The sequence below is a fragment of the Mobula hypostoma genome, chromosome 28 (assembly GCF_963921235.1).
Source record: "Mobula hypostoma chromosome 28, sMobHyp1.1, whole genome shotgun sequence".
In the NCBI taxonomy this organism is placed as follows: domain Eukaryota; kingdom Metazoa; phylum Chordata; class Chondrichthyes; order Myliobatiformes; family Myliobatidae; genus Mobula; species Mobula hypostoma.
Window position 1 is genome coordinate 9,493,164 of NC_086124.1, and position 140,769 is coordinate 9,633,932.

Sequence of the window (140,769 nt, forward strand, 5' to 3'; positions counted from 1 at the left end):
CAAGCCATACACTTTCTTCACACACCTGTCTCCCTGTGTTCTTTCGTTTAGGGAGCTACAATAGGGTCATGGACCCTTGTATAAGATGGTACATTATGGGAAAGACGTGGAATCTTTTGAGAGGGAGCAGGAGAGATTTACCCAGATACCTTCTGCATTACAGAACATGCCTTATGAGGAATGGTTGAGGGAGCTAGGGCCTTTTGCCCTGAGCCTTTTGTGCCTGTGCGGTGAACCGTAGATAGTTTGGCTCTGAGGTTTCTGGAGCACCTGTATTTGTTAACCATTGTCTTAGCTAGAGTCATTAAGCCCTTGTGCTTTTCATCTAATCTGGTCTAGTTAATGTTGACTGGCATGGGTTTTCCACGTTCTCTGATTATTTGAAGTGGACTCCCGATTACTGCTTACCACGGGGTCCTAGTTTTGAGAACGTCACCTCTCGCAGTGTCACTTGGCCGAGCCACTGATATTCCTTTAGAATTATTATGAATAAACTCTCATTGCTGTCTCAATATCAGAGTCTGTTTTTCCCCTGCACTTGGGTCCTGATATTGCCAGCGCACATTGTAGATAGAGCGGACAGCCAGAGACCTTTCTTTCCCCGCAGGGAGGAAATAGTTAACACAAGGTATAATTTGGGTATAATTTTCAGGAGATTTGAGAAAATTATGGGAGGGATGTCGGAGATAGATTTTTCCCACTGAGTGATAGGTGTGTGGAATGTGCTACCAGGGTTGGTGGAAGAGGCGGATACACCAGGGACATTTAAGAGTCTCTTAGATAAGCACATGGAGGGCCATATGGGAGAGAAACATTAGATTGATCTTAGAGTAGGTTAGTGGGTTGGCACAACATTGTGTACTGTTCTATGATGGAATGATGTAAATAAGGTTGAAAGAGTACAGAGAAATTTTACAAGGACATTGTCAAGTCTGGAGGATCTGAGTTATAAGGAAAGATTGAATAGGGTAGGACTTTATTCCTTGGCAAGTAGATGACTGAGAGAAGATTTGATGGAGGTATACAAAATTATGAGGGGTATACAAAATTATGAGGGGTATAGATAGGGTCAATGCAAACAGGCTTTTTCCACTGAGGTTGGGTGCGACTACAACTAAAGGTCATGGGTTAAGGGTGAAAGGTGAAAAGCTGAAGGGGGACAGGAGATGAAACTTCTTCACTCAGAGGGTTGTGAGAGTGTGGAACATGCCACCAGCTCAATTTCAAAGTTTAAGAGAAGTTTAGATAGGTACATGGATGATAGGGTGTGGAGGGCTAGGCCCCAGTGCAGGTTGATGGGAGCAGGCAGGTTTAATGGCTCAGCATGGACTAGATGGGCCGAAGACCTATTTCTGCACCGTACTTTTCTATGATAAGGGGCATCAATAGAGAGGACAGCCAGTGCCTTTTTTCCAGGGCGATAATGGCTAATACAGCAGGACATCATTTTGAGGTGCTTGGTGGTAAGTATAGAGGAGATGTCAGAAGTAGAGTTTTCAGACAAGAGAGTGATAATCGCGTGGAACGCACTGCCAGGAGTGATGGTAGAGGCAGATAAATAAAGGAACTCTTAAAAGAGTCTTAGGAAGTCACATGGATGAATGAAAAATGCATGGCAATGTGGGAGGGAAGGATTAGAATGATTTTGAAGTGTCTTAAAATTAGGCCTGCTTAGGTTAAAGATGAATGTACAGCATAGAACGGGACAGCACAGTACTGGCCCTTCGGCCCACGATGGCATGCTGACCTTTTAACCTACTCCAAGATCAATCCTACCCTTCCCTCCCACTTATCGAAGAGTCTCCCAAATGTAGCAACGCCTTTTCTCCGCGAGTCATCGGCCTCTTCCGACAAAGGGGACGCAGAGGGAACTTTGAAGATACCTGAGGTAGGGTTTTTGATAAGCCAGGTTGAAAGGCAGAAGGCAGAAACAACTGCAGGTGCTGGAGTCCGGAACAATAAAGAAGCAGAACGCAGGAAGAGCTCAGCAGGTCAAGCAGCGTGTATAGGTTGAAAGGCTAGCACAGTATCATGGGCTGAAGGGCCCGCGCTGTACTGTTCTATGTTTCTGCCGCTACCCTTAAGGAGTTTGTACGTTCTCCTCGTGACAGCGTGGGTTTCCTCCGGGTGCTCCAGTTTCCTCCCACAGTCCAAAGGCGTACCGGTCTGTAAGTTAATTGGTCATTGTAAATTGTCCCGTGATTGGGCTAGGGTTAAATTGGGAGATTGCTGGGCAGCACTGCTCAAAGAGCAGGAAGAGCCTATTCCACACTGTGTCTCAATAAATAAATGTTCTATGTGCCTCTAGGTCTTTCTGTCCAGTCCTCAGGGAAAAGGGGAGGTCAGTGGGGAACCCAGTAGCGGAATCAGACAATACAGACCATTTAATTAGTCAGACATTGTTCGAACTTCACAGCTCAGCGTGGCCTGACAGAAGGCAAAGAACCTTTACGTGAGCCCAGCAGTTTAACGGTTAACTGCAGCAAACAGAATCCTCAGGAAACACTTGGGTTCGGTTCCAACTGGAGCAGGTGGCAAAAACCAGAGAAATTAACAACTTGAATCTGGTCCGCATTGGACATGAGTGTGTGTGTGAAAAAATCCTTCCTGAAATGTGGCAGCAACTGGCAACAGTTGATGATTCTTGTTAGGTTTTGCCACTCAGAAACATAAAACTAATTGAAAGGAAACACGGAGGTGGGAATGCATGTCTTCGTTTCATTTTTACCTCAAGCGAGTCGCACGGTGGCACGGTGACGTGTGCCATTCACTTACTTTTACATATAACCAGTAATGAATTATTTAAGTGAACAAGAATGCTTAATCAATTGATTCATTTACAATATTACTTCAGATATTACTAAAATATTAAGTACACAACAATCAAAGATTGAGATCAACAAGGACGAGAGCGGAAGGTGAGCGTCTGCCTGCATTTGACGGGTCTCTCACTCGCTCTTGCTCGCTGGTGCCGGGGGAAGGTGCCTGTCTTCCTCTCACTCTATACAGTCAGAGGATGGTATTGGCGTCTTGGGTTTAATCAACATGGTTTGTGGATTGGACTCTGTAATTCATGTTATGATCTGTTCCTGGTTACTCCTAAGCTTAAATCGCTATTTTTGTGCGATTTTGATCGGGACATACTGTGGTCAACAAACGATGCAGCGTTAAGTTGAACTGAACTGAACCAGACTGAACATTCCTAGACCGTTTCAATGACTTTGTGGTTTGCTGTTTTGTATTGTGGGTTTTTTGCTCGTTTTCTGTGATTCGTTCTTTTTTTTTGCACGTTGGGTGTTTGATGTTTTCTTTGAACGGGTTCCATGGTGTTTCTATGTTTCGTGGCTGTCTGTGGGAAGATGAATCTCAGGGTTGTATACTACACACATACTTTGATAACGAATGTAATTTGTATCTTTGAATCCCCACACAGAGAGGTCTTGACAAGGGATGCAGGACATAAAAATGGTGCAATGAATGACTGGCTGATCTCAAACGAGATCAGAGCTTGACTGAGATATTTGCAGGACTTTCTGCCAATGCACTACATCCCAAAACCTCATTATAGCCAGAAAAGGAATGTTTGACGATGCAAAATATGGGGAAAAGGAGATCTGGAGTTTATGCTGATAACTTATAGAAAGAATTGCATTGCTGTAGTACCTATTATAAGGACATCTCTTTAGAACAGAGATGAGGAGGAATTTCTTTAGCCAGGGAGTTGTGAATCTGTGGAAGTCATTTCATGAACACCTGTGGAGGCCGAGATAGTGGGTATATTTAAAGCGGAGGTCAATAGGTTCGCAATTAGTAAGGGCGTCAAAGATTACGGGGAGAAGGCAAGGAGAATTTTGCTGGTGCAAGTGAGGGGACAGTCAATGCTTTTACTGCTTCTTCTGTGTGGGGGGAATGGGGGCTTTGGGGTTCTGATGTTTCTGTCATTCACTCTTTGGGGTTCTTCCTGTTTAGTGGACGCCTGTGAAGAGTAAAAATTTCAGGTTGTATACCGGTTACATTCTCTGATAGTAAACTGAACTATTCAACCGCTGAATTGAGTTGGGGAGGCTCATAAATCAGCCATGATGGAATGGCAGAGTGAACTCGATGCTGAATGCCTGGTTCTGCCCCTATGTCTTGTGGCCTTAACACAGAATTTCAATGGCAATAGGTAGCACTGATGGCCTGTTTCTGTTGTAATGCAGGAAGTGAGGCAACTAACTTATGTACAGTAATTCATAAACAGGAGAAACTCTGCAGATGCTGGAACCCCAAAGCAACACACACAAAATGCTGGAGGAACTCAGCAGGTCAGGCAGCACCTATGGAAATGAATTGGACATTTCCAGCCGAGACCCTTCTTCGGGACTGGAAAGGAAGGGGGAAGGTGCCAGAATAAAAAGGAGAGGGGAGGGGAATGAGGATGACTAGAAAGTGATAGGTGAATCCAGGTGTGTGGGAAAGGTAGAGGGCCGGAGAAGAAGGAATCTGATAGGAGAGTGGCATGGACAATGGGAGAAAGGAAAGGGGGGGCCCCAGGGGGAGGTGATAGGCAAGTGAGAAGAGGTAAAAGGCCAGAGAGGGGAATGGAAGAGGGGAGGGGGAGAGATTTATTTTACTGAAGGAGAAAGCGATATCATGCCATCAGGTTGGGGCTACCAAGACAGAATATAAGGTGTTGCTCCTCGACCTTGAGGGTGGCCTCATCTTGGCACAGGAGGAGGCTATAGACCAACATGCTGGATTGGGAACGGGAATGGGAATTAAAATGTTTGGCCACCAGGAAGTTACGATTTTGGCAGATGGAGCAGAGGTGCTCAACGAAGCAGTTCCCCAATTTATGACGGGTCTCACCAGTGTGGAGGAGGCCGCATCGGGAGCACCGAGCACAACAGACGGCCCCAGCAGATTCCCAGATGAGGTGTTGCCTCAACTGGAAGGAATGTTTGGGGCCCTGAATGGAGGAGAGGGAGGGACTGGGTAAGCTCCCGCATTCAGCAGTGTGATAATGGCTGACTATGCCGATTTATTGAAGGAGTTTAAGAAATAAATTTTAGGCCAGACTCTGGGATATCTCTCCTCCTCCCCTCCAAGCAGTGCTAAGGCATCAGTTTAAAGATTCCTACAACAGTTATCAGCATTTCAGCGGACAGCAGCCTCTTTCAGATCTCTGGTCTGGCATTTGAAATCAAATCTCAAGTTGCCAGAAGAAGCTGACAGGGAGGTTGTTAGCGAGGAAGCGGAGGAGGATTTTCTTCAGCCAGAAGGTGGAATTAATTGCCACAGACATCTGTGGAGGCCAAGTCACTGGGTATATTTAAAGCGGAGGTTAAGAGGTCCTTGATTAGTCAGGGTATCTTTGGTTGGACAAGTTAATTTCAGTCTGCTGGAGCTCAGAAGAGTGAGGTACAACTTGATTGGGGGCATCTAGGACCAGAGGGCACAGCCTCAGAATAGTAGGACGTCCCTTTGTGTGTGCAGTTTTGGGCTCCTTATTTTAAAAGGATATACTGACATTGGAGAGGGTTCAGAGAAGATTCACGAGAATGATTCCAGGAATGAAAGGGTTACCGTATGAGGAACATCTGGCAGCTCTTGGGCTGTATTCCCTGGAGTTCAGGAGAATGAGGGGGAATCTCATAGAAACATCCCGAATGGTATAAGGCCGGAAAAGATTAGATACGGCAAAGTTATTTCCCATGGTAGGGGATTCTAGGACAAGAGGGCACGACTTCAGGATTAAAGGACATTGTTTTAGAACTGAGATGCGGAGAAATTACTTTAGTCAGAGGGTGGTAAATCTGTGGAATTTGTTGCCATGAGCAGCTGTGGAGGCCAAGTCACTGGGTGTATTTAAGGCAGAGATAGATAGGTTCTTGATTAATCAGGGCATCAAAGGGTATGGGGTGAAGGCAGGGGAGTGGGGATGACTGAAAGAATTGGATCAGCCCATGATTGAATGGCGGAGCAAACTCGATGGGCAGAATGGCCTATTTCTGCTCCTATATCTTATGGTCTTTAGAACAGAGATGAGGGGGAATTTCTTTAGCCAGAGGGCATGAATCTGTGCAATTCATTGCCCAAAATGGCCGTGGAGACCGAGTCACTGGGTACATATTAGATTCTTGATTACTACGAGTGTCAAAGGTTACAGGGAGAAGGCAGGAGAGGGGTAATAAATCAGCCATGATGGAATGGCAGGGCAGACTCGATGGGCTGAATGGCCTAATTCTGCTCCTATGTTTTATGGTTTTATGGTGAACATCCCTCTCTGACTCGACCCAGAATTTGTCCAGAAGTTCCCAACAGCCAAGGGCTGTATTCAAGTATCGTGGAACGCTGGTATAGACACGAGGGATTCTTTCTGGCAACGGGAAGCTGTTGTGATTCATCTTACATCAGTTTTTCTCATTCATTGCTGCAGCAGATGGTGCTCTCTGATCTGCGATGGGCACATTCCTGCCTTCAGTCTCTCCCACCCACCCATATCAGAGCCCTCAGTAGACCAGGCAGTTTCCAACAAACTGCTATGTAGCTGCAATGCTTTCAGTTCTGTGAAATTTTTTTTTAATATATAATATTTTAAATGTAATACATTTGGCTGGAAGTCTCAGGTACGTTGTTTGCCAACACAGAAGTAAAACTTTGGCAAACCATCTCAATCTGACTATAGGTGCTCCCAGTTCTGCCTCCTCCACATCGGTGAGGGGTATTGGGGGAACGAGTCGTTAAGCACCTTCGCCCTGTCCACCACAGAAGGCAGGATCTGCCAGTGGCCACTCATTTCAAATCTCCTTCCCATTCCCATTCCGATATGCCTGTCCAATGCTCCCTCTACTGCCAAACTGAAGCCAAACTCGGGATGGAGGAGCAACACCTCGTACTCTATCTGGGCAGCCTCAAACCTGAAGGCATGAAGATCGATTTCTCAGACTTCTGGTAATTTCTCACCCTTCCTCCTTCCCACTTCTCTTTTCATATAGTTCTCACTCTGGTTACCCTCCAAACAATCTATTCACCTCACCTACCCATCACCTCCCTCAGCTTCCCCTCCTCTGTCCCTTTCTCGCACGGTCCACTCTCCTCTCCTGTCAGATTCCCTCTTCTCCAGCCTCTTGCCTCTTCCACTTCTCACCTCCCAGTTTCTCATATCATGTCCCCTCTCCCACCCACCCCCCCCTTCCCCCTCACCTGGTCTCACCTACCTGCTGGGGTTGTATATTGTGTCCGGGGCTCCCAACGCAGCCTCCTCTACATTGGGGAGACCCATCATAAATCGGGGGACCGCTTCATCGAGCACCTCTGCTCGATCTGCCGAAAGCAGAACTTTCTGATGGCCGAATATTTTAATTCCCATTCCCATTCCCGTTCTGACATATTGGTCCATGGCCTCCTCTTGTGCCACGATGAAACCACCTTCTGGGTGGAGGAGCAACACCTTACATTCCGTCTGGGTACCCTCCAACCTGATGGCATGATTATCAATTTCTCCTTCCACTAAAAAAAAAGCTTGCTCCTCTTCCCATCTTCTTCTATTCCCCATTCTGGCCTCTTGCCTCTCCTCACCTGCCTATCTCTTTCCCCGGGTCCCCTTCTCCTTCCCTTTCTCCTGCGGTTCACTCTCCTCTCCTATCAGCCTCCTTCCTCTCCAGCCCTTGACCTTTCCCACCCACCTGGCCTCACCTATCACCGTCCAGTTATCCTCCTTCTCCTTGCCTTCCCCCCACCTTTTTATTCTGGCATCTTCCCCCCTTACTTTCCAGTCCTGATGAAGGGTCTCAGCCTGAAATGTTGACTGTTCATTCATTTTCCTAGGTGCTGACTGACCTGCTGAGTTCCTCCAGCATTTTGCGTGTGTCACCTATCAACTGCCAGCTTGCATTTCTCTCCTCCCACCCACCTACTTATTCTGGCTTCTACTTCCTTCCTTTCCAGTCCTGATGAGGGGTCTTGGCCCAAAACATCAACTGTTTATTCCCCTCCGTAGATCCCCTCTGACTTGCTGAGCTCCTCCAGAATTTTGTGTGATAATCTCTTGTGTTCAGGTTCATGTGAAATGGCTTGGTGTGCAAACAGCGCTCCCGTGTGTCTATTGATGGAAACTGCAATCAGCTTCAGCAACTCTGAAAATATTTATAGAGGATTCCAGTTAATTGGGACCAGTACATTTGGCCCAGTTAAGTGGCTGCCCCAATTAGCCTAAGCAGACATCCCACCTCTCCCAGAAGTTCTAGGAGTCTCTCACATATTGATAGTGGCTCCCTGATGCCCACAAATTATATACAATATCCCAGAAATTGATTTTTTTGAGAGAGAGAGAGAGAGGGCAAGAGAGCGAGCGAGAGAGAGAGAGCGCACGCCATGGCAGAGTGTTCCAAAAAAAGAAAATATAAAACGTACGTCACCCCAGACTACACTAAAGTGTACCCCTGCCTAATAGGGGTCAAAATAATGACAGTGTTGCTCGCTGCACTGTTTGCAACAGTGACTTTTCTATTGCCCTTGGTGGGTTAAGACTGTAAAAGACATGTTGAGGTGAGTTTAACAGGTGTCATTCGTTCATTAGTATAGCTAATGTTATTTAAACTAGCTGGCCAGCTGCTAAGGAGCTACTCTATTGTAGACATCCCACCTCTCCTGGAAGTTCCAGGAGTCTCCCGCAAATTGATGGTGCTACCTCCCTGAAATGAGTTTCTGCAGGGTGGGATGTCTGCCTTAGTTTCATAGTAATAGTTAAAAGCGTATAAAAAAGGCAAACTGAAAAACAAATTATGTATCAATTCCGCAATATTTCAAAGAAATACAGAACAAATTAGAACACTACCCATACTAGTGCAGTACTGTAAAACTGTGTATTAGTTCATAATACTTATCAACAGCGGAAATTATCTGCATAATTTTCTTTTGAGTGCTAATGAACAAACTCAGCGCAGACACCTGGTGCAGATAATGGACTAATTTCATACAATGCTCCTGGATGGGTACATGGAGCTTAGAAAAATAGAGAGCTATGGGTAACCCTAGGTAATTTCTAAAGTAAGTACATGTTCGGTACAGCATTGTGGGCCGAAGGGCCTGTACTGTCCTGTAGGTTTTCTATGTTCTATGTTCTAATGCTGTCAACAATTGCATCGTCCAAATCTTCATTTTCATTGTAACATTCAAGATGATTGTCGATACTTCCAAATCCTTTGTAGTTTCTAACTTGCTGAGGAGTGAAATTGTTCACTCCCGCCATTTCTTGCATCTCCAAGACTCAATGCTTGAAGCAACAGTGAGCAAAACAGTTCTGAGTTGTCTTACTTAGAACGCAGAAACATAGAAACATAGAAATCACAGCACATTACAGGCCCTTCGGCCCACAATGTTGTGCCAACCATATTGCCTAGAATTTCCCTACCGCATTGCCCTCTATTTTCTAAGCTCCATGTACCTATCTAAGAGACACTTAAAAGACTCTATTGTATCTCCCTCTACCACTGTTGCTGGCAGTGAATTCAATGCACCCACCTCTCTCTGTGTGAAAACTTACCTCTGACATCCCCTTGAACCTACTTCCAAGCACCTTAAAACCATGCCCCCTCACATTAGCCATTTCAGCCCTGGGGAAAAGCCTCTGGCTATTCACATGATCAACCCTCTCATCATCTTATACACCTCTATCAGGTCACCTCTCATCCTCCGTTGCTCCAAGGAGAAAAGGCCAAGTTCACTCAACCTATTCTCATAAGGCACGCTCTCCAATCCAGGCAACATCCCTGTAAATCTCCTCTGCACTCTTTCCATAGCATCCACATCCTTCCTGTAGTGAGGTGACCAGAACTGAACACAGTACTCCAAGTGGGGTCTAACTAAGGATCCTCAACAGTTACTGCTTACTTCTCAACAAAAAAAACATTGCGTTTTTGAACGCAAATATGCGCAACTGACACTATTTATAAACTGTTCACTCAAAACATGGTGTGGTGTCTAACTATAATTTTCTAATGAGTTTGCAGAGAGTCTAGGACCAGAGGGAACAGCCTCAGAATAAAAGAACGACCACAGAGATGAGGAGGAATTTCTTTAACCACTGGGTGATAAATCTGTGTAATTTATTGCTACAAACGACTGTGGAGGCCAAGTTATTTGGCATATTTAAAGTGGAGGTTGACAGGTTCTTGATTAGCAAGTGTCAAAGGTTACAAGGAGAAGGCAGGAGAATGGGTTAATAAATCAGCCATGATGGAATGGCAGAGCAGACTCGACGGGCTGAATGGACTAATTCTGTTCCTATGTCTTATGGTCTTATGGTCAGGGTGAAGGATTTTTTTTTCCTTTTGTCAAGGAACCTAGAACTGGAGGGTCACTATCCTCCTGGGAGAATATTCAAACTCCTGGGGGTCCACGTCTCGCACAATCTCTCACGGTCCCAGAACGCATTCCACACAATCGAGAAAGCTCACCAATGCCTCTGCTTTCCGAGGAGGTTGAAGAGAGCTGGACTAGGCACATCTGTACTCACGTCATTCTACAGATGTGCAGTAGAGGACGTCCTAACAAGCTGCATCACAGCATGGTACGGAAACTGCACCGCGGCTGACATGCCAGAAAGGCTCTAAAGTGGGTAGAGAAAACTGCCTGACGCATCACCGGCATCCGCCTACCCGCCATCAAGCACCTATATACAAAAAGGTGCTGGAAACGGGCCAGTAACACCATGAAGGATCCCACCCACCCTGCTGATGGACTGTTTGTCCCACTCCCATCAGGGAGGAGGCTACATAGCATCCACGCTAGAATTGCCAGACTCAAAAAGAGCTACTTTCCCCCAAGCAATAAGGCTGATCAACACCTCCACCCACTAACCCGCCCCTCCACTAACACTCCCCCCCACCCCCGCCACCACTGCTTTATCATTTCCTGTCAGTCCTCTTTTGCCTAGCGTCACTTTATGGACATAGTGTCTAAATATGTACATAACTTATCTATGTATTCATATTTATTGTGTTTTTTTATTATTGTGTTCTTTACCTCACTGTGTTTCTTTGTGCTGCATTGGGTCCAAAGTAACAATTACTTCATTATCCTTTACACTTCTGAACTAAAAATGACTTTAACTAATCTTCAATCTTGAAGATTATAATACCATGAGATGTAGAAACAGAATTAGGCCATTTGGCCCATCGAGTCTGCTCTGCCATTTCATCATGGCGAATCCATTTCTCCTTCAGCCCCAATCTCCTGCCTTCTCCCCGTATCCCTTCATGCCCTGACTGATCAAAAATCTGTCAAATTCTGCCTTAAATATACCTAATACCTTGGCCTCTACAGCCGCCCGTGGCAACGAATTCAACAGATTCACCACTCTCTGGTTAAAAAAAATTCCTCCTCATCTTCTTTCTAAATGGACGCCCCTCTATTCTGAAGCTGTGTCCTCTGGTCTTAGACTCCCTCACTATAGGAAACACCCTCTCCAGGTCCACTCTATCAAGGCCTTTCAACGTTCGATAGGTTTCAATGAGGTCCTCCCTCATTCTTCTGAATTCCAGTGAGTACAGTCCAGACCCATCAAACACTCCTCATGTGACAATCCTTTCAATCCCGGAACCCCGGAACATCGAAAATAGAACAGTACAGCACAGTACAGTCCATTCAGACTATCCTTTAACCAACTCCTAGTTACATTTAACCCTTTCCCTCCCTCATAGTCCTGCATTTTTCTTTATTCCATGCGCCAAGTGTATCTCTAACGTAGCAAAGTCCTTTATCGGTGAGTCAGCAGCCTCTCCCAACAATGGATGACGGATGCTGTGAAATTTGTACAGATTGCATACCCCTTATCCGAAAAGCTTGGGGCTGGAAGTGTTTCCAATTTCAGATTTTGGAATATATAATGTGACAGCTTGTGATCAACATCAATGGCGCCTCTGAATTTACATTCCACCGATAATCAGTCTTTGTTTTACACTTGTTCATTTCACATATGTACTGCTGCAGCTGTTCAGCGTTTCAGATCTTCGCCAGCGACGATCTTGGCAAACTCGTCAATTAATCCCTCTACTGCTTCGCGATCAGCAGACGTTTTATCGTCACAAATCTTTAAAAACGCAATATTGTGCCTTTTCTTAAATTTCAGCAGCTAGCCTGCTGAATGTTCACAATTACCATCAATTTTCAGTTCACCGTGATAGACCTTTGCCTGTTTCAGGATCAGCATGCCATTAAGAGGCAGATGTTCACTCCAGCGCTGACAAATCCACTCTTTCAATGCACAATCGAGATCTTCGTTTTTCACTTTATGCAGTGCTTTTCTCTTTTTCACTAACTTCTGTTCATTACGTCGGTGAGGCCACTGCTCACAACTGTCTGCAGTGCACATCACCTGGGAACCTTCCCAGCGCCTTGTGGAATTTTCCATGCGTGACGTCCTGTCAGCGCTCAAAAGATGTCGGACTTTGGAGTTTTTTGGATTTTGGAATTTCAGATAAGGGGTACCCAACCTGTGCATACTTAATGTAGAGTTCAATAGATGTTTTATTAAGCCAGGCTGAACGGCTGAAGAGACAAATGCAGGGGTCTTGAATGAGAAGAAGAAGGTTATTGGGGTCTCCCTACCTTCTGTCCGAGACCTCTTTCAGAGTCGATGCCTCCGGAAGACACGGTACATCATTAAAGACCCCTCACACCCTCTCCATGAACTGTTTGTTCTTCTGCCATCAGGCAAACATTACAGGAGCATCAAAACTAAAACCACAAGGCTACTAAACAGCTTCCTCCCACAGGCAGTCAGACTGCTAAATAGCTGCTCCACCTGACTCTGCTTTGGACACTTTTAACTTGCACTGGACACTTATAATGTTGATCTTAACTGACATGTGGCTGTTGTATTTTACTATTTATTGATATGTTTATTATTTAGTGTTGTGTTTGTTATGTTATGATTGCACCGCCCCTGAGAAACGCTGTCTCATTCTGCCCGGCAGAGCTGATGTATGGTTAGAATGACAATAAAGTTTTTTGAATCTTTGAATCTTTGAAGCTGGAAGAGCTCAGCTGGTCAAGCAGCAGCTGGAAAGGTTTATCAGGAGGAGGCAGAAAGCACAGTTAAGGTTAAAATCAGACAAGTGGTGTTCCATTAGATGGTAGGGCAGGTTTAAGGGTCCAAGAGACCTTCACCTGCTCCCAATTTGTCTGTCTGTATTGTTTGTATTTTACATTTCTGATATATACACACAGTAGTCAGATTATTTACTTATTTATTTACTTAGGGATAAATTGCAGATCAGGCCCTTCTGGCCCACCGAGGCCCACTGCTCAGCAACCCACCGATTTTAACCCCAGCCTAATCACAAGACAATATACAATTAACCTGCTAACCAGTACATCTTTGGATGGTGGGAGGAAACCGGAGCACCTGGACACACGGGAACAACGTGCAAACTTTCTTACAGAGGACGCTGGAATCGAACTTCGAACTCCAACCGTAATGGCATCGTGCTAAACCCGCCCGGCTACCATGGCGCCCCAAGGAGTGTCCCTAATAGAGTGGCCACTGAGTGTATGTTCCTGGTCTTCTGCTGCTGTAGCCCGTCCACTTCAAGTTTCGACGCGTTGTGCATTCGGAGATGCTCGTCTGCACACCACTGTTGTAACGCGTGATTATTAGGGATACTGCTGCCTCCCTGTCAGCTTGAACCAGTCCGGCAAATCTCCTCTGATCTCTCTAATTGGCTCACACAACTGCTGCTCACTGGATGTTACTTTTCGCTTCTTGCACCACTCTCTGTAAATTTTACAGACTGCTATGCGTGAGAATCCCAGTAGATCAACAGTTTCTGAGGTACTCAAACCACCCTGACTGACACCAACGATCATTCCACAGTCAAAATCACTTAGATCACATTTTTCCCATTCTGATGAGCAACAACTTAACCTCTTGACCATGCCTGCATGCTTTTGTGCTTTGAGTTGCTGCATCGTGATTGGCTGATTAGATATTTGCATTAATGAGCAGGTGTATATATGGACCTAATAAAGCGGCCACTGAGTGTCATGCCTTTAGAAAGTGCTAAAACACCCAAAAAAAAGCAATTCTGACCTTACTCTACATTGGTGAGACCCGTCGTAAATTGGGGGGACCACTTTGCCGAGCACCTCCACACCATCCACCACAAGCGGAACTTCCCAGTGGCCAAACACTTTAATTCCCAGTCCCATTACGGTCCTGACGTATTGTGCCAAGATGATACCATCCTCAGGATGGGGGAGAAACCACCTTATATTCCGTCTTTGTACCCGTTAACCTGATGGCAGGAATATCGATTTCTCCTTCTGGTAAACAAATTGCATCCTCCCCTTCCTCTGTTCCCCACTCTGACCTTTTACCTCTTCTCAGCTGCCTATCACCTCTCCCCTGGGTCCCCTCCTCCTATGGTCCACTCTCCTGTCCTACCAGATTCCTGCTTCTCCAGCCCTTGACCTTTCCCACCAACCTGGCTTCGCCAATCACCCTCCAGCTCACCTCCTTCTCCCTCTTTTCCCTTTGGGGTCTTCCCCCTTCCTTCTCAGACCTGGAGAAGGGTCTCGGCCCGAAACTTCGACTGCTTATTCATTTCCATGGATGCTGACCTGACCAATTTTGCCATCAGGTTGGAACCAAGCCAGGTGTTGCTCCTTCACCCTGAGGGTGGCCTCATCTTCGCACAAGTAGAGGCCATGGACCGACACATCAGGACAGGAATGGGAATCAGAATTGGAACATTTGGCCTCCCGGGAAGCCCCGTTTGTGGCAGATGGTTATGCAGGTGGTCAGCGAAACAGTTCCCCAATCTACGATGGGCCTCATTAATGTAGAGGAGTAAGGACAGAATTGATCTTTGAGTGCTTTAGCACCTTCTAAAGGCACGACACGCTTTGTGGCATTTTGTGTGTGTTGCTTTGGATTTCCAGGGTCCACAGACTGTCTGGCGCTTATGATGGGCTGTCCTTACTGCCTTACTGTGTTAATCTTCTGCACATAAACATATTCCAATCGACAAAACAATGAATACAGCCTGCTCATTGCAGCTCGTGGCTTAGATATTCCGAGCATCTGCCGGAGGTTAATTTCATTGCAAATCCCATCATTCCTTCGATTATTTCAGATATTGTATGGGACCTCATTATTATGCAATTATCACTTACTGGTTTCAGATAGGGAAGAATTCAATTACTAGAAAAAGCAGCAATTCAACCTGCCATTAAAACTGTAAACATTACAGACCCTATCATAATTGTTACAGCAATATGCAAATATTTCTGTGGTGATTGGCAGCATGACAGCTGATCAAAGGACAGGGATTCTCTCCATGCTGACCTCAGCAATAGCAGTCGACTGGAATAAGGACACATTATTCATCTTGAACCACACTGACGCCGACTCGAAATTGTCTACAAAGCGGATTCCATCTGCGCGTTCTGTGACTCCTATTAAATGTGTAACTGATTTTTCAGATTTACAGTTCTGAAGAAGCACTTAAGAGGAACCCGTGGAGGAAAATTTGCCGTCCTCCCAGGTTCAAAATCAAAGGCAAGAAGAGTGTGGGAGAGATCACGAAAACTTGCAATGCGGTTGGTAACGCTGAAATATTAATACCACAATGGTTAGAAAGGAGATCGCGGAAATGAAAAGCCAGGAGCTGAGGAGGAATATCTGCTAAATAAAAACTTGCTTACTTACTGCCCGTTACACTGCTGGTGTTTAGGGCAGCAGTGAAGGTCCTCAATCTCTGGAGGTGTTCAGGGCTTCCTGCATCGTGTCTGTAGCTTCCTCTCGGTTTTCACTACTGTCAGTCGTGCAAGTCCCGGGTGGAGACTCAGGAATACCATCACACTCAGATGTAGAAGGATTCTTCACTGCTGTTTCTGTAACAATTTTGTTTGACCAGTCAGGGTTGTTAGCCCTGAGCTGAACCCCCCGAACCTGGAGGACCAGTGGACCACCTTTAGTCTGACCTCTACCCTTTGACCTGTTTGGCATGGATGACCCTACCAGGAGCCAAAGCACAAAGCCCTGACTCCGGCCGGCATTGCTCTCCAGGTCACTGAGGCACCCAAGCCTCCAAATCCTATGATAAGAGGGCAGTTAGTTATGAAGGATGGGATGAGATTTATAAGAGCAACTCCCAGCTACTTTGGTGCAGTCTAACACACACAAAATGGTTAGAAAGGAGATCGCGGAAATGAAAAGCCATAAACTGAGGAGGAATATCTGCTAAATAAAAACTTGCTTACTTACTATCCGTTACACTGCTGGCATTTAGGGCAGCAGTGAAGGTCCTCCATCTCTGGCTGATCCTTTTCTTCCCCTCCTCAGCCCCACTCCCCGGCCTTCTCCCCGTAACCTTTGATGCCTTGTCCAATCAAGAACCTATCAAGCTCTGCCTTAAATACCCGACGACCAAGCCACAGCTGCCCGTGGCAACAAATTCCACAAATTCACCACCCTCTGGCTAAAGAAATTTCTCCACATCTCTGTTTTAAACGGACACCCCTCTATCCTGAGGTTGTGCCCTCTTGTCCTAGACTCCCCCACCATGGGAAACATCCTTTACATATCTACTCTGTCTAGGGCTTTCAACATTTGATAGGTTTCAATGAGATCCCCCCTCATCCTTCTAAATTCTAGCAAGTACAGACCTAGTGCTATCAAGCATTCCTTTTATGATAACTCTTTCATTCTGGGTATCATCCTTGTGAACCTCCTCTGAACTCTCTCCAACGTCAGCACATCTCTTCTTCGATGAAGAGCCCAAAACTGTTCACAATACTCATGATGGGGCCTCACCAGTGCCTTATAAAACCTCAGCATCACATCCCTGCTCTCGTATTCTAGACCTCCTGAAATGAATGCTAACATTGCATTTGCCTTCCTCACCACTGAATCATAGTCATACTCATACTTTTTTGATCCCAGGGGAAATTGGTTTTCGTTACAGTTGCACCATAAATAATAAATAGTAATAGAACCATAAATAGTTAAATAGTAATATGTAAATTATGCCAGTAAATTATGAAATAAGTCCAGGACCAGCCTATTGGCTCAGGATGTCTAACCCTCCAAGGGAGGAGTTGTAAAGTTTGATGGCCACAGGCAGGAATGACTTCCTATGACGCTCTGTGCTGCATCTCTAACTACAAGTTAACCTTTACGGTGTTCTGCACAATGATTCCCAAGTCCCTTTGCATCTCAGATTTTTGGATTTTCTCCCGGTTTAGAAGATAGTCTGTACATTTATTTCTTCTACCAAAATGCATGACCATGCATTTTCCAGCATTGTATTTCATTTGCCACTTTTTTGCTCATTCTCCTAATCTAAGTCCTTCTGCAGCCTACCTATTTCCTCAACAGTACCTGCCCCTCCACCAATCTTCATATCATCTGCAAACTTGGCAACAAAGCCACACATTCCATCATCTAAATCACTGATATACAACATAAAAAGAAGCGGTCCCCACACTGAATCCTGTGGAACACCACTAGTCACTGGCAGCCAACCAAAAAAGGATCCTTTTATTCCCACACACTGCCTCCTGCCAATGAGCCAAAGGACAAAGCATGGAAGTTTTGGTCTGAGATCTTTCATCGGGACTGATGATGGTGTCCTGATGAAGGATCTCGAAACATCGACTGTTTATTCCTGTCCACAGATCTGCCTGACCTGCCAAATTCCTCCAGCATTTCGTGTGCGTTGTTCCGGAGCTCTGGCGTTCGCAGAATCTCTTGTGTTCAGGTGCTGTCTGCCTTGTGTGCCACGTAGAAAGCCCCCTACATTCCAAACATTTTTAAAATGCACTTATTCCGTTTTTGGTTTGTGTGTGTCATAGTGTCATGCAGCATGGCAACAGGACATTTGGCCCAAATGGCCCATGCAAACCAATATTCCAATTTAATTCATTCCCATTTATCCACGTTTGGCCCATACCAAACCTTTCGTATCCATGTACCTGTCCAACTAACCTTCTAAATGTTGCCTCAACCCCTTCTTGGGTGGTGGGGTGGAGATACGTCTCTACTGAAGGAGGTGTGAGGCTACATTTACCTTATGTGCCTAGGACTTTGGCACAGTGGTCTATGTTCCATTGAAAAAGGTCCCAACCAGTTCAAACTCTCTTCATCACTCAGTCTCTCGAGTTCCAACAACTTTGTTGCAAATCTCCTCTGCTCTCTTTCCAATGAGAAGGCAGAATTTATTGCTCTCCCCTTGAGAAGATGGTGGCGAGCTGCCATCCCGCACTGGTCCCTCAGATGGACTCTGCCAGCTGGTAGATGGTGGGGAGGGAGTCCCAGCATCTAGACCCGGCAATGATGAGCGACACTGGCCCACACAAAATACCAGAATAATTCAGCCAATCAGGCAGCATCTATGGAGGGGAATAAACCGCCAACATTTTGGGCCAAGACCCTGTCTCCTGATGATATGTCTCAGCCCAAAACGTCAATTGTTTACTCATTCCTGTTGTGCTTTTAATATTTTAGTAATATTTCCAGAAGAAGATGGTAGCAGCCAACAACGCGACCAAGAGCGACATCCTCAAGACGGGTCACAAAGCAACTCCTTTCGCGTCTTTTTTTTAAAATTTGGGACGTGGTGCTGCTACTGTTGGAGCCTGTTATCCACAGTCCAGTGATGTGATTTTGGGCCGATCGGGCGATCCGGTGCTCTGCTGTCTCTGAGAGGGTTCCGCTAGGCCGTGAGCAAAGTCCGCGGCTTGGAGGCCAGGAAGCCAGGGCCGCGCTCGAACCCGTGATTGATTCCATCTCTCGCCAACCTCGCCAATTAAAGCGCAGAGGGAGATTGAAATCATCGCAGCAGGTGCGGAGGGCGAGTGAGTGTTTGGCACCGTCTACAGACCCCATGCTCGCTGCTGATGGAGGAAGGGGTCTGCGTGAGACGGTCTCTCTCTCCTTCTCACTTAAAACCCCTGAGGTTAGGTCTTTGCATTCGAATGACTTCTCTCTCTCTCTCAATGCTGTCGAAGGATGGTGCCAGGGCAGGGTTTAACCTCCACAGTTTGTGGATTGTGGACTCTAATCATATGATGTGTTTGAAGTTCCTTTTTTTTGTTGCTATTTTTAGGCAATTTTGAATCAGGGTGGCCTGCGGATAATGACCACTCAACTGAACTGGAAAATGCCTTTTGATTTTGTGTTTTACATTCTGAGTTTTTGCTCGTTTGTTTGTTGCTGTTTGCCCGATTTTATTTTTTTTTCACTTGGGGGAAGGGAGGGGTGAATTGTTCATCCCAGTTTGGCAAAAGAATAAATCAAGGAAGGTAGTGCACCCGTGGCTGACAAGAGAAATTAGGGATAGTATCAATTCCAAAGAAGTAGCATACAAATTAGCCAGAGAAAGTGGCTCACCTGAGGACTGGGAGAAATTCAGAGTTCGGCAGAGGAGGACAAAGGGCTTAATTAGGAAGGGGAAAAAAGATTATGAGAGAAAACTGGCAGAGAACATAAAAATGGACTGTAAAAGCTTTTATAGATATGTAAAAAGGAAAAGACTGATAAAGACAAATGTAGGTCCCCTGCAGACAGAAACAGGTGAATTGATTATGGGGAGCAAGGACATGGCAGACCAATTGAATAATTACTTTGGTTCTGTCTTCACTAAGGAGGACATAAATAATCTTCCAGAAATAGTAAGGGACAGAGGGTCCAGTGAGATGGAGGAACTGAGTGAAATACATGTTAGTAGGGAAGTGGTGTTAGGTAAATTGAAGGGATTGAAGGCAGATAAATCCCCAGGGCCAGATGGTCTGCATCCCAGAGTGCTTAAGGAAGTAGCCCAAGAAATAGTGGATGCATTAGTGATAATTTTGCAAAACTCGTTAGATTCTGGACTAGTTCCTGAGGATTTGAGGGTGGCTAATGTAACCCCACTTTTTAAAAAAGGAGGGAGAGAGAAACCGGGGAATTATAGGCCGGTTAGCCTAACGTCGGTGGTGGGGAAACTGCTGGAGTCAGTTATCAAGGATGTGATAACAGCACATTTGGAAAGCGGTGAAATGATCGGACAAAGTCAGCATGGATTTGTGAAAGGAAAATCATGTCTGACGAATCTCATAGAATTTTTTGAGGATGTAACTAGTAGAGTGGATAGGGGAGAACCAGTGGATGTGGTATATTTGGATTTTCAAAAGGCTTTTGACAAGGTCCCACACAGGAGATTAGTGTGCAAACTTAAAGCACACGGTATTGGGGGTAAGGTATTGGTGTGGGTGGAGAATTGGTTAGCAGACAGGAAGCAAAGAGTGGGAATAAACGGGACCTTTTCAGAATGGCAGGCGGTGACTAGTGGGGTACCGCAAGGCTCAGTGCTGGGACCCCAGTTGTTTACAATATATATTAATGACTTGGATGAGGGAATTAAATGCAGCATCTCCAAGTTTGCGGATGACACAAAGCTGGGTGGCAGAGTTAGCAGTAAGGAGGATGCTAAGAGGATGCAGGGTGACTTGGATAGGTTGGGTGAGTGGGCAAACTCATGGCAGATGCAATTTAATGTGGATAAATGTGAAGTTATCCACTTTGGTGGCAAAAATAGGAAAACAGATTATTATCTGAATGGTGGCCGATTAGGAAAAGGGGAGGTGCAACGAGACCTGGGTGTCATTATACACCAGTCATTGAAAGTGGGCATGCAGGTACAGCAGGCGGTGAAAAAGGCGAACGGTACGCTGGCATTTATAGCGAGAGGATTCGAGTACAGGAGCAGGGAGGTACTACTGCAGTTGTACAAGGCCTTGGTGAGACCACACCTGGAGTATTGTGTGCAGTTTTGGTCCCCTAATCTGAGGAAAGACATCTTTGCCATAGAGGGAGTACAAAGAAGGTTCACCAGATTGATTCCTGGGATGGCAGGTCTTTCATATGAAGAAAGACTGGATGAACTGGGCTTGTACTCGTTGGAATTTAGAAGATTGAGGGGGGATCTGATTGAAACGTATAAGATCCTAAAGGGATTGGATAGGCTAGATGCGGGAAGATTGTTCCCGATGTTGGGGAGGTCCAGAACGAGGGGTCACAGTTTGAGGATAGAGGGGAAGCCTTTTAGGACCGAGATTAGGAAAAACTTCTTCACACAGAGAGTGGTGAATCTGTGGAATTCTCTGCCACAGCAAACTGTTGAGGCCAGTTCATTGGCTATGTTTAAGAGGGAGTTAGATATGGCCCTTGTGGCTACAGGGGTCAGGGGGTATGGAGGGAAGGCTGGGTTCTGAGTTGGATGATCAGCCATGATCATACTAAATGGCGGTGCAGGCTCGAAGGGCCGAATGGCCTACTCCTGCACCTATTTTCTATGTTTCTATGTTTCTATGTTTCTATAAAGGTGTCTTTTGCCATCCCTATTCTTCTTTTGATGTCCAAGTCGCACCTGCCATCTGATGTCACCCAGCCTCCTAAGTAGCAAAAGTTCTGTACTTGTTTTATGTCTTCCCTGTTTATTCTCAGCCTGCAGATAAGATTCTCCTTCTTTTTGGATATCACCATATATTCTGTCTTTTTGCAATTGATAGATAGACTCATTTTTGCACTTTCTTCAACAATTATATTAATTAAATTTTGTAGTTCTTCCTCCGTACTTGCAATTAACACAGTGTCATCTGCATATCTGAAATTATTGGTTTTCACCGCCAACTTTGATTCCCAAGATGTCTCTTATTTTTTGTAATATTGTTTCACTGTACACATTAAATAAATCAGGGGAGAAAACACACCCTTGTCTCACACCTCTCTTGATTTTCGTAAACTAACCCACTTCAAATAACTTACTGTGCTTCACTTATCAAATGCTTTTGTGTAGTCGATAAAACAAACAAACCTTTTTGCACTTGAATAGCTCATTCTGATAGTATCCTTAACAGCAATATTGCACTTCCTGTACAAAACCACATTGTTCTTTACCTGTTTCAGCTTGTATCTTACACTTAGCTCTTGTCATCAAAATTCTTAGAAGTATCTTGGTGATATGACTCATTAAACTTATGGTCCGATGTAATTCACGTTCTATTGCTCCAGGTTTCTTAGGAAGAGTGATAAGTACTGATTTTTTCATCTCTTGTGGTATTATTCCAGTCTCATAAAGGTCATTGATTAAATCAGTAAGTTTTTCAATTCCATAATCTTCAAGGGCGATAATTTATTCTATTACTAATTCATCAGGATCTGCTGCCTTTCCTTTCTTCATCTTATTTATTGCATTACGAACTTCAGATTTTAAAATACTTGGACCTTCAATGTTTTTCTTAATTTCTGGGTTTTCGCCTTGATCGTCTTCAAACAATTCCTGAATATACTCAGCCCATCTGTTCATAATCTCATCTTCTTCCATGATTATGGTACTGTCCTTTGCTTTCAAACATCTACCTGAAGAACAGAGGAGCTTTTTGTAATAGACAATAGGTGCAGGAGTAGGCCATTCAGCCCTTCGAGCCAGCACCGCCATTCACTGTGATCATGGCCGATCATCCACAATCAGTACCCCGTTCCTGCCTTCTCCCCATAGTCCTTGACTCCACTATGTTTAAGAGCTCTATCTAACTTTTTCTTGAAAACATCCAGAGGATTGGCCTCCACTGCTTTCTGAGACAGAGCATTCCACAGATTTTTACCAGGGATATTCTTGATTTGTTGATGTAACCTTTTTGGATCAGTAACAGGGATTCTTTCTATTTGCTCACATTCCTGGTTTAACCATTCTTTTTTGGCTTTTTGACATAAGCTTTTAACTTTTTTATCTAAGGACTTATATTCTATAGGATTTGCTTTCTTCCATTAGATTTTTCATTTCATCTGCCATCCATTTATTCTTTGTGCTTTTTTCTTTTTTAGGAATCACTGACTTTGCTGATTTTACCAAGGCATCCTTTAGAGAGTTAAATTTCATTTCTACTTTATTGCTATCATCTTCAATAGATTCTATTTCTAGACTTTGAAATCTATTCCTTGCTTCAATTGTAAATTTTTGTAAGTTTTCTTCTTTAATTAATTGCAAGTAGTCAAGGGATTGTTCAGGTTCTTGCTTCTTTAGTTTTTTAAGTTTTACTTTTACATGATATACTACTGGGTTATGGTCGCTATTACAGTCTGCACCTGGATATGTTTTGCATTGAGTCACTGAGTTTCTAAATCTTTGGTTTATAGTAATAAAGTCAATTTGATTTCTAGTGTTATCACCTGGGCTTTTCCAGGTCCACAAGCATCTTGGATAGTTTTTAAAGTAGGTGTTCATAATGACCTGATTATTCATCTTGCACCATTCTACCCATTTCTCACCTCTTTCATTTCTTTCCCCTAGTCCAAATTTTCCTATGGTATTTCCATCAGCACCTTGTCCTACTTTAGCATTTAGATCTCCCATGACAATAACAATTTGATTTAGCAATTATACAGGTATATGCACCAACAACAGATGGAACAAATGAGGATATAGATAAAAGACATAAAAAAGTGAAATATATGGTTTCATGGTCTATCCAGAAGATGTCGACCGTGGGAGCATTTTCCACAAGCACCATCTTGACTGGAAGTTTTTGAGGACGTGGTGAGTAGAATAGATTAGGCCATAAGAGGAAATACGTCTCTGCCAAATGAGGCGAAGGAGGTGTAAGGTGCTCCTTCCCTCCGTTAGCCTGAAGGTCACCCTTGGGCAAGGTGTAGCACCTGCTTAGCCACCCCAATCAGGGAGCAGATGCAACATATGGACGGCCGTATGAGCAGCTGGTGCCTATCACAAGTCCTGGTTATGCAACCACTGACGCCAGGCAGACAATCTCTGACAGAGTATTGATAATGGCTGGGGTCACCCATATTGTAAAGACACTGCCCAGAAGACGGCAATGGCAAACCACTTCAGCAGAAAAATTTGCCAGGAACAATCATGGTCATGGAAAGACCATGATCGCCCATGTCATACAACATGGCACATAATGATGATGTCATATGACATGGCAAATAACGAATGAACATGAATGATTTGAAGTGAGATAGACAACTTCCAATGACCATTAGCATTCACATGTACCACCTGATAGGAAACAGTCATTCGAAGCTTCATCCACCCAGCCAGGAGATGACAGGAGATGACTGGCAATTGGTTTGCTATTTTTCCATATACCGAGAAACAGTGGAAAACTTTTGTTTGAATGCAAAACAGACAAATTATTTTACATAGGTACATTGAGATAGTTCAAAGTACAACTATTATCAAAATATGGATACATTACATACCTTCAGAATTGTCTCCTTGCAGGCAGCCACCAAAGAAACCCAATAGAATCTATTTTTAAAAAGGTCAAACACCCAATGCACAGAGAGAGAAAAAAAATCGTGCAAACAATAAAAGTAAGCGAATAGCGTTCTGAACTGACGTTTACGGAAGACGCGAAGCCAGGCACCACTGCAGCCAGAGCAGGCCGCAGCCTTAGTTCAGCACAGAGCTGAGGAAACGTTGCAGAACAGCGGAGGAAACCTGAGCAGAGCCAGGCATAACCTGCTCATCCCTCACCTCCGCAACCCCGACCTCTTCAATCCTCCAAACATCGGGCCGTTCCTCGCTCTCGGATCGCACTGGGGCCTGAACCTCGCCACCATGATTCGGCCCGTACCCGATCTATCCAGCTCGGCCCAGCGCTTAAATCGGTCAGACGTCAGGAATTTCCTCACTCCCGCCTCCACCATGCCCCGCCTTCGCCTCTGCTTCCACCTCCTCCCGCCTCCACTTGCCTAGCATCACCTCTGCTCGCCTCTCTATTGTTAGGGGCGATCATTATTAATAAATTATTGTAGCGCTGTGCTGGGGCGGTGCGTGGTTGGCAGCTCGCCACGGCATTCCGAGTGGCCGGCGCTAATTATTGTTCTTGTGATAATCACCTGCCCCGTCCATATGTGACTGAGGGGGTTCGCTCCCCAGATCACAGTGCCTGGTCTGTTTTTGTGCTTGTTTCAATAAAGATGTCAGTTGAGATGATCAAATCTTTCTCGTCTGTCATCAAGGACCGAATGCTTGCCACGTTGGTGTCAGGAGTGGGATTCACGGCGAAAATGAAGAGCTACGACATTGGATGGAGCGCCTTAAGACCCGGGGAATAAGTTCAGGGTCTGGGTAGCATGCCTGAGCTGTGCTCGTGAAAATGGGATGTGGATCCGGAGGGAGAACCTGGGAACTGAGCATCGTGCCTTCCCAGGGAACCCCGATAAGGCGAATGCTCCCAGGCTCCCCGACCCGGGGGACACAGCGGATTGCATCACCCACCTCCCTCGTGGCCCGCACCGGGGGACCCAAGGTACCGCAGCCAAGGGAGGACGGGCAACATGACAGACACCACCGACACTGCCAGAGCAGGAGAAAGACCAACGGGCCTCAGCAATTCATGCCACGAGGTCGGCCCTGGGGCTCCCCAGATGCAGTGGTGCCAGCCACCTGGAGCCTCGCCTGGCGCGAGTCAATCTTGCCGCCTGGCACAATGGGTGGAGCCCCACCGAGGTGGCGGTACACCTCGCCCTGGCACTGGAGGGGCTTGCCCTGTGGGCCCTCCTAGACCTAACACTGAATGAGCTGTGTGACTACAGAGCCCTCACAGCGGTGATGGAGTGAAGGCCATCGGAGGATGTAACGACAGAAGAACTGGGCACCAGGAGAACCGTAAGGGAGAAAGCCCGGGGGCGTTCGCAGCAGATCTCCGCCACTGTGCTCGACATGGATACCACCAGCTCCCTCCCGCGGCCCAGGAAGAGCAGAAGCAATTTTAGCCCCCACCCCAAGGCATTCCAGCGTCACCCGGTATGCCGCATGCCCGGGTTTGTGTCAGTGAGGCAGAGGAGGAGCCTGTGAGACAGGTCCAACCAGTACCGTGCTGACCCCGCCACATGCCAAGGAGCAACCTCTGCTACCAGTGCGTAAGGCAGACCATGTGACCAGGGAGGCCATCTGGAAATGCCCAGCAGGCAGTGCTGCTGGACACCTCCAGCAGAAACGCTCTGTTGTCACCTCTCCGGGTGGGTCTTCGGCTGAAGAGCAAGGCTTATGTAAGGGTTTCTTCTTTTATGTTACTGCTAAGGGGAATAAGATGGCTTCTCTGTACTGTTAACTGCTGAGATAGTGGTTCTCTACAGCAGTGAGTGAGAATGGGACTTGTATGCATTTGCTAACCAATTGGGATAGATGTTACTCTTTCTCTCCGTGTGAAAGCTGTTAGTTTGCGCGGTCCTGGGGGAGAAGATGCGAGGAGGATGAAGAGAGAAGACGTGGCTTGAGGAGACGGTTGCCGGACCCGCTGGGCCTGGGCTCGGGGCGGGAGCCCAGGGGTCAACGATGAGCGAAAGGGAATCCGTGAGCTCCAACGTTTGCGCACTGGACATTTTTATGGGATTATTAGCGCCTTTTATTTGTTTCCTTTTTCTTTTGTTTCTCTGCTAACCCCATAATAGAATATAAAATCTTAATCGTTTAATCGCACATTGTAGACTGAATGTTATTTCGGGGCACTGATGTTACACAGGGGACACAACATGCAGCATCCACCCAAAGCAGAGTGCTAAGGTTTGGAAGGCAGGGGGTTATCACCCCGAGATCGTGCCACTTGGCAAAGCGAGTATTAGATTTATACGTGGACTGCGTGGTAGAGGGCATCAGGTGTCGTGCGTTGGTGGACACGGGTCCCACCACCGTCCAGGACCCTCCCCAGCATGAACCAGCCACCTCCGCCTGGCTGGACAACGATGGCGGTCCAGCTGGCTACGGTCTGTGTGGCGATGAGAGGGAAGAGCTGACTGCGCATCGCAGAGGGGAAAAGCACGGTGGAGCACGAGTCGTGGCTAGCCGACATGCGGGAGTCCTGCATCATTGGCCGGGACCTGCTGGCCGGCTTGGCGGGGGGGGGTCCCCCGTGGGGATGTGCCGGGGGGTGGGCAGCATTCCAGCTCGGCGCCGAGGCCGTAACGCTCCGGCAGGGCACAGCTCCAGGAGGCGGACCAGGAAACAACCGCCACAGGTCTCACGGCGGCTCACGACAGTGCAGCGCTCCCCCGCAGCGACCCAGCGCAACGCTGCGGAGCCGGGGGCCGGCAGCGGTGGCGGCACCTCGGGTGGCAGCCGGCGGCGGGGTAGACCGCCCCACCGCGCAGCGAGCCGGTGAGTGATCCCGTGCTGGTCTAGCCGAGGAGGCGGCACCCAGAGCGGACAGGGGTCCAGAGACTTAAGCCCGATACTCCCAGTGGGGCACGCCTGCCCCCCGGGGGGGGGCTCCACGCCATGGTGCTGTGGTCGGTGCACAGGCCGGTGGAGACCGGGCATTCCGGGGTCGTAAGGAGATCGGGCAAGCTGCCCAAACGCTTCTATTGGCCTGGTACCGGCAGGACGAGGAGCGGCCGTACACTGCAGTGATGCCTGCATGCCCCAGGAGGGGCCGGGCCGCCCGTCGAGGGTGCCAGGGCAGCAGTACGGTGGGGTCCCCGGTATGGGCCCCACCTAGGAGAAGGGACTATTCTCCTAGTTCGGAAGCCGCTGGAAGGGGCCGGGAGAGGCGCTCGGTCGCATGTCCGGTGTGGTATACCTAGTGTGGCTGCCTGAGTGGCGGAAAGCAGTCCAGCTGCACAGAGACCGGTTGGTACCGTATCAGCGCTCGGCCACCACCGACCCAGCGGGATTGAATGGAGGAAGTGCCTCTTGCCTCGCCAAACTGTGCCTCCCATGAGGGGGTGGGGGGAGCCACAGTCACTCCACGGCGACTCCAGGTAGCAGCATCAACCACCACCAGGACTGTCGGTCTTTGTGCGGACTCTGGGGTCGCTGAGGACGGCCTATCCACAGGCCACTGTGGCCCTCGGGTTGGGGGGAGGAGCCGCGATCGGCAGCCAGCCCCCGAATTCCTGGTGGCCGGCGCTATTTATTGTTTTTAAACGATGGTGGGATACTCAAGTTCATTTTAGATTTGGGTTATCACATGTATTGGGTGGGTCACCCCTGACTAACCGGGGTGTGTGTGTGATCATCACCCCCCCCCCCGGTGTCTATGTGACTGGGTGGGTTCTCTCCCGGTCTGTTTTGTGCTCGCAGCAATAAAGATGCCAGCCGAGATAATCGAGCTTTTCTCATCTGTCGTCGTTGTCTGAATGCTTGCCTTTGTTTTGTCTTTTGCGGCTGATGAGTAGGCACTGGGCGTTGAATCTGGCACTGGAGAAACACGGCAGTGCATGAGGAACAACAAAATGCAAGGGTCGTTGTGGGGCAGGGGAAGAGATCAACAGCTCATCTTTATCACACTGTTGAAGAATCTGATGACAGCAGCGTAGACGCCGTCCTTGACCTTGTAGTACATCTTCTTAAGTTTCTGTACCTTGTGTCCAACGGGCGGGGTGGGGGGGGGGAGGAGGGGGTAGAGAGAGGATGACCAGGTTGGGAGGGCTTCTGAAGTTTGTTCCAGGGATGAGGTAAGTCTCTCACAAAATTTGTGTGGGGCCACCCACCCCAGCCGCCTTTCCTCTGATAGGTCAGGAGGTCCCCGAATAGACAGGACTAATTAAAGGAACAGCACCTCAAATTCCACGAGGCAGCGTGAATGTTGAATTCTAGAAGTTTCAGTGAGCACTCCATCTCTGCCACCTCTATCCGTTTCTTCCAATTTTTTTACCCTTTTCTCCTCTTTCCTAGTGATCCTACCGGTTCCCCTCCCAAACTCCCTGCCCGTCTTAATCCCATAGTTCCTGTCCTATCAGATTCCATCATCTTCAGCCCTTTGGTACCTCTTTTTATCATCTCCAAGCTTCTGACATCATTTCCCCCCACCCACCTCTCATCTGCTCATCAACAGGAGCCCCCCCCCCCTCACCTGGATCTACCCAGTCTCCCTCCACCTTCTTTTACCTGCTACCTCCACTCTTCCTTTCCCGTCCAGATGAAGCACCTCAACCGAAAACGTCGACTGTCCATTTTCCTCCATAGGTGCTGCCTGAGCCTCCGAGATCCCCGGTGCTACTGACAGGCCCAAACATGGTAACTATGGTAATAATCGTTTATGAAAAACTTATAAAATATGGGTTTCTGTTGTCCTTTAACAGGAAATTTAATTCAAATTTATTTTCAAAGTACATCTATGTCACCAAGTACATCCCTTGAGATTTATTTTACTGTGGGCATTCTCAATAAATCTATAGAATAATGACCATAATGGAATCAAGGCCACACCAACTTGGGTGTTCGACCAGAGTACAAAAGACAGCAAACTGCAAATATAAAGAGAAAGAAATAATAATAATAAATAAATAAACAATAACTATTGAGAACATGAGATGAAGAGTCCTTGAAAGTGAATCCATAGGTTGTGGGAACATTTTAATGGTGGATGGGGCAAGGGAAGCTGAGTGAAGTTATCCCCTCTGGTTCAAAAGCCTGATGGTTCAGGGGCAATAAATGCTCCTGAACCTGGTGGTGTGAGTCCTGAGGCTGCTGTACCATCTTCCTGTTGGCAGCAGTGAGGAGAGAGCACGACCTGAGGGGTGGGCGCCCCTGGTGATGGATACTGCAATTTCTGCGACTGGATTGCTCTGCGTAGTTGTGTTCAATGTTGGGGAGGGCTTTACCCATGAAGGTGGAATCATTTCCATTTTTAAGAAGTTTGCCTCACTTTTGAGGGTGTGCATTTATTGCCCATTGGTACTTGTTAGGCAACATGAGAAATCATTTGAAGCGTCAGCCAAATTTCCCTGGACCAGGAATCTTACACTTTCTGAATTTCCTCCCCCATCGCTGAACGCAACGACTTTTTAACAGAAGCTCAGTAGTTTCACGATCATTGCCGCTAAAACAAGTTGCTTTTCTTTTAAATCCAGATTATTAATTGAATTTAAATGTCACATTTGCCCACCCACTAACTAGTAATTGATTTGTGTCTGGGCTGAATTGCGAGGTCAGTGACATATAACCACTTTGTGGCCACGTGACTGGAAATAAAACCATCTTGGGCTAAATTCACATTTGCTTTCTTGAACAGTTTGACAGAAGTGAATCTTCTGATGCATTATCCTTTACCTCAGTGGAGTTGTTATGTTTAAAGGGAGTTTAAATAGGTTGTGGGAACATCTCCGAGCTAAGCGACTGAATAAATGAAGCCAAATATAATTATTTATAACATTGAGATTTACCAGCCACTGACTACTCTGTAGCAAGTGCAAAATCCTATTTAAACCGAGTTCCTTAAAACAGATTGAGTTGAGAGCTGTTTAACCAGCCCAAGCGCTGCCGATAGTCATTGACTTCGTATCAGGCAGGAACAAGTTAGAAACATCCCCCCTGTCAACTCAGAAATATACACACATGATCTTTTTTTCAGAAAAATGTCTCCAATAAGCCTGAATAATGAAACATTTTATGGGCTTTAACAAAGTATTTACAGTTCGGAATCAGAATAAGGTTTGGTATCATCAGCATATGTTGTGAAATTTGTTAACTTTGCATCAGCAGTACAATGCAATACATGAATACAGAAAAAAATTACAGTAAGCATGTGTAGTAACTTCTACTTTGAAAAAGGCACACTCGACAACTTAATGCCCAAGAAACAACTTTATCTCGAATTTCAAAACCGTTACAGGTATGTATATACAGAGGCTTTCACAACCCGTACGGCATGGCAGGCACGCTATTTACAAAGCACACTGGAAGTGAAAAGAAGTAAAACCCCCCATTATATTTTATTGTCGCCAAACAATTGGTACTAGAACGTACAATCACAGCGATATTTGATTCTGCGCTTCACACTCCCTGGATTACAAATATTAAATATTAAAGATATTAAAAAGTTAAAATTAGTAAATATTAAAAATTTAAATTATAAATCATAAATAGAAAATGGGAAGTAAGGTAGTGCAAAAAAACCAAGAGGCAGGTCGGGATATTTGGAGGGTACGGCCCAGTTCTGAGTCAGGATCCGTTCAGCAGTCTTATCACAGTTGGAAAGAAGCTATTCCCAAATCTGGCCGTATGAGTCTTCAAGCTCCTGAACCTTCTCCCGGAGGGAAGAGGGAGGAAAAATCTGTTGGCTGGGTGGGTCTTGTCCTAATTATCCTAATTAGTATTAACTTACTTTTAGTAATGCTCACATTACAACACTTCTCCCCCTTTAAAATGCAACATTCCCCAAATGTAAAAGCTAGGAAATAAAAACAGTGGTGTTATTAACTTGCGTACCCCTGAAAACTTATTCTCGTATCTCAGCAACAGTTTATCAATACAAAACATCTGGAAAACATGACAGATTCAACATTCAATCCAACAACAACGAAAAAGAACTGTCCCATTAAAGATTCAGTTTGTCAGGGGGTTTACGAGTGCGCTGTGATCTGCACACTACCCCCGGTGACCCCGCAGGCACCGCTGGTGATGGTGTTTTGGGTGGGTCTGGTGTTGGGGGCATAAGAGGGGTCTGTGTGAGAATGTCCATCCTCTTCAGGGGACCCCGACCCCTCTGCCAGCGTCTCGCCCTCCGGCAAAGTCACTGGTGGACATGCTTCCACCGTAGTCTTGTCTCACCATTGGAAGTTCCATGGAACTGTCCGCCTCTGAGCCGGTATCATGACGCAGGCGCTCATGGTCCTGATGTCTGTGGAAAACACGCCCATCAGTCAGCTTAACATAGGAGACGGGACCACTCTGTTTAAGAATAACCCCAGGCAGCCATTGCTGACTGTTTCTCACACAGACATTGTCATCTGGTTTTAACTGCCTCTCTCGCGCATGTTGGTCATGTCCCTCCTTCTGCTTTTCCTGCTTCCTCTCTACTTTTGCCTTCATGTCTGGGCGTAGCAGGTCCAATCTTGCCTTGGGCCTACGGAGTGCGGGCAGGTGTAGTCTGTGGCGTGAGGCGGTGTTTAAACAGGAAACGTGAAAGCCGCGTGCTAAGAGAGTCCCCTGTCATCCACTTCAGGCCTTCCTTTGCTGTCTGAACAGCCCACTCAGCCAAACCATTTGAGGCTGGGTGAGAAGGGGCCGTCCGAATGTGATGAATGCCATTCTGCTGCATGAACTCACTGAACAGCTCACCGGTGAACGTCGGGCCATTATCAGTGACCAGAGTGTCAGGCAACCCGTGGACTACAAACACTTGCCTGAGTGTGTCTATGGTTGAGGGGACTGTGATGTTGCTCATGATGTGGCTTCGATCCACTTAGAATGCACATCTACCATGACAAGAAACATCCGCCCCATAAAAGGGCCAGCAAAGTCCAAATGTAGCCTAGACCAGGGGTGGTCTGGCCACTCCCATGGGTGCAAAGGAGCTGGTGGTGGCATATTCTGATTAGTCTGATATTGCGTGCATGATTTTACCTTGTTCTCCAGATCCTGATCCATTCTTGGCCACCAAAAGTAGGATCTTGCAAGGCTTTTCATTCGAGACACTCCTGCGTGTGTCTCATGAATTTCCTCCACAATCTGTGAACGGCCAGGGGGAGGCACGATGACCCTCGCCCCCCCAGAAAATGCAGCCATCCTGCAGACTGAGTTCTGTCTTGCGTTTGGCAAAAGACCTCAGTTCCTCTCCTTCCACGACTCTGGGCCAACCTCGTAAAAGAAAGGTCTTGACTTGAGACAGGACTGGGTCCCTCTCTGTCCACTGCTTGATCTGGGTCGCCTTTGCAGGTGTCTCTGACAGCCTGTCCAATGAAAACACAGTCTCTGGAGGCACATATGTAGTAACAGGTGTCTCAGGTAAAGGTAGTCGATTCAGTGCATCGGCGTTTGCATTATCCCCACCCGCTCTGTACACTATAGTGTACCGGTAGGCTGACAATGTAAGAGCCCAACGCTGTATCCTGGCTGAGGCTAGCGGTGGGATGCATCTGGATCACTGAACAGGCTCATCAGTGGTTTATGGTCCGTATAAATTGTAAATACGCGTCCATAAAGGTACTAATGAAAGCATTTGACCACAAAAACAATGGCCAGACTTTCTTTGTCTAGCTGTGAATATCCTTTCTCAGCAGCTGTCAGGGTAAGTGAAGCAAAACCAATAGACTTCTCTGATCGCTCCTCCATTCCATGTGAGAGAACTGCCCCGACTCCATAGGGCGAGGCATCGCATGCAAGGGTGATCTCCTTGTCTGGGTCATAGTGAACAAGCAGCTTCGCTGAGTGGAGGAGTTCTTTCACTTCCCTGAAAGCTTTCTCCTGCTCTTCACCCCACTGCCACTTAGTGTCATTGTGAAGGAGCTCATACAGTGGGGTTAAAACCCGTGAGAGGTCAGGAAGAAACTTGCCATAATAATTCACCATGCCAAAAAATGATCTGAGTTCCGTGACGGTCTTAGGGCTTGGGGCCTCCTTAATAGCTCTCACTTTGTCCTCCACAGGGCAAAGCCCATCAGCCGTGATCTTGTGTCCCAGGTAGGTCACACTCGCTGCCAGGAACACACATTTTCCACATTTCAACCGCAGCCCTGCGTCTGACAGCCTCTTCAGCACCCGTTCTAAATTAGCCAGATGCTCCACCTCCGTAGCCCCCGTGATCAAAATATCATCAAGGTACACTGCTACGTGCAGAATCCCCTGCAGCAAAGTGTCCATTGTCCTTTGGAAAATGGCGGGGCTGGACGCCACTCCAAACAGCAGGCGATTTTACTTGAATAACCCCCTGTGCGTATTGATCGTGACATACTCCTTTGAATCCTCGTCGAGCAGCAGCTGTTGGTAGGCGTGGCTCATGTCCAGCTTTGTGAACAGTTTACCCCCGACAGGGTCGCAAACAAGTCATCCACCCGTAAACAGCTCCTCCGGCCCAGAGACCCGATTCACCGTAAGCTTATAATCCCCACATATCCTCTCCATTTTGTCTGCCTTCAAAACTAGAACAATGGGAGCCGCCTGCCTTGAAAACTGGACGGGCTCAATAATGCCCAGCCTCTGTAAACGTTCCAGCTCCTCCTCGACTTTGTCTTTCATGGCTTAGGGCACCGACCTGGGCTTAAAAAAACATGGTGTAGCCTCAGGGTCAACATGGAGTTTCACTGTCACGCCCTTCAGTTCCTAGCTCGTCCCTGAAAACATCACTGTATCGCTGCAGAATGTTCTCCGTCGTGCGTACATACTTAATTTCATGCCAGTTTAGCTGGATTTTGCGAAGCCAGTCGCAACCCAAAAGACTGGGCCCACTGCCCTTAGCTATCACTCGCCTGGCTTCAGCCTTCTGACCCCCGGCTGAAATGTCCACATATAACACCCCTAAATGAGGTACGGGCTGCCCCGTATAGGTCCTAAGTTTAAGCTTTGACGGTCTAATGGGAGGCAGGTTGGACCCCCAGGTCCTCCTGTAGGTCTCCTCACTAATGACCGATGCAGTAACCCCTGAATCAATCTCGAACTTAATGTCCTTTCCCCTGACACTGACTGTGGCATAATATGGTTCAGGTGGTTCCTCACCTGTTTCCACTGCAAACATGTTGTAGGCACACGGTTCTTCTTCATCTGCTTCTTCTAGATGGTGTGTGGCTGCCCGAGCCTGTTGAGTTTTCCCCTGCCCAGGCTTAATCTTACCCTTTGAACTCCTGCACTTTTTAGCTAAATGTCCCTTTTTGCTACAAGCATGGCAGACAGTGTCTTTGAATTTGCGATTATTTGCATAGTGCGTCCCTCCACACCGGAAACATTCCACCCGCTTTGTCTGTTTACCAGTCTCCCTCCTGACTTGGTGCACTGCCGCCGACTGTGACCCCCCACGTCCTTTCTGCATATCCTTGACATTATTAGCAGCCGTCTCCATGCCTTGGGCAATCTCTAAGGCTTGTTTGAAAGTCAACGGTGGGGTTTCCCCTAACAGGCGGCGTTGTATGCTGTCATTATTAACGCCGCGCACCAATCTATCACGGAGCACGTCTTCAAACACCGCTCCGAAATCACAGTGCTCCGACAGCTGCCGAAGCTCGGCCACGAAATTGGCCACAGACTGACCTGGCTTCCTGAAACGGCTGTGAAACTTACACTGTTGGACTATCACGGAAGGTTTCGGATGGTAGTGGTTCCCCACAAGCTTGACCAGTTCATCATATGGAATGTCCCCCGGTATCCACGGTGAGGCTAAGTTCCTTATTAGCTTGTTAGTCTTTGCCCCACACACACTCAGGAGAATAGAGCGCTTCTTAGCCTCCTCAGTAATTCCATTAGCACAGAAAAAGTGTCCCAACCTTTCCTCATACTCTGGACAGTCCTTGTCTCCTTCCAGAAATTCACCGATAGTTCCAAACGTAGCCATCTGAAACGCGAAGATCCCGTTCGAAAACGTGCCGATACGTTCTCAAAACCAGTTCACCTCGTCACCAAAAATATGTAGTAACTTCTACTTTGAAAAAGGCACACTCAACAACTTCATGCCCAAGAAACAACTTTACCTCGAACTTCAAAACTGTTATGTATATACAGAGGCTTTCACAACCCATACGGCATGGCAGGGACACTATATACAGAGCCCACTGGAAATGAAAAGAACGGAAGTAAACCCCCCCTCCATTATGCTAATTAGTATTAACTTACTTTTAATAATGCTCACATTACAACAATATGTTTATGAAATAGTTTTTCAAGTTGCCCTTCCTCTCCCAGGGGTGAGGTCTGTGTAGCTTCTGTTGGAGCTTCTGTAGCTCTGGGTTTTTAAGGGGTGTGGTTGATGGACCCTTGCTTGACCCTACCCTTGTCGCAGCTGGGCTTGGTGTGGAGTCCAGGCCCAAAGCGTATCGAGGTGACGGGGCCTGGGCCCCAGTGTGAGGAAGGCCCCGATGTTTGGATGGCTTAAACGCTGGGCCAGGTGGATTGAAGAAGCAGGGTGTCGGAGCAAGAGGTGAGTGTTGGGCTCCTCCATGACGTTTACTTGGCTCTGTGCTGAACTGAGGCTGAGGCTGCGGCCTGCTGCAGCCTGCTCCATCTGCTCTTGACTTCGTGTCCATAGCAACACACACAAAATGCCGGAGGAACTCAGCAGGCCAGGCAGCACCTATGGAACAAAATACAGCCAACATTTCGGGCCGAGATAGATGCTGCCTGGCCTGCTGAGTTCCTCCAGCATTTTGTGTGCATTGCTTGGGTTTCCAGCACCTGCAGATTTTCTCTTGTCCATATCTATAGACTCACTTTTGTTCTGAATGATGCACTATCAATAACTCCAAAAGACTGGAAGTAGAGTAAATACTGAAAGGCTTTTATTAGCAGTAAAATGTGACCTCCACCATGCTGAGTATCTGCCCCTGGACTGAGAGGAGGAGCAACGGCGCAATCGCCTTTATTCAGGGGTCTGTGGGAGGAGCCACAGGGGCAGTCAGCAGAGGGGCGTGTCCAGACAGGTAACCCAGTTACAACATATATATATATATATATGGTTTACCACACTGAATGCTATTTGCTTACTTTTGTTATTTGCACAAATAGTTTTTTCTCTCTGTCTGCACATTGGGTGCCTTGCAGTCTTCTCTTTTTATATATGACTTCCTTTGGGTTTCTTTGTTTGGTGCCTGCCTGTAAGGAGACAAATCTCAAGGTTATATAATGTATACATACTTTGATAATAATTGTACTTTGAGCGTTAAACTTTGAAATTTGACTGTCTGTGGCAGAGTTAATGTCATTCTTCTAACCTTATTTGTCTCTGAGCCATTTAGGAGCCAGACACATTCTAAGTTAAGATCATTACATTTGCTTCTTCAGTTCTGCAAAGCACTGGTTTTCCTGAACCACAGGGAAATTCTGAGGTCATGAAGAAGAAAAGCAGTCTCTTCTCAAACCTAGGCAAAGAATTCCAATGGAATCTATACAAGAGAGATAGCCTATGATGTGAGGAAGGGCGGGGAAGTGTTTTTCTATTGCTGGCCGCCGCCCTAGCAGAAAACAAAAGGGAATTTGAACCACAGAGCAGAGAAACTAATGCCACACATTGCAAGAGTTATAGGAAAGCACTGTGTCAAGTGCCACTTCAAAATAGACCTCAGGATCGGGTGGGAACGGTCACTGTGGTCAGTGCAACGCTATTATAATGCCAGGGGCACGGGTTCAATTCCCACTGCTCCCGGCAAGGATTTTCTACATCCTCCCCGAGTTTCCTCAGCTCTACACATTCCAAAGACCTGCAGGTCAGTAGCCAATTGGTCACATGGATGTGATTGGGTGGTGAAGGTTGCTTGGGCCAGAGGGGCCTGTTACTGTGCTGTGTGGAGCCATAGAGAAGTACAGCACAGGATCGTGCCCTTCGGCCCATCTAGTCCATGCCGATACCAATTAAACTGCCTACTTCCCATCGACCTGCACCGGGACGTAGCCCTCCACACTCCTACCATCGGGGTACCTACCCAAACTTGGCTTAGGCCAAGCTGGCATGCACCACCTGTGCTGGCAGCTCATTCCGCACTCCCGCCACCCTCTGAGTGTCTCCAGCAAAAAGAAAACACAAATCTCGACCAACACCGATATGAACTCTTGGTGTTGGTTTCCTGCAGAGGTTGTTCAAAAGCAATGTTATTCAGATACAGCGCGGAGAGGGCCTTTCCGGCCCTTCGTGCCATGCCGCCCAGCAAACCCCGATTTAACCCTGGCCTGATCACCAGCAAGTGTTGATGCGACCTGTTGTGTCCCTCAGCTTGGAGCAACAGTGGTCCAGTGTTCACAGTGTGTGTCATCACCTGCATAAGATCAAGCCATAACATTATAATGTCTCTGTCTCTATATATCAATGGTTCAATAGTTCCATTTAATATCAGAGAATGCATACAGTCTACAGCCTGAAATTCTTACTCTTCACAGGCATCCATGGAAACAGAGAACTCCAAAGAATGAACAACAGAAAAACCCTCCTCTCTCCTCCATGTAAAAGTGAAACCCTCCCCTCCCCTCCATGTACAAGCAAACCCCTCCTCTCCCCTCCATGTACAAGCAAACCCCTCCTCTCCCCTCCATCCACAAACAAAACCTTCCTCTCCCCTCCATGTACAAGTGAAACCCCTCCTCACTGCTCCATGTACAAGCAAACCCTCCTCTCCCCTCCATGTAAAAGTGAACCCTCCCCTCCATCTACAAGCAAACCCTCCTCTCCCCTCCATGTACAAGCGAACCCCTCCTCTCCCCTCCATGTACAAGCGAACCCCTCCTCCCCCTCCATGTACAAGCGAACCCCTCCTCTCCCCTCCATGTACAACCTAAAAGCCCTCCTCTCCCCTCCATGTACAAGCAAAACCCTCCTCTCCCCTCCATGTACAAGGAAACCCCTCCTCTCCCCTCCATGTAAAAGTGAACCCTCCCCTCCATCTACAAGCAAACCCTCCTCTCTTCTCCATGTACAAGCGAACCCCTCCTCTCCCCTCCATCTACAAGCGAACCCCTCCTCTCCCCTCCATGTACAAGCGAACCCCTCCTCTCCCCTCCATGTACAACCTAAAAGCCCTCCTCTCCCCTCCATGTACAAGCAAAACCCTCCTCTCCCCTCCATGTACAAGGAAACCCCTCCTCTCCCCTCCATGTACACGTGAACCCCTTCTCTCCATGTTCAAGCAAACCCCCTCCTCCCCCTCCATGTACAAGCGAAACCCTCCTCTCCAACTCCATGTACAAGCGAACCCCTCCTCTCCCCTCCATGTACAAGCGAACCCTTCCTCTCCCCTCCATCTACAAGCGAACCCCTCCTCTCCCCTCCATCTACAAGCAAACCCCTCCTCTCCCCTCCAACTACAAGCAAACCCTCCCTCTCCCCTCCATGTACAAGCGAACCCCTCCTCTCCCCTCCATGTACAAGCGAACCCCTCCTCTCCCCTCCATGTACAAGCGAACCCCTCCTCTCCCCTCCATCTACAAGCGAACCCCTCCTCTCCCCTCCATGTACAACCTAAAAGCCCTCCTCTCCCCTCCATGTACAAGCGAAACCCTCCTCTCCCCTCCATGTACAAGCGAACCCCTCCTCTCCCCTCCATCTACAAGCAAACCCCCTCCTCCCCCTCCATGTACAAGCGAACCCCTCCTCTCCCCTCCATCTACAAGCAAACCCCCCCTTCCCCTCCATGTACAACCTAAAAGCCCTCCTCTCCCCTCCATGTACAAGCGAACCCCTCCTCTCCCCTCCATCTACAAGCGAACCCCTCCTCTCCCCTCCATGTACAACCTAAAAGCCCTCCTCTCCCCTCCATGTACAAGCGAAACCCTCCTCTCCCCTCCATCTACAAGCAAACACCTCCTCTCCCCTCCATGTACACGTGAACTCCTTCTCTCCATGTACAAGCAAACCCCCTCCTCCCCCTCCATGTACAAGCAAACCCCTCCTCTCCGCTCCATGTACAAGCGAAACCCTCCTCTCTTCTCCGTACAAGCGAACCCCTCCTCTCCCCTCCATCTACAAGCAAACCCCTCCTCTCCCCTCCATGTACACGTGAACTCCTTCTCTCCATGTACAAGCAAACCCCCTCCTCCCCCTCCATGTACAAGCAAACCCCTCCTCTCCCCTCCATGTACAAGCGAACCCCTCCTCTCCCCTCCATGTACAAGCGAACCCCTCCTCTCCCCTCCATGTACAAGCAGCAGCAAAGCATCAACCTTCACCCCCCCCAAACCCATTTCAGCAAGAAGTGTCAGCCACCAAGAAAGCAACTACAGAGCCCCGGAAGAGAGACCTTGATCTGTAGTCCAACAAAAACCGTCGTCTGCCCAACCGCTCGACAAGCCAACAGGCGACAAGAGGTGTGTCACCCATTCCACAGCAGGAGATTGTAACAATGCTACAGTTTGACGCGTTGCTTTTTTATTCCGAGATGCCCCGACTCGAGACCGGCGGAATGAGCGAGAGAGAAAGAGAGCCGAGTGAAGAGGCCTCCGAAAGCTGTGCCCGCCATCGCCATGTTCCGTTTCTCCTACGACACCTCAGTCGGCAGGTTCATTAAACTCCCCTTAAAACGCAAGCAACCCCACTGAGATCAAGCATCAGAGGAAACAGGTCTTTCAAAGTGTCCAAGAAAACAAATGTGAAATTAGCCAAAAATGGTTGAATTTCCAGTCATGTGGCCACAAAGTGGTCATATGTCACTGACCTAGCAATGCAGCCCAGACACAGGATCAATCAATTACTAGTTAGTGGGCTGGCAAATGTAACATTTACATTCAATTAATAATCTGGACTTAAAAGAAAAGCAACTTGTCTTAGCGGCAATGATCATGAAACTATTGAGCTTCTGTTAAAAAGTCATTGTGTTCAGCGATGGGGGAGGAAATCCGGAAAGTGTAAGATTCCTGTTCCAGGGAAACTTGGCTGACACTTTAAATGATTTCTCATGTTGTCCAACAAGTATTAATGGGCAATAAATGCTGCGTTTGGCACACCCCCAAAAGTGAGGCAAACTTCTTAAAAATGGAAATGATTCCACCTTCATGGGTAAAGCTCCTTTCACAATGACTAAAGGCATTAATATGGCTAAAAGCATTACTAATAACACCTTTTCTGAAGTAATTTGTGGCCAACTATCGCCGCGAACAATAGTACATAGTCATACTTTATTGATCCCAAGGGACCAATGAAGAAGCAAGTGGAGGCAAAGCCAATTGGAAGAATGAGGCGCGATGGTGTGTCGTAAAGCCGGATCGCAACGTCTTCAAGATGCAGTCGCAGACAGAATTGGTAGCGCTGTCGCCGTTGGAGTGAACGATCTGGAGCGAAGTTGATGCGGAAGGCTGTCGATGCCCGTCCACCTAACTCGGGTGCGAGGTTGGTTCCGCTGCAGGCCCCGAGCCGATTTGGTGAGAACGAGAACGGCTTCGGGTTGTGCGGCCTGGGGTTGTCGCTACACCAGGGCCGGGACCCTAGAGCGAGGTACTGCCTGGTGTTTGGGCAATATAATCGCCGGCCCAGACAGGCTGGAAAGCCTGAATGTGGAAGCAGGGGTCAGACCGATTCCACTCGCTCTCCCACAATGTTCATTCCTCTCTCCAGTGGTTGCTGCCTCTGCGAGTTTTGTGACATTTTTTGCCGCACTAATATGATGAACTTGAGATCGAGGCTTTGGCCTACCACTCCGGCTGCTCTGGGGAGCCGATTTGAGGACTCAGTCTGGTTCAGAATACTGTCATTTGCTTCTTTTGTTAGGAGTTGCACCGTTTGTTGTCTTTTGCACTCTGGTTGAGCGCCCAAGTTGGCGCGTTCCGTTATGGTTATTATTCTATTATGGGTTTATTGAGCATGCCCGCAAGAAAATGAATCTCAAGGTTGGATATGGTGACATTTATGTCCTTTGGTAATAAATTTACTTTGAACTTTGAACCTTGACTGCTCCTAGGGTAGCCTGGTAGTGTAGTGGTTAGCACAAGGCTTCAATGTACAGGCGACCCAGGTTCAATTCCCGCCACTGCCTGTAAAGAGTTTGTACGTTCTCCCCGAGACCGCGTGGGTTTCCTCCGAGTGCCCTGGTTTCCTCCCACAGTCCAAAGATGTACAGGTTGGTAGGTTAGTTGGTCATTGCAAATTGGCCTGCGATTAGGCTTGGATTAAATCGGGGGCTTGCCGTGCAATGTGGTTCGAAGGGCTACTCTCACGCTGTATCTCAATCGATAAATAAACATTCATAACCGCAAGGGGTTCTGGAGCTGTTGGAAATCCAGAGTAACAAAGGCCGGAGGAACTCGACTGGTCTGAAAGAAATAAACAGTTGACCTTTCAGGCCAAGACTCTCCATTGGGTCCTGATGAAGGGTCGCGGCCTGAGACGTCAACTGCCTACTACCCTCCGTGCCTGACCCGCTGAGCTGCTCCGGCATTTTGTGTGCGTTTCAGTAGTAGCCCACGGTAACGAACTTGCTTTGCCTCATTTCACCATCAGAGGCATAACTGACATGAGGGTGTCTGAGTGAGGAGGGAAAGTCACTCGGCCAGTCGGGACCCTGTTATCACAGCATGGAAGATGGCCGTCACAGCAGACGATCTGTCCTGGAGGTAGTGAAAGCATTCTGAAATACCGGGGAAACTTATCAAAAGCTTCATCAACACACGCACGCACAGCTGCAGATATAAAAATAACTGCCATTTCCTCAATGAATCAGATAGATACTTCCAGCAAAAAGTATCTTCAGCCTCCAGAGGCTCTCTAGTCTTGGCCAAGGTTTTCTAAGTTTACAAAGCAGCTGCTGTGTATTTCTGATTTGAATCATTCTTTAAAGAAAACTTTCCATATCAAAAAGCTCTGCTTGGCAGAAAGCCACGGGAGATCCTGCCTTCTGAGGGCCATAGCAACCCTGTCTGATGTTCTGTTGTAGAAACTTAACTTCATGGCAACAGGCGCTAATGGTTGATGCAGTCGCCACAAAGCGTTACTTTAAAGTGAGAAACTGACTCAAAAAAGTTGGTGCCACCTATAAATTTTCTGATGATACAGCCGTTGTTGGCAGAATCTCAGATGGTGGCGAGAGGGCGTACAGGAGCAAGATAGAACCATAGAACATTACAGCACAGAAACAGGCCTTTTGGCCCTTCTTGGCTGTGCCGAACCACTTTTCTACCTAGTCCCACTGACCTGCACCTGGACCATATCCCTCCATACACCTCCCATCCATGTACCTGTCCAAGTTTTTCTTTAATGTTAAAAGTGAGCCTGCATTTACCACTTCATCTGGCAGCTCAGTCCACACTCCCACCACTCTCTGTGGGAGATATACCAGCTAGTTGCGTGGTGGTGCATCAACAACCTGGCACTCAACGTCAGTAAGACCGAAGAGCTGATTGTGGACTTCAGAAAGGGTGAGATGAGGGAGCTCACACTCATCCTTATAGAGGGAGCAGAAGTGGAGAGAGTGAGCAATTTCAAGTTCCTGGGTGTCAGTATCCATGATGACCTAACCTGGTCCCGACATATGAACGTAGCTATAGAGAAGACAAGACAGTGACTATATTTCACTAGGAGTTTGAGGAGATTTGAAATTACACCTAAAATACGCAAAAATTTCTACAAATGTAGTGTGGGGAGCATTCAGACTGGCTCCTGATATTGAGGGGCCACTTGACAGGACCAAAATAAGCTGCAGAAAGTTGTAAAATTAGTCAGCTCCACCATGGGCACCAGCCTCTGTCGTATCCGAGATATCTCCAAGTAGCAGTGCCTCAACAAGGCAGTGTTCATCATCAAGGACCCCCACGACCCAGGACGTGCCCTCTTCTCATTGTTACCGCAGGAAGGAGGTGCAGAAGCCTGAAGGCACACACCCAGCGATTCAGGAACAGCTTCTTCCCCTCTGCTGTCTGATTTCTGAATGGACATCGAACCCATGAACACCAGCTCACCACTTTTCATTTCTGCTTTTGTCCTACTTTAATTTAACTACTTGCATACATATATATACTTACTATAATTCAGTTTTTTCTATATTATCATGTATTGCATTGTACCGCGGCGCCAAAGCTAACAAATTTCACAACATATGCCGGTGATATTAAACCTGATTCAGATTTAAGAGTTAATTTTAGCAGGAAAATGAGGAATATCAACCTGCCTTCTCTCCCTTCCCACTGGGCAGAGGTTAGGAAAGCTAAAGCACATACCACCAGGCTCAAGGATGGCTTCTATCCCACCGTGCTAAGACTATTGAACGGTCCCCTTGGTACAGGGGTTCCCAAGCTATGGTCCACAGATCCCTCGGTTAATGGTAGGGCCCGTTGTTGTTCCTTTCCGCGCCTTGTGGCGCAGTGGTCGGCATTTTTGCCACTTCCGTAGCACTTGAATCTTCCTTTTACGAGGCCACGATGCTAACTCTATGTTCAACCCAGCATGGATGGAAAGTGCACAAGGAGCTGGCGGGATTCGAACTTGGGACCATTCGCCTCGAAGTCTGCTGCTGATACCACTACACCACCGGCCAGATAACGTTAGGGCTCCAAGGCATAAAAAAGGCGGGGAACCCCTGCTTAAGTACAATGAAACACTCCCTTGACCTTGCAGTCTACCTCGTTATGACCTTGCACCTTATTGCCTGCCTGTACTGTTAAAAAAAAGGGTAAAGTTCCTTTCTACACCTTGGGCACATTGGGCAGCAACCTTGCTATCTTTTTGGTGCTCATCTGTTTTACGAGGCCGAGTTGCTAGCTCGATGCTCTACACAGCACGGATGGAAAGCATGCAAGGATCCGGCCAGATTCGAACCCAGGATCTCCTGTTCCGAAGTCCAGGTGCAGATACCACTACACCTCCAGCACCAATCTGCCTGGCTCTGTACTTTCCCTGTAACAGCAGCACTTCATTCCTGCAGTCTGCCGTTTTACATAGTACCTCAATGCACTGTGTAATGAAATAATCTGTCTGGATGCCATATGAAACAAAGATTTTCACTATACGTCGACACCTGAGACAGCCATTAGCCAATTTTCCGATTTATCAATGAACTGCAGGTGAACCTCAAAGTTCCGAAGTAAAGTTATTAGCAAAGTACATATACAGTATGTTAACATATACTACCCTGAGGTTCATATTCTTGAGGGCATTCACAGTAAATAGAAAGGAAAACAGTAGAATCAAAGGAAAACCTCACAGGATGGAGGCTGACAACTAACGTGCAAAGGGCAGCAAGAATAAAAGAAAATAATGATAATAATAATTAATAAATAATTGAGAGAGCGAGGTGTAGCGTCAGTCAGGGAGGTAGCCAGTATGGTTGGGAATGAGAGGCGCAGATAGGGTACACAGAATCATTATTGCAGGTAGAAATATCCAATACTCGAGTGTACAGAGAGTCATAGAGTACAAAGCCCAGAAAGAAGCCTTCAGCCCATCTAATCCATGTCAAGCTGAATTCCATCTGGAGTTAAGATGGCGCTAAACGGTGACTCCTTTGCGTGCATCTTCAGGAACAGCTCTATTTTCATCTTTAGTATCTTTATCTTACCCTTTCAGGCTTCTTTTGAAGACCCTGACCTGGAGTTACACACGGACTTCGGTTCTTCGTGGGAATGGGACCCGGGGGTTTCAGGACCGGCCGTTGTCCAGCACGCCAAGGGTCGGCCTGAGAGTCTCGCTTGTATTTGGAGGCCTAAGATCTCGGGGCTCTGGAGACGGGCGGATCGAGGGTCAGCGGCACGGCAGGAGACTCGTGTGTCGTCGGGGAGGCCAGACAATCTTTTGCTGTGGGCCCGAAAACCCGAGATCTTTGCGATCTTCAGGCACTGAGCTCGTAAAAAAGCGACAAAACGGACTTTTTAACGTCGTAAACCAGCGGGTTGTTGTTATGTCTCCCGCTCGCTGTGAAAATGGGGGACACCTCCCTCTACCTTATTAGGGAGAGAGAGAACCTGTGGTTTGTTGAATGCTGATGAAATGAAAAGTCATTGGGTAACTGCAAGTCTGTGGCTTTGCTATCGCCTAGCTCATGCCTGTGCTCGGTAGCGGGTGTGCTTTTTTTTTGCTGGGGGGAGGGGGGGATCGTTGCTCGCTGCTGCTTACGCGCAGGAGGGGGGAGCTGGAGGGGACTTTGGGGTTCTCACATTTAACTGTCGTTCATTTTTTGGGGCACTTCTCTGTTTCCGTGGATGTTTGCAAAGAAAAAGCATTTCAGGATGTATATTGTATGCATTTCTCTGACATTAAATTGGACCTTTGAACCTTTGGCTATACCCCTCCCATGCATGTGCTTATCCAAATTTCTCCTAAATGTTGCGATCAAACCCTAATCCACCTCCTTGGGATGTGGAAGGAAAACAGAGCGCTCAAGGAGACTGATGTCGTCGCAGACTTACAAACTCAACAGTGGGGGCTGACCGCCCAGGCCATGCTCTCTTCTCACTGCTGTCATCCAGCAGAAGGTTCAAAAGCCTCGGGACTCGCACCTCCAGGTTGAAGAACAGTTACTACCCCTTAACCATCAGGCTCTTGAACAAAACAGCATAACTACACTCCCTTGCCCCTTCATTGAAATGTTCTCACTTTAAGGACTCTTTATCTCATTAGCTCATGTTCTCATTATTTATTACACGTGGCCAAGTGGTTAAGGCATTCGACTAGTGATCTGAAGGTTGTGAGTTCGAGCCCCAGCCGAGGCAATGTGTTGTGTCCTTGAGCAAGGCACTTAACCACACATTGCTCTGTGACAACACTGGTGCCAAGCTGTATGGGTCCTAATGCCCTTCCCTTGGACAACATCGCTGGCGTGGAAAGGGGAGACTTGCAGCATGGGCAACTGCCGGTCTTCCATACAACCTTGCCCAGGCCTGCGCCCTGGAGAGTGAAGACTTTCCAGGTGCAGATCCATGGTCTCGCAAGACTAATGGATGCCTTTACTTTACATTATTTATTGCTATTTATTTTATATCTGCATTTGCACAGTTTGTTGTCTTCTGCACTCTGGTTGATCTTTCATTGATCCTGTTATAGTCTCTATCAATTTGCTGAGTATGTCTGCAGGAAAATGAATCGCAGGGTTGTACACGGTGACATATTTGTACTTTGAAAGTAAAATTTACTTTGAACTTTAACAGCAGTGCCACTCCACCCTCCACTTTGTCAAAAGATGTACTTAAATCCTGTTGTCCCACTCTTCCACAGCACAATATTTCAAAGACATTTGGTTAGTCACCAGTCACTTAGTTTGAAAATTCAATGAAGCTATTTACTTCAGGTATAAACAAGTTTCTATAATTTTCCACCAAACATCAACCTCTGAATTAAGCAGTTACTTAATGTTAAGAAGTTTCCAAGACTGTTGTTGAAGTTATTGAGCTTATATTGTTAAAAACTTTGCCCAGGATTCTCCAAGGAAATGGCTCAGTAGAAATATCCTACAAAGCTCATTGAGATCTGCAGAGTTTCTCTTTCATGGGATTCTCAAGTCCCCTTTCACAATAGAAACTGCAGCCTTACAGTAGGCTTCCTTAGTGGCCTGGCCAATCAGTGATAGGCGACGCGGTAACGTTAACGGTCAGTGTCATCGCTTTACACCGCCAGCGATCACCGATCAGTGTTCGATTCCAGCTGCTGTCTGTAAGGAGTTTGTACGTTCTCTCCGTGATTGCTTGGGCTTCCTTCGGGTGCTCTGGTTTCCCCCCAGTTTCCCAAGATGGACAAGTTTGGGTTAGGGAGCCGTGGGTATGCTATGTTGGCACCAGAATCGTGGCAACACTTGTGAAGCTCTCAGCACAATCCTCACTGATTGGCTTCAACACAAACGATGCATTTCACTGCATGTTTCAATGTTCTGATGTACACGTGACAAATAAGACTAATCTTTATATGACAAAAAATCATTATGATTATTCATCCAGTCAGACTGAAGGATTGACACGGACAACAAGCCAGGAAGTAACAACTTTATTTAACTCTTCAAATGTTTTGCAGAAACGTAAGAAAGATTGGACTGAAATACTGTAAACAAGTGCAAAAAAAAACAATATTTTTTATTATTGTTAAAGCTCTTTTCATGAAACAATGATCTATAACCATAAAAATTGTTTATCAGTGCCAGAGGGGTTGATAAGCATTTTCGTACACTATAAAAAATTGTATGTGAAAATGTGAAGGTCAGGTGCACTATAAACTCAGCCTAAATTCAGCCTTATTCAGTCACATTAGAAGCACTATTGGGTAGGATTCCCTAAATGGTAACTTGCTGGTTGAGTCAGTGGTAAGGAAGGCAAATACAATGTTAGCATTCATTTCAAGATGACTAGAATCTAAGAGCAAGAATGTAATGCTGAGGCTTTGTAAAGCATTGGTCAGATCGCATTTGGAGTGCTCACAGCAGTTTTGGGCCCCTTATATAAAAAATAACGTGCTGACATTGGAAAGGGTCCAGAGGAGATTAACAAAAATGATCCTGGGAATGTGAATTAATGTTTGAGGGGCATTTGAAGGCTCTGGGCCCGAACACACTGCAGTTTAGAAGAATGAGGGAGGGATCTCATTGAAGCTATTGAATCGTGAAAGGCCTAGATAGAGTGAACGATAGACAGGATGTTTTCTATACTGAGAGAGTCTCGGAGCAGAGGGCCCAGTCTCCGAATACAAGGACATCCCTTTAGAAAAGAGACGAGGAAGAATTTCTTTAGCCAGAGGATGATGAATCTGTGGAATTCATTGCCACAGATGGCTGTGGAGGCCAAGTCATTTGGGTATATTTAAAGCGGAGGTTGATAGGTTCTTGATTAGCATGGATGTCAAAGGTTACGGGGAGACGGTAGGAGAATGGGGTTGAGAGGGCTAATAAATCAGCCCAGATGGAATGGTAGAGCAGACCCGGTGGGCCAAATGGCCTAATTCTGAACCCATGTCTTATGGTTTTAGGCCGAGGTAGTGACAGAAAGCTGGCTGCCTCTGAAATTTGGTCCGCTGAATTTCAAAATGCCGATGCGACTGGGCAGGTTTCAGCGCAAACGAAGGGCAGAGCACATTAACAGGTCGACAAAGAGTGCAGCAATTATTTCTTGACAACTGTACAGTGTCATTGACTAAAGCCACATTCTTGGACACATTGGAGGTATCAAAAATTTTCTCCATGTTTACAAATGTAACAAAGGCAAAAGGTTAACAGGTTAACTCCAAAAAATGTTCAATAAATACTATTGCCTAAATATCTGAACATAAACAGATACCTTTGATAGTTTGATTAAAACCAGTTAAATATCAATGTAACAGAAGCAATTATGGTGACAGTTTTACCCCTGATATGTTACATTTTGTTTTGTTTGTACAGTTTGTCTATAGATGTGTAGTGCAGAGAGTATTGACTGGCTGTATCATAGTCTGGTATGGAAACACCAATGCCTTTGAATGGAAAATCCTACAAAAGGTAGTGGATTCGGCCCAGTACATCATGGGTAAAGCCCTCCCAACCATGAGCACATCTACATGAAACGCTGTCACAGGAAAACAGCGTCCATCATCAGGGACTCCCACCACCCAGGCCATGCTCTCTTCTCACTGCTGCCATCAGGTAGAAGGTACAAGAGCCTCAGGACTCGCACCACCAGGTTCAGGAACAGTTACTACCCCTCAACCATCAGACTGTTGAATCAAAGGGGATTCTCTCATCTTTAAGGACACTTTATCTCGTTAGTTCATGTTCTCAATTTATTGCTATTTATTTATATTTGCATTTGCACAGTTTGTTGTCTTCTGCACTCCAGTCGATCTTTCATTGATCCTGTTATAGTTACTATTCTATAGATTTGCCGAGAATGCCCGTAGGAAAATGGATCTCAGGGTTGGGGTGCAGTGACACTTATGTACTCTGATAATGAAATTTACTTTGAGCTTTGAACATTATAAGATGAACTAACACAGAATAAAGGAGTTCTAAATGTGTACCACATCCTTCTGTTCTTATGAGTTAATGTTAGTTTTTTTTACAACTTACCTGTTACTTAAGCTTAAAGTAAGACCATGCTTCACATCACCCCTTCGCACTTCCATATATAATCACAGGGTTTCCATGGTGACAATCCTGTCACCGATAACCTAAATATTTCGGAGTCTTGGGCAGATTGTAGAATGTTCTGTAAACAATTTTGGTCTAAGTGGCTGCTATCCAAGAAGACCACAACCTTGTCACACACACAAAATGCTGGAGGAACTCAGCAGGCCAGGCAGCATCTATAGAAAGAGTAAACAGTCGACGTTTTGGGCCGAGACCCGTCGGGAGGAGTCAGACAGCATCTGACCGATGAAGAGTCCCAGCCTGAAACCGCAACTGTTTATTCCTCTCCACAGATACTGCCTGACCTGCTGAGCTCCTCCAGCATTTTGTGTGTGTGCTATCCTGGACCAGTCCAAGTTGACTATATTCATATAGGAACTAGATACGAAACCCTACCCTTACCTCCACTTCCCCACATACCCCCACCCGCCCTCCCTGCAAACCATGGCCCACACCACCCCCCCCAAAACTCTGGCCCTCACACCACCCCCCCACACAAGCCCTGGCCACACACCCAGCCACCCACCCCCATGAACCCTGGACCTCACCCCTCCTAAACCTGAGCATTCATTCCCTACAATCCAACACAAACCATGCAAAATAATGCCAGCACCCCCACTAATCCTTGGCATATTCGTAACCCTAAACCTTAAGATGAGTGCAAGGAGGAGGAAGATCCCAGTAAAGGCAAGTGTTGGACCAGGTTGACGAAGGCGTGGGCCAGGGTTGAGTAACACTGAATCTCCAGTAACAAGATTAAGAAACACAAGAGGAATAGCTATATCTGAATGCAATCTCAACAATCAGACATGAAAAACCCTCACATATCTTCCCTCCATAGCCCAGTATCTAATCTTATTTTTATTGAGAGACACCACGGACTAGGCTCTTCAGGCCCTTTGAGCAGTGCTGTCCAGCAGACACCCCCCACCCCCGCCCCCAATTTAACTCTCGCCTAATCACGGGGCAATTCACATTTACCGACCGGTACGTCTTTGATCTGTGGGAGGAAACTCACACGGTCACAGAGAGAACGTACAAGCTCCTCAGAGGCAGTGACGGGAATTGAACCCGGGTCACCTGTACTCTGATGCATTGTGTCAACCACTATGCTACCGTGCCCCCCCCCAACGTACTCAATGCAACGGCTTCAGTTCTGCGACGAGGAATGCATTATCTCATCAATCTCCCCATGTTTTAACACACCACATGTGCCCTTTGAACCCTTGCTCTATGTCAGCCTGCTGACTCCCGTCTCTCCCTTTAAATCCCCTCACCCACCCAATTCTCAATCCATGTATAAAAATGCTGTCAAAGTTACTCTACCTGAGCACGTTCACCAGATCATTTGCTGGAGCCTAGAAGAACGAGGGGGGCATCTCTTTGAAACCTACTGAATGTTGAAAGGCCTAGATAGAGTGGACATGTTTATAATAAGGCCTAAGGTCACAGCCTCAGAATAGAAGGACCCGCCCTTCAGAACAGAGATGAGAAGGAATTTGTATAGCCAGAGGGTGATGACTTCTGTGGAATTCGTTGCCACAGACAGATAGGGAGGCTGAGTCATTGGGTTACTTAAAGCAGAGGTTGACAGGTTCTCGATTAGTCAAAGCATCAAGAGTTACCGGGAGAGGGCAGGAGAAAGGGGTTGAGAGGGATAATAAATCAGCCATGATGGAATGGCGGAGCAGACACAATGGGCTGACTTGCCCAGTTCTGCTCCTATAACTCATGCTTGTATGATCTTATCCAATTTAGTCTCTTCTCCTTCAGATCAGAACCGCAAACCTAAAGCAGAAGTTGCAACTTGAAAGCTCCTATTCAAAGGCCAGTGGGGAAAAAAGAATTATCAGTCATTAAACGCCCCTGCTGCTTGAACGGGCTTCTGAAGCACGTTTACCAATGGTACAGCACTACAACTCATGCCAACAAATGCCGCATTGGTCCAGTGTTAGCCTTGTTCCGCAGAGAAGGTTGGCGGACTAAACTCTCCAAGTTGTGTTTCACAGGTGAAGGTCCGAGAGCTCTTCCGAGTGGACTTCCATCTGCTTAGGCTGTGCGTGAAGAATTTCCTGAACTTTTGAGTGAGGAAGCAGTATATGATGGGATCCAATGCACAGTTTAGACCCATCAGGCAGAGCGTGATCTGATGGGCATTGTTCACTTGATCGCGAAAGCCGCAGTCCTTCTCCCTCCACAGCCTGAGGACGGTGAGGGTCCAGGGACCCTGGACCAAATGGTGGGGCACAAAGCAGATGAGGAAGACGACAATGACCGTGCAGACCATGCGGAAGGCTTGCTTTCGGATGCGCATGCTTTTCTTCGGCTGGGCGGGCTGGGAGGACAAAAGGTGGAGTATGCATAGGTTGCAAGTGACAATGACAAGGAAGGCAATGAAGAAGGCTCCGATCAGAATAAAATTAAAGACAACCACAGAAGTATTACTGTCATATCCCTCGAAGCATCGTGTAACATTACCCACTTGGTTTGTTCCTTTTTGAACCAGGAAGGGCAATGAGCTGGTAACAATTACAAACCAGATTACTGACGATATAATGCAACCTCGCTTTTTGCCTCTACTCTGAATGGTTTCTATCGGATACGCCACAGCACAGTACCGGTTGTAACTGATCACAGCAAGAAAGGCAATAGAGCAGTAGGTATTGATGAAAAATAAGCACCCAGCCAGTCGGCAAATACCATCAGGGAATATCCAGTTTCCTTTCTGAATATAGTAAATGATCCAAAAGGGAAGTGTCAGAATAAAGAGCAGGTCAGCCACACTCAAGTTCACCATCAAGACTTTAACCTCATTCGTGTTGCTGCTGGGGGTCAGATACTTGAAAATCCACAGGACGTAGCAGTTCTCCAGGAGCCCCAGCACAAAGACAACGCTGTAGACGATGGGGAAGAGGGCGTACCTGAACTCTGAGTCAATCTTGCAGCTGTCATTGGTGTTGTTATGGTTGGACAAAGACATCGCTGATCCTCGGTGAGCCCAAATCTCACAGCGGGCCTCAAGACTTTACAAACGACGTACAAACCTGGAAGAAACAAGAATTCAAAGATTGTACCTTTTCTGGAGTCACACTAGAGACATAGATCCATACAGCAAGGCCATTCAGCCCAATTCATCTGTGCCTACGAGGAATCCCATCTAAGATAGTTGCGATTGCCGCTGTTTGGTCCATTTCCCTTGTATTCTTTCCCGGAGTAACAGAGTCACTGAACACTGCAGGACAGAAAAGGCCTTCAGCCCATCTGGTCTGTGACAAACTATTAACCTGCCAAGTCCCATTGACCTACACCAGGTCCGTAGCTGTCCAGACCCCTTCCGCCAATGTACCTATCCAAACTTCACTTAAACATTGAAATTAAAACTGTGTCCCCCACTTGTGCTGGCAGCTCATTCCACACTCTCACCAGTCTCTGAGTGAAGAAGTTCCCTTTAAACATTTCACCTTTCATCCTTAACCCATGACCTCTGGTTCTAGTCTCACCAAACCACAGTGGAAAAAGCCTGCTTGCATTGACCCTATCTATATCCCCCATAATTTTGGGTACCTCTATCAAATTTCCTCTCAATCTCCAACACTCGAGGGAGTAAAGTCATAACCTGTTCAATCTGTTTCTGTAACACAAGCCCTCAAGTCCTGGCAAAATCCTTGTAAATTTTCTCTGCACTCTTTCAATCTCGTTGACATCCTTCCTGTAGGAAGGTGACCAGATTGACATCCTAATTGTTTGGTTCCTTCAACTCTGTCACCTTCTCCACCATGAGGAGCTGTCTTGAACATCTTGTGCCGCAGTCTATGAACCCCTCTCCCAAATCTCACCACCTCTCCTTCCATAAGACCCAAATAGTACTGTGCAAAAGTCTTAGGCACGTACATATAGCTAGGGTGCCTCGGCCTTTTGCCCAGTACTGTATTTATCAACGTGGCGCAAAGAGCAAGTTTGTAAATATGGCAGGAGCATGTTGGGACCGATGAGGGTGGAGTGCCGAGGAAGGAGTGTGGGGCAGGTGGCAGAGTAGGAGAGCCCAATACTGGGGGGTGACATGGGTGCAGACACACCCAGCCCTGAGACACCAGGCAAGGTCATTTGATTCAAAGCAATGGGCTTATTGTCCATGTCTCTCTGGTGCTTCCCACTCCCTCCCCTCTCTCTTCACCTTTTCCCAACCATGATTCCCCTCTCCCTGCCCCCTTCCCACTCTCAGTCCACAACAGAGACCCATATCAGAATCAGGTTTATCATCACTCTTTTTTGTCATGAAATTTGCTTTTATTTCTGGCAGCCGTACAGTGCAATACATAAAATTACTAGAGTACTGTGCAAAAGTCTTAGGCACCCTAAATATAAATATGTGTCTAAGACTTTTGCACAATACTATACCTTTGAGCACTACTTTGAACAATCTATGGCTCATACCCTCCAGCACAACATTTTTTAGCTTATGCCTCCTTGAAACTTTATTTTCTAAGTTACAATAAAGCAAGCATTCTAGTCTCCAGCTGGAGGCATGGGTTCAAATCCCACTTCTGATGTTCGCATGGGGCAGCCCGATACCATAGCAGATGGTGGAACGCTACCACTGTGCTCGCGACCCGGGTTCAATTCTGCCACTGGCTGTAAGGAGTTTGCACATTCCCCCCATGACCACGTGGGTTTCCTCTGGGTTTCACACAGCTAACGTTCTCTGTGTCAGATACCTGCCTCTGACATCCATTCCCCCCCCCCACCCACCCTCCCCTTCTGGGTGTATTCTGGAGCTATGGTATATAGCAAACATTTTAGCAGCACCAGCCAGTGTTCAGATCTGAATGTGGATTGTAGATTGAGCTTAAAATGCAGTTCTGAATAATGGTGTTCTTTGAGTTGAACTTTGGGATGATTGCAAACACTCCATTTGACTGCCGATGCCTGCATGTGTCTGAATACGGCCCAGGGTCCGTGGGGATTAACATTCATTTTGGGTGTCTGGAGCGTGGGTGTGATATGGAGATGTTTGAAAATTATATGTAATTCAAAGGAAGCATTGTAGATACATTGAAACTATAGAATTGTCCTGCTGTTAGCTTTGACCCTCAGGATATAAATATGTCATGTAGGATTGGGTCAGGCAGACCTCTTCTTCCAAGAGTGTTTCGAATATGATGCCTGCTGCTCTTTTTTGTGGATAAAGACTTTTATATCCACCCACACCCCCTATATTTTCCTTCAATCACCTTAAAATGATTATAGCTTTCTGTCCTGGGAAAAGGCATTGTCCACTCTGTCTATGCCTCTGATCACCTTGTACACCTCTATCAAGTCATCTCTCAACCTTCTTCGCTCCGAAGAGGAAATCCCTAACTCGCTCAACCTTTCCCCATAAGACAGGTTCTCCGATCCAGACAGCATCCTGGTAAATGTCCTCTGCGCCTCTTCACCAGCAGATCTCAATCAGTGCAGATCACTGAGAGCGTCGTCTCCTTGCAACACAGATGCACCTCAGCACTGCCTGCTTAGCCCCCTGCACTACTGCCCTGACGCCAGCGTCTTAGCCATTAAGCACAGCCCCAATACAATCAATGAATTTGCTGATGACATGACACGCGTTAGCCAATCCTGGGTGGGGTGGGGGGGGTGATGAGTCGGTGTTAAGGGGTGCTGTCACGTCTACAATAACAAGCCCGCTCTCAAAGTCAACAAAACCAAGTTCATCGTTGACTTGCGAAAGGGGAAGTCCAGCGGCCACATCCCTGTTCTCAGTGTGGTCAGTGACAGACCGAATGAGCTGTCACAAATTCCAGGGCTTTAAAATCTCAGATGACTTTCTTGGGCTCAGCACAAAGATGTAATTGTGAAGGCATCGTGCCTGTGTCTCTACTTTCTTAGAAGCTTAAGGAGATCTGGCCTGTCATCAGAGCCCCGAACAAATCTCCACAAGTGCACTGTTGAAAGTATCCTAGTTATATCATGATGATTCCCCTGCACAGAATGTCAGCGGCTGCCAAGAGCAATACATGCAGAACATTCCATCGCAGTTTGAATGGGTGATATGTGTCAGGGCTCAGTGCTGTGTTACACGCTTCTATGATCCTCTGGTTCTGGTTAAGGACAACTTACAAAAAAAAGTATCATCACATGTAATAGCTTACAGAAAAAGAGAGGGAATGAGAAGAAAGAAGAGAAGCTTTTCACTACTAACACTGGCCAAGAGTAACAAGCACCTTAGGTCCCACGCCACCAGCTTCAAGAACAGTTATTCCCCTACAACCATCAGGCTCCTGAACCCGCGTGGGTAACTTCACTCGCCTCAGCTCTGAACTGATTCCACAACCTACGGACTCACTTTCAAGACCTCTACAACTCGCGTTCTCAGGATTATTTTATTTGCTCAATTTGTCTTCTTTTGCACATTGCTTGTGTCTCAGTCTATCGTCTTCATAAATTCTAGTGTATTTCCTTATTTGCTTGTAAATGCCTGCAAGAAAATGAATCTCAAGATAGTGTATGGTGACGTATGGGCTGACTTTGTACAAAGGCAAAAGACAGAAGTGACTAAATGCTAAAAGCAATTGGGGCAACACAGTAGCGTGGCAGTTGGCGGGTGACCAGGGTTCAATTCCCGCTGCTGCCTGTAAGGAGTTTCCCGTGACCGCGTGGGTTTCCTCCGGGTGCTTCAGTTTCCTCCCACAGTCCAAAGACCTATCAGGTTAATTGGTCATTGTAAATCGTCCGTGATTAGGGTAGGATAAGGGGATTGCTGGTCGGCATGTCTCAAAGGGCCAGAAGGGCCTATTCCGTGCTGTATCTCAATCAATCGATACATAAGTAAATCATAGATTAAAGGAATAAATAAGTAATAGATAAGCCAAATAAATAATAAATAACAGATAAATAAATAAACAGATAGATACTAAAAGGCAAAAGAGACTGAGCAACCAAATGCTGAAAATCATAACAGTGCCGTAAAGAACCGTTAACCTCTGAACTTCAGAATAAATTTATTATCAAATTTCACATAAATCAGCTTATTTTTTAAGGCATCTGTTAGTCTTGCAAGACCATGGATCTGCGCCTGGAAAGTCTTCACTCTCCAGGGCGCAGGCCTGGGCAAGGTTGTATGGAAGACCGGCAGTTCCCCATGCTGCAAGTCTCCCCTCTCCACGACACCAATGTTGTCCAAGGGAAGGGCATTAGGACCCATACAGCTTGGCACCAGTGTCGTCGCAGAGCACTGTGTGGTTAAGTGCCTTGCTCCAGGACACAACACTCTGCCTTGGCTGGGGCTCAAACTCACGACCTTCAGATCGCTAGTCGAACGCCTTAACCACTTGGCCACGTGCCCACAAAAATCAACATATACAACCCTGAGATTCATCTTCTTCTGGGCATACCCATAACTATAACAGAATCAATGAAAGACCGCCCATCTAGGGTGTTCAACTAGAGTGCAGAAGACAACAAACTGCAAATACAAATAGAAGAAACAATAATAATAAATAAATAAGCAATAAATATCGAGAACATGAGATGAAGAGTCCTTGAAAGTGAGTCCATTGGTTGTGGGAACAGTTCAATGATGGGGCAAGTGAGGTTTTTGATTCAAGAGCCGGACGGTTGAAGGGTGGTAACTGTTCTTGAACATGGTGGTGCGAGTCCTGAGGCTCCGGTACCTCCTTCCTGATGGCAGCAGTGAGAAGAGAGAATGGCCTGAGTGGTGGGGGGTCCCTGATGATGGACGCTGCTTTCCTGCAACGCCACTCAGTGCAGATGTGCTCAATGGTGGGGAGGGCTTTACCCGTGATGGACTGGGCCGTATCCACTACTTTGTGTAAAACTTTCCATTCAAGGGCATTGGTGTTCCTATATCAGGCTGTGATGCATTCAGTCAGTATGCATTCCTCTTTACATCTGTAGGAGTCTGTCAAAGTTTTAGATGTCATGCCAAGTCTCTGCAAACTCTGACTTGCTTTCTTCGAAATTGCACTAACGTTCCTCTGAAATAGTAACGCTGAAGAATTTAAAGTTGCTGACTCTCTCCCACCTCTGATCCTCTAATGAGGACTGGCTCAAGACCTCTGGTTTCCCTGTCCTGAAGTCCATAATCAGCTCCTTGGTCTTGCTGATACTGAGTGAGAAGTTGTTGCCCTGACACAAATCAGCCAGACTTTCAGTCTCTCTTCGATATACTGACTTATCACCCCCTGTGGTTTGGCCTACAGCAGTAGATCTCTAAGCAACGTACTTTGTTTTTAAGTTTCACCCCACCCCAGTGAAAGATCCTCAAACTGAAGCGCAAACTCTACTCTTGTTGCGTTGTAGACCTGAGCACTTCCCTCATCTCTGGCTTTGTTTTTTTAATCAGATGCAGTCTACTGAACTGAGTCAAGTAGGGAAGAAGTGTTTAATGGAAGACTTTTTATTTTAGCTTTTAATCTTGCGAAGACGGCTGCAATTGTTTTCTATTTAATACAGTTTTCTTCCAAGGCCATTTCACTAATGAAACCACATTAAATCCAGCATCTTTCTGATTACGAACATTTTCTTCCGGACACGAGGAGTACTTACTTGATCACAGCTGACTGCACCCAATTACCTGACCGGAATTAAGGTACGAAAATAAAGGCAAACAATTAGAAACTTCAGCTGGTGTAACATCATTAATGCCCTCAACTTCTTCTAAAATAAAATGAAACTTCATTAAAAAAGAAAATAGGTCACAGGAAATACCTAGATTAGTGTCTCCACGTTCTTCTTCTTTTGCCCATTAATGCCACTGACGTTTAGGGCAGCAATGAAGTTCCTCAAATACTGGTAGCATTCATGGCTTCCTTCACTGTGTCAGTAGCTTCTTCCCTGTTTTCACTGCTGTCAGTCACGCAAGTTCTGGGTGGAGACTCAGAAATACCGTCACACTCAGATGTAGAAGAATCCTCCATTGCTGTTTCCGTAACAGTTATGTTATACCAGTCAGGGTTGTTAGCCCCGAGCTGAACCCACAAACCTGGAGGACCGGTGGACCACTCTTAGTCTGGCCTCTACCCTTTGACCTGTTTGGCATGGGTGACCCTACCAGGAGCCAAAGCATAAAGCCCTGATTCCAGCCAACATAGCTCTCCATTTCATTGAGGTACTCAGGCCTCCAAACCCTACCACAAGATCGGGGTCCTCTTGGAGAAGTGACCCATTTACAACTAAGTTATTCTGCTAATTGGAAGACTTCACAAGTCACAAATTGAAGGTCCTTTGAGCTCAGTCACTGAATGTATCCAAGGCTCGGACTGCTGAATGATGGAACAAACTCCCGTGGCCCGAAATGTTGACTATCTATTCACTTCCATAGATGTTGCCGCCACCTGGCTTCATCTGTTGCCTTCCAGCTCACCACCTTCTCTTACCATCTTTTTTATTCTGGCATCTTCCCCCTTCCTTCTCCGTCCCGATGAAGGGTCTCTGTCCAAAACGTCGACAGCCTATTCACTTCCACAGATGCTGCCCAACCTGCTGGATTGTGCGGGGCAAATCCCACTTCGTCATTTTGTTCTTGGAAACAACAGTCTCCTGGAGAGACGGCCACATCTATTTTGTCAACTCTGTGAGGGCCGAACCAGGTCCGCACAATGAACACTCAAGCAAGCTTCTACAGACGGACTGTCGGAGGTATCCTGATTGTTTGCAATACAGCGCGGAATTGGCCTTTCGAGCTGTGCCACCAATCAAGATTTTAACCCTAACCTAATCAATGACCAATTAATCTAGCAACCAATACTCTTTGGATTGCTAGAGGAAACCGGAGCACCCAGAGGAAACTCACGGAGTCCGTACAGGCTCCTTACAGGCAGCAGTGGGAATTGAACCCGGATCGCCTGTACTGTAAACCGCTGTGCTAGCCACTACAGTACCGTGCCACCCATGGTATTCGAAGTTCAAAGTAAATTTTATTATCAGAGTACATATATGTCACCATATACAACCCTGAGATTCATTTTCCTGTGGGCATACTCAATAAATCTATAGAATAGTAACTATAACGGGATCAATGAAAGATCAACCAGAGTGCAGAAGACAACAAACTGTGCCATACAGATATAAATAAATAGCAATTGATAACAAGAACATGAGAGAATGAGATAAAGAGCCCTTAGAGGGTTGAGGGAACATTTCAATGATGGGGTAAGTGAGTGCAGTTATCCTCTTTTGTTCCAGAGCCCAATGGTTAAGGGGAAGTTAGTGGTCTTGAACCCAGTGGTGTGCCACCAGCTTCAAGAAGGCACGGATACACAATAAGCTACAGAGAGTACTGGACATGACCCAATACATCGTGGGCATATTCTTTCCCACCATCAGTGCTAAAGGCATGAGGTACTGCCTCAAGGCAGCAACATCAAATTCAAAGCCAAAGTAACACATTATCAAAGTATATATAGCCTCTTTTACCTCAGACGGTTGAGGAAGTTTGGTATGGGCCCCCAACTCCTAAGAACTTCCTACAGGGGCACAATTGAGAGCATCCTGACTGGCTGCATCGCTGTCTGCTCTAGGAACTGTACCTCCCTCAATCGCAGGACTCTGCAGAGAGTGGTGCGGACAGCCCAGCGCACTTGTAGATGTGAACTTCCCACTATTCAGAACATTTACAGAGACAGGTGTGTAAAAAGGGCCCAAAGGATTATTGGGGACCTGAGTCACCCAACCACAATCTATTCCAGCTGCTACCATCCGGGAAACGGTACCGCAGCATAAAAGCCAGGACCAACAGGCTCCGGGACAGCTTCTTCCACCAGGCCATCAGACTGATGAACTCACGCTGATACAACTGTATTTCTATGTTATACTGACTGTCCTGTTGTACATAGTATTTATTATAAATTACTATAAATTGCACATTGCACATTTAGACAGAGAAGTAACGTAAAGATTTTTACTCCTTGTGTATATGAAGGATGTAAGTGATAAAGTCAATTCAATTCAATTCATATGTTACCATATATTCCTTTGAGATTCATTTTCCTCCTTATTTTTATTCTAAAGAGATATCCTTGTTTTCTGAGGCTGTGCCCTCTGGTCCTAGACTCTTCCACCTGCCTACAGGAAAAATGTAAATAAGACTGAAAGCGTACAGAGAAAATTTACAAGGATGTTGCTGTGTTTGGAGGACCAGAGTTACAAGGAAAGATTGAATAGATTCAAGATTCAAGATTCAAAAAACTTTATTGTCATTCTAACTGTACATCAGCTCTGCAGGGCAGAATGAGACAGCGTTTCTCGGGGGCAGTGCAATCATAACATAACAAACACAACACAAAATAATAAACATAACAATAAATAGTAAAACACAACAGCCACGTCAGTTAAAATCAGTTATAAGTGTCCAGTGCAAGTTAAAAGTGTCCAAAGCAGAGTCAGGTGGAGCAGCTATTTAGCAGTCTGACTGCCTGTGGGAGGAAGCTGTTTAGTAGCCTTGTGGTTTTAGTTTTGATGCTCCTGTAACGTTTGCCTGCTGGCAGAAGAACAAACAGTTCATGGAGAGGGTGTGAGAGGTCTTTAATGATGTACCGTGTCTTCTGGAGGCATTGACTCTGAAAGAGGTCTTGGACAGAAGGTAGGGAGACCCCAATAACCTTCTCTGCTCCCCTAACCACCCTCTGCAAGACTTTTTTGTCGACAGCACTGCAGCTGGAATACCAGGTTGTGATGCAAAAGGTCAGCACACTCTCAACCACGTCTCTGTAGAATGTAGTTAAGATGTTAGTGGGGAGTGATGCTTGTTTAAGCTTCCTCAGAAAGTGCAATCTCTGCTGGGCCCGTTTCACAATCCCAGTGGTGTTCCTGGACCAGGTGAGATTGTCCGAGATCTGCACCCCAAGGAACTTGATGTTTTCCGCTCTCTCCACTGTGGAGCTGCTGATGCTGAGGGGTGTGTGCTCAGGCTGAGACCGTCTGAAATCGACGATCATCTCCTTGGTTTTGGTGACATTAAGCATCAAGTTGTTATCACTGCACCAGCTCTCTAGGTGTTTGACCTCCTCCCTGTACATTGTTTCATCATTTTTGCTGATGAGCCCCACCACTGTGGTATCATCAGCAAATCTAATGATCAGGTTCTCTTTGAATATGGCTGCACAGTCATGTGTTAGCAGTGTAAACAGCAATGGGCTAAGCACGCAGCCTTGTGGGGATCCAGTGCTCAGTGGGGATCCAGTGGGTCAGACCAAGATTCCAAAGGAGGGGGGACCAGCCTGGAAGTTTAGAGTGCCATAGAGCTACAAGGAGCAGAGAGTGCCCTTTGAGCCACCATCTCCATGCCAACCATCAAGCACCCAACTGGTGCCAATGGTTGCGGGGTGTATTTTCTCCCTGTGGCTGTGTGGGTTCTCTGGTTTCCTCCCACATTCCAAAGACGTGTGAGTTAGGTTTGGAAAGTTGCGACCGTGCTTTGTTGGCGCCGGGAATGTGACACTTACGGGCTGCCCCACAGCTCCTCCTCATCTTGCGTTGACGCAGGCAACGCAGTTCACTGCGCGCGCGCACACACACAAAACGCTGGAGGAACTCGGCAGGTGGGGCAGTATCTATCATCGTCATCATGTGCCCTGTGGTATGTCATATGTCGTGGGCGATCATGGTCTTCGACCATGATTGTTCTTGGCAAATTTTTCTACAGGAGTGGTTTGCCATTGCCTCCTTCTGGGCAGTGTCTTAACAAGCCGGGTGACCCCAGCCAGTATCAATATTCTTCAGAGATTGTCTGCCTGGCATCTGTGGTCGCATAACTAGGACCTGTGATCTGCACCGGCTGCTCATACGACCATCCACCACCTGCTCCCATGACTTCATGTGACCCTGATCAGGGGGCTAAGCAGGTGCCACACTTTGCCCCAGGGTGACCTGCAGTGTAGCAGAGGGGAGGAATGCTTTACACCTCCTTTGGTAGAGACATATCCCCACCTTGCAACCTCACAGCATCTATGGTGAGAAATAAACAGTTGACATTTCGGGCTGAGACCCTTTGTCAGGATTGGAAAGCGAGGGAGAAGAAGCGGGACCTCTATGTTCCGATGAGGCAAATTAAACCGATCGTTTTCTTTACACGGTATCTTTATTTTTGAAATGTCCCAGAGCAGATCATAAGAGCTTTATCAAACGAAGTCTGACATCAGCCTCATGAGGAAGTGATCAACGAGGATGGTTTTTAGCGAGAATGCAGAGAGGTTCCTGGAGGGAAGCTGAGCAACTGGTACATGGCCAAAGGCAAAGACAAATGAGCGATAGTGAAACAGGAGGAAAGCATATCTGTGGTAGAAGGTAGAAGTGGAGGGATATGTAGAGGTGAGCATGTGACCCTACCTGGAATTACCAATGTAATGATAAGAAGATAGATAGGATGTGTCTAGTCATCGAGTCTTAGAAAACAGGATAGAAACAGGCCCTTCGGTCCATCTAGTCCATGCTGAGCCATTTAAACTGGCTACTCCCATCGACCTGCACCGGGACCTTAACCCTCCATACCCTTGCTGTTCATCTTCTCTTATCCAAACTTCTCTTAAACGTTGAAAACAAACTCACATGCACCACTTGTGCTGGCCGCTCGTTCCACGCTTTCGCTACCCTCTGAGCGAAGAAGTTTCCCTTCACGTTCCCCTTATACTTTTCACCTTTCACCCTTAACCCATGACCTCTAGTGGTCATCCCACCCCAACCTTCAGTGGAAAAAGCCTGCTTGCATTGACCCGAATTGTAGCCCTCATCATTTTGTATACCTCTATCAAATCTCTACTTAATCTTCTATGTTCCAAGGAATAAAGTCCAGACCTATAAAGTCCCTACCTTCTGTCCAAGACCTCTTTCAGAGTCGATGCCTCCAGAAGACACGGTACATCATTAAAGACTCCTCACACCCTCTCCATGAACTGTTTGTTCTTCTGCCATCAGGCAAACATTACAGGAGCATCAAAACTAAAACCACAAGGCTACTAAACAGCTTCCTCCCACAGGCAGTCAGACTGCTAAATAGCTGCTCTACCCGACTCTGCTTTGGACACTTTTAACTTGCACTGGACACTTATAACTGATTTTAACTGACATGTGGCTGTTGTGTTTTACTATTTATTGTTACGTTTGTTATGTTATGATTGCACTGCCCCTGAGAAACGCTGTCTCATTCTGCCCTGCAGAGCTGATGTACAGTTAGAATGACACTAAAGTTTTTTGAATCTTTGAATCATTGAATCATCCGGATTCTGAATTTTTCCAATGGCAGAGTGTGAGAAGCAAAGAGCTTTCCAAAGCTTACACACACTTTACAGGCAGTGGCAGGAATTGAGGAGGCTGTAATGCAACCAGAAGGCGCTACATTAATGCAGGTTGTCCTTGTGGTGCCAAGGTGCTAGTCAGATTGCCCAATGTCTGCCTTTTGCATGCTCTCATTTTAAAGCGGAGGAAATCCACAATAATTGCATTGAGCGGACATCAGGGTAAAGAGAAAGCAGAGCCAAATATGCCAAAAATTTGTACCCTTCCTTCTTCTTCTTGGTAAGGGAGGAGAAGATGGTGGCGCGACGGCAGCGCACGCGGCCACTTCGGTGATGATGTCTGTTACCTGTCAAGTAGGGGACCGTGCACAATTCTGATTTGATGGAGACAGACGTGAGACTACGGAGGAACATATGGAAAACTTCTGAAATGCCCGCTTCGCTGCCGCTGCTACTGCGTGGTAACCGGAATCTCCGGAGCAGAAGGCCCCGAAATCCTCGGCTTTGCTTGTTTCAGCGGCCAGGGAGAGGTCGAAGGCGCTCGGCAGAGGATGGCGCTTGGGAGGCAGTATCGGAGAGGCTGCTCGGAAGCTCAGAGTTTTCAGATGGATGGACTCAGGGTCGGCTGGGGTCGGCTGCTTCCAAGGCATCGGCAAGTTGACGGTGCCTGGAGGTTTATGGCAGGGAGTTTCTCCCTTTTGCTGCCTGCTATCGGGGACTCGGGAGTCAATCGACTCGGAGACTTGAGACTTTATTTACCGTGCCCATGGTTTGTTCTTCATCAAATTATGGTATTGCTTTGCACTGCTGTAACTATATGTTATAATTATGTGGTTGTGTTAGTGTTAGTCTTTGGTTTGTCCTGTTTTCTGTGATATCACTCCGGAGAAACATTGTATCATTTCTTAATGCATGTATGCATTTCTAAATGACAATAAAAGAGGACTGAGTGTTCTCATAATCTAATCTAATCTTCCACTCAGAAGCTTGTGTCCAATGGACCTGCTTCACTCAAAAGGATGTCAAGAAACTGCTGGATGTATTGGCCTAGTAACCACCTCAGGACATAAAACCTCAAGATCAGTGCCTGAGAAACACACTACTTAAGTTTGTCATGCCACCTCAAGTTAATGGAGTGATAAACTGCCCTCGTTTTTGTCAGGGGAAACTCATGATAATGTGGCCTTATAAAGTCTCAGAATTCCAGTAACGTGCAAAAGTCTTCGGTACACATAAATGTACATATATATCGCTAGGGAGACTGAGACTTTTGAACAGTCCTGTAATGATTTCATGTATTGCACTGTACTGCTTCAAAAAAAACAAATTTCATGACATATGTGAGTGATGATAAACGTGATTCTGATATGGGTCTCTATTGTGGACTGGGGGGGGGAGGGGGCAGGGAGAGGGGAAATCATGATTGGGAAAAGGGGAAGGGAGAGGGGAGGGAGCGGGAAGCACCAGAGAGATATTCTGTAATGATCAATAAACCAATTGTTTAGAATCAAATAACCTTGCCTGGTGACTCAGGGATGGGTGTGTCTGCACCCACACCACACCCACTCCCTCTCTGCCACCTGTCCCACGCCCCCCCAAATTTGGAAATAGAGATATGGAATAAAATGTGTATAAATAAATAAATAAATAAAGCATGTATTTATAGTGTAAACACATTATAAAAAAGTGTTTTAGAGTGTTCTTCACCTCAAAAGTGGTTTAAACCAAAAAACGTAGAAAAGGAACCACCTCTAGATACTTGGTAGTGCTAGACTCTGTGTTTGGTAAGCTTTGGAAAGTTCTTTGCTTCTCTCACACTCTGTCATTGAAAAAGTTCAGAATCCAGAGGACAGGGTCGAGCCAAGATTCTAAAGGGAGGGATCAAGCTGGAAATTTAGAGCGTCATAGGAACAGGAACAGGGAGTGCCTTTTGACCCACCATCTCCATGCCAACCATCAAGCACCCATCTGGTGCCAAAGGTTACGGGGAGAAGGCAGGAGAATGGGGTTGATGGGAAAGTAAATTAACCATGATCAAATGGCAGAGCAGACTTGATGGACCAAATGGCCTAATTTTTAATTTTTTTTAATTTATTGAGATACAGCAAGGAATAGGCCCTTCCAGCCCTTCGAGCCCCACTGCCCAGCAATCCTCTGATTTAACCCTAGCCTAATCATGGGACAATTTACAATGACCAATTAACCTACCAACCGGTACGTCTTTGGACTGTGGGGAGAGAACGTACGAACTCTGCACCTTGGTCTTATGATCTTATGCCAATCCCACCAGCGGGCCAGCTGTCAGGGACTGTGGCAGGGTCAACAGACTGGATTGAAGTGTGAAGAATCGAGGGGGAATTGGGGGACAGGTTGGTGATGGGGGCCAGGGAGGGGAAGGTCAGGGTGATGGTCTGAACTGAGTGGAATTGCGTAGCCCTGATCTTCAGGAGGAAGGCCCAAGGTAGAACTAACGAAGTATGCTACTTAAAGGAGATGTATCTTCCTGAGCTGGGTTCCCAGCACGTGCCTCCGCAGACTGGCTCAGGACTTCCGCGAACACCAATAAAGCAGCTTCGCTTGTGCTACCGGGAATGTGCTTCTGTGTGAGTGGCCACATTTAACATGGTGGTCTTTGCTTATGGGTAAATCTCCCAGCTTGGCAGTGAACACTGGCCAAGGCAACACACACAAACTGCTGGAGGAACTCAGCAGGCCAGGCAGCATCTACGGAAAAGAGTAAACAGTCGACACTTTAGGCAGAGACCCTTCTTCAGACTGGAAAGAAAGAAGAGGAGTCAGGGTAAGAAGGTGGGGGGAGGGGAGGAAGAAGTACAAGAGGGAGAGTGATAGTGGAATCGGGAGAGGGGAAGTGGTGAAGTAAAGCGCAAGGAAGTTGATTGGTGAAAGAGATAAAGGGCTGGAGAAGGGGGAGCCTATTAGGAGAGGACAGAAAACCGTGGGAGAAAGGGAGGGGGGAGGAGCACCAGAGGGAGGTGATGGGCAGGTGAGGAGATAAGGTGAAAGAGAGAAACGGGAGAATGTTGGGGGGGTGGGTGTGAAATTACCAGAAGTTTGAGAAGATGGCGGCGTGACGCAGCGTGCGCGGCCTCTCCAGTGAAATGATATCGTATTTGTTAACTAGGGGCCGTGCACAATCCTGGTTTGATGGAGACAGACGTGAGAAGCACGGAGGAACATCTGGAGAAACTTCTGGAACGCCCGGTTCGCTGTCGCTGCGACTGTGCGATCGAGAATCTCCGGAGGGGAAGGCCCCAAATCCTCGGCTTTGCCTGTTGCTGGCGGCCGGAGCTGGGGTCGAAGCGCTCGGCAGAGATGGTGCTCGGCGCTTGGTGTCAGAGGGCTGGTCAGAGGCTCGAAGTTTTCGGACGGACTGAGAGTCGGACTGTGGTCGGGTGCTTCCAGGGTGCTGCATTGGCAAGTTTGCGGCGCTGGAAGCTCATGGCAGAGAGAGTTTCTCCCTTCTACCGTCTGCATGAGATGTTGGGACTTCCGAGAGACTTTGAGACATTTTTTACCGTGCCCAATCAAATTACGGTATTGCTTGTACTGTTGTAACTATATGTTGTAATTACGTGGTTTTTGTCAGTTTTTCAGTCTTGGTCTGTCTTGTGTTTCTGTGATATCACACTGGAGAAATATTGTATCATTTCTTAATGCATGCATTACGAAATGACAATAAAAGAGGACTGCATGTCCTCATAATCTAAAAAAAAATCGATGTTCATGCCATCCGGTTAGAGGCTACCCAGACGGAATATAAGGTGTTGCTCCTCCAACCTGAGTGTGGCCTCATCACGGCAGTAAAGGAGAGGCCGTGGACTGACATGTCAGAATGGGAATGGACGTTGCTTTGGACTTCTAGCATCTGTAGATATTTTCGTGTTTGTTTGTGATACAACTGAGGCTGGCCATCTCCTCTGAGGGCGGGAAAGTCATACATGCAAAATTCCAGACTCTCTCAATTCACAAACAACCCCTGATTATAATTGACATTCATTTTCTTGAAATCACGTCACAGACAAAAAAAAAAGCAGCACTTCTGCCTGACACCGCAAGCAGGGTACAGAATGGCGCGGTAGTGCAATGGTTAACAAAATACTTTACGGCACCAGTGGTTCAATTCCCGCCACTGCCTGTAAGGGGGTTCGCACGTTCTCCCCGTGACCGCGTGGGTTTCCTCTGAGCGCTCCAGCTTCCTCCCACAGATCAAAGGACGTACCGGTTAGATTGTGGGCACGCTACGCTGGCGCCGGACGCACGGCCGCACTCGCGGGCAGCCCCCAGCCCACCTTCAGGCTCTGTCGGTCGTCGACGCAAACGGTGCATTTCGTAATCAGCACAAGGCTTGTTGAAATGAATCTATTCACAATAGAAATCATCTTACGAGAACACACCATCCCATGCCTTCCTGTGCTTTACAGACAGGGTCAATGCTTCCCATACTGTTCTGGAGCTACTGCCACCTACATGACACTCTGGGGTTTTATATTAAGTTCTGCAATAATTGAGGTCTTCTCCCTGCCCCCCCCCCCAACCCCGGCCGACCCTCTCCCATAGGAGAAGTTCCTCACTGAGCCAAGGTTCAGTGCATTCCTCAGCACAAGATACAAAGGTTTAATCTACCAGCTGAATGCACAGCAATTGGAGGACTCTCAAGGTCTCTCAAGCTTCTGGGCAGTGACTTAAGCCTTCACACCTCCAACTCAGAGACAACAACATTTCCTGAACCAAAGCTTGACCGGCCAGCAATATCAGAGTCCTTACTGCTTCGCTTATCGCCTTCTAGCTATTCACTAAACAGCAGACCGTTCACATACCCAGTGCCAAGCTCAGGGCTGCCCAGAGTCTCTCCTGGGTTCCTTTGTAAACCAAGTGCCTGTGATGCATCCTACTATAGTATGATGGTGAAGTTCTAGAGAAGTACATTTCTCCCCCCTCAGGTTAATGAAATGAGGGTAGAGAGAAATGGAAAGCTTCTAACCGTTCAGACATTGACGTTATGTTAACTCAGTGCTCAAGTAACAGAGTCTGTTGAACTCAAAGCTTTCTCCCTGTGACCTCGTGGGTTTCCCCTGGGTCCTCCAGCTTCCTCCAAAGACGTGCTGGTTGGTAGGTTAATTGGTCATTGTAAATTGTCCCGTGATTAGGCTGGGGTTAAATTGAGGGATTGTTGGGTGGCATGGCTCGAAAGGCAAGAAGGGCCTGTTGCACGCTGTATCTCAATAGATAAATAAATAAATAGACAGACGGATGATCCTAACCATTATCAATACTCTTCACAGATTGTCCGCCCGGCATTTTTCCAAATAAAATGATTTATTTTTGTTCGTCCGTTATGTGCTGAGTTGTATGACAAGCGAGATTATGGCCTTTCCAGGACCATGATTGTTCTTGGCAAATTTTTCTACAGGAGTAGTTTGCCATTGTCTTCTTCTGGGCAGTGTCTTTACAAGACACTGGGGCAGCCTGGTAGCACAGTGGTTAGCATAATTGCTTTACCGTACCAGTGACCTGGGTTCAATTCCCGCCGCTCTCTTTAAGGAGTTTGTACATTCTCCCCGTGACCACGTGGGTTTCCTCCGGGTGCTCCGGTTTCCTCCCACAGTCCAAAGACCTACCAGTTGGTTGGTTAATTGATCATTGTAAATGGTCTCATGATTAGGCTAGGATTAAAGCGAGGGATTGCTCGAAGGGCTGGAAGGGCCGTGCTGTATCTCGACAAGTAAATATTGAGCTGTTAACAGTACTCTTTGTGTTAACAGAGATTGTCTGCCTGGTGTCAGTGGTCACATCACCAGGATTTGTGATAAGCACCAGCTGTTCGTACGACCATCCGCCACCTGCTTCCATAGTTTCAGGTGACCCTAATCGGGGGGCTAAGCAGGTGCTACACCTTGCTCAAGGGTGACCTGCAGGCTAGCAGAGGGAAGGAACACCTTACACCTACTTTGGTAGAGATGTATCTCCACCCCACCACCTATTTTACATCTTTATTGTTTATCTTACATCAGCAAAATTGTACAAATTTTACATAAGTGCCCTATCACCTCTCATATAAACAGCAAAGAGCACAAAGTACCCACAATTGCACAGGAGGCAGCCAGAACCTCTAATTCTAAATTAATTTTTCCTAATTTTAATCAGGGAGTCTGAAATATTTTCTATTAAAGAAGATCCGTAAACACCCAAATGTGCATCACGGAATATGGTGGGCAGTTTTGGGCCCCTTATCTAAGAAAGGATGTGCTGTCTTTGGAGGGGGCCCAGAGGAGGCTCACGAGAATGATTCCGGAATGAATGTTTTAATGTACAAGGAGCATTTAATGCAGAGGTTCCCACCCTGGGGTGCCCAGATCCCTCAGTTAATGGTAGGGTCCATAGCATAAAAAAGGTTGGGCTCTGGGCCTGTACCTGCTGGAGTTTAGAAGAGTGAGAGGGGATCTCATTGAAACCTGCCAAACATCGAAAGGCATAGATAGAGTGGACATGGAGAGGATGTTTGGAGTGCCTCAGACCACAACAGCATTCCTTTGGAACAGATATGAGGAGGAATTTCTTTCGCCAGAGACTGGTGAATCTGTGGAATTTGTTGTCACAGACGGGCAGTGGAGGCCAAGTCATTGGGTATATTTACAACGGAGGGTGATAGGTTCTTGATTAGTCACGGCATCGAACGTTATGGGGAGAAGGCAGGAGAATGGGATTTTGAGGGATGATACATCAACTTTGATAGAATCAGAATCAGGATTAGATTTAGTATCACCGGCATATGTTGTGAAATTTGTTAACTTTACAGCAGCAGTACAATGAAATACATGATAAATAAATATAGAGAAAAAATGAGTTACATTAAGTATATATATGTGTCTATTAAATAATTAAATTAAAATAGGTAGTGTAAAAAAACAGAAGTAAAAAAAGTAGTGGGGTAGTATTCACGGTTTCAATATCCTTTTAGAAATCAGATGGCAGGGGGGAAGAAGCTGTTCCTGAATTGCTGAGTCTGTGCATTCAGACTTCTGTACCTCCTTCCTGATTGTAACAATGAGAAGAGGGCATGACCTGGGTGATGGGGGTCCTTAATGATTGTCGCCACCTTCCTACGGCACCATTCCTCGAAGATGTCTTGGATACTGCGGAGGTTAATGCCACACGACAGTAAGGACAGGAATAAAATGAGATGGCAGGTAAATGTGTGGCTGAAGAATTGGGGCAGGGGGCAGCAATTCAGATGTTTGGATCGTTGGGACCTCTTCTGGGATGGGTGTGACCTGTACCAAAGGGAAGGGTTGCACATGAATCCGAGGGGGACCAATAACCTTGTGGGCAGGTTTGCTAAAGCTGTTGGGATTGCTTTGAAGTCATGTGGCAGGGGGTTGGGAACGAGGGTGATAGAGCTGAGGATAAGCCAGCAGGTTTACAAGTAGATGCTGGGAGAAATATGAATGTAAGGAAGGACAAGCCAATGATCTGGTACAAATGCAGACAGTGCAAAGAGTTAAATTGTACTACCGAGGCAAAATTCAAAAGGGCAAAGAATATAGGACTGCAGGTGTTGTATTTAAATACACATAACATTTGGAATAAGGTGGATGAACTCATTGCGCAATTAGAGATTGGTTGGTATGACATTGTGGGTATCATTGAGTTGTGGGTGCAAGAAGGTCGTAGTTGGGAGCTTGATATCAAATGATATAATTTATATCAAAAAGACAGGCAGGAAGGCATAGGCGATGGTGTGATTCTGTTGATAAGAGATGGGTTGCATCTTTAGAAAGAGGAGACATAGGATCAGAGAATGTGGAATCTTTGTGAATGAAGAAACTGCAAGGGTGAAAAAAATCATGACAGGAATCATATATAGGCCTCCAAGTAGTAGCCACAATGTGGGGTTGAGTTTGCACAGGGAGCTGGAAAGGGCATGTAATAAGGGTAATGTCACAATAGTAATGAGGGGACTTCAATATGCAAGGAGACTGAGAAAATCAGGTTGGTGTCGGATCGCAAGAGAGGGAATTTGTTGAATGCCTATGAGATTGCTTTTTCGAGCAACTTGTGCTTGCGCCTACTCAGGAAAAGGCTATCTTAGATTAAAAACCATAGAAACCATAGAAAAACTACAGCACAGAAACAGGCCTTTTGGCCCTTCTTGGCTGTGCCGAACCATTTTCTGCCTAGTCCCACTGACCTGCACACGGACCATATCCCTCCGTACACCTCCCATCCATGTACCTGTCCAATTTACTCTTAAATGTTAAAAAAGAACCCGCATTTACCACCTCGTCTGGCAGCTCATTCCATACTCCCACCACTCTCTGTGTGAAGAAGCCCCCCCTAATGTTCCCTTTAAACTTTTCCCCCCTCACCCTTAACCCATGTCCTCTGGTTTTTTTCTCCCCTTGTCTCAGTGGAAAAAGCCTGCTTGCATTCACTCTATCTATACCCATCATAATTTTATACACCTCTATCAAATCTCCCCTCAATCTTCTACGCTCCAGGGAATAAAGTCCTAACCTATTCAACCTTTCTCTGTAACTGAGTTTCTCAAGTCCCGGCAACATCCTTGTAAACCTTCTCTGTACTCTTTCAATCTTATTAATATCCCTCCTGTAATTTGGTGACCAAAACTGAACACAATACTCCAGATTCGGCCTCACCAATGCCTCATACAACCTCATCATAACATTCCAGCTCTTATACTCAATACTTTGATTAATAAAGGCCAATGTACCAAAAGCTCTCTTTACGACCCTATCTACCTGTGACGCCACTTTTAGGGAATTTTGTATCTGTATTCCCAGATCCCTCTGTTCTACTGCACTCCTCAGTGCCTTACCATTTACCCTGTATGTTCTACCTTGGTTTGTCCTTCCAACGTGCAATACCTCACACTTATCTGTATTAAACTCCACCTGCCATTTTTCAGCCCATTTTTCCAGCTGGTCCAAGTCCCTCTGCAGGCTCTGAAAACCTTCCTCACTGTCTACTACACCTCCAGTCTTTGTATCATCAGCAAATTTGCTGATCCAAGTTACCACATTATCATCCAGATCATTGATATAGATGACAAATAACAATGGACCCAGCACTGATCCCTGTGGCACACCACTAGATTGGGTGTAGTGCAATAATCCAGATTTTATTCAGGAGCTCAAGGTAAAGGAACCCTTAGGAGACAGTGATCATCATATGATTGAATTCATACAGCACTTTGAGAGGGTGAAGCATAAGTCAGATGCATCAGTATCACAATGGAATAAATGGACAGAGGCATGAGAGAGGAGCTTGCCCGGGTGGATTAGAGGGGGTTACTGGTAGGGATGACGGCAGAACAGAGGTGGCTGAAGTTTCTGGGAATAGTTCACAAGGCACAGGATAGGTATGTCTCACAGAAGAATAAGTTCTCAAATGGCAGGGGTAGGCTATTGCGGCTGACAAAGGAAGTTAAGGACTGCATAAAAGCCAAGAAAAGGGGATATAATGTAGCAAAAGTGAGTGGGAAGCTGGATCATATTGAAGTTTTTAAAATCCAACAAAAGGCAACTAAAAAAGCTATAGGAAGGGAAAATATGAAATATGAGGGCAAACTAGCCAATGATACAAAGCAGGATACTAGAAGTTTTCTCAGCATATAAAGAGTAAAAAGGAGGTGGGAGTTGATATTGGATCACTGGAAAATGATGTTGGTGAGGTAGTGATGGGGGACAAAGAAATGGCAGATGAACTTAATGGGTACTTTGGAACTTCACTGTGGAAGACACTAGCAGTGTGACAGAGGTTCCGTGAGTGTCAGGCCACAGGAGTGAATGCCATTGTGGTTGCAAAGGTGAAAGTGCTAGGCAAACTGGAAGGTCTTAAGGTGGATAAAATGGACTACATCCCAGAGCCCTGGAAGAGGTTGCTGAAGAGATAACGGATGCATTGTCATGATCTTTCAAGAATCACTCAATTCTGCCATGGTTTCAGAGGACTGGAAGATTGCAAATGTCACTCCACTCTTTAAGAAGGGAGGGAGGCAAAAGAAAGGAAATTACAGGCCAGTTAGCTTAACCTCAGTGGTTGGGAAAGTGTTGGAGTCCAAACTTCTAGTCCCAGAGGAAATGAGGCCAACTATGCCAGCAGAACGTACAGCATTGAATAGTACAGCACTGGATCAGGCCCTTCGTCCCACATCATTGTGCTGAACCAATTTCATCAGTGTTCAGATGGCCAGCTGAACTAACCACTGCTGCCTACACAACGTCCATATACTTCCACTTTCCTACACATTCATCTCTTAAATGTCCCCAGTGTATCTGCCTCTATCACTGCCCCAGGCAGCATGTTCCAGCGACCCGCCACTCTCTGTGTTAAATAACTTGCCCCTCACATCTCCTCTGAATTTACACCCCCGCACCCACCTTCAATGCATGCCCCCAGTATTAGTTATTCAGATACTGCCTGTCTACTTTATCTATGCCTCTCATAATCTTATAAACCTCTATCAGATCTCCCCTCAGCCTCCGCTGCTCCAGAGAAAACAACCCAAGTTTGTCCAGCCTCTCGTTACAGCCCATGCCCTGTAATCCAGTCAACATTGTGGTGAACCTCTTCTGTACGCTCTCGAAAGCCTCGACATCCATCCTCTTGTGGGGCGACCAGCACCATATGCAGTACTGTGGCTTTATTAGAGTTAGTGTAGTGATTAGTAACCCTGACTCTGTCATAGCTTTGAGTCTAAAACTTTCCCGTAGTTTGCTATCTTTCCCACTGTTGCGTAATCATTGTGCGGATCAAGAGCTGGTTGCATAAAGAAACATAAAAATGTTAAAAATAAAGATTCGGTCGGTCAGCCAGGCAGTGGATTCTTTCTTGTGATCTGTTTTATCTCTAGCCATCAGCCCCACTCCCCGTCCACCCACCTCCCCTCTCAGCTGGCTTTCATCTGTCATACACACACACACACACACACACACACACACACACAATGCTGGAGGAGCTCAGCAGTCCAGGCAACATCTGTGGAGGGGAGTAAACATCCGGTGCTTTGGGCTTAAAAACTTTTCACCAGGACTGGAAAGGAAGGTGGTCCCGACCTGATAGAGATTTCTCAGCCCAAAACGTCGAGTGTTTATCCCTCCCTATAGATTTTGCCTGACCTGCTAAGTTCCTCCAGCATTTTGCATGCATTGTTCTGGATTTCCAGCATCTGCAGATCTCTTGAATTCAACTACCACCTGTACCCCTTCCTCCACACCCCCCCCGACCTTATTCTGGCTTCTTCCCCCTTCCTCTCCAGTCCTGACGAAGGGTCCCGGCCCGAAACGCCCTCTGTTTATCCCCCTCCTCCACTGATGCTGCCTGACCTGCCGAGCTCCTCCAGCATTTTGTGTGCAGGATCATTGCGATATAGATCTGTCCCACCTGCAGACGACAGGCTCTGCCCTAGAACTACCTTGACGGCACTGTGAGGACCACACCAGCTGCCAGTGAGCTAGCATCCTCAAGCAATCAAAGAACAAGAATTTACACTTAAAACCATTTCTAAATACAAAAATAAACAGTTAAAACATATTTATAACATCTTAATTAACTGGAACAAGAAAATGCCTTGTCCTCACCACAGACTTTTCTCCAAGGGGAAATCAATAGAACTGTTGGACACTTCGATGTTTCCTCAGACAGAGCTGCTGTTACTGACACAACTTCCAGCGGGCTGCTTCATTTAGTCTAACAAGGAAGTTAATATATCAATAGTTTCATGACATCTCTAACCACATGACTTGTTCATTTACGGCATCTCTCTTTACAAAGCAAAATATAACTGAACGTCTTTCCACAGATATGCACTGGACGTGCCTTGCTCAGTCAGTTTAGGACGTATCCGTTGCCGTCGGTACGCTCTCCCTGTGACCACGAGGGCTTCCTCCGGGAGCTCCAGTTTCCTCCCACAGTCCAAAGACGTATCAGTTGGCAGGTTGTGGCCGTGCTACGTAGGCACTGGAAGCGTGGTGACATCACTAATGCAAATGACACATACCATAGAAACCATAGAAACTACAGCACAGAAACAGGCCCTTTGGCCCTTCTTGGCTGTGCCGAACCATTTTCTGCCTAGTCCCACTGACCTGCACAAGGACCATATCCCTCCATTCACCTCCTATCCATGTATCTGTCCAATTTATTCTTAAATGTTAAAAAAGAACCCGCTTTTACCACCTCGTCTGGCAGCTCATTCCACACTCCCACCACTCTCTGTGTGAGGAAGCCCCCCCCAATGTTCCCTTTAAACTTTTCCCCCCTCACCCTAAACCCATGTCCTCTGGTTTTTTTCTCCCCTTGCCTCAGTGGAAAAAGCCTGCTTGCATTCACTCTATCTATACCCATCATAATTTTTTATACCTCTATCAAATCTCCCCTCATTCTTCTACGCTGCAGGGAATAAAGTCCTAACCTATTCAACCTTTCTCTGTAACTGAGTTTCTCAAGTCCTGGCAATATCCTTGTAAACCTTCTCTGCACTCTTTCAACCTTATTTATATCCCTCCTGTAATTTGGTGACCAAAACTGAACACAATACTCCAGATTCGGCCTCACCAATGCCTTATACAACCTCATCATAACATTCCAGCTCTTATACTCAATACTTTGATTAATAAAGGCCAATGTACCAAAAGCTCTCTTTACGACCCTATCCACTGAGTGTTTTGAATTTTCAATGTGCGGTACATGTGACAATTAAAGCTAATCTAATATTTTTATTGATTTATTTAGAGATACAGCATGGTAACATGCCCTTCTGGCCCAACAAGCCCACGTCACTCAAATACACCAATTAACCTATTAGCCTGTACGTCTTTGGGATGTGGGAGGAGACCGAGCGCCCACAGGAAGCCCGCACGGTCACGGAGAGAACGTACAAACTCCTTACAGACAGGGGCAGGCACTGAGCCCACACCGGCACGGTAAAGCATTGTGCTAAACACTGTGCTACCATGCCACCTCAATCTATGCCAAAGGATCAAGCCACTCACCCCATCCGTGTCTGTACCAACCGTGATGTCAATCCAGACTAATCCAATCCGTGGCTATCTGAGCACCCACCCCACCCCCAAGTGTCACGAGTCATAACCACTTCCGCCACTTCCTTCTGCAATGTGCTCCAGCACTCTATAACACTCCGAAGTTCAAAGTAAGTTTATTACAAAAGTACGTACGTCTCACCACATACTACCCTGAGATTCATTTTCTTGCAGGCATTCATACTAGTAAAAAGAAGTACAATAGGATCAATGGAAAAACTACACACAAAGACTGACAAACAGCCTATGTGCAAAAGAAGACAAACTATGCAAATTAATTAATTAGATAAATAAATAGATAGGTAAATAAATCAATAAACAAATAGATAACTACACAGATAGATAGATAAATAAATAGACAGGCTGATAGATGGGTAGACAGACAAACAGATAGACAGGCAGACAGACAGACAGACAGATAGACAGGCAGGCAGACAGGCAGACAGATAGATAGACAGGCAGGCAGACAGACAGGCAGATAGATAGACAGGCAGACAGACAGATAGACAGACAGACAGGCAGGCAGACAGACAGACAGACAGACAGACAGACAGACAGACAGATAGAAACATAGAAAACCTACAGCACAATACAGGCCCATTGGCCCACAAAGCTGTGTCGAACATGTCCTTACCTTAGAAATTACCTAGGGTTACCCATAGCTCTCTTTTTTTTTCTAAGCTCCATGTATCTATCCAGGAGTCTCTTAAAAGACCCTATCGTATCCACCTCCATCACCATCACCAGCAGCCCATTCCACGCACTCACCACTCTCTGCGTAAAAAATTTACCCCTGACATCTCCTCTGTGCCTTCTTCCAAGCACCTTAAAACTATGTCCTCTCATGCTAGCCATTTCAGCCCTGGGAAATGGAAATAGATAGATAGATAGATAGATAGATAGATAGATAGATAGATAGACAGATAGATAGTTAGAGAGATAGATAGATTGATAAACAGATAGAAAAATGAATGGTACTGAGGATATGAGTTGTAGGGTTCTTGAAAGTGAATCCAGAGGTTGTGGAATCAGTTCAGAGTTAGGGTAATTGCAGTTATCCAGACTGATTCAGGAGCCTGGTGGTTGACAGGTAATAACTGATCCTGACCCAGGTGGTGAGAGATCTAAGGCTCCTGTACCTCCTTCCCAAAGGCAGCAGCAAGAAGAGAGCATAAAACATGGCCTGCACATCTCCTTGGGTTTTTCCCCTTCTTACCTCAAAGCTGTGCCCTCAGCATTTCACATTTCCACCCCAGGGAAAAGCCTCTGACTGCTTATCTCATCTAATCTGACCAGCAGACTCTCAAAGAACTCTGTGCATGTACGGCTTCCAAGTGCCAAATGTGGATTTACCCGATAACAGGGGCTCCAATTCACTTTCCCTGGCTCCTCACTAATAATATTGTAATTACTGTTTCCTGAGTGTCGTTCTTTTCTCCGAGGTCTAGTTTCATGCTTAACCATAAATGGTCACTGTTCCCAAAATGTTCTCCGAATGGAACTCTGATCATTGAACCAGGCTCATTTCCCAACACAAAATCTAGTGTGGCCCGTCACTGGTTGAACGATTGAGGGCCGCTGGTTGGGGTTGCTGCCCTCGGAGGGGTTGCCAGGTCCAAATGCTTCGGAGGCGTTAGCAAAATCTTAAGATTTATGGACTGGACTGTAGCTCATATTGGCCTCTTTCAGTTCTGTGTTCTTTTTTTGTGTTCTCACCCATTCTTTCTTGTTGTCGATTGGCAAGCTGTGGGTTTGGAGTCTGATGTTCTTCTCATTTCTCCATATGAGTAATTTTTATGAGAGGGAGGGGTTGGGGTTTGTGAGTTATTGTTTCTTTTTCTTCACATGGGGAGGGATTACAACCAGCGGGTGAAGGGAGGATTGCTGTCTTTCTTTCAACTACTTCCACGATTTTCTGTATTTTATGGCTATCTGGAGAAGACAATCCTCAGAGTTGTATTCCACACACATACTTTGATAATAAAATGAAACTTTGAACCTTCGATGCAACTAACAAATGCTGACCTCTCTCAACTCTGGTATTAACAAATGCACCGGACAGTATTGGGAGATATTAATGTGGGCACGTGGCCAAGGTGTTAAGGCATTGGACTAGCGACTTGAAGGTCGTGAGTTCGAGCCCCAGCCGAGGCAGCGTGTTGTGTCCTTGAGCAAGGCACTTAATCACACATTGCTCTGTGACGACACTGGTGCCAAGCTGTATCGGCCCTAGTGCCCTTCCCTTGGACAACATCAGTGTCGTGGGAGAGGGGAGACATGCAGCATGGGCAACTGCCGGTCTTCCATACAACCTTGCCCAGGCCTGCACCCTGGAGAGTGAACACTTTCCAGGCGCAGATCCATGGTCTTACAAGACTAACGGATGCCTTTAATAATGTCACCCAGTACAACTACCTTGCTGCTTTCACAGTTTGCCATAATCTGCCAACATATCTGTGCCTCTGTCTCCTATGAAGCTAAAGACGTGCAGACCTGGGCGACTTCTTCCAGTCGTCAGCAAAAACACTTTAATTTCTTCTCTTTTAAAGTCTCTTTTTCCCTTTCCACGGTGGCTGTGCTCCTGTCGGAGTCCATGACCTACCGCTGCACTCAGACTATGTTCTTCACGGGCGGTGGGTTCTTGCACTGGGAACTCGCAGAGCGACCTGGCATTTTCGATACCTGCAGCTGCGGCCGGAAGACGTGCGCCTCTAGGGTGCGGCTCCGCGGGCAACCTGATCCCTCGCCGGCGTCACCGACTGAAGCGTTGCAGGAGGTCTGGACATTGAGACGGTGGGCAGTGTGCACAGCTGTCGGAAAGGCTCCTGCACTCGAGCCATCGCTTTCTCTCTGTCTCTCTCTATCTCATTCTCTATCTCGATGGTGAGCGAGAACCAGCTGGCCCGTGAGTCAGGAGGACTTCAAATAAGCGGTGTTGCCGATTGTAACATCGAAACAGCGCACTGTGGCTCTCCCTCTCGTCTGCAGAAGGAGCGATATCTCTCTCTCCCTCACTAGTGAGAGCCTGTCTGAGACGTGGAAGTGTTGGGATTGATTCTAGATCACGGTGTCTGGGGGCTTTGCTATTGTTTGTATGGTGGGTGGTGAGGGGTTGATGCAACACTCACTACACGCTGGAGGAACTCAGCAGGTTGGGCAGCATCTGTGGAAACGCTCAGTCAACGTTTCGGGCCGGAACCCTTCATCAGGACTGAAGAGGGGAGGGGCAGAGGCCTTATAAAGAAGGTGGGGGAGGGTGGGAAGGAGAAGGCTGGTAGGTCCAATTGAAAAACCAGTAATTTGAAAGACAAAGGGGTAGGGGAGGGGAAGCAGGGAGGGGACAGGCAGGAAAACAATGGGTAGTAGAAGGAGGCGGAACCATAAGGGAGGTGATAGGCAGCTGGGGGAGGGGGCAGAGTGAAATAGGGATAGAGGAAGGGAGGGGGAGGGAATTACCGGAAGTTGGAGAATTCTATGCTCATACCATGGGGCTGGAGACTACCTAGACGGTATATGAGGTGTTGCTCCTCCAACCTGAGTTTAGCCTCATCATGGCAGTAGAGGAGGCCATGTATGGACATATCTGAATGGGAGAGGGAAGCAGAGTTGAAGTGGATGGCTACTGGGAGATCCTGTCTGTTGTGGCAGATGGAGCGGAGGTGCTCTACGAAGCGGTCCCCCAGTCTACGTCAGGTTTCACCGATGTAGAGGAGGCCGCACCGGGAGCACCGGATGCAATAGATGACCCCAACAGACTCACAACTGAAGTGTTGCCTCACCTGGAAGGACTGTTTGGGGCCCTGAATGGTGGCAAGAGAGGAGGTGTAGGGACAGGTGTAGCACTTACACTTACAGGGATAAGTGGTGGGTGGGAGATCTGAGAGGAGGGACGTGTGAACCAGGGAGTCGCGGAGAGTCCGATCCCTGCGGAAAGCGGAGAGGGGTGGAGAGGGAAAGATGTGCTTAGTGGTGGGGTCTTGTTGAAGGTGGCAGAAGTTGCGGAGGATAATGTGCTGGATCCGGAGGCTGGTGGGGTGGTAGGTGAGGACTAAGGGAACTCTGTCCCTGTTGTGGTGGCGGGAGGATGGGGTGAGGGCCAAAGTGCGGGAAGTGGAGGAGATGCGGGTGAGGGCATCATTATGAGGGGTTGATGCTTGTGACCTGGGGGATGGAGGTGCTTTGGGGTTCTAACGTTTTCCATCATTCATTCTTTGGGGGCTTTCTCCTGTTTTGTGGATGTCTGTGAAGAGTAAGAAGCTCAGGTTCTTTACTGTATACATTCTCTGATATTAAATTAAACAATTGAACTCTTGAACTATCCGACGTACCTCCAGGATTTTCTCTCTAACTGCAGCCATGACATTCTGCCTGATTAGTGGTGCAACTCCCCCACCTCTTTTACACCCCTCACTATCTCATCCGAAATAGATAGATAGATCCTTTAATAGGTTTCAATAGGTACATTTAATGTCAGGGAAATGTATACAATACGGATGGCATCCGTTAGTCTCGCGAGACCATGGATCTGCGCCTGGAAAGTCTTGCTTCAGTCTCTCCAGGGCACAGGCCTGGGCAAGGTTGTATGGAAGACCGGCAGTTGCCCATGCTGCAAGTCTCCCCTCTCCACGACACCGGTGTTGCCCAAGGGAAGGGCATTAGGACCCATACAGCTTGGCACCGGTGTCGTCGCAGGAGTTGCCAGAACGCGGCTGAAGGCAACGTCGGACTGCCTTAGGGACTCCAGCTCCAGATTTGTCCACAGGGTTTACTCCCGAAGCCTTTCCCATCAGTGGGTATGGCCGCAAGGCAGCCGAGGTTTGAAATCAGAGCTTTCCCTCTCTTAGATGGACTGCCTTCCCAGGCTGACGAGCTCCATCTACCCGAAGCACTGGTTTTGAAGCCCCAGGATCCCCCCTTCTTCCCTTCTCCTGTCAGTAGAAACAGTTCCGCCGGTCTTAGAGGCTAAGCCACACGAGGAGGCCTGGAGTTGGACTTGGTTGTCAGAGGCTATTTGAGGCACATGCTGTAAGGAGCACTTTTAGGTAGGAGGAGCTTGTCCCCATTACTACTCCTCGGTTTGGCAACCTTGAAACCGTATACCTTAGAATTGTACTGCACAGTACAGGCCCTTCAGCCCACAATGTTGTGCCGACCCTCAAACCCTGCCTCCCATATAAGCCCCCACCTTAAATTCCTCCATATACCTGTCTAGTAGTCTCTTAAATTTCACTGGTGTACCTGCATCCACCACTGACTCAGGCAGTGCATTCCATGCACCAACCATTCTCTGAGTAAAAAACCTTCCTCTAATATCCCCCTTGAATTTCCCACCCCTTACCTTAAAGCCATGTCCTCTTGTATTGAGCAGTGGTGCCCTAGGGAAGAGGTGCTGGCTATCCACTCTATCTATTCCTCTTATTATCTTGTACACCTCTATCATGTGTCCTCTCATCCTCCTTCTCTCCAAAGAGTAAAGCCCTAGCTCCCTTAATCTCTGATCATAATGCATACTCTCTAAACCAGGCAGCATCCTGGTAAATCTCCTCTGTACCCTTTCCAATGCTTCTACATCCTTCCTATAGTGAGGCGACCAGAACTGGACACGGTACTCCAAGTGTGGCCTCACCAGAGTTTTATAGAGCTGCATTATTACATCGCGACTCTTAAACACTATCCCTCGACTTATGAAAGCTAACACACCATAAGCTTTCTTTACTATCCCATCCATCTGTGAGGCAACTTTCATGGATCTGTGGACATGTACCCCCAGATCCCTTTGCTCCTCCACACTACCAAGTATCCTGCCATTTACTTTGTACTCTGCCTTGGAGTTTGTCCTTCCAAAGTGTACCACCTCACACTTCTCCGGGTTGAACTTCATCTGCCACTTCTCAGCCCACTTCTGCATCCTATCAATGTCTCTCTGCAATCTTTGACAATCCTCTACACTATCTACAACACCACCAACCTTTGTGTCATCTGCAAACTTGCCAACCCACCCTTCTACCCCCACATCCAGGTCATTAATAAAAATCACGAAAAGTAGAGGTCCCAGAACAGATCCTTGTGGGACAGCACTAGTCACAATCCTCCAATCTGAATGTACTCCCTCCACCACGACCCTCTGCCTTCTGCAGGCAAGTCAATTCTGAATCCACCTGGCCAAATTTCCCTGGATCCCATGCCTTCTGACTTTCTGAATAAGCCTACCATGTGGAACCTTGTCAAATGCCTTACTAAAATCCATATAGATCACATGCACTGCACTACCCTCATCTATATGCCTGGTTACCTCCTCAAAGAACTCTATCAGGCTTGTTAGACATGATCTGCCCTTCACAAAGCCATGCTGACTGTCCCTGATCAGACCATGATTCTCTAAATGCCCAGAGATCCTATCTCTAATAATCTTTTCCAACAGCTTTCCTAACACAAACATAAGGCTCACTGGTCTATAATTACCCGGACTATCCCTACTACCTTTTTTGAACAAGGGGACAACATTCGCCTCCCTCCAATCCTCCGGTACCATTCCCGTGGACAACGAGGACATAAAGATCCTAGCCAGAGGCTCAGCAATCTCTTCCCCCGCCTTGAGGAGCAGCCTGGGGAATATTCTGTCAGGACCCAGGGACTTTTCCATCCTAATGTATTTTAACAACTCCAACACCTCCTCTCCCTTAATATCAGCATGTTCCAGAACATCAACCTCACTCATATTGTCCTCACCATCATCAAGTTCCCTCTCATTGGTGAATACTGAAGAGAAGTATTCATTGAGGACCTCACTCACTTCCACGGCCTCCAGGCACATCTTCCCACCTTTATCTCTAATCAGTCCTACCTTCACTCCTGTCATCCTTTTTTTCTTCACATAATTGAAGAATGCTTTGGGGTTTTCCTTTACCCCACTTGCCAAGGCCTTCTCATGCCCCCTTCTTGCTCTTCTCAGCCCCTTCTTAAGCTCCTTTCTTGCTTCCCTATATTCCTCAATAGACCCATCTGATCCTTGCTTCCTAAACTTCATGTATGCTGCCTTCTTCCACCTGACTTGTCACCCATGGTTCCTTCACCGTACCATTCTTTATCTTCCTCACTGGGACAAATTTATCCCTAACATCTTGCAAGAGATCTCTAAACATTGACCACATGTCCATAGTACATTTCCCTGCAAAAACATCATCCCAATTCACACCCGCAAGCTCTAGCCTTATAGCCTCATAATTTGCCGTTCCCCAATTAAAAATTTTCCTGTCCTCTCTGATTCTATCCTTTTCCATGATAATGCTAAAGGCCAGGGAGCGGTGGTCACTGTCCCCCAGATGCTCACCCACTGAGAGATCTGTGACCTGACCCGGTTCATTACCTAGTACTAGATCTAGTATGGTATTCCCCCTAGTCGGCCTGTCCACATACTGTGACAGGAACCATCCTGGGCCCACTTAACAAATTCTGCCCCATCTAAACCCTTGGAAGTAATCAGGTGCCAATCAATATTAGGGAAGTTAAAGTCACCCATGATAACAACCCTGTTATTTTTGCACCTTTCCAAAATCTGCCTCTCAATCTGCTCCTCTGTATCTCTGCTGCTACCAGGGGGCCTATAGAATACCCCCAATAGAGTAACTGCTCCCTTCCTGTTCCTGACTTCCACCCATACTGACTCAAAAGAGGATCCTGCTACATTACCCACATTTCTGTAGCTGTAATAGTATCCCTGACCAGTAATGCCACCCCTCCTCCCCTTTCCCCCCCCCCCTCTATCCCTTGTAATGCACTGAAATCCAGGAATATTGTGAATCCATTCCTGCCCTGGTGCCAGCCAAGTCTCTGTAATGGCCACTACATCATAATTCCATGTATGTATCCAAGCTGTCAGTTCATCACCTTTGTTCCTGATGCTTCTTGCATTGAGGTACACACATTTCAGCCCTTCTACCTTACTGTCTTTACACCGTTTATACAATACACATCCCGAAATTCTTTTTCTTCAGAAACATCCCAAAAACAGAGGAGTGCCCCAAGGAATGAATCACAGTTAAAACACTAGAACCGCAAAGCACTCCCCCCACAGCTCCCCCCCCCCACACATAAGCAGCAGCAAAGCCACGACCCCCCCCCCCCCACCAAACCTCACCAGCAAAAAGGCATCAGCATCCTCCACAGAGCACTCAACTGTGCAGCAAGCATCAATAAAGACACAGGCTTGCAGTATCCCAAAGACTGCTCGTTCACCCGATAATTTGACATACCAAAGAGAATTACTGATCCCAAAGGAAATGACAGTGTCACAATAGCACTACAAGTGCAAAAATCCTGGAACGCTGAGCTGCCGGTCCTGCTCTTCTTTCATCCTCTGTAATGGCTAAAACGTCATGCTTCTATTCATTACACGGCGCAGTAGTAACCCTCCAGACCAACGAACCCGTGCTGAATCACATCCATGTGACCAATTTCTTTACTTATTGAGATACAACACAGACTAGGCTCTTCCAGCCCTTCGAGCACACTGCCCAACAATCCCCCGATTTAACCCAAGCCCTATCCCCTGATAAATTACAATGACCAGTTAGCTTACTAACCCCTTTGTTTTGAGAAGCCGGATCCGGCACCCGGAGGAAACCCGCGCAGGCACAGGGGGAACGTACAATCTCCTTACTGGCAGCGGCGGGAATTGAAGCTGCATCACTGGCACGGTAACAACATACACTACGATTTACCCAAAGTTCATCTGCCTTACTCGCAGGACGCTTCATATTAAAATGCTCTTCATCCCGTCGGCCCTGACAAGTTCATAAACTTGTCACTGCCTGTTGTTGCTTTCAGACTACTAACTCAGCCTTCCTGTTAATCCCTTTACATGCCAGCCTATTCCCCTGGTTTGCTCACCACACCCACCCCCACCGCGCTAGTTTAAACTCCCTGCAAGGATAGTGCTGCTCCTTCACTTTAGCTGCAAACTGAACGACTTTCCACTGATCTCGCCCGCCCTGGAAGAGCGCCCAGTGACTCACATAAAGAGATAAACAGGAGCACTTCGTTTGTCAGAAACAAGAGGAGATCCGCAGGTGGCGCAGATTTAGTTATCAAGCCACCGGAGCATACAGAGAAATGCATTGTTTTGCGTCAGTGACCAACGCAGTCCGAGGACGTGCTGGATGCCAACTCACAAGAGTCACCATGCTTCCTGCACTAACATAGCATGCCCACAACTCACTTACCCCAGCCGTGCATCTTTGGACTGTGGGAGGAAGTCGGAGCCCCCGGAGGAAATTCACGCGCTCACGGGGAGAACGTACAAACTCCATACGGTTAGTAGCAGGAATTCAACCCCGGTCGCTGATGGCTGGTGCAGTAGGAAAATTACACTTGTGCTAACTACTACGCTGCCGTACCACAGCTGAAGCCCTTCCCTCTCGCCTGAGCTCCTCACCTGTGGATTTGCCTGTATTGTTAAATCTATACTCTATTCTTGGTTGGTGCAACTGTAATGAAACCCAATTTCCTTGGAATCAATACAGTATGTCTATCCATCTATCTATCTATCTATCTATCTATTGCCTTCTTGCTTCTTCCTCGTGTCACAGGAAGTAATCATGAAGTTACAGCCCTAGAGGTCAACCTACTGCCTAACTCTTCACAGGACTTCGCCTCTCTTCCCGCCTCCATTCACACACCTCAGTAGCCTGGCAGAGGACGCGTTCTTCCAACTGAGGGTTTCGCAGATCCTTGACTTGCCTCCTTGCTGTTTCATGACTCTTCAGTGTTTATTGACTTTGGACAGAGGACAGGAGTAGATGTGTTATTGTTGTATCAGCATTTTAGGTTACACCCCTCACTGTGACCACTGGGACCACATGGCCTCATCTAGCTTGATTTCCAATCCAAGCCAAATATCTTTCTGGAATGCAGAGTTGGACAACTTCACTGATGTCCCATATGAAAGAGAGAAAGCTGAGCATAGCTGTCTCTCTCCTGTTTGAGATGGCATTGGGTTTGCTGACCTCGAAGTTCTAAACTTAAACAAAGACCCTAAGTCCCATTGAATATATAGTACTGCGCAAAAGTCTTAGGCACACACACACACATACTGTGTGTCTGTGTGTGTGTGTGTATATATATATATATATATGTAGATAGATAAATAGATAGCCAAGGTCCTTAAGACTTTTGCACAGTGGGAAGGAGGGAACGTCGACTCGGACCATGAGAGGCCTGCATTGGGCATTTTCATGCGTTACAAGACAAGGCGCAGACTGGAAGTCTGTGTGGGGCGCCATTCCTCACACAGACTAGAGCAAGGTGTGATTAATTGCCTTGCTCAAGGGCACAAACACGCTGCCACAGCTGAGGCTCGAACTAGCCACCTTGAGGCACTACAGTACTGTAGTAATTTTACGTATTCTATTGTACTGCTGCGCAAAAAGAAACAAGATTCATGACATATGTGAGTGATGATAAACCTGATTCTGATTTGGGTCTCTATTGTGGACTGAGAGTGGGAAGGGGGCAGGGAGAGGGGAATTATGGCTGGGAAAGGGGGAAGGGAGAGGGGAGGGAGCGGGAAGCACCAGGGAGACATTCTGTAATGATCAATAAACCAATGATTTGGATTCAAATGACCTTGCCTGGTGTCTCAGGGTTAGGTGTGTCTGCAGCCACGTCAGCCCACTCCCCTGCCCTGGCACTTCTTCTCTCCCACCTGCCTGACACCTCTCCTGCAGTGTTCCACTTCGCTATTCCCAACATCCTTCGCTCCCACCAGATTTACAGTCTTGCTCTCCACTCAATGTTGACAAATATAGAGCTGTGCAAAAGTCTTAGACACTCTAGCTATATATAGCTAAAGTCCTAGGCTAGATATAACTCAAGGCTTTTTGCACAGTTCTGTAGCTGCAGGTACCTTCACTAAACGGAAGTTAGGAAGTTATACTGTAACTAACCAAACTTCAAAGACAAGTTCACTTCCCAACACCCACTAACCGGGTGGTGGGTTCCCTCTCTCTACCAAGGAGAATTTGCTTCCAGCTAACAAAGTAGCCTAAAACACGGTTCATTTATTTTCTGTGATACACATTTAAAGCTCACAGAGGATTTCCATCTTACAAAAGGCTTCCAAATTACAAACCATTTCTTAAACACAAAGTATTTCCAAAACACAGGTACAATTCCTATACGCTAAAAAGACATACCCCTGAGCCGCCGACAAACCAGTTGTCCATTGCAGAAATCAAAGGCAGAGGAATGGATTCTAGTTCACCCGGTGTTATCTGAAATGCTTCTTTATGTTCCTTAGCCATTCTTAATTAGCCTGAACTGCGGTATAACTTTATACTGTCTCTCTACCACTTGGGTTCAAGGTTCATTTATTGTCAAAGTATGTATGCAGTATACAACTCTGAGATTTATCTTCTCTAGACAGCCACAAAACAAAGAAAACCATGGAAGACGTTCAAAGAAAAATATCAACCCCCCCACCCCCACACACGCTACCAAATCGTGCAAATGACAACAAGAAAGTCAACACCCCCTGGAATGTTCTCAGAGACAACAAAGTGCCAGATCGCTCAGTCAGCCCAAAAGCACACCTTCAAGCTGTAAATTGCAGGCTCCAACATTAACAGAAGCACATTTATAGGGAAAACAAGATGGAAAAGAAGTGAAGGAAACAGTTTTGTGGACTACCTGGAAGATGCTGCCCAAGGTTGTGTTGTTCGTTGGCACCATCTTCACACATGTAATATTCTTTTAGATACCTTTTAGCATTAGTGGTCTAAAAGCTTTTGGAGAGAGATCCCAGGTACCCACAATTAATGCTGTGAAGCTGACTCCATGAATACACAAACTTCCAACCATTAATAGATCACTGTGTTTTGCTTCACTTGTGGCCTCTCTCCTCTCTTCCATAAATTAGGCCATGCCAAGTTTAGTCATGTGCAACCACATTGGTGCATTAACAGGGCAGAATGTGGAATCACAGGTATTTGAGCAAGAGGTTTTGCCAGCTGGTGATTTATCACAGAGCTTGGGTGACCTAGCTATTTGTTTTCTCAAGGGTTCTTTTAACATGGACGGCTTTCTCTTCTGCGCTCAACGTTGTTAAATTGGTTTAATAATGTCACATGTGACAAACTTCGTTTTGCGTCCCATCCATACAGATCATTTCATCATATCAGTACAAGCTCCAAGTTGATTGGTGAAGCCAAGATGAGGGGGGTGGAGAACAAGCTGAGATACTGGAAAGTGATAGGTGGAAAAGGTAAGGAGCTGAAGAAGGAGGAAACTGATTGGAGAAGAGAGTGGACCATGGGAGAAAAGGAGGTTATTGGCAGGGGAGGAGAAAATAATGTAGAATTTAGTGTTATATTTGCAGAGGAAATGAAATGCAAGAATATAATAAGGTGCTAGATCATGACGAGTTGGATTGTGCCAAGAATCTATCTTATCATACAAGAGGTCAATTCTATAGTCTTATGAGAGCTGGATAGAAGCTTGAGCCTGGTGCTAAATGCTTTCAGTCTTTTGTATCTTCTGCCTGATAGGAGGAGAGAGATGAGAGAATGATTAGGATGGGAAGAATCTTTGATTATGCTGACTGCTTTACCAAAGAACTGAGAAGTACTTGACCTAACTTCTACATTCCTCTTAGCTCTCCCATTTGCTGAGCTACTGTTCTGGTCCCTCCCACGGAGCGCAAATGAAATTCCCTGCGAGAGCATTGTGCCCCTCCAGTTTAGGTGCAAGCTGCCTTTCTTGTACAGGTGCCACCTGCCCTCGACAAAAGCCCAATGATGCATAAAGGTTCTACAGATATTTGATAATGTGCCATGGCATAAAACTGTCAAGGGAATGTGACACAAATGGTAGTCCATCATCAGACAGTAATTCTGCCAGTATTCCATGTGTGTCAAAGATCCATCTCAAATTTTCCATGGTATGTTGTTCCATTGTTGTACATACGTGGTGGAGGGAGTACATTCAGATTGGAGGATTGTGACTAGTGGTGTCCCACAAGGATCTGTTCTGGGACCTCTACTTTTCGTGATTTTTATTAATGACCTGGATGTGGGGGTAGAAGGGTGGGTTGGCAAGTTTGCAGATGACACAAAGGTTGGTGGTGTTGTAGATAGTGTAGAGGATTGTCAAAGATTGCAGAGAGACATTGATAGGATGCAGAAGTGGGCTGAGAAGTGGCAGATGGAGTTCAACTCGGAGAAGTGTGAGGTGGTACACTTTGGAAGGACAAACTCCAAGGCAGAGTACAAAGTAAATGGCAGGATACTTGGTAGTGTGGAGGAGCAGAGGAATCTGGGGGTACATGTCCACAAATCCCTGAAAGTTGCCTCACAAGTAGATAGGGTAGTTAAGAAAGCTTATGGGGTGTTAGCTTTCATAAGTCGAGGGATAGAGTTTAAGAGTCACGATGTAATGTTGCAGCTCTATAAAACTCTGGTGAGGCCACACAGAGTAATGTGTCCAGTTCTGGTCACCTCACTATAGGAAGGATGTGGAAGCATTGGAAAGGGTACGGAGGAGATTTACCAGGATGCTGCCTGGTTTAGAGAATATGCATTATGATCAGAGATTAAGGGAGCTAGGGCTTTACTCTATGGAGAGAAGGAGGATGAGAGGACACATGATAGAGGTATACAAGATATTAAGAGGAATAGATAGAGTGGATAGCCAGCATCTCTTCCCCAGGGCACCACTGCTCAATACAAGAGGACATGGCTTTGAGGTGAGGGGTGGGAAGTTCAAGGGGGATATTAGAGGAAGGTTTTTTACTCAGGGAATGGTTGGTGCGTGGAATGCACTGCCTGAGTCAGTGGTGGAGGCAGATACACTAGTGAAATTTAAGAGACTACTGGACAGGTATATGGAGGAATTTAAGGTGGGGGGTTATCTGGGAGGCAGGGTTTGAGGGTCAGCACAACATTGTGGGCCGAAGGGGCTGTAATGTGCTGTACTATTCTATGTTCTATAAACCCACCCATCTGACCCCACTCTCTTTGAATGCATGTCTATGAGCAAAAGGAAGGATTGCTTCCCATTCAACAAAACGGACTCTTGAAAAATGCTAAGTCGAGTAGTTCTCTCCGGCATAGCGGCTCTATAATTGCGCTTCTCTTTCAAATCTCAGTTCCAAAACTGTAAGAGTTACGACCAACGTCCTTTTAAAATATAAACTTTTGAAAGAAAGAAAGAGAGGAAGATTAGCTTTATTTGTCACACGTACATCGAAACATCGGAAAATATAGTGAACTACATCACGTGCGTCAACGACCAACAGACCCCAAAAACGTGCTGGAGGCAGCTCACAGGTGCTGCCACGTGTCTAGGGAAGGGAGAGGGGAAGCACCAGAGAGACATTCTGTAATCATCACTAAACCAATTGTCTAGAATCAAGTAACCTTGCCTAGTGCCTCAGGGCTGGGTGTGTCTGCACCCATGCCAGCCTTCCACCGCCCCTGACCCTCCTTCTCTGCCACCTGTCCCACTCTCCTCCCACGGCACGCCACCCTCACGTTCCCCAACATCCTTTCCCTCCCACCGGATTTATAAACTCGCCCTCCGCTCCACGTTGAGAAATACAGTACTGAGCAAAAGTCTTCGGCACCCTAGCTATGTATAAACGTATAAAAGTTATTTTTTTCTTGCCGGCAGTTTGATATTTATCTTTAGAAGCTTTTTGTATGACGCATGGCTCTGAGGTTGTACACCTAATGGAGTTTCCCCCCCCCCCCACTTTTTCTGCTTAGTAGCGTTTTTTATATTATCACCAAATTTTTTCAATCCTTAAAATAATGTTTTTTTTCCCTTGAGACATTGTACTTTGGTGTACTCGTGTTATTTTTGAGTAATATAATAATAAGAAAAATATTTGAAGAGATAAAGATAAATGTGCCCAAGACTTTTTGCACATTACTGTACAAAACTATATTCTGAATTCTGTGTTTTTTTAACATTTTGATTTAATCTGTATGCAAGACAATTTTTTCACTGTACCTCGGTACCTGTGATAAAAATAATTCAACGCCATAACTAATTATTTATGGCAGGATCTGTCCGGATGACACACAAAACAAAAGCTCTTTACTGCATCTTCGTGCTGGACTACAACAATCCAAATATTGTCAGTTATTTCTGAAGTTGCTGTAAACAGAAGTTCTCCACTATGTTAATAAACTTCATTCAGACCCATCGTCCAAAAATTTCTCAAAGTTCATCTAATGCACAGGGGCCTGTCTGTGGCCTTCATATTGACAAGCGAACTGTACTTGACCAACATGTCAAGTACAATCTCTTTCTTAATAGTGGAATCAGTGAGGAACAGTTCAAGGTCACAGGAACTTTCAACAAGTGTGTTTACTCTTTGGTCTGTTCTAAGAACACCATTCTTACATTAGAGGACTGGAGTGGGACCAAATTACATTCATTCCCATGGAATCACGTCTGAAGGAGATTGTGTATGTTCACAACATCGATTATTACCGGATATATTAATACTCTGCCAAATATGCATAACACAAAAGAATGCTTGCGGGAAAATTGATGGAACTGAAAACCAGACGAATTTTCTTTGAATATGATTTTTGGGGTATACTTAATATTTGTAGTGTGTGATATGCCCCAACACAGCAGCTGCAAGCCTCAGGAATACCGTTGCACTCAGATGTAGAAGGATTCTTCATTGCTGTTTCCATTACAATTTTGTTTTACCAGTCAGCTGAGCTGAACCCCTGAACCTGGAGGACCGGTGGACCACTCTGAGTCTGGCTTCTACCCTTTGACCTTTTTGGCATGGGTGACCCCACCAAGAGCCAAAGCATAAAGCCCTGACTCCAGCCAACGTAGCTCTCTGGGTCACTGAGGCACACAAGCCTCCAAACTCTACAACAAAGTTGTGGTTTGTCCGCCAGAGAAAGCAGGATCTCCCAGTGGCCACACATTTTAATTCCACATCCCATTCCCATTCTGACATGTCTATCCACGGCCTCCTCTACTGTGGAGATGAAGCCACACTCAGGTTGGAGGAACAACGCCTTATATTCCGTCTGGGTAGCCTCCAACTTGATGGCATGAACATTGACTTCTCAAACTTCCGCTAATGCCCCACCTCCCCCTCGTACCCCATCCATTATATATTTTTATACACACATTCTTTCTCTCACTCTCCTTTTTCTCCCTCTGTTCCTCTGACTATACCCCTTGCCCATCCTCTGGGTTCCCCCCCCCTTGTCTTTCTCCCCGGACCTCCTGTCCCATGATCCTCTCGTATCCCTTTTGTCAATCACCTGTCCAGCTCTTGGCTCCATCCCTTCCCCTCCTGTCTTCTCCTATCATTTTGGATCTCCCCCTCCCCCTCCCACTTTCAAATCTTTTACTAACTCTTCCTTCAGTTAGTCCTGACGAAGGGTCTCGGCCTGAAACGTCGACTGTACCTCTTCCTAGAGATGCTGCCTGGCCTGCTGCGTTCACCAGCAACTTTGATGTGTGTTGCAACAAAGTTTTGGTCCTCTTGGAGGAATACTTACTTAAGGTTGCTGATTATTGACTACAGCTCGGTGCTTAATACAATTTTTCCTACATGTCCAATCAAAAAGCTCCAAAACCTGGGCCCCTGTCACTTAGATCACATTTCTTCCCCATTCTGATGTTTGGTCTAAAAAGCAATTGAACCTCTTGACTAGTTCTGTATGCTTTATGTACTGAGATGCCGCCATGTGGCTGGCTGATTGGATATTTGCATGAACAAGTATCCTCACCAGAAGACCACAGTCTGTGCAGACCGGAAATAACACCTCCAGCTCACTGACAATCAACACCTCAAAGATGTGTGCTTAGCCCATTGCTCTTATCTCTTTACTCCCATGACTGCATGGCAAGACACAACTCGAATTCCATCTATAAATTTGCCGATTATGCAACTGTTGGTGGCAGAATTTCAGATGGTGACCAGGAGGCGTATAGGAGCGAGATATATCAGCTAGTTGAGTGATGTTGTGACAACAACCTTACACTCAACATCAGTAAGACCAGTTCCACTCATCCAGCCTACCTTAATTCATCCAGTCAGATACAGTCACTGGCCACGTTATTAGAAACCTCATCTACCTAATAAAGTGGTCGCTGAGTGTGTGCCTGTGGTCTTCTAGTCTTGCAGCCCATCCTCTTCAAGGTTCAACCTGCTGTGCATTCAGAGATACTCTTCTGCACGCCACTGGTTTTAACGCATAGTTATCTGTTTCCTTCCTGTCTGGCCGTTTTCCTCTGACGTCTCTCATTAACAAGGCTCACTGGATGTTTTTTTTGTTTTTTGCATCATTCTCTGTGAACTCTGGAGACAGCTGTGTGTGAAAATCCCAGAAGATACGCAGTTTCTGATGTATTCAAACCACTATTCCCGGCACCAGCCAAAGTCACTCACACTTCTCCCCCATTCTGATGTTTGGTCTGAACAACAATTGAACCTCTTGACCATGTCCGCATGCTTTTACACATCGAGATGCTGCCACATGATTGGCTGATTCGTTATTTGCGTTAACAAGCAGTTGTACAGGTGTACCTAATAAAGTGCCAACTGAGTGCATGATCTCATGTACTCTACAGCCAACGAAATCCTCTCGTAGTCACTTTTGTATAAAAGCTGTCACCTCTGTGGGGACCACAGTGACAAGATTAGGAACAGCAAGATCCTATTTACAGTAATGAGGTAACTGAACAAAAGTTCAGCACTGTCATGTCCCGGCAGCTTTTAATAACAAGAATAAAACCTATTCAAAGCTCTTCACAGGATCAGAAAGGTAAGATGAGCTCTATTTGTCTCATGTATGTCGATACACAGAGTGAAGTTGATCATGGACCATCAGGACAACAACAACACCTATGTCAGGCAGCTGCTTATTGATCACCAAGCTCCAAAACATGGGCCTCTGTACCTCCCTCTGCAACCGTGCGGATTGGAAAGAACAACTCCATCTCGCTGACCATGGACACTGAAGCACGTCAAGAATGTGTGCTTAGCCGACAGCTCTTACCTCTCTACCCCCATGACTATGCAGTTAGGCACAGATCAAAGTCCACCTACAAATTAGCTGGTGACACAACCGTTGTGGGCAGAATCTCAGATAGTGACGGGGAGGCGTACAGGAGTGAGATAGATCAGCTGGTTGACTGGTGTTGCAGCAACAGACTCAAAATCAGTCAGACCAAGAAATTTATTCTGGATCAGCAGTCGGAAGGTTGAGCAGGGTTCACGTTCCTGAGTGTCAACATCTCTGAATAGAAGGAGCAGGTTAGTGAGGAGGGAGGAGAGGATAATGGAGGCATCGGTAAATGAGGGTAAGAATGTAAATTCAAGGTATTTAACCCTTATAACTACAGGTCCAGTTCACTCAACACTCCCAAACCAGATCCAGTTCACCCATCACTCCCACACCAGGTCCAGATCACCCATCACGCCCACAACAGATCCAGTTCACCCATCACTCCCAGATCAGATCCATTTCACCAATCACTCCCACACCAGATCCAGATCACACATTACTCCAAAATCAGATCCAGATCACCCATCACTCCTACACCAGGTCCAGATCACCCATCACTCCCAAACCAGATCCAGTTCACCCATCACTCCCAAATCAGATCCATTTCACCCATCACTCCCAAATCAGATCCAGATCACCCATCACTCCCAAACCAGGTACAGTACACCCATCACTCCCAGATCAGATCCATTTCACCCATCACTCCCAAACCAGGTACAGTACACCCATCACTCCCAGATCAGATCCATTTCACCAATCACTCCCACACCAGATCCAGATCACCCATCACTCCCAAACCAGATCAGATCCAGTTCACCCATCACTCCCAAATCAGATTCAGTTCACCCATCACTCCCAAATCAGATCCAGATCACCCATCACTCCTACACCAGATCCAGATCATCCATCACTCCCACAACAGATCCAGTTCACCCATCACTCCCAGATCAGATCCATTTCACCAATCACTCCCACACCAGATCCAGATCACCCATCACTCCCAAACCAGATCAGATCCAGTTCACCCATCATTCCCAAATCAGATCCAGATCACCCATCACTCCTACACCAGGTCCAGATCACCCATCACTCCCAAACCAGATCAGATCCAGTTCACCCATCACTCCCACACACGCTGTCCTTAATTGGTCTCAGTCAAACAAAGTCTTATTTTTTTTAATTTTCAATCTTGTTCAAAACCTTCCTTGGTCTTGCCTCTCCCACCTCAAGGAGCTCTAACTTTCAGGTGTAAGAGGGCTCCTCTATTTCTATTCCTCGTACCATACACTGGCTGCATCACAGCCTGGTATAAAAACACCGATGCCCTTGAACGGTAAGCCGTACAAAAAGTCGTGGATATCTCCCTGTCCATCATAAGTAACTCCCACCACTGAGTGCACCTACATGAAACATTGTTGTAGGAAAGCAGCATCCATCATCAGGGACCCCTACCACCCAGAGGATGAGAGGTGACCTGATAGAGGTATACCAGGTGATGAGAGGCGTTGATCGTGTCGGTAGTCAGAGGTTTTCTCCCCAGAGCTGAAATGGCTAGCACGAGAGGGCACAGTTTTAGGTACAGAGGAGATGTCAGGAGTAATTTTTTTTTTACACAGAGAGTGGTGAGAGCGTGGAATGGGCTGCCAGCGACAGTGGTGGAGGCAGAAACTCCAGGGTCTTTTAAGAGACTCCTAGAGCTTAGAAAAATAGGGGACTATGGGTAACCCTAGGTAGTTCTAAGGTAAGGACGTGTTCAGCATAGCTTTGTGGGCTGAAGGGCCTGCATTGTGCTGTCAGTTTTCTAAGTTTCTATGACATGTTCTCTTCACACTGGAAGAAGGTACAAGAGCCTCAGGACTCACACCACCAGGTTCAGGAACAGTTACTACCCCTCAACCATCAGGGGTCTTGAACCAAAGGGAATAACTTCACTCAACTTCACTTGCCCCATCACTGAAAGGTTCCCACAAGCAATGGACTCCCTTTCAAAGACTTTTCATTTCATGTTCTCGATATTTATTGCTTATTTGTTTATTATGATTATTTCTTTCTGTTTGTGTTTGAGCAGTTTTTTGTCTTTTGCAAACTGGTTGAATGCCCAAGTTGGCACAGTCTATTATGGTTATTATTCTGTTGTGGATTTATTGTGTATGCCCACAAGAAAATAAATCTTGGGGATGTATATGGTGACATATATGTACTTGGATAATAAATTTACTTTTAATGTTGAACTTTGAACTTACACTGAGAGACATGCCTTTACTTAGTAAGCTTCTACACTTGAATTGTCCCTCCCAGACCCTCTCTACCCTTCTGTGCTTTGCTGGGTTTGTTTATTATTCTAACATGTGCCGAAATTCAGTTTCAAACTTGCCTTGCATGCTATTCATACAGATCAGATAATCACACAGTTCATCGAGGTAGAACAAGGTAAAACAATAACAGACAAGAGAAAATCTGCAGATGCTGGAAATCTGAACAACACGCACAAAATGCCGGAGGACTGAAGATTGTGATTGGATTACCACACCGCGAAGTCTTTTTCAGGGATGCCTACCCTGAAGGTGTTTAGACCTTCCAGTCCTGCCAGAGGGTTTCGGCCCAAAATGTCGACTGTGCTCTTTTTCACAGACACTGCCTGGTCTGCTGAATTCCTCCAGCATTTTGTGTGTGCGTTGCTAAAACAATAACCGTGCAGAATAAAGTGTAACAGCTACAAGAAAGTCAAGCACAGGTAAACAGTAAGGTGAAAAATCATAGCAAAGTACATTGTGAGGTCAAGAGTTCATCTTATCGTACTAAGGAACTATTTAGTAGTCTAATAACCATGGGGCAGATGCTGCCCTACCCAGCGGGATAGGGAAGAAGAGGTCGTGTCTGGGATGGGCAGACTCTTTAAGTATGCTGGCTGTTGTTCTGATGCAGTGAAAAGTATAGACAGTGTCCATAGAAGGGAGGACATGCACAGAGAGCAAAGAACCGTATAGTCTAACATGTAGCATAAGACAAGGATTCGAGGGGCAAATCATAAACAAGAGAAAGTCTGCAGATGCTGGAAATCCAAAGGGACGCATGCAAAATGCTGGGGGAGCTCAGCAGGTCTGGCGGCATCTATGAAACGAATGAACAGTCAACATTTTAGGCCGAGGCTCTTCAGGACTGGAGAAGGATCTCGGCCCGAAATGTCGATGGCTTATTCCTCTCCATAGATGCTACCTGACCTGCTGAGTTCCTCTAGCATTTGGTGGGTGCTGCTGAGGATCTGAGGGGTAAAGTTTTTACACAGAAAGTGGTTGATATTTATAACATGTTGCCAGAGTTCAACGTTCAAAGGGGGAAGGTAATGGCCCCCACTCTCCCCTCCTTCACCATTCCCCATGCCCTTTTCCCTCTCTACTTTATATCCTTGCCTATCCATCGCCTCCCTCTGGTGCTCCTCCGCCTTTTCTTTCTCCCGTGGCCTTTAGTCCTCTCCTATTAGATTCCCCCTTCTCCAGCCCTGTATCTCTTTCATCAATCAACCTTCCAACTCTTTACTTCATCCCCTCCCCCTCCCAGTTTCACCCTATTACCTGGTGCTTCTCCCTCCCCTCCCCTCACCTTTTAATTCTGACTCCTCACCTTTTTCTCTCCAGTCCTGCCAAAGGGTCTCGACCTGAAACGTAGACTGTTTACTCATTTCCGTAGATGCTGCCTGGCCTGCCGAGTTCCTCCAGCATCTTGTGTGTATTGCCATGCAACTCACTGTGTGTTTCGACACACACACAACAAATAAAATTAATTAATCTTCATATATTTATCTTTTATTATCTTTACTCTCTATTTGTTCTCTATCTTTACTTATTTATTCATCAGGCAGCACAGTAGCGTAGTGGTTAGCACGACACTTTACAGTACAGGCGACCTGGGTTCAATTCCTGACGCTGCCTGTAAGGAGTTTGTACATTCTCTCTGTGATCGCATGGGTTTCCTCCGGGTGCTCCAGTTTCCTCCCACAGTCCAAAGACACATCAGTTGGTAGGTTAATTGGTCCCGTGATTAGGCCAGGATTAAATCCGGGGTTGCTGGGTGTTGCGGCTCGAAGGGCCGGAAGGGCCTATCCCTCAGTGTATCTCAATAAATAAATAATTTACACTATTTACACTATTTTACCCACTTCGATCTCAACGCACTGACACTGATGGACTTCTGGCTGTCACACTTGCTATCGCTGTAATATTCCATAGCTCCTGGATGCAGCAACTGAAAGGGGGACCGTGCGAATCATCACCTGAGGCAGCTGAAGACTCGGGGAATGCTGAGAATGTCGAGGAGCGACTGACATGCTCAGAAGAGAAAGGACTTTGAATGGCAAGAAGAAGTTCTGCTCTGACACTCAGTGTCCACTTTATTAGCTATTAGATCATGAGAACACTCAGTCCTCGTTTATTGTCATTTAGAAATGCATGCATGCATTCAGAAATGATACAATGTTTCTCCAAAATGATATCGCAGAAAAACAGGAGAAACTAAAGACTAACACTGACAGAACCACATAATTATGACATATAGTTACAGCAGTGCAAAGCAATACCATAATTTGATAAAGAACAGACCATGGGCACGGTAAAAATAGTCTCAAAGTCCCCGAGTCGATCGACTCCCGAGTCCCCGATAGCAGGCAGCAAAAGGGAGAAACTCCCTGCCATAAACCTCCAGGCGCCGCCAACTGCCGATGCCTTGGAAGCAGCCGACCACAGCCGACACTGAGTCCATCCATCCGAAAACTTCGAGCCTCTGACCAGCCCCTCTGATACAGCCTCCCGAGCACCATCCTCTGCCGAGCGCCTTCGACCTCGCCCGGCCACTGAAACAAGCAAAGCCGAGGATTCGGGGCCTTCTCCTCCGGAGATTCCAGACCACACAGCAACAGCAGCAGCGAAGCGGGCATTTCTGAAGTTTCTCTAGATGTTCCTCCATACTCTCACGTCTGTCTCCATCAAATCAGAATTGTGCACGGTCCTCTACTTGACAAATAACAGACATCACCACCGAAGTGGCCGCGCGCGCTGCGTCACGCCGACATCTTCTCCTCCTCCTCCATGGTTCAGCCCAGAGTAGATGAGCCGAAGGGCCTGATTCAGGGCTGAACTTTTCTATGACCTTCTGACTCCTGCCCAATGACTGGGAAACAAAGCTGAGCCAAATATGATGCTCTGTTTCCACCTTGCTTGGACCGGCCTACTCAAGGAGTTAGCAGATGCGTCAGAGGCCACCCGAACTCTGATACCTCACTTCTGTAACAAACAGGTGGACTTCTTGATAAAGTTTGTTGCTTTATGGAAAAAGATAATAGCAAAATCTCCAAAATCCCCAGCACAGGGTCTCCGCCCCAAACATTGACTGCTTATTTCCCACCAAGGAAAGTGCAGATCAGCTGATTTCCTCCAGAACCTGGCATGTGTTGCTCTGGACAAACCGGGAGCCAGAGGGGATCTGCACATTGTTCACCAGATTTTTATTGCTACTGACACAAGAGGAAGTAAGACTGTGATATATTTGGTAGTAACCGCAGAACGTTTGCTTCCTGAAGTTTGTAACTTGGTAAGTAACCAAATGAAGGATTCCAGCTCTCAGGTTACTCTAACTCTAAATTAATTCCTGCCCGGGGAATACAAGCTTATCATGTAAATACTAGTGGAACTCTCAATGTGCCTCCGACATAAAATGAAGTCCACAGAAAAGGCTTGAGTTCATCGGCAGGGCACGTTCCAGCTTATCAAGAGGGAGAGATAGCCCGCAGTGAGTTTTGACTAAATTTGGAGGCAGCTGACACTGTAAAATCGTGGACTGTTGGACAGGTTTGCCAACACCATGTTCCAAGAATGAGGTAGAGGATGTTGACATGACTTATTGTGATGGGTGGAGAGTGGTGCAGTTTGTGGGCAGTAAGACCCTCACTAATTTTTATAGGTGCACCGTAGAAAGCATTCTTCTAGGGTGCATCACAACCTGGTATGGAAGTTGTCCTGTCCAAGACTGGAAGAAGCTGCAGAAGATGATGAACACGGTGCAACACATCACACAAACCAATCTTCCGTCTTCGAACTCACTTTACACCGCACGCTGTCGGAGCAGTGCTGCCAAGATAATCAAGGACACGACCCACCCTGCCAAAACACTTTTCATCCCTCTTCCCTCCGGGAGAAGGCTTAGGAGCTTGAAGACTCGTACGGCCAGATTTGGGAACAGCTTCTTTCCAAGTGTGATAAGACTGCTGAACGGATCCTGACCCGGATCTGGGCCGTACCCTCCAAATATCCGGGCCTGCCTCTTGGTTTTTTTTTGCACTACCTTACTTTCCCTTTTCTATTTTCTATTTATGATTTATAATTTAAATTTTTAATACTTACTATCGATTTGTAATCCAGGGAGCGGGAAGCGCAGAATCAAATATCACTGTGATGATTGTATGTTCTAGTATCAATTGTTTGGCGACAAATAAAGTATAAAGTATAAAGTATCACCACAGACACCAGGACTTAACAGAAGAAGCATTAGCTGAAAGGACCAAATGGTTGGGTGGAATTGTCAACACTGTAAGGAATAATATTTCAATAAAGGAAGGAGAGGAAAGTGTTATGGATGGTGTTTACCCTTTCGTTCAGCTTAGTTTCGTTTGGGAGCCTATGACCATTTTGACCCACAATGCACTATAATGGACTTTTTGTTGTGATTGTGATCTTGTAAAAATTGTGTATAACTCCTGTTTAATTGATGTACTTTTCTTGTGACTGCTGCTTAAGTGATGCTATGTACCCTTGGCCAAGTGGTTAAGGCATTGGACTAGTGACCTGAAGGTCATGAGTTCGAGCCCCAGCCGAGGGAAGGTGTTGTGTCCTTGAGCAAGGCACTTAATCACACATTGCTCTGCGACGACACTGGTGCCAAGCTGTATGGGTCCTAATGCCCTTCCCTTGGACAACGGTGTCGTGGAGAGGGGAGACTTGCTGCATGGGCAACTGCTGGTCTTCCATACAACCTTGTCCAGGCTTGCGCCCTGGAGAGTGACGACTTTCCAGGCGCAGATCCATGGCCTTACAAGACTAACGGATGCCTTTATCATGCCCATGATGCTGCTGTGAGTTTTCCATTTCACCTGTGTATACATGTACTAGTGCAGGAGGTACCTAATAAAGTGGCCACTGGGTTATGCTCTTCTGAACACTAATGTGTGGTTATTTGTGTTACTGTTGTCTTCCTGTTGCTTGAAGCATTCTAGCCATTCTCCTCTGACCACTCTTTTTTTTTGCTTTTTGCACCATTCTCTGTAAACTCTGGAGACTTCAGGAGATCAGCAGTTTATGAGATACTCAAACCGCCACTTCTGGCACCAACATTCATTCCATGTTCAAGGTCATTCAGAGCACATCTATCTATCTATCTCTAGATTGATTGAGATACAGTGCTTCTGGCCCTTCGAGCCATGACGCTCAATGTTCCAATCCTCCAATGCTAGCCTAACCAGTAGGTCTTTGGATTGTGGGAGGAAACCAGAGCACCCGGAGGAAACCCACACAGTCATGGGCAGCGGCAGGAATTGAACCCCAGTCGTCTGTACCGTAAAGCATTGTGCTAACCTCTATACTACCGTGAACAACTACCGAACCTCTTGCCATGCAGATATGCAGATAACACTGTGTTAATTGCAAGTACAGAGGAAGAACTACAAAATTTAATTGATATAATTGTTGAAGAAAGTGCAAAAATGGGTCTATCCATCAATTGCAAAAAGACAGAATGTATGGTGATATCCAAAAAGAAGGAGAATCCTATCTGCAGGCTGAGAATAAACGGGGAAGACATAAAACAAGTACAGAACTTTTGCTACTTGGGAAGCTGGGTGACATCAGATGGCAGGTGTGACATGGACATCAAAAGAAGAATAGGGATGGCAAAAGACACCTTTACGAGAATGACCAATACTAAACTAGGCTTGACAACCCACCTCAGAGCACTGAAATGTTACGTTTATCCAGTTATGTTATATGGCTCAGAATGTTAGCCAATATCTAGTAACGTGAGGAAATGAATTGAAGTAGCAAAGATGTGGTTTTTGAGGAGGATGCAAAGAATATCATGGACGAAATGAATATCTAACAAGGATGTCATGAACAGAGCAAACACAAAAAGAGAAATAATGTATGAGATCATGAAAAGGCAACGTGACTTCATTGGACATGTGATTAGGAAAGAGGAGTTAGAATGCACGGTAATTATGGGAAAGATTGAAGGGAAGAAAGCAAGGGGAAGGCAAAGACAAAATGATGATGGAGACAGCAGCCAGAGAACTGGAAATGAATACCAATGAATTGATCCACTTGACCCGAAACAGGAGTGTGTGGGCCATGGCTGTCAAAGCTCAAACTGGGCATGGCACCTGATGATGATGATGATGTATGACATGTAAATCTAAACATTGCACCCCACTCCCCCTCCCAACCCCCGTGCTGACCTCTGATCTCTCTGCTTAGGAACCAGGTCCTTCACATTTACTCTGTCTGAGTATCGTGGAACTTTTGACACTTTTTTCCAGTTAAATCTCAAGTCAAATCATGACAAGTTTGTCATTTAACTATATACATGTCACCATTAAAACGAGACATTTCTCCGGACCAGGATGGAAAGCATAGTAGCACGCATGACACGCAACAATTTAGGAAATTAAGAATTAAATCTACACATAAATAAACGAAGTAAAGTGCATAAATTAAATATTGTGCGGTACAGAACGGATTAACCGGTGACACTTTGAATGCGATGCGGCAGGGAGTTCAGAAGCCTAATGGCCTGAGGGAAGAAGCTGTTTCCCATCCTGACCGTTCTTGTCTTTATGCATCGGGGTCTCCTGCCTGATGGTAGAAAGTCAAAGAGGATGCTGGATGGATGGGTGGGATCCTTGATTCTACTAAGGGCCCTGCGTAGGCAGCGCTCAGGCAAAAATCCATTGCTCTAACGCCCAGTCACCAACACCAATGATGTGTAAATGAGTCCAGCTCGACAAGAGGTAGAGGTTTTACCTGAGGGAGTGGTGAAACAGGCACCGTTTTAGGAGATCAGTTGCTGTGGCTTCAGGATCTCACTATTAGATGTTCCTCATAAAAGTGTTCACTTCAAAAGAGTCAGGATTCAGAGCATGTTTCATACGAAAGTACGTACAACCCCGAGATTCATCTTCCCCACAGACAGCCACGAAACAAAGAAACACCCACAAAACCTGGTCAAAGGAAAACATCAACAACCTCTACGCACAGAAAAAGAAAAGATTGTGCAAAAGGCTATAAAAAGACAGACTATAAAACACAAAATTAAAGGTTTAATTCAGTTCCGCTCGGTGTTCATTAACTGCAGGCTGACCTGATTCAAATCCCAAAACGAGCAACAAAAAGAAAAGGAACAGCCAGAAACACATCATAACATGAACTGCAGAGTCCAGTCTACAAACCGCATTGATTGAACCTTACCCAAGACCCAAATCCTTCCACAGCATCAAGGAAGAGAGAGAGACCTTCCTCTGGGAGCAGCGAGCAAGCGGGAGTGTTGGGAGGCCAATTCCTTTCATGGTGAGATTAGGAGTGTGGCTGTTCACTGACGGTTCTCTGTTAGGTTTAAAATTCTGTTCATAATGGCGTAATCGGTGTTATCTTCCAGCAGGTCTGCACAACATCCACTCTTTGGCTGATAAAGTACATCTGCTTCCACAACACAAGTGCCAGATAATGGGCTCTCCCAGCGAGAGATCATCTGTTGTTAGGCAACATTCAAATAAACTAAATTAGCAAATACCATGTGGGCATCATGATGGTTCAAAGTTCAAAGTAAATTTATTATCAAAGTACATATATGTCACCATACACAATCCTGAGTTTCATCTTCTTGCAGGCATTCACAGTGGAACCAAGGTATACGATAGAATTGATGAAAAACTACACACAGCGACTCATAAGGAACCAATGTGCAAAAGAAGACATACTTTCTCAGATAGTGCGGCAGTTGGCACAACGCTTTACAGAGACAGTGACCCCAGTTCGATCCCTGCCACTGTCTGTAAGGAATTAGTACGTTTCCCCTGTGTCTGTGTGGGATTCCTCCATGTGCACTGGTTTCCTACCACATTTCAAACATGTACAGGTTAGGGTTGGTAGGGTGAAGATACGTCTCTAACAAAAGGAGGTGTAAGGTGCACCTACCCTCCGCTAACCTGCAGGTCACCCTTGGCGAGGTGTAGCACCTGCTTAGCCCCCCGATCAGGGTCACGTGGCGCAGTGGGAGAAGGTGGTGGTGGTCATGTGAGCAGCTGGTGCACATCACAAGTCCTGGTTATGCGACCAGTGGCGCCAGCCAGACAATCTCTGAAGAGTATTAATAACGGCTGTGGGGTCACCCATCTTGTAAAGACACTGGCCAGAAGAAGGCAATGGCAAACCACTTCTGTAGAAAAATTTGCCAAGAGCAGTCATGGTCATGGAAAGATCATGATTGTCCACATCATACGACAAGGCACATAAAGATGATGTCATATGACACGGCACATAACAAGCGAGCTGGTTGGTTAGTTGTGGATTTGTTACGTTGGCGCTGGAAACATGGCGACACTTGCGTGCTGTCCCCAGTCCTCCTTGAACTGTGTTGGTCGTTGATGTGTTTCACTATATGTTTATTTTCAAATCTTTTTATTATCATTATATTATTCAAAAATAACACGAGTACATCGAAGTAAGCAACACTTACAATGTCGCAAGGGAAAAAAACATTATATTAAAGATTGAAAAATTTTGGTGATAGTAAAAAAAACACTACTAAGCAGAAAAAGTGAAAAAATCCCCCAGCAGGTGTACAACCCCAGAGCCATGCGTGATCCAAAAAGCTTCTGAAGAAAAACATCAAACCGCCAGCAAGAAAAAAGATACCAAAAATTTACGATTAGATCGTGGAGGAAATCTAACTATTAACTCAAATGATAATAACGAGCAAACAAACCCTATCTTTTCTCAAAATCAAATCGCTTTTTATAATACCTTCAAGTTAGACATTTCTTACAAAAATATTTTAGTAATTTTCCTTACATATTGGAGGCTGACCTGTTAGATACTATTATGAGTATGAACCCTTCGACAAAGGGTTCTATTGGAAGAATTTATAATTTATTATTACAATGGGATAAGCATCCTTTATTTAAGATTAAACAAGATTGGGAAAAGGACCTCAATTTGACTTTGATGACGGAGGATTGGACGCGGATCCTGAAGCTGGTTAACTCTTCTTTCATTCAGTGCTAGTCATTCAGTGATTCAATTTAAAATTGTACATCGTTACCATTTGATGAAGGGGAGACTATCTAAAATATTTCCTAATGTTGATAGTTATTGTGATAGATGTAAAACTGAGACAGCTACACTGACGCATATGTTTTGGTCTTGCTCTATGCTGGAACAATTTGCTATATGTTTCGATGTATCAATACAGATGTGATAAATAAAGCTCGTCTTAAAATCTTATTGCTACAATGGAAAGACTTTTAAGGATAGAGTATAATGGGCAGGTAATTCAATGTTCGTACAATCATCTCAACTCAATGGTGAACCCATTACATCATGATTTTTCATGATGGTGTAAGGTGGACAATGCTGGTGAATCATGGACTGTATTTCATCCTTGTCTGGGTTTTACTTCTGTGGCGCTCAGTCCTGGTTAGAGATTGATCCCTTCGTTAATATTTTGGAATAGGTTCCCTTGGATTTCCTTTCATCCTTGTCACCCAGGCAACGCTGGCTTGGCAGGAGAAGGTGGTGAAGAATCCCCACCTCTACACTCTCTTTGCTCATTGTCCTTCTGTCGTGGGGTTAGGTAGAGGATTCCAACACACTCCCGGGTCAACAACACAGAGAAAGCAACTTCCGATTTGGGAACAGGGTGGCAAAGGTGCTCCCTTGCTGTTGTTGCTTTTGTCCTTGCAGGGAAATGGCACCAGCCTTAGAAGCATTGCTGAAGAAAGCTTAATATTTGCCACATCAACACACACATACACACACACACACACACACACACACACAAAATGCTGGAGGAACTCACCAGGCCAAACAGCATCTATGGAGAGGAATAAACAGTTGACATTTCAGGCTGAAACCCTTCATCAAGACTGGAGAGGAAGGAAGCAAAGCCACAATAAGAAGGTGGCGGGAGGGGAAGGAGTACAAGCTGGCAGGTGAGAGGTGAGTACAGGCAGGTGGGGGATGAAGTAAGAATCTAGGACGGGACAGGTGGAAGAGATGAAGAGATAAATAAGTAGGAATCTGACAGGAGAGGGTGGTGGACCATGGGAGAAAGCAAAGGAGGATGGGAATCAGAGGGAGGTGATGGGCAGATGAGGAGAAGAGACCGGGTGCGGGGGTAATCAGAATGGGACAGCTGGAGATGATTTGTTCTCCTGCAATAGAGGGGATGAAGTTTAGACAAGTGGTGGGGCACAAATTAAGTAGACTATCCTGTCCTGGAATACGATTTGCGAGCTTGGTATGTTGCAGTGAGTTGGTATCTATCTCCTCCACCACAAGCAGATTGAACCTCCAAGTGAACTGCAGTCTAAAACCAGAGGACACAGCCTCAGAATAGAGGGACACCCTTTTAGAACGGAGATGAGGGGAGATTTCTTTAACCAGCGAGTGGAGTATCTGTGGAATTCATTGACACAAGTGGCTGTGGAAGCCAAGTCATTGGGTATACTTAAGGCAGAGGTTGATAGATTCTTGATTGGTCAGGGCATGATGGGATACGGGGAGAAGGTAGGAGATTGGGGCTAAGAGGGAAATTGGATCATCCATGATAAAAAGATGGAGCAGAATTGATGGGCCAAAAGGCCTAATTCTTTTTTTTTCTTTTTAAATCTTTTTATTAATTTTCAAAATTATAAACTCAATAACGAAGTTGGTACAAAGAGATTGGAATAATCTTAATCAGCATATACAAAAAGGATTTTAAGTAACATAGGTATAATAGACGTCTAAACTCATAATGAAATTAGTCATAAAAAAAGAAATAAAAAGAAAAAATATATATAAACCAAAAAATCCCCAAAAGAAAAAGAAAAAAAAAACCCCCAAAAAATGTAACAAAACAGGGCTAGACCAATATTTTGAATCAGACACGTTCAGTAATGTCGTCAACTCCGCTCCTCTATTCATATAATTTAAGTTAAAAAAGAGATTTGGAAAGGTCAGATTACATCATATGAAAATGTTGCATAAAAGGTTTCCAAGTTTCTTCAAATTTAACTGAAGGGTCAGAAGTATCACTTCTAATTTTTTTCTAAATTTAAACTTAATATAGTTTGAGAAAACCATTGAAATGTAGTAGGAGGATTGGTTTCTTTCCAGTTCAACAAAATAGATCTTCTACCCATTAAAGTAACAAATGCTATCATCCGACAGGCTGAAGAAGACAAAGATCTATGTTCTACCACTGGCAATCCAAAAATTGCTGTAATAGGATGGGGTTTTAAATCAAAACGTAGAACTGTTGAAATAATATCAAAAATATCTTTCCAATATTTTTCCAGAAGCGGACAGGACCAAAACATATGAGTCACAAAAGGCCTAATTCTGCTCCTGTATCTTACGGTCTTATGCTGTTAGTTAATTCTGAGCCCTGTATTTTCCAACACCAAGAAGAATGCAACAACCGAATCAGGGGAGTATGCCATTGTTAGTCTTCAAATTTCACATCACATGCCAGTGATAATAAACCTGATTCTGATTCCTCCAGCACACACGTTCCTTGGAAATACCATTTCATGATGTGATGCTGTTGGAGCCACACTTGCCAAGGTTTGGAATGGAAGGGTTAACATATGAGGAGCACTTGATGGTTCTGGACCTGTGGAAGAATGGGGAGGGGAGTGCTGAGACATCATGGAAACCTACCAGTCACATCTCTGTGCTGAACTATGGGGCTCTGTTTGTGGACTTCGGTTCAGAACACCCTTTGCTTGCAGTTTTTGTTTGACAGTCATTTTTTATGCGCTTGTTTATTCTTTTATTTTTTTATGCTTTTTTTTGTCTGGGCATTGGGTGCTATTATTCGCTGCACACTTAAGTGTTCGATGTTCTTCTTTTATTTATATGGGTTCTTTTAGGGTGTCTTTGTTTCGGAGCTGCCTGTTGGGAGACAAATCTCAAGGTTGTATGATGTGTATGTAGTTTGATATCAAATATACTTTGACTTTGAAACATTGGAAGTCTACATGGAGACGACATTTCCAATGGTGAGGAGAATCTAGGAACAGAGGGCACAGCCTCAGAATACAAGGACGTTCCTTCAGGACAGAGATGAGGAGGGATGCATTTAGCCAGAGGATTCATTGCCACAGATGGTTGTGGAATCCAAGTCATTAGGTATATTTAAAGCAGAGGTTGATAGGTTCTTGATTCGTAAGGGTGTCAAAGGTCACAAGAAGGCAGGCTAATGGAGTTTATTGAAAGGGAAAATAAATCAGCCATGATTGAATGGCAGAGCAGACTCGATGGGCCAAATGGCCTAATTCTGCTCCTATGCCTTATGATCTATGGTTTAACTTAACTGGGAGACCACTAATATCTTGTGGCCATCCAGTCCAGTTAATGATTCCCTTAGGAAACATCTTCACCACATCTACTTTGCCTGATATCTCTATGCGCTTTGGTAAGTTTTTGAGTTGATGCACTTTCATAAGTTTTTGTGTTTTTGCGTAGGAGATTGGAAAATGTATCAAATCCAAGGCGCAAAGATTTTGAACCTCAAGACTAGTGGAAGTGGGCAGAAATGGTAGTGGCTGGACATGGTAACAGTATTGCAGAACTTCTGGTAACTTCCCCTTTTCCTGTATGGGAAAGAAGTTATACAAAGTTCTTGGTTACTGACATTGACACCATCCACCAACAGTTCCGTTCCTTCATGCTGGACATTTACGAACCTGGCACCCTGCATTTGACACGAAGTTCCGCTTCCAATTGCCTGACCTTTTCAACATAAAGACTTACACGGAGACACGTCCAACACATTCAGATGCATGAAACCCAAGGCAAGCTAGCAAGCTAGATCCAGAATTGGGTTACCAGCAGAAGTGGTGGATACAGGTTCAATTTTGGCACCTAGAAGAAGTTTGGCTAGGTACATGGAAGGCTATGATATAGGTGCAGGTCAACGGTCCTAGGTTAAATAGGCGGAAAGCCTATTCATGTGTTGTAGTGCTCTGTGACTCCATCTGCCCACATGACAATTGTAATGGACTCCTTAACCAATAGAGAAAAACCCTCTTCAAGTTTACATCCGTTCATCTCAGCACATCTGAAGATTCTTTACTCTGAAATGTTGAATTGTCAGCCGTGCCTCCTTTCGGTCATATCTCACTGATTGCAATGATATCACAATCTTAGATCAATGCTTTAAGTTCATCTTAAACGCAAGAGGTTCTGCAGATTCTGCAACACACACAAAACACTGAAGGAACTCGGTAAGTCAGGCAGGAGGGGCATATGTGGTCACTGTTTCAGGTCAAGACCTTTCATCAGAACTAAGTTAATCTGCCTTCGAGTCCTCCCATATATCTTCTCACACCCATTTCTGCTTTGTCAACTGTATTAACAAAGTTCTTTTTCTACATATTTGACTGTAGCTTCCGACACACTGCACATCTACTCTGTGTTGTGTTCCACTGCCACATTAGTTCAAGCCCTTCCCAGCACCACCAGCAAACCTCCTTCAAAGATGTTGGACCCATCCTGGCCCAAGTAACGATAAACATAAGGATTAGCCTTACTTGTCACATGTGTATCGATGCTGGGGTGGGGATATGTCTCCACTAAAGGAGGTGTAAGGTGCTCCTTCCCTCTGCTAGCCTACAGGTCACGCTTGGGCAAGGTGTAGCACCTGCTGAGTCCCCCTGCCGATCAGGGTCACATGAAGCTATGGGAGCAGCTGGTGCACACCACAAGTCCTGGTTATGCAACCACTGACGCCAAGCAGATAGTCCCTGAGGAGTACTGATAATGGCTGGGGTCACCTGTCTTGTAAAGAAACAACCCAGAAGGCAGCATACAAACCACTTCTGTCGAAAAATTTGCCAAGAACAGTCATGGTCATGGAAAGACCATGATCATCTACGTCATACGACATGGCACATAATGGTAATGTCATACGACATGGCACATAAATGATGGTGATGACATTGAAACATACAGAGATATGTATCATTTTGTGTCAAAGATCAACACAGTCTGAGGATGTGCTGGGGCAGCCTATAAGTGTCACCACGCTTCCTGCGCCAACATAGCATGCCCACAACTTACGAACTCTAACTTGTACCCCTTTGGGACGTGGAATGTGGGAGGAAGCCAGAGCACCAGGAGAAACTCCACTCAGTTGTGGGGAGGACGTACAAACCCCTTATAGGTGGAGGGAAAAACCGAACCCAGGTCACTGGCGCAGTAAAGTACTACAGTACGCACTACCCTACTGTGCCGCCGAGTGACAGATGCTATCAGAGCAATTTGAACAGGTCTCAATACTCCAGAAATAGAAAACCATTCCTCTTATGCCATCCCTTTAGCCAGACAGTCGTGACACTTACACTAATATACCTATGCCTTCTGATAAACCATCATACATCAAATGTAGTCGAGAGACTACAGTCTCAGATTTCCTGCTTAAAGTACAACCAAGCTCATGCTGCAGGATCTAATGTAAACCTCAACCTCCACCTGTTTACCCTCTTCCTTTTGCAATTATTCTGAGCCATCCTCAACCCTGGCACCAGTGAGGCAGCCCACTATCTTCGATTCATGTCTGCAGCCACAGAATTTCCTGCCTATACCCCTTAGAAACATAGAATCATAGAAAACCTACAGCACAATACAGGCCCTTTGGCCCACAAAGCTGTGCTGAACATGTCCTTACCTTAGAACTACCTAGGTTTACCCATAGCCCTCTATTTTTCTAAGCTCCATGTACCAATCCAGGAGTCTCTTAAAAGACCCTATTGTATCCACCTCCACCACCGTCGCCGGCAGCCCATTCCACATACTCACCACTCTCTGCGTAAAAAACTTACCCCTGACATCTCCTCTGTACCCCTGCTATCAAGTTTCCAACCTCTATTCCCCTAGGACTCCGGAAGATGAACTACTTGTGATCCAAACTTGATAGTGCAAGTTCAAAGTCAAGGTTGAATTTACACTTAGGTACACCTGCTCACTGATGTAAATATCTAATCAGCCAATCATGTAGCAGCAGCTCAGTGCATAAAAGCATGCAGATGTGGTCAAGAGGCCCAGTTGTTGTTCAGACCAAATATCAGAATGGGGAAGAAATGTGATCTGAGTGATTTTGATTGTGGACTGAATGTTGGTGCCAGATGGGGTGGTTTGAGTATCACAGAAACTGCTGACCTGCTGGGATTTTCATGCACAGCGGTCTCTAGAGTTTACAGAGAATGGTGCAAGAAACCAAAAAAAACATCCAGTGAGCAGCAGTTCTGTGGGCAAAAACGCCTTGTTAATGAGAGAGGTCTAAGGAGGATGGCCAGACTGGTTCAAGCTGACAGTAATTCAAAAACTATACATTACAACAGTGCTCTGCAGAAGAGCAACACTGAATGCACAACATGTGGGCTACAGCATCAAAACTTGTTAAGTGTATCCAGGAGGGTTTCTTAAATTACTACGTAGACAGTCCAATGAGAGGAGGGGCTGTACTGGACCTGGTGATGGGTAATGAGCTGGGCCAGTTCTCTGACCATTCAGTGGGAGATCAGTTTGGGAACAGTGACCACAAGTCCTTCACTTTCAGAGTAGCTTTAGATAAGGATAGGCATGATCCCTGTGGGAGAGTCTTAAATTGAAGTAGGGCAAATTATAAGGGCATTTTGCAGGAACTAAGCAGATTTAATTAGGAACACCTTTTTTTCTGGCAAGCCCACATCAGACATGTGGAGGGTGTTTAAAGATCAATTGCACAGAGTACAGGAAAGGTATGTTCCTGTTAGAAGGAAGGACAGGATGGAAAGATAAGAGAACCTTGGATGTCCAGAGAGGTGATGAATGTAGTCAAGAAGAAAAAGTTTGGAAAGTTTGTGAAGTTTGGAAGTTAGAATCAAACGGAGCACATGAGGAGTATGAAGAAGCCAGACAAGAACTCAAGTAAGGAATTAAGTAAGCCAAGGAGGATCCATGCAAAATCCTTGGCAAGTAGGACTAAGGTGAAACTCAAGGCATTCTACATACATCAAGAGCAAGAGAATAACTGGGAAGGTGGTGAGACCACTCAAGGATAAAGAGGGGAGCACTTGCTTTGGATGCAAAGAATGAGAGTGAGGTATTTAATGAGTATTTTGCTTCAGTATTTACCAAGGAAAACAACATGGAGGACCAGGAGATCAGTGCTGAGTGCATAAATATGTTAGGGAATTTAGAGGTCAAGGAGGAGGAAGTGCTGGGCCTCCTAAGGAGTATTAAGGTGGATAAGTTCCCAGGGCCTGATGACATTTACCCCGGGTTATTGAGGGAGGCAAGGGATGAGATTGCTGGGGCCTCAACCAGTATCTCTGTGTCCTCTCTAGGCACAGGCAAGGTCCCGGAGGACTAGCGAGTGGCTAATGTTGTACCTCTATTTAACAAGGGAACAAGCAAGACCAGTGAGTCTCACTTCAGTTGTAGGAAAATTGCTGGAGCACAGTATCTGAAATGCATCTTATGGAAATGTTCGTTTGATGATGAAATTCAATAAAAAAATAAATTACAAAAAAAAAGAAAATTGCTGGAGAAAATTCTTAGGGGTAGGATATATGAGCATTTGGCAACCCAGGGCCAGAAGGGAGAGCCAGCATGGCTTTGCGTGGGGCAACTTCTGTCTCACCAAATTGGTTGAGTTCTTTGACAAGGTGACAAGAGGGATTGATGAGTAGAGCAGTGGATGATGTCTACATGGATTTTAGTAAGGCGTTTGACCAAATCCCTCATGGGAGGCTAATCCAGAAGATTAAGGTGCATGGGATCCATGGTGAATTGGCTGTTTGGATTCAGAACTGGCTAGCGCATGGAAGACAGAGGGTGGTGGTTGAGGGGACTTATTCTAGCTGGAAGTCTGTAATTAGTGGTGTTCTGCGGGAATCTGCCCTGGGACCTCCACTGTTTGTGATGTATATAAATGACCTGGATGAAAATGTAGATGGGTGGGTTAGTAAGTTTGCGGATGATATCAAAATTGATGGAGTTGTACATAGTGTAGAGGACTGGCAAAGAATACAGCACGATATAGATCGGTTGCAGATATGGGCAGAGAGATGGCAGATAGAGCTTAACCCAGATAAATGTGAGGTGTTGCAACTTGTAGGGCAAATGCAAGGAGACAGTATTAAGGGCAAGATCCTTTACAGTGTTGCTGAGCAGAGAAAACTTGGAGTCCAAGTTCATAGCTCCTTGAAAGTGGCTACACAGGTCGCTAGGGTGGTGAAGAAGGCTTATGGAACGCTCGCTTTTACTAGTCAAGGCATTGAGTTCAAAAGTCATAAGGTTATGTTGCAACTTTATAGAACTCTGGTTAGGCCACATCTGGAGTACTATGTACAGTTCTGGTCACTCCACTATAGGAAGGATGTTGAGACTTTGAAGAGGGTGCAGAAGATGCTTACCAGGATGCTGCCTGGTATAGAGGGCATGTGCTATCATGAGAGGCTGGTCAAATTCGGTTGCTTTTTCTGGAGCGGTTGCGGCTGAGGGGAGATTCCATAGAGGTTTAGAAGATGATGAGAGGCTAGATAGAGTGGACAGAGAGTATGTTTCCCCAGAGTTGAACTGTCTAATACCAGAGGGCAGGCACTGAAGGTGAGAGGGGGTAGGTTCAAAGGGGATATGAGGGGTAAGTTTTTTACTCAGAGAGAGGTGGATGCCTGGAATGCACTGCATGGTACAATGATGGAGACAAATACATTAGAGGCTTTGAAGAGATGTTTAGATAGGCCCATGGATGTAAGCAAGATGGAGGGATATGGACATGGTGTAGGTAGGAGGGTTTAGTGTTTTGGGATTCTTTTGCCACAATGTTGTGGGCTGAAGGGGCTGTTCCTGTACTGTGCTGTACTGTTCTACATACTATGATAGTATGAGTTTAAGACCACGGGTATGCACCCAGCGGCCTCTTTATTAGGTACGGTACCTCCTGCACTAGTACACGTATACACAGGCGAAACGGAAAACTCACAGAAGCATCACGGGCACATAGCATCACTTAAGCAGCAGTCACAAGAAAAATACATCAATTAAACAAGAATTGTACACAATTTATACAAGATCACAATTACAACAATAAAGTCCTTTATGGTGCATTGTGGGTCAAGATGGTTATAGGCTCCCAAACGAAATTAAACTAAAGAAAGGGGTGAACACCATCCATAATACTTTCCTCTCCTTCCTTTAACGAAATATTATTCCTTACAGTGCTAACAGTTTGGTCCTTTGAGCTAATGCTTCTTCTGTTAGATCCTGGTGTCTGTGGTGATACTGCCCACAGACTGCATCCCTCGTCACCCATCACAATAAGTCATGTCAATATCATTTCCTTCATTCTTGGAATATAGTGTTGACAACCTGCCCAACTGTCCACAATTTTACAATCAATCGCCAACAGCATCAACTGCCTCCAAATTTAGTCAAAACTCACTGCCAGCTACCTCTCCCTCATTACAAGCTGGAGCAAGCCCCACCAACAATCACAAGCTCTGTCAATGAATACAAGCCTTTTCCATGGACTTCATTTATTCTTGAGATACACCGGGTGTTCCAATCATGTCAGCTTGTATTCCCCGGGCAAGAAGTTACTTAGTCTTAGTATAACTTAAGAACTACTTACCCTTGAGTTGGTTACTCACCAGGTTCCAGAAATCAGGAAGCAAATATTCTACAGTTATTACCATATGTATCACAATCTTATTTCCTCTTGCATCAGTAGCAACAGAAAGCTGATGAACAATGAGCAGATCCCCTCCTACTCCTAGATGACTGAACTCTGCCCAGAATGACACTTGCAAAATACTGGAGGAACTCAGATGGTCAGAAACATCCACAGAGGAGAAAGGTCAAGGCCTTTCATCAGAACTTTCAGAGTCTTTCCTATTATGTTTTTCCCTAAAGGAACAATCTTTCTTGAAGTGATCTGCCTATGTGTTACTGAGGTATCTGAGCTTGGTTGTTTTCTGATACATCCGTAACTCCTGAGTAGCCTGGTCCAAGCAAAACTGAAGCAGGAGTATCAAATTTGGCCCGTTTTTGTTTCCCGGTCATTGGGCAGAGGTGTAGGATGGGTCTGTGTTTCTAGCTACTGGTTGAGATTAGGCCGCATATTCTTTATAGCTAAGCAATGTAACTGGTACAAGAAGATTACTGGGAGGTGCCTATTAGTTAGAAACGTGATACTAGCTGTGATTCAATAGAAACAGATGAACTTAATACCTTTCCCTTTCTCCCAATGTCCACTTTCCTCTCCTATCAGATTTCTCTTTCTTCAACTCTTTACCTTTTCCACCTACCAGGGAGAGGTGCTTCCACTCACCCCATCTTCTTAATCTGCCTTCCTCCCCACTTGCTTTCCAGTCCTGATGAAGGGTCTTAGCCCAAGACATTAACCGTTAAATCCTCCCCATGGACGCTGCCCGAACGGTTGAGATCCTCCAGCATTTTGTGTGTACTGCTCAAATTTCCATCATCTGCAGAATCTCTTGCGTTTATGAACATAATTCAGTAGGGGTTACATCAACAGAAGGAGAAACCAAGCTGGTTAGTCCTACATCAGTGGTGATAAAGTTGCTGGAGGGGATTATGACAGACAGGATCCACCTGCATTTGGAAATGCCAGGACTGATTAGGGATAGTCAGTGCGGCTTTGTTCGATGGAGATTATGGCATGAATTTGACTGGATTTTTTTGAGGAGGTGACCAAGAGGATTGACGAGAACAGGGTGATCGATGTTGTCTACAGGGACCTTAGCAAGTACAGAATAGAAACAGGCCCTTTGGCCCATCTAGTCCACTCTGGACCATTTAAACCGCTTACTCCCATCGAACTACACCTGGACCATAACCCTCCACACCCCTACCATCCATGTACCTAGCTTCACTTAAATGTTAAAATCGAGCTCACATGAACCACTTGCACTTACAGCTCATTCCACACTCTCACAGCCCTCTGTGTGAAGAAGTTTCCCCTCATGTTCCCCTTAAACTTTTCATCTTTTGCCTTTAACCCATGACCTCTAGTTGTAGTCCCACTCAACCTCAGGGGAAAAAGCTTGCTTGCTTTTACCCTGTCTATACCCCTCATAATTTTGAATACCTCTATCAAATATCCTCTGAGTCTTCTACATTCTGAGGAATAAAGTCCTAACCTATTCAATCTTTCCTTATAACTCAGGTCCTCCAGACCTGGCAACATCCTTGTAAATGTTCTCTGTACTCTTTCAATCTTGTGTGTGGTGCTTGTCCGGAGATCGAATGCTGTATAAAGATTGATTAAGCATCTTACTTGTGTGCTTAAGCGGTGTTTTGTGAAAAGTGATGTACTTCACTAGGGATGCCATGGAGATTAAGATTAGGTGTGATATGACTACCAGTCATGTAATGAAAGTCACACTGCCAATAGGGTAGGGGTACCTGGTGAAGCGTGGCCATAACCATTTCATATATCCAGAGTTGACGAGAATGCAGCTGAGGGTGAAGATTTTAAAGGCAAGTTGTTCTCTTTTCTGTGGAGTGAGGTGAAGACTTTTTCTGATGTGAGATCTAGTAAGTCCTTCAGCCGGTGATTTAAGTTCTGAGATGGTTTTGGCTATTACATCACTAGGACTGGTTGATAAATGCCAAAGGAGGAGAAGATGGCGGTACGAGGGCAGCGGGCGCGGCCTTTCCGGTGATGAATATCTGTTATCTGTCAAAAAGGGGACCATGCACAATTCTGATTTGATGGAGACGGACGTGAGAGTATGGAGGAACATCTGGAAAACTTCTGAAATGCCCACTTCGCTGCTGCTGCTACTGTGTGGTAACCGGAATCTCCGGAGCTGAAGGCCCCAAATCCTCGGCTTTGCTTGTTTCAGCGGCCGGGGCGAGGTCAAAGGTGCTGGCAGAGGATGGCACTCGGGAGTCTGTATCAGAGAGGCTGGTTGGAAGCTCGGAGTTTTCGGACGGATGGACTCAGTGTCGGCTGTGGTCGGCTGCTTCCAAGGCATCAGCAAGTTGACGGTGCCTGGAGGTTTATGGCAGGGAGTTTCTCCCTTTTGCCGCCTGCTATCGGGGACTCAGGAGTCGATCGACTCGGGGACTTTGAGACTTTTTTTACTGTGCCCATGGTTTGTTCTTCATCAAATTATGGTATTGCTTTGCACTGCTGTAACTATATGTTATAATTATGTGGTTCTGTCAGTGTTAGTCTTTGGTCTGTCTTGTTTTCTGTGATATCACTCCGGAGAAACAATGTATCATTTCTTGATGCATGTATGCATTTCTAAATGACAATAAAAGAGGACTGAGTGTTCTCATAATTTAAAAAAAAGTCTACCTGTGGAGAGGTAAAGTTATCGTAGGCTGGGAGTTTTCTCTGGACTCAAGCCCACATCCAAATATGAAGCTTGGGCTGAGCAGGTGCCTCAGTTAATGGATGAATGGCAGTGCTCAGATAATACAAAAAAACAAGAGGCTGGCAGGGAGTTTAAAGAGTCCAGCGGCTGATATAGTGAGATTCCTAAGGACAGAAAACCCATTAGCCACGTCAGCTAACTAACTACATAGTCTTAGTCATAGTCATACTTTATTGATCCCGGGGGAAATTGGTTTTTGTTACAGTTGCACCATAAATAATAAATAGTGATAAAACCATAAATAGTTGAATAGTAATATGTAAATTATGCCAGTAAATTATGAAATAGGTCCAGGACCAGCCTATTGGCTCAGGGTGTCTGACCCTCCAAGGGAGGAGTTGTAAAGTTTGATGGCCACAGGCAGGAATGACTTCCTATGACGCTCTGTGTTGCATCTCGGTGGAATGAGTCTCTGGCTGAATGTACTCCTGTGCCCACCCAGTACCTTATGTAGTGGATGGGAGACATTGTCCAAGATGGCATGCAACTTGGACAGCATCCTCTTTTCAGACACCACCGTGAGAGAGTCCAGTTCCATCCCCACAACATCACTGGCCTTACGAATGAGTTTGTTGATTCTGTTGGTGTCTGCTACCCTCAGCCTGCTGCCCCAGCACACAACAGCAAACATGTTAGCAATGGCCACCACAGACTCGTAGAACATCCTCAGCATCGTCTGATAGATGTTAAAGGACCTCAGTCTCCTCAGGAAATAGAGACGGCTCTGATCCTTCTTGTAGACAGCCTCAGTGTTCTTTGACCAGTCCAGTTTATTGTCAATTCATATCCCCAGGTATTTGTAATCCTCCACCATGTCCACACTGACCCCCTGGATGGAAACAGGGGTCACCGGTGCCTTAGCTCTCCTCAGGTCTACCACCAGCTCCTTAGATGCAAGCTCTAGAATGTGCTTCGGGCACTGTTGAAAATGCAGCTGATCTTACGATGAAGATTAGACTCACATTCCAGGAGGAAGGAGGGAAGCTGCCCGCCTACATTTTTTTGGTTGGAGAAACTGCAGCACCCTTTGTGCCACAAAAGGGGCTTCAGCTGTCTGAGAGAAATGGCTTGAGGGTGGAGCAAGTTGTGAAGGGCGTACCGTCACATGATGTGATTGCTCTTCATATTCAACATGGCTTTGTGCGTGGTAGGTCATGTTTGACCAATCTATTGGAGTTTTTAGATGAGGTTACCAGGAAAGTGGATGAAGGGAAGGCAGTGGATATTGTCTACATGGACTTCAGTAAGGCCTTTGACAAGGTCCCACATGGGAGGTTAGTTAGCAAAATTCAGGGTCGCTAGGTATACATGGAGAGGTGGTAAATTGGATTAGACATTGGCTCGATGGAAGAAGCCAGAGAGTGGTAGTAGAGGATTGCTTCTCAGAGTGGAGGCCTGTGACTAGTGGTGTGCCACAGGGATCAGTGCTGGGTCCATTGTTATTTGTCATCTATATCAATGATCTGGATGATAATGTGGTAAATTGGATCAGCAAATTTGCTGATGATACAAAGATCGGAGGTGTAGTGGACAGTGAGGAAGGTTTTCAGAGCCTGCAGAGGGACTTGGACCAGCTGGAAAAATGGGCTGAAAAATGGCAGATGGAGTTTAATACAGACAAGTGTGAGGTATTGCACTTTGGAAGGACAAACCAAGGTAGAATGTACAGGGTAAATGGTAAGGCACTGAGGAGTGCAGTAAAACAGAGGAATCTGGGAATACAGATACCAAATTCCCTAAAAGTGGTGTCACAGGTAGAGAGGGTCGTAAAGAGAGCTTTTGGAACATTGGCCTTTATTAATCAAAGTATTGAGTATAAGCAACATACATCAAAGTTGCTGGTAAACGCAGCAGGCCAAGCGGCATCTATAGGAAGAGGTGCAGTCGACGTTTCAGGCCGAGATCCTTCGTCAGGACATTGAGTATAAGAGCTGGAATGTTATGATGAGGTTGAATAAGGCATTGGTGAGGCCGAATCTGGAGTATTGTGTTCAGTTTTGGTCAGCAAATTACAGGAGCAATATTAATAAGATTGAAAGAGTGCAGAGAAGGTTTACAAGGACGTTGCCAGGACTTGAGAAACTCAGTTACAGAGAAAGGTTGAATAAGTTAGGACTTTATTCCCTGCAGCGTAGAAGAATGAGGGGAGATTTGATAGAGGTATATAAAATTAAGATGGGTATAGATTGAGCGAATGCAAGCAGTCTTTTTCCACTGAGGCAAGGGGAGAAAAAAAGCAGAGGACATGGGTTAAGGGTGAGGGGGGAAAAGTTTAAAGGGAACATTAGGGGAGGCTTCTTCACACAGAGAGTGGTGGGAGTGTGGAATGAGCTGCCAGATGAGGTGGTAAATGCAGGTTCTTTTTTAACATTTAAGAATAAATTGGACAGATACATGGATGGGTGGTGTATGGAGGGATATGGTCCGTGTGCAGGTCAGTGGGACTAGGCAGAAAATGGTTCGGCACAGCCAAGAAGGGCCAAAAGGCCTGTTTCTGTGCTGTAGTTTTTCTATGGTTTCTATGTTCGAGTGACCCACAAGGTGTGCCCTCCTCCATCTTTTACCGAGTTACTCAGAGAAGTTGGAGAGGTGGAAAACGTGACTGAGGTGCAGAATATTTCTAAAAGCTAAGTCGTGTCTCCGGTGGTAGCCTCTGTTGCTAAAGTGACCCCTGATGCCACGGAGATAGGGCTTTTGCAGAATGAGGTGAAAAACCTTCGCGCTGAGCTGACTCGGTGGATGTCTGCTAACGTTTCGGCGAAACATGACACGCCCGATAGGAATCCTGGCCCATCTGTGGGACTTACTAAGCAGAGGAATGCTGCTGAGAAGGGACTGCTGACTAGAGAGGTGACTGGGAGTTTCTGTCACCACTGTGGAGAAGATGGATATTTTAAGTGAGACTGTGAGAGACAGGAAAATCTTCAAAAAGTAAGTCAGCGGTCAATCAAACAGAGGAGAAAAGAAGCAACACTACGGAGGGACCCAGTAAGGGAACAACCTGGCATGCCAGGGAGGATATGTTCCAATCAGTGTATCAAGGAAAACACTAACACGCAAAACATTACTCGTGAAGGTTCTCAACTTAATTTGCTTTACAGATCCCTTTACAACTGGAAATTGACACATTTACTATTGACGCCGCTCCGTGCCCCTGAGATCTGGGGACTCAGTACTGATCAGCACCCGTACAATGGTCACTTGCTGAAACTGGAGTTTTCAGAAGTAGATGTTGGCGTAACTGAGACTATTGGTATGCTAACGTTGGTCTGCCCAGATCCGGCTGAAAAAAGGAGTGGCTTCCATTCTTGTGGGAACAAATACTCCCAGTGTGAGAAGGCGAATGGGAGCATGCAAGGAGGGAATTTCTCAAAAACCTTGTCCATTCGCCCAGTGTTCAGAGCTGCTTCCGAGAAGGTACAAGTTCCTCCTAAGCAGAATGATAAGGATAAATGAAGAACTCCCAGTCTAAACCTGTCATGTTACGCCCTGAAGGAGTAGCTAGAGTGACAGAGGACACCCCCTCCTTCCGAGAAAGGTCTCGATGGTTAGCACCAGCAGAAGTTGAAGATGATGGGCAGCACCTACTTAAACTGAAGCGAGCTGAGTTCAGTCAGGGAGCAGGGCAGTCTGAGTCACCGGACGGTACGGGTGATGGTCAGCTGGAGGATAGGAACGGTCACAAGGGGTGGCTCAAGCTGGATAAGCTAAAACTGAGACGTGGAGACATCAGAGAGTCAAGAATCCCCAGATAGGCTGGCATATGATGCACCTGGGAAACAGAGTGTGGTGTCAATCCTATTAGTGAGATATGTAACTTCCATGTAATGCCCTGGGTAAGGTTTCTACTGCTATGCTGTAAGGTATTTTTATTTCAGCACTTTTCTGTAAAAGCAGTGTGTCCTGTTCGTAAGAGTGTTTTGGTTTTGGCTAAAGATAGGGAGACATGTTGTCCAACTTAGGAATGTTTTGTTCAGCCAGTCGGGTTTGTCTTGGTATGTGTTGTAACTTTCTGTCCAGTGGGATCCAATGGAAGATTCGAGAGAGTTGAGCGGGATCACAGTTCCGAGGGACAGCAGACTGGTTAGAGGTCTTTTGGTGAGAGCTGTGGAACGGGGCACAAGGAAAGAAGGTCGCAGAGTGCCGCTTGAAGGAGCGACCCCGTTGTAAGAGACGTTTTACGCAGATGGACGGTTCCAAGGAGGAAGTGCCAATACTCCTGAGTTAGCCAGTTGGTTGGAAATGGCCTTCGAGGGAAGTACGAACTGAGGCTAGTGTTTTTCACGTAGATAGCGGGTTCAGCATGTGAGTAAAGAGATACACCCATCTACTAGAGGAACGAGCTCCAATGTTTACGTGCACATTGGACTGGTTTAACTGTAATAGGCCCTTTTATTTTTCTTTCCTTTTTCTGTTAACTGTTCGTTAAAGTTGAAATATTGGTAAATATATTTCATTTGTAAATTTTATGCCGGTGTATGATCTGTTATTTCTTGGCAGATGATAACTTTGCATGGGGCAATAGTTACACAGCTTTCTCCACAATTCTCATTCCGTTGGCTGAACCAAAACCATATCAACGCATGACATGCATTGTTTATTGAAGGTGCCCTTCTCACCGCCTAGTCATGTGGCTGTTAGCAGAGTTAGCTACTGAGCTGTTTGTTACGAGCCACAGTGAGAAGGTTGCAACTTATCTACATCTTTCTTGTGGTGTGTGACCAAAACTGCACACAATACTCCAAATTAGGCCTCGCCAATGTCTCATACAAAGTCAACATAACATCCTCTCTCCCATACTCAGTACTTTGATCCATGAAGGCCATCAAAAGGAAAACATCTACTGCTGTTATAGTTAAGTGTCATAGAGTTGTGCGAATACTGCATGCTGCACTATATCCCAGCTCTCAGCAATAATAAGGCAATTTCAGAACTCCGGGCTTTCCCTGCAGGACTGCAATGATTTCCCCCTCAGCAATCCAGTCCACTTCACAAAATCCAACTCCTATCACCCTTGATGACATTGACTCACCCGAAAAGCTTCTATTCAGGTCACCCATGTATCTTCGGCCTCTTACCTCAGATCAGGCTCTCGGCTCTTCCCCGATGACAACAGTTTCTCCTCTCACACCCAGTCGAAAAAGCCAGGAGTTTGAACGCAACTTAATATTTGGTACTCTGCAACAAAACTGACGTATCTTATAGCTTCAAATCTATTTAAATCAGCTCGAAGTCTGAAGATGATCTCTCGGATCAATCTTGGAGTTTTCAATATTGAACACTTTTAGGAGGAAGGAGATGTGAGCAAGTGATTACTTAAACAAATGAAGTCTTAGACCCTGTGGTGCAAAAAGATTGGAGGGTCATGGTATATGAAATGCTTTGATAAATTGCCAGATCCAAAATGAATACCAAATATGGATTGTAGGAACATAGAAGTACTTATTACTTGAATAAAAATAATGTGGTTTCTCAGAACGAGTGACATTTTTGCATCGTCTGGTCCTGCTACATTTTATTCTCCCAAACTAACATCCACCAGTTGACTTCCAGAGTTTCTCATAGATTGGATGTTGTTCTAGGAACAGTCATCTGAACTATTTTAAAGGATTTGCCAAATTTTGTGGGAAATTTTATGCAGTGTGTCTGTAACTTTTCTGCAGTTTAAAAGAAGTGGTGGATTCCAAATCACAAATAGCCTGTCCTAACCCAACCATCTAGACACCACAGCTATGGTGTTGAAGTTCAGAGAGCTGAGAGTTTCAAGCTAGAAACCTGAAGGCACACACTCAATGATTCAGGAACAGCTCTTCCCCTCTGCCATTCGATTTCTGAATGGACATTGGACCCAGGAATACTACCTCACTACTTTTTTACCCCCACCACCCAGGTCACACTCTCTTCTCACTGCTGCCATCAGGAAGAAGATACAAGAGCCTCAGGACTCGCACCACCAGGTTCAGGAACAGTTACTACCCCTCAGTCATCAGGCTTTTGAACCAAAGGGGACAACTTCACTTGCCCCATCACTGAAATCTTCCCACAACCTTCAAGGACTCTTCGCCTCATGCTCTCAATATTTATTGATTTTTTTTTAATATTTACATTTGCACAGTTTGTCGTTTTCTGCACTCTGGTTGAACGCCCTAGTTAGTCGGTCTTTCATTGATTCTGACATGGTTACTACGCTATAGATTTGTTGAGTGTGCCCATAAGAAAATGAATCTCAGGGTTGTATATGGTGACATTTATGTACCTTGACAATAAAATTTACTTTGAACTTTGAACTCACCAACTCCTTGGAAGGCTGAAGAAATTTGGGACGTCTCCATTGACCCTTATCAATCCACCATGGAAAGCATCCCCGTCTGGGTGCAGTGCATCTTGCCATGGCAGCTGCTCCGCCTGAGATCGCAAGAACCTGCAGAGTGGTGGACACAGCTCAGTGCATCTTGAAAGCCAGCCTCACCTCTGAGGGCTCTGATTTACACTTCTTGCTGCCCCAGTAAAACAGCTGGCAACCATAAGGACCAAACTTACCCTCCCTGGACAGTCTCTCTTCACCCCTCTCCCATTGGGCAGAAGATACAAAAGCCTGAAAGAACATACCACCAGACTCAAGGACAGCTTCTACCCTGCTGTTATAAGATTATTGAATGGCTCTCTAGTACGGTGAGATCGACTCTTGATTTCACAATCAAACTCGTTGAGATGTTGCACCTTGTTACCTACCTTTCCCTGGAGTTGTTACACTTTAGACCATAAGACGTAGGAGCAGAATTGGGCCATTTGGCTAATCCTTGGCACTAATCAATCCTAATCAATCATGGCTCATCCTTTTCTTTCCCCTCCTCAGCCCCACTCTTTGGCCTTCCCCCATAACCTTTGATGCCGAGTCCAGTCAAGAACCTATCAATCTCCGCCTTAACTCCACCCAGTGACCTGGTCTCCACAGCTGCCTGTGGTAATAAAATCCACAAATTCACCGCCCTCTGGCTAAAGAAATTTCTCCACGTCTCTGTTTTAAATGGATGCCCCTCTATCCTAAGGCTGTGCCCTCTTGTCCTAGACTCCACCACCACGGGAAACATCCTTTCCACATCCACTCTGTCCAGGCCTTACAACACTCGAAAGGTTTCAATGAGATCCCACCCCTCCCCCCACCAGCGAGTACAGACCCAGAGCCATCAAATGATCCTCACATAGTAACCCTTTCATTCCCAGAATCATCCTTGTGAACCTTCATTCTGCATTCTGTTTTTGCTTTACTTTGTTCTGCCTCAATGCACCGTGGAATGATCTAACCTGTATGAACAGTGTGCAGGACAAGCTTGTCACTGTATCTTGATATGTGACAATAATGATGCTGGTCCTCCATTGTGTCTGACGGCAACAGAAAACAAGATCACCGGGGAGTGGGGGGAGAGGGCTTTTAAAGTAGAAAAGCCATTGTACTGGGGTAGTCCCACTCTCTCGACCTTAGCGGTCTGGGTCCAGTGGTACGTGCAAGCGTCATAACACTGGCGCTTTTCTTGGTTGCAGTGGACGGCCATGACATAGTCGGTGCCTCGTCACGCCTTTCACTCTCCATTGAGTGTTGCCGTGGCACTTTCCTGGCCGTCGGACCTCACCCGCCCAGTCCGCCGAGGGTGGCTTCACACGCTGGGGCAGGTATGGCCCTGTCTCACCGGGGTAGGAAGGCGCCGGCTCCCCTGGCCTGCCAAAGTGGCGTACTGGGGGTGCGGCCGCTGTCGAGAGCAAACAGCGACTTGCAGCCAGAGCTGAGAGCTGCGTGTCCGGTGGGGGGGGGGCCGCCCCCAGAACGGACACGATAAACCCCTTCACCAGAGGTGCCGTCCTTCCCTGAACTCTCCATATACCCCTTGGCATACTGTTTGTCAGTAATATACACCTGATTCTGAGATGAAAGGCACAACTGGGGTGGGGTGGGGGAGTGGATGATGGCCAGATGACATCTGGTGATAGAGGGGAGGGGAAGGGAAAGGTGAAGAAAGAAAGAAGGAGCCTAGGTGGACACTAGGCTGAGTGAGTGCGAGAGTGAATACCAGTTGGCGTCTGGATCACCTAAAATTAAATTTTTTTTATTTTTTATTTAGAGAGTAACAGGCCCTCCAACCCAACGAGCTCACACCGCCCAATTACACATATATGACCAATGACCTGCAGCACGGGCAGCACAGTAGCGTAGAGGTTAGCGCAACGCTTTACAGCAGCGGTCCCCAACCACCGGGCTGCGGACCGGTACCAGGCCACAAAGCTTGCGCTACCGGGCCACAAGGAAACGATATGATTGGCGATATGAGTCAGCTGCACCTTTCCTCATTCCTTGTCACACCCACTGTTGAGCCATTACACATGCGAGGTCATTACCCGCGTGTCATCCATGTCAGCGCGGGAAGGAGATCAACTCCTCGAGCATGCAAATGACGGCGGGCTGAAAAGTATGTTTGACATAACGTCTCTGCCGGCATTCTGGATCAAAGTCAAGGCTAAATATCCTGAGATAGTCATGAAAGCACTGAAAACGTTGCTTCCATTTCCAACATATCTCTTCAATGAATGCAACGAAAACTAAATTGCGGAATAGACTGGACATAAGGAACCCCGTTCGAGTATCGCTGTCTCCCATCACCCCTCGATAGGACCGTCTTGTTGCAGGAAAACAAGCCCAGGCCTCCCACTGATTCAGCAATATTGGTGTGTTGCAATGATTTTATATGTTCATACGGGGAAAATATGTGCTGTGTGTTTAATATCCAAACGTTACTTAAAATGTTATGATGCTATTGACTTACTTATATAACCATATAACAATTACAGCACAGAAACAGGCCATCTCTGCCCTTCTAGTCCATGCCGAACGCTACTCTCACCAAGTCCCACTGACCTGCACTCAGCCCATAACTCTCCATTCCTTTCCTATCCATATACCTGTCCAATTTAACTTTAAATGATAATATTGAACCTGCCTCTACCACTTCTACTGGAAGTTCGTTCAACACTTACTTCAAGCTCCCCTGTCCTCCCCTGATAATTGACTTATCGCTATATTCACGCGAGGAAAATATGCACTGTATGTTTAATATTAAATTCGTTAGATAAATGCATTTAGAAACAAAATTGAGCGTATTAGCCACTTATCACCTATATTCTGGTCGTGATTAACACCCTCCCACCCCCGTACAGAATCGCCAAAAACGATTTGTAGAAAAAATCAGCACGTACACACATGTGCACTGGTGCCCGCGCAAGACTTCATGGTCATTGTAGTCTCTCAGGGTAAACAACGTATTTGACTGCTACGCTTGTCCGTTGGCAAACCTACTCCCCCCCCACCCGGGTCGGCCGGTCCGCAAGAATATTGTCAATATGAAACCGGCCCGCAGTGCAGAAAAGGTTGGGGACCCCTGCTTTACAGTACCGGCAACCCGGGTTCAAATCCCGCTGCTGCCTGTAAGGGGCTTGTACGTTCTCCCCATTACCGCATGGGTTTCCTCCGGGTGCTCCAGTTTCCAAGGACATACCGGTTGGTAGGTTAATCAGTCATTGTAAATTGTCCCGTGATTAGGGTAGGCTCGCTGTATCTCAAAAGATAAATAACCCATTAACCTGTATGTTTTTGGGACATGGGACGAAAGTAGAGTGCCTGGAGGAAAAAAAAATCAAATCACAAACAAGAGAAGATCTGCAGATGCTGGAGATCCGAGCAAAGCACATAAAATGCTGGAGGAACTCTGCAGGCCAGGCAGCATCTATGGAGAAGAGTAAACAGTCGACGTTTCGGGTCCTGACGAAGGGTTTCGGCCCGAAACGTCGGCTGTACTTTTTCCGGTAGATGCTGCCTGGCATGCTGAGTTTACTCCAGCATTTCCTGGAGGAAATCCACATGGTCGGGGGAGCGCATACAAACTCCTTACAAGCAGCGGCCGGAATTGAACTTGTTTCTCCGATCAATGGTGCTGTGAAGTGTTATGCTAGGGCACTGAATTTATAGAAATGGGTCAGTTGGCCTATTGTCTTTCACTGGGAAGATGCTGCAGTAAGGAAGCAATAGTAGGACATTCAAAATACAGCAATCAAGCAGGCCAAAATCACCTTCTGAAAGAAAACCCCTTTTTGATACAGTTATTTGGATTATTTGAGGAAGTATTAAGCAGGGTGAGAAAAGGGAACCAAACAGGCGTTCCACAAGGAATCAAAAAGGTTTTGCAAGAAGACGAGAATGCAGAGTAAGTTGTGGTTGATAGTTTGAGGTAGTGGCCAACCAGCAGAAAACAGAGCTGAGAATATCAGGTGAGTTTGAAATTGTCATTCAGTAACTTGTTACCTGGGCTCAAGGGACTGGGCAGGTCAGGACTTCATTCGCTGGAGCGTAGACTGAGAAACGATCCTGTGGAGGTTCCTAAAATCACGAGGGGCACAGATAGGACCGCAGCACTCAGTCCTTTACTTCCTCCCCCCGCCCCCCACCACCAGGGATGGGGAATCGAGAACTGGGAGGCAGAGGTTCGGGGTGAGACGGAAGACAAGCAATGGGAACCTGAGGTCAGCCGTTTCAGGTGGCGCAACTACGGAATGAGCTGCTGGTGGAAGTGGTCAAAGCTGGTACATGTATAATATAACGTTTGAAAGGCATTTAGATAGTTACACGGATAGGAAAGGTTGAGAAGGAGCTGAGCCAAGTATGGACAAACGGGACTAATTTGGATGAGTATCGTGGTTGGCGTAGACCAGATGAGCCAAAGGTCTTGTTTCCATGTTGTTATGATTCTACAATTCTAGTGCAGTGCCTCAGGGGCTACGCCTACTTACAACCTATATTTAAAGCTTGGAGGAAGAGACCAAGTGCACTGTAAACAAATTTAATGATGATACAGTGATAGACAGGGCAGCAAGGTGGAGGTATGTCTCTACCAAAGGTGGTGTAGGCTGCTCCTTTCCACTGCTAGCCTGCAGGTCACCCTTGGGCAAGGTGTGGCACCTGCTAAGCCCCCCAGTCAGGGTCATGTGAAGCCACAGGAGCAGGTGGTGGATGGTCGTATGAGCAGCTGGTGCACAAGTCCTGGTTACGCGACCACTGACACCAGGCAGACAATCTCCGAAGAGCTGATAACGGCTAGGGTCACCCTTCTTGTAAAGGCACTGCCCAGAATAAGGCAATGGCAAACCATTTCTGCAGAAAAAATTTGCCTACAACAATCATGAGAGCATGATTGCCCACGTCATACGATGCAGCGCATAATGAATGAACTGTGATCGACAGCAGGCACATAGGGAGGAGGGCACAAATCTGCAAAGGAACATGGATTCTGTAAATGGCAAGAATGTGGAAAATGGCAGGGCTAGAAGGAAGGATGAAAAAAATATAATTTAATTGGAGTAAGGCTACAAAGAAACTAGAAGGCTATAGTGGATAAAACACAAAATGAAATCTATCCATTCATTCCTCCCGACTAACTTACCAGGAAAGTTGATGAAGGCAAGGCAGTGAATGTTAACAAGGAATTTGACAAGGTTCCTCATGGGAGGCTGGTCAAGAAGGTTCGGTCACTCGGCATTCAAGATGACGTAGTAAATCGGATTAGTCATCAACTTTGTGAGAGAAGCCAGAGAGTGGTAGTAGATGATTGTCTCTTTGACTGGAGACCTGTGACTAGCAGGGAGCCGCAGGGATCATCACTGGGCCTGCTGTTGTTTGTCATCTGTATCAATGACCTGGAAGATAATGTGGTTAACTGGATCAGCAAATTTGTAGATGACATCAAGATTAGACCATAAGACCATAAGACATTGGAGCAGAATTAGGCCATTTGGCCCATCGACTCTGCTCCGCCATTCAACCATGGTTGACCTTTTACTTTCTCCTCTGCAGGCCATTTCCCAGCCTTCTCCCTGTAACCTTTGATGCCAAGTCCCATCAAGATCCTATCAATCTCTGCCTTAAATACACCCAACGACCAGGCCACAGCTGCATTTGGCAACAAATTCCACAAATTCACCACCCTCTGGCTAAAGAAACGTCTCCGCACCTCTGTTTTGATTGGATGCCCCTCTATCCTGAGGCTGTGCCCTCTTGTCCTAGACTCTCCCACCATGGGAAACATCCTTTCCACATCTACTCTGTCTAGGCCTTTCAACATTCAAAAGGTTCCAATGAGATCCCCCCTCATCCTTCTAATTTCCAGCGAGTACAGACCCAGAGCCATCAAACGTTCCTTGTATGATAACCCTTTCATTCCTGGAATCATCCTTGTGAACCTCCTCTGGCCCTCTCCAATGCCAGCTCTTCTCTTCTAAGATGAGGAGCTCAAAGCTGTACATAATACTCAAGGTGAGGCCTCACCGGTGCCTTAAAAAGCCTCAGCATCACATCCCTGCTCTTGTATTCTAGACCTCTTGAAATGAATGCTAACGTTGCATTTGCCTTCCTCACCACCAACTCAACCTGCAACTTAACCTTTTAGCATGTTCTGCACAAGGACTCCCAAGTCCTTTTGCATCTCAGATTTTTGGATTTTCTCACCATTTAGAAAATAGTCTGCACGGTTATTTCTACTACCAAAGTGCATGACCACGCTTTTTCCAACATTATATTTCATTTGCCACTTCCTTGCCCATTCTCCTAATCTGTCTAAGACCTTCTGCATCCTACCTGCTTCCTCAACACTACCTGCCCCCCCACCAATTTTCATATCATCTGCAAACTTGGCAACAAAGCCATCTGTTTCATCATCTATATCATCTATATACAGCATAAAAAGAAGTGGTCCCAACAATGATCCCTGCGGAACACCACTAGTCACTAGCAGACAACCAGACAAGGATCCTTTTATCCCCACTCGCTCCTTTCTTCCAATCAGCCAATGCTCTAACCATGTTAGTAACTTTCCTGTAATATCACTGGCTCTTAACTTGGTAAGCGGCCTCGTGTGTGACACCTTGTCAAAGACCTTCTGAAAGTCCAAATAGTCCAAGATTGGGGGTGTAGTGGACAGCAAGGAAAGCTATCATGGCATAAAGCGGCATCTGGACCAACTGGAAAAATGGGTTGAAAAATAGCAGATGGAGTTTAATGCAGACAAGAGCGAGGTGCTGCGCTTTGGTCAACCAACTAGGGTAGGTCTTACACAGTGAACAGTAGGACACTGAGGAATGTGGTAGAACGAAAGGATCTGGGAATACAGGTGCATAATTCATTGAAAGTGGTGGCACAGGTAGATAGCATTGTCAAGAAAGGTTTTGGCACACTGGCCTTCATAAATCTCAGAATTGCATATAGGAGACGAGATGTTCTGTTGAAGTTGTCTAAGATGTTGGTGGGGCCTAAGTTGGAGTATTGTGTGCAGTTTAGGTCATCTGCCTGCAGGAAAGATGTAATTGAGGTTGAAAGGGTACAGAGAAAATTTACAAGGATGTTGCCGGGTCTGGAGGACCTACATTATAAGAAAAGATTGAATAGGTTAGGACTTGATTCCTGAGAACATAGAAGATTGAGAGGAGATTTGATAGAGGTATACAAAATTAGGTGTGACTACAACCAAAGGGTTAAGGGTGAAAGGTGAAAAGTTTAAGGAGAACATGAGGTGAAACTTCTTCACCCAGAGGGTGGTGAGAGGGTGGAATGAGCTGCCAGCGGATATTGTGTATGTGAGCTCAATTTCAACATTTAAGAGAGGTTTGGATAGGTACATGGATGGTAGGGACATGGGAGGGCTATGGTCTGGGTGCTGGTCAATGGGAGTAGGTGGATTAAATAGTTTGGCCCCAGCTAGATGGGCTGAAGGGCCTATTTCTGTGCTGTACTTTTCTGTGACTCAATGACTCTAATCTTTCCCTGGCACTTATTCTTGCAAAGCGGAAGATGCTCTACACATACCCATTCACCTCCTCCGTCACTTCCATTCAGGGCCCCAAGCACTCCTTCCAGGTGAGGCAGCACCTCACCTGAAAGTCTGTTGGGATCATCTACTATATCAGGTGCTCCTGGTGCGTCTTCCTCTACATCAGTGACACCTGACATAAATTGGGGGACTGCTTTGTCAAACACCTTTTCTCCATCTGCGACAAGCAGGGTTTCCCAGTGGCCAACCATTTTAACTCCAATCCCCACTCAGATTCTGCCATCTTGCTTCATGGCCTCTCTCAGGTTGGAGGAGCAACACCTTGTATTCCACCTGGATAGCCTCCAACCCGGTGGCACAGACACCGACATCTCTAACTTCTGGTAATCTTCCCCTCCCACTTCTCTCTTCTTCCATCCCACACTCTGGGTCGTCCTTTCCTCTTCTCAGTTTGTGACGCTTGTTCATACGGCCGGGCGCGGACTTCTGAGGTCAAGAGAGTGGAAAAGCCCCGGTGTAAATGGCTTTTTCACTTCAGAAACTCTCCTGCACAGGTTTCCTGTCAACGTCAGGCATAATGGGCAGCCACCTAACTGCTGTCAGTACATCATGAAATTTGTGGTTTTGGGCGGCAGTACAGCACAAAGCATTAAAAAATGTTGCAATAAGAAAAATAAAAAAGTAGTCCAAAAAGAAAGTAAAATAGTGAGGTGGTGTTCATGATGGCAGAAGAGAATAAACTGCTCTTAAAACATTGAGTGTGTATCTTCATGCCTCCTCTTGTGTCACGATGAGGACACCTCAGGGTGGACCAGCAACACCTTAGGAACATATCAGTCCAGAGACTCCTCTACTCTCGCTATGAGGCCACACTCAGGTTGGAGGAGCAACAGCTTATATTCCGTCTGGGTAGCCTCCAACCTGATGGCATGAACATTGATTTCTCAAACTTCCAGTAATTGCCCCCCGCCCCTCCACCTTCTGCTTCACCATTCCTGTTTCACTCTCTCACCTTATCTCTTTACCTGTCCATCACCTCCCTCTGGTGCTCCTCCTCCTTCCCCTTCTTCCATGGTCTTCTACCCTCTCCTAATCAGATTCCCCCTTCTCCAGCCCTTTATCTCTTTCACCAATCAAATTCCCAGCTCTTTACTTCACCCTCTCCCCCTCTCTCAGTTTCACCAATCACCTACCACCTTGTACTTCTCCCTCCCCTCCCCACACTTTCTAACGCTGACCTTATCTTTTTCTTCAGTCCTGATGAAGGGTCTTGATCCGAAAAGTTGACCGTTTACTCCTTTCCATAGATGCTGCCTGGCCTTCTGAGTTCCTCCAGCATTTTATGTGTGTGTTGCTTTGGATTTCCAGCATCTGCAGATTTTCTTGTGTTTGTGAACTTACGACTGTGTACCGCACGACTCGTAAATCAGATCTTAACTTTTTATTGAAGTAGTGCTTTTAAGGAGCTTGGTTGAAAGGACATGAAACTTGACCTTCAGTCAAATTTTGATTCAAAGCTTTCACCATGCAGAATGCTGCCAGTATTTTAGATGTCAGCGTTCTGCACACAATGCAGAATTTGTTAAAGGAATCATATCATTGTTATGACACAGGAGAGCAATTGGCCCATCAATCCTAGGGATTTGGGCCACTCTTGTTATTGTAAAAGTGCAAATACCTTTCTATTTAATTTAGAAAGAGCCAATAGTGTTCCTAGTTAATTAAAGTATCAATTTGGCATTTCTAGTCTGATATTTATCATCTACACTTATTTATGAAGACACCTTTCTTAGTCAGAAGACTGGCAATAATGCACAAGAGTTTTTAAATCAAAGATCAGTCAGTGAAATACCTCAGATTCTAGGCTGTCTCAACCACAGGAAAGTCTGCAGATTCTGGAAATCCAAAGCTCTGGATGTGCACAGCAGGTCGGGCAACATCTATGGAAAATAATAAACAATCGACATTTTGGGCTGAGGGTCTTCTTCAGGACTGAGAAGGAAGGGAGGAGATGCCAGAATAAAAAGGTGTGGGGGGGAGGGGAAAGAGGCTAGGTGGAAGGTGATAGGTGAGGCCAGATGATCTTTTACCTCTTCTCACCTGCCTGTCACCTCCCCCTGGGTCCTCTTCCTCCTTCCGTTTCTCTCATGGTTCCACTCTCCTCTTCTACCAGATTCCTTCTTCTTCAGCCCTTGACCTTTCCCACCCACCTGGCTTCACCTATCATCGTCTAGCTACCCTCCTTCCCATGCCCTACCTTTTTATTCTGGCATCTTCCCTGCTTCCTTCTCAGTTCTGAAGAAGGGTCTCAACCCGAAACTGTCATAAGGGGGGCACTGGGAGCGGACCCAAATGCAAGACATAGACACTGAAGTACCAGGAACAGGACTAGAACTTGAGTTAAGCAAGCAAGGGAAGTGGGGAAGAAAGGATGCTGGACATGACACAGGTCCTGGACGAGACAAGGATACAGGGCCAGGGCTAGGACTTGACTAGGATAGCGGAATCAGGACATGGAACTGGGAACTAGGAGCCTGGGCTTGGACTCCAAGCCAGAGACTGGACAAGGACCTGGGTCTTGACTCAGGCTCGGACCCCGGAACTAGGTGAGGGCATGACGTGGCTACAGGACTGGACATGGGTTGGGTTCTTCATGGCTTGGGTACTTCGAGGCTTGGGTATGGACTCCGAGCCAGAGACTGGGCAAGGGCCCAGAACCTGGGACTTGACTCGGGCTTGGACTCCAGAACTAGGCGAGGACAAGACGTGGTTACAGGATGAAGAGAGGCAACAGGACTAGATGTGAGACTCCTGACAAGGGAGCCCCAGCACAGGATGAGGGAACCCCAGCACCGGGCTGGGCAAGATACTCCTGGGCAGCGAGACACATGGACAATACGAGAACACAAAGTCGTGGCTTGGACAGGACAAGGTTCTTGGATCATGGCTAGGACTGGACGAGACCCCAAAGCCTAGACTTGGTAAAGGGAGAGACAGGAACGCAGAGCCTTGCTCGAGGGAGAGACATGAACATGGAGCACAGAGCTGGGACCCCTCCTTGGAAACAGGACGTAGGGCCAGGTCATACACAGAATGCAGAATACAACGAGACGGTTCCCAAATAAAGGCAGCGGCAGATGGCCAGACCTACCTAGCAAAGGCGTGGACACAGACAGTTCCCAACACTAGCTAGCGGCAAACGGCCGGACCTACCTAGCAAAGGCGTGGTTACAGACGGCTCCCAACACTAGCTAGCGGCTAACGGCCAGACCTACCTAATGAAGGCGTGGACACAGAGACAGATCAAAACAACGATAGGCAGTTCCTTATCTTGCTCCAGCAATTGAACTTGACAGCGGTGCAGGTGAGGGTTACAGACGAGGTAAGGCTTCAGACGAGGCAAGGCGAGGCAAGGCAAGGTTTCAGACCAGGCAAGGCAAGGCAAGGCAAGGCAAGGCTTCAGATGAGGCAAGGCGAGGCAACAGAAGGAAGGGGAACAGAAGGGATTCAGACAGGAGGTATGGACAGCAACAATCCAGCAGCCAGAGGCAGTATCCTGAAGGTATTTATGAAGCCAGCCCAAACGAGAATCAGCTGCCTCAACAGAAACTAGGGAAAACTGGAAAACCTGGAATAAGGAACATGGACCGGACCGTGAACCAGAATGCGGATTTCACGGACCAGACCACGACAGAAAAATCGACCATATATTAATTTCCTTAGATGCTGCCTGACCTGCTCAGTTCCTCCAGTGCTTGTGTCTGCTATCTTCATCAGAAGTTCTGTATTCTATCATCTAGCTGTGAGTAATCTCATTTCCCTGATAGATTTTGTTTCGGTTCATTGACTGAAACAGATTTATCTAATACAGGGGTTACCAACATTTTTTATCCCATGTTCCAATACCATTAAGCAAGGGGTCCATAGACCCCAGTTTGGGGACCCTGATCTAAAAATATTAACTTTACTTGATACATGTACATCGACACACACAGTGAAATGTGTCATTTGTGTCAACAGCCAACAATCTGAGGATCTGCTGGGACAGGCTGCAAGTGTCAAAGTTTAAAGTTCAAAATAAATGTTATTAACGAAGTACATATATGTCACCATATACAACCCTGGGATTCATTTTCTTGTGGGCATACCAAACATATCTACAGAATAGTAACTATAACGGGATCAATTAAGGATCAAGCAAAGTGCAGAAGACAACAAACTGCACAAGTACAAAAATCGATAAATAGCAATAAATAACAAGAACTTGCAGTAAAGAGTCCTTCAAAGTGACATTAGATAAGATTAGACACGCAATCCTCTTTTATTGTCATTTAGTAGTGCATGCATTAAGAATTTTTTCCAGAATATCACGGAAACACATGACACCCAACTTAAAAACGAACAAAAACCACATAATTATAACATATGGTTACAAAAGTGCAAAGCAAAACCATAATTTGATAAAAACAGACCATGGCATGGTAAAAGTCTCAAAGTCTCTCAAAAGTCTCATCATGTCACGCAGACGGTGAACCTCCAGCGCCGCCAACTTGCCGATGCAGCACCCTGGAAGCATCCGACCAGTCTGACTCCGAATCCGTCCGAAAACTCCGAGCCTCCGACCAGCTCTCCGACACCGAGCACCGAGCACCATCTCTGCCGAGCACTTCGACCCCGGCCTCGGCAACAGGCAATAGGCAAAGCCAAGGATTCGGGGCCTTCCCCTCCGGAGATTCTCGACCGCACAGTAGCAGCGGCAGCGAAGCGGGCATTTCAGAAGTTACTCCAGATGTTCCTCCGTGCTTCTCACGTCTGTCTCCATCAAATCCGGATTGTGCACAGCCCCCTAGTTAACACATAATCGATATCATTGGGAATGGCCGTGCGCGCTGCGTCGCGCCGCCATCTTCTCCTCCTCCCTCATTGGTTGTGGGAACATTTCAATGATGGGGGCAAGTGAAGTTGAGTGCAGTTATCCCCTTTTCTTCAAGAGCCTGATGGTTGACGGATCGCCAGCATAGCGTGCCCACAACTGACTAACCCTAACCTATTTGCCTTTGGAATGTGGGAAGAAACCAGAGCACCCGGAGGAAACCCACGCTGTCGTGGGGAAAGTATACAAATCCGTAACAAGCAGTGACGGGAATTGAACCCTGATCGCTGGTGATGTAAAGTGTTACACTGACCATTCCCTGCCCCTTATTGCTGAACCTCAGCGACATTATTTGGAAGCTTGATCAGCTTTCATAAGCAGCCTGACGTCTATTTTCTAAAAGGCAGACAAAACTTCCTTCAGCTCAATGACAGAGAAACTGAAGGCCTTTTTTCCTCTTCTCATTGCTTCCACCAGGACGGATATTCAGCAGACTTAATACTCTCAGGGACAGCTTCTTCCCCTCTGCCATCAGATACCTGAATGGACATTGAACCCATGAACACCACCTCTCAACTTTATCTTCTCTTTTTGCACTACTATACATGTGTAGTGGAGAGTGTATTGATGGCTGCCACACAGCCTGGCATGGAAACACCAATTTCTTTGAGTGGAAAGTCCTATAAAAGGTAGTGAATTCGGTCCATGGGTAAAGCCCTCCCAACCATTGTGCACATCTACAGGAAATGATGTTGTAGGAAAGCAGCATCCATCATCAGAGATCCCCACCACCCAGGCCATGCTCTTTTCTCGCTGCCGCCATCAGTAGAAGGTAGAAAAGCCTCAGGACTCGCACCACCAGGTTCGAGAACAGTTAACATCAATCTCTTGAATAAAATTGGATAACTACATTCACTTGCCTGATCATTGAAATGTTCCCACAACTAATGATTTCACTGTAAGTACTCTTTATCTCATTATCTCATGTCCTCATTATTTATTGTTATTTATTTCTATTTGCATTTGCACAGTTTGCTGTCTTCTGCACTCTGGTTGATCTTTCATTGACCCTGTTACAGTTACTATTCTATAGATTTGCTGAGTATGCCCACAGGAAAATGAATCTCAGGGTTGTATATGGTGATATATATGCACTCCGATAATAAAATTGACTTAGAACTTTGTACTTATTTAACTTTTTTGATACACTTACTGTAATTTATAGTTTTTATAATTATGTATTGCATTGTACTGCTGCTGCGTTATAACAAATTTCACGACACGTGCCAGTGACGTGCTTGTAACGTGCAAGGACTGGGCATCAAAGCTGATGATTCACCTAGTGGGAGTCGGGCATCAGGATGAGAGTCGCTGAGTCGCCTAGCATGCGCCAGGGGCCAGTCGACGGATGATATCAGTGGACTAGAACGGTCTGGGCTATGAACTGAATTGAATATTAAACCTGATTCGGACTCTGATTTTTGCCAGATACTATTACAATGCCCGTTTCAGACTTTAGTAACGTACAGTCTCCATCACTTAGTGCTTACGAACACAGGACAACCTCCGTTACGCACCATCTGGCTCAAATCTTAGAGCTCGATGCTTAGCAGTACCGAGTGGCTACAAGGGTTCCACAGGTTCAAGTTAATTGATCACCATCACCTTCTTAAGGAAATAAGTCAGTCTAGCCAATAATCCATGAATCTTCAGAAAGAAAGCAGGTAGCCTGCAAGTTCAATACAGCTTGTTCCGCTACAGCACAATAGATCAAAGTTCAAAGTCAGAAGCAGAATTGGAATCAGGTTTACTATCACCGGCATGTGACAAGAAATTTGTTAACTTAGCAGCAGCAGTTCAATGCAATACATAATATAAAAGAAAACAAAATAATAATAATAATAATAAATAAATAGATAGATCACAGTATACGTATATTGAATAGATTAAAAATCGTGCAAAAACAGAAATGCTGCATATTTAAAAAAGTGAGGTAGTGTTCGAGAGTTCAATGTCCATTCAGGAATCGGATGGCAGAGAGGAAGAAGCTGTTCCTGAATCGCTGAGTGTGTGCCTTCAGGCTTCTGTACCTCCTACATGATGGTAACAATGAGAAAAGAGCATGCCCTGGGTGCTGGAGGTCCTTAATAATGGACGCTGCCTTTCTGAGACACCGCTCCCTGCAGATGTCCTGGGTACTTTGTAGGCTAGTACCCAAAATGGAGCTGACTAGATTTACAACCCTCTGCAGTTTCTTTCGGTCCATTTATTATCAAAGTCTGTCTACATTATACAACCTTGAGATTCATCTCCTTACAGGCAGCCACTGAACAAAGACACACAGAATCAGAATCAGGTTTAATATCATCGGCACACGTCGTGAAACTTGTTAACTTTGCCGCAGCAATACAATGTAATACATGATAAATATAGAAAAACAGAACTGAATTACAGTACATATAACACACATAAAAGTTGCTGGTGAACGCAGCAGGCCAGGCAGCATCTCTAGGAAGAGGTACAGTCAACGTTTCGGGCTGAGACCCTTCGTCAGGACTAACTGAAAGAAGAGCTAGTAAGAGATTTGTAAGTGGGAGGGGGAGGGGGAGATCCAAAATGATAGGAGAAGACTGGAGGGGGAGGGATGGAGCCAAGAGCTGGACAGTTGATTGGCAAAAGGGATATGAGAGGATCATGGGACAGGAGGCAAAAGGCCCTCCCCCCTCCTGTCTTCTCCCATCATTTCGGATCTCCCCCTCCCCCTCCCACTTTCAAATCTCTTACTAGCTCTTCCTTCAGTTAGTCCTGACGAAGGGTCTCAGTCCGAAACGTCAACTGTACCTCTTCCTAGAGATGCTGCCTGGCCTGCTGCGTTCACCAGCAACTTTTATGTGTGTTGCTTGAAATCGCAGCATCTGCAGATTTCCTCTTGTTTACAGTACATAGATATATGTATATTAAATAGTTAAATTAAGGTAAGTAATGCAAAAACAGAAATTTTTAGAAAAAGTAGTGAGGAAGTGTTCATAAATTCAACGTCCACTCAGAAATCGGATGGCAGAGGGGAAGGAGCTGTTCCTGAATTGTTGATTGTGTGTCATCAGGCTCCAGTTCCTCTTTCCTGATGGTAACAGTGAGAAGAGGGCATGAGCTGGGTGATGACGGTCCTTAATGATGGATGTCCCCTTTTTGAGGCATTGCTCGTTGAAGATGTCTTGGATACTATGGAGGTTCGTGCCCATGATGGAGCTGAACTGTCTGCAGCTTACTTAGATCCCTTACAGTAGGCCCACCCCCAATACCAGATGGTGATGCAGCCAGTCAGGAAGCAAGAACCCATTTAAAAAGCAGTCCAAACACCCAATCTGCAGAGAGAAGGGAAAAAACAAATAGTGTAAACGATGAAAGCAAACAGCATTCAGAACAAAAGTGAGCCCACAGACACGAAGCCTGGAGCTGAGGAGCAGGCCACAGCCTCAGTTCAGTGCAAAGCTGAGTAAGCATCACAGAGCCCCCAAATGCGGAGCCCGGAGCAGCCGAAGCAGGCCACAGGCTCAGC

General features: G+C 46.1%; 1 protein-coding gene across 5 annotated transcripts; it reads right to left on the bottom strand.

Moving 5' to 3' along the window:
- Positions 1-36,205: 36,205 nt before the first annotated feature.
- On the bottom strand, positions 36,206-115,718 carry ptafr (platelet-activating factor receptor). Of its 5 annotated transcripts, XR_010016285.1 has the most exons (3): positions 75,273-75,286; positions 52,327-52,449; positions 36,206-36,515 (listed from the first exon to the last, which is right to left on the bottom strand). XR_010016285.1 is itself a non-coding variant. In XM_063034819.1 (2 exons), exon 2 carries the CDS (start codon positions 52,383-52,385, stop codon positions 51,357-51,359), a length of 1,029 nt encoding a protein of 342 aa, XP_062890889.1. In that variant the 5' UTR covers positions 52,386-52,449; positions 115,697-115,718; the 3' UTR covers positions 50,362-51,356. The 5 variants fall into 5 exon arrangements, 3 of the variants coding, with proteins under 3 accessions (XP_062890889.1, XP_062890888.1, XP_062890887.1); XR_010016286.1 differs by lacking the exons at positions 52,327-52,449; positions 75,273-75,286 and adding an exon at positions 104,284-104,529; XM_063034819.1 differs by lacking the exons at positions 36,206-36,515; positions 75,273-75,286 and adding an exon at positions 115,697-115,718 and having other exon boundaries at positions 50,362-52,449.
- Between the last annotated feature and the right edge of the window lie 25,051 nt (positions 115,719-140,769).

What these genes read in the sequence shown, in the direction of transcription:
- ptafr (XM_063034819.1), bottom strand. Translation starts at nt 52,385, where the DNA reads ATGTCTTTGTCCAACCATAACAACACCAATGACAGCTGCAAGATTGAC.